General features: G+C 36.7%; 1 protein-coding gene across 1 annotated transcript; it reads left to right on the forward strand.

Annotated features, from left to right (window-relative positions):
* Positions 1-11,630: 11,630 nt before the first annotated feature.
* On the forward strand, positions 11,631-120,977 carry LOC123538119 (uncharacterized). Its single transcript, XM_053529780.1, has 22 exons — positions 11,631-11,824; positions 13,392-13,470; positions 14,357-14,521; positions 48,892-48,990; positions 79,502-79,640; positions 87,104-87,230; positions 89,788-89,939; positions 92,441-92,545; positions 94,477-94,591; positions 96,749-96,885; positions 97,656-97,759; positions 98,811-98,975; positions 100,555-100,752; positions 101,157-101,237; positions 101,964-102,073; positions 103,557-103,887; positions 104,539-104,663; positions 105,318-105,369; positions 105,608-105,727; positions 108,952-109,241; positions 110,230-110,359; positions 111,440-120,977. The coding sequence occupies exons 1-22, from the start codon at positions 11,631-11,633 to the stop codon at positions 111,917-111,919; spliced, it is 3,498 nt and encodes a 1,165-aa protein (XP_053385755.1). The 3' UTR covers positions 111,920-120,977.
* The last annotated feature ends 919 nt before the right edge of the window (positions 120,978-121,896 follow it).

Here is a 121,896-nt window from a genome sequence, read left to right on the forward strand (position 1 = left end):
CGATTTGTTGGAATATGATAAATGAAAAAAGATTCTCGAGGTTAATAAAATGTTTTTTATGCCCCCTTCGAAGGAGGGTATATTGTTTTGCAGATGTCGGTCTGTCTCTCGGTCGGAATGTAGACCAATCAGTTTCCGGATGATATCCAAAGAACGCTTTGGCCTAGGATCATAAAAGTTGGTAGGAAGGTTGTTCATCACCAGCAGATGACCCCTTAACATTTTTAGATCTGTATGTCAAAGGTCAAGGTCACAGTGACCCTGAACAGTTAAACGGTGTCGGTATGATAACTCAAGAACGCTTGGGCCTAGGATCATGAAAGTTGATAGGGAGGTTTGTCATCACCAGCAGATGACCCCTATTGATTTTAAGGTCAATATGTCAAAGATGAAGGTTACGGTGACCCGGAACAGTTAAACGGCTTCCGGATGATAACTCAAGATTGCTTGGGCCTAGGGTCGTAAAATTTGATAAGGAGGTTGGTCATCACCAGCAGATGGCCCCTATTGATTTTGAGATCAATAGGTCAAAGGTCAAGGTCTCATTGACCTGGAACAGTTAAACCCTTTTCAGACGATATCTTGAGACCGCTTGGGCCTAGGATCACGAAATTTGATAGGGAGATTGATCATGACCAGCTGATGACCCCTGTCAATAGGTCAAAGGTTAAGGTCATATGAACCAAAACAGTAGAACTTTTGTTTACAGTGAGCAAATAATTCCTGTTCCTTGTGCAATTACTGAATGCATCAAGGGGGCATTTCATGTTCGACAAGCTTTTGTTTCGAAAGAAAACAAAAGAAAACAACAACAAAAAAAAAACCGTTAGCACATGGAGTATAGCTAAAAGGTGAGAAAAATTGTAAAATACATTTCTTTAAAGTGTTGAAATTAGGTATATCACAGTGATTAGTATGCCATAATTATATATTGTGCCAGATATCGTACTTTTACTGAACTGATGTTCCATTTCATAAATTTAGGACGTACGTATTCATTATTTTTTACAGGTGAAATATTTACCCATAAACATGCAATATTTTGATGAACAAGTGAAAAGGGGACAGACTTTTATTATAAAATCCGGAGCTATTGAGTGTGCCAACTAATGTTACTTAGACGAACAGGTGAAAAGGAGACCAACATTTCATTATAAAATCCGGAGCTATTGAGTGTGCCAACTAATGTTACGTACATTGATTCAGAATATTCTACATACCAGACTTAAAAATCAACAGGATGGCATCTTCAGCAGCTATGTTTAGAAAGAAGTATTATCATTCAGTTATAGATAGATATGTGCAATCACCACCACACATCATTATAGAGGAGTCTCCTAAAATGAGATGTTGTCAAAATTTCAGCATTCAGCACTTGTCGAGTTTCAAGATGAATCGTGGAAGTTGGGATATTCAAATTCAGATCGTCGAGGAATCGGTTATCTATTTCTGAATCAAGCAGCGCTTTGGCCTATATAACCAAGGTCAAACGTTTGTTTGGTGAGGGTGGGTAATCCGGATAGCAACTGAAATTTAGATGGAACTGCTCTTGGCACTAATGGCAGCAACTTTTATTCTGTCAACTTAATGTACATAGAGGTCAAGTACAAAAGACAAGGTTAGTTTTTGTGTCCCCCCCCCCCTCCCCCATGAGTGGTGGGGGCATATAGATTTGGTGTCCGTTGTCCGTCCGTCCGAAGTTCGTGACGCGCCTAGCTCGAAAAGTATTTGATATAAATTGATGAAACCTTGCATGAGTCTTTATCATGATATGAACTTGCGCACCTCTTATTTTTCGTCTGGCTCCGCTCCCTATTTTCAGAGTTATGGCCCCTGAAATAGTCAAAAATGCACATTTTTACCTTGTGACACGCCTAGCTCAAAAAGTATTTGATATAGATTCATGAAACCTTGCATGAGTTTTAATCATAATATGAACTTGCGCACCTCCTATTTTTCATCTGGGTCCGCCCCCTATTTTTAGAGTTATGGCACCTGAAATAGTCAAAAATGCACATTTTCACCTTGTGACATGCCTAGCTCAGAATGTATTTGATATAGATTCATGAAACCTTACATGAGTCTTAATCATGATATGAACTTGCGCACCTCCTATTTTTCATCTGGATCCGCCCCCTTTTTTCAGAGTTATGGCCCCTGAAATAGTCAAAAATGCACATTTTCACCTTGTGACATGCCTAGCTCAAAATGTATTTGATATAGATTCATGAAACCTTACATGAGTCTTAATCATGATATGAACCTGCGCACCTCCTATTTTTCAATTGAGTCCGCCCCCTATTTTCAGAGTTATGGCCCATGAAATAGTCAAAAATGCACATTTTCACCTTGTGACACGTCTAGCTCAAAAAGTATTTGATACAGATTCATGAAACCATGCATGAGTCTTTATCATGATATGAACCTGCGCACCTTTTATTTTTCAATTGGGTCCGCCCCCTATTTTCAGAGTTATGGCCCCTGAAATAGTCAAAAATGCACATTTTCACCTTGTGACATGCCTAGCTCAAAAAGTATTTGATATAGATTCATGAAACCTTACATGAGTCTTAATCATGATATGAACTTGCGCGCCTCCTCTTTTTCAGTTGGGTCCGCCCCCTATTTTTAGAGTTATGGCCCCTGAAATAGTCAAAAATGTACATTTTCACCTTGTGACACACCTAGCTCATAAAGTATTTAATAAATGGTTGAAAACTTGCATAAGTCTTTATCATGATATAAACTTGCACAACTTTAATTTTTTGGCTGGCTCCACCCCCTATTTTTAAAGTTACGGCCACTGAAATAGTAAAAAAATGTACCTTTTCACCTAATTATGTGCCTAGCTGAAAAAGTATTAGATGTAAATTCAGGAAACCTTGCTGGAGTCTTTCACGTGATGTGACCTGGCAACCTGGCACACTTGGCATACTTCTTGAGAATTTAAGCTTTTATTACAGAGTTATGGCCCTTGAAGTAGTCAAAATAGTGGATTTTTTTGTGATGCTCATAGCTCAAAAAGTATAGGGCCTAGAATAATGAATCCTTTTCATAAAATGTTTGTTGAGGCTGTACCCCATTTATTAAGATTGCAAACATTTGAATTATTGCCCCTTATTTGTGACAAATGTACCAATGGGGGCACACCCTGTGTCCTAAGACACATTCTAGTTTAGCTTTTGTGATTGCCCTGTGTCCGTCGTCCGTCCGTCCGTCCGTCCGTCGTCAACAATTTGACTTTAAACACTCTACAGGTCACAATTTTGACCTAATCTTAATGAAACTTGGTCAGAATGTTACCCTCATAAAAACCTTGGATGAGTTTGATATCGGGTCATCTGGGGTCAAAAACTAGGTCACCAGGTCAAATCAAAGGAAAAGTTTGTTAAAACTCTAGAGGACACAATTTTGGCTCAGTCTTAATGAAACTTGGTCAGAATGTTACCATCAATTGGATGAGTTTGATATTGGGTCATCTGGGGTCAAAAACTAGGTCACCGGGTCAAATCAAAGGAAAAGCTTTTTAACACTCTAGAGGTCACAATTTTGACCCAATCTTAATGAAACTTGGTCAGAATGTTACCCTCAATAAAATCTTGGAAGCGTTCGATATTGGGCCATCTGGGGTTAAAAACTAGGTCACCAGGTCAAATCAAAAGAAAAGCTTGTTAACACTAGAGGTCACAATTTTGGTCCAATCGTAATGAAACTTGTTCAGAATGTTACCCTCAATAAAATCTTGGAAAAGTTCGGTATTGGGTCATCTGGGGTCAAAAACTAGGACACCGGGTCAAATCAAAGGAAAAGCTTGTTAACACTGTAGAGGCCACATTTATGACTGTATCTTCATGAAACTTGGTCAGAATGTTACTCATGTTGATCTCAAAGTCCAATTTGAATCTATTAGTATAATCCTATTAATTTCACCTTTAGTGAATTAGACGAATACTGGATGTACTCTTGTAACAAACTTGTATTGAAAGGAATGCGTACAGTCTTTTCAAAATAACATTGTATAAGATAAACAGATACTGGATCTATTCTAGTTCTAGCATAGACAGATACTGGATGTACTCTTGTAGGAACTTTGTTTTGCACTCTGTCAGTATAGTCCTTTTAATTTCGCCTTCAGTGAAATAGATGAATACTGGATTTACTCTTTTAACAAGTTTGCATTAAATGCACTGCATCAATCATTTCAATATGACATTGTTTAAGGTAGACGAGTACTGAATCTACTCCTGCAAAAAGTTCGTATTTCATGCTGTCAGTACTATCTTTCTTAACGAACCTTAAATAAGATAGATGGGTACTGGATCTACTCTAGCTCTAGCAAAGACAGATACTGGATCTATTTTTGTTAAAAGTGTTTATTCAATGCTGTGAGTACTAACTTTTAAAAAGATAGACAGATACTGAATCTACTCCTGTACCAAGTTTGTTTTGTTTGCACTATTCGGCTCATTTTCACTTTTAAACTTACCTTAAAAAGATAGACGGATACTGGATCTACTCTAGCTCTAGCACAGACGGATACTGGATCTACTCTTGTACAAACTTTGTTTTGCACTCTGTGAGTATATTCCTTTTAATTTTACTTTCTGTAAAATAGACGGACATTTGATGTACTCTTGTAACAAGTTTGCATTGAACGAACTGCATACAGTCCTTCAAATTAACTTTGTTTAAGGTAGACGAGTACTGGATCTACTCCTGTACCAAGTTCGTATTTCATTCTGTGGGTACAATTCTTTTCATCTAACCGTAAATAGGACAGACGGATACTGGAACTACTCTAGCACTAGCATAGACGGATACTGGATCTACTCCTGTACCAAGTTTGTTTTGTACTTGTGAGTAAAGTCCTTTTAATTTCACCTTAAGTAAAATAGACGAATACTGGATCTACTCTTGTAACAGGTTTGCATTGAACAAACTGCGTACAATCTTTTAAAATAAAGTTGTTTCAGGCAGACGAGTACTGGATCTACTCTAGCTGTAACATAGACGGATACTGGAACTACTCTAGCTGTAGCATAGACGGATACTGGATCTACTCCTGTACCAAGTTTGTTTTGTACTTGTGCGTATAATCCTTTTAATTTCAGTAAAATAGACAAATACTGGATCTACTCTTGTAGATTTCTTTTGTACCCTGTTAGTATATGCCTCAGATGTAAGATATAACCGTATTTGAGAGCTGCAGACCTAGACATATCAGAAATATTTTTTCAAAATAAGTTTCGTGTAATAAATGTTGTTTCTACGGAAGCGTGAAAGGGCCATCAGACGCTAATACGTTTTAGCACGTTAAGGCTGCGGAAAGGATATAACCAGACAGATACGTAATGTCCAATATTTGTCAATTGTACGGTATTACATTAACTGTTGTATATGTTACTATGATTTATAACAGAACATCATGTAAGACTACTTCAGGATGACCCTCCAAATAGGGATATTTACAGGTTAAGAAAGGCACTAGACGAGGGCATATTTTTTTTATTTTTGAAATTTACAAAACATAACCGTAAGTCAATCCTATTTCAAAATGAAATTATGTCACTTTGAACGACCTTTCTGAAAACTCATAGATTACTGACCAACCACACATGTAGTATAAAGCACCAACTAGTACCTGGCCCACTAAATGGTTTGCATGTGCAATATTTGGAAAGATGACCATGATCTTTCTCTTGCCTTGAGTTAGATTCTTGCGTATGTGTGCAGCTTGGATGGAACGTTCTGGTTGATCTACCTGAAAACAGTGAAATTCATGAGAAGAGGCCACAACCACTAAAATCCCACATAAGCGAACATCTGCTTTAGGAGAAAAGAGATAAAAATAAATACATACTGTTGGTTCAGAAAATAGCAGTATCTCCTTCAAAAGAATCTGTGCTGAGCAGTCCACCTTTTTGCTTGACTGCAGAGTATGTTTTCTCTTCACCCTTGCACAGGAGCGCACATACAAACTTCTGACAATGATTTAATTTCAAAATCTGTGTAAAATTATTTCCATTTAATGCATGAAAGAACAATATGTTCAAAGTCTCAAGAATCAAAATTATTATGGTAATGCTGTCAGCAAGTAATAAAACATCAAAAATCATTTAAAACATCATACGTTTGACAAGAACTGTTCAATACCATATTCAAACTAACCTGAGAATTATGTCCACATATGAAATTGTTCACATAATTGCAGGATTAAAACTGTACATTTCAATGATTCCTGGGTTCAATGGATGCATAACCTTTACCCGCCAGTCCTTTCACTGATGATGAAGCAAACATAAAAATGGACTGATGGGCTGTGTATGGAAATAAACCAAAGACTTTATTGAACACAGTGTGCTTCAACATCTCTGTGCACCTGGTTCTATTAAAGATGCACAATGGTTAACCACCAGCTTATGTGTTTTTTTATTAATTACAATATGGCAATAAAGTCACTGCTTGATTTTCATTTTTCCACTGCGTACTGAACGGTATTGACTAAAATAGAGATTTTGAACTTAGCACTGTATTTACTACAAAGATACTACATCTTCGTGGCAAGCAAACTATTAAAAACAAGAGCTGCCCATAAGACAGGGAGCTCAAGTTGGATTTAACGTCGCACCGACACATGATAGGTCATATGGCGACTTTCCAGCTTAAATGGTGGAGGAAGACCCCGGGTGCCCCTCCGTGCATTATTTCATCACGAACGGGCACCTGGGTAGAACCACCGACCTTCCGTAAGCCAGCTGGAGGAAGCTCAAGTATTCAGCAAGTTGACAGTTAAATGAATTTCTGTCTCAATAACAGACTTCTACTTTAAAAGGAAGATACACCCACATATAAACCTATATGAGACCTTACTAATCAGAGGGGTTAAAGGTGGAGTATAGAAGAAGTATTGACATTCTTGATATTGATGGAATTAAATTATATCAGAAGAAGACAGTTCAAATCAAAGTTCTGAAAGCACAGAAAGGTTGAAACCTTTCGATATGCTGTTAACAAATTATAATCTGGAGAAATACATGTTGTTATGGGAAGAAGTGTGTATGTAGTCTTCACTTTTAAAGGAACTGGTATAAAAGGAATGAAGGTAGTTATACGCCGGATAATAGCTGCAAGTCACTAAGCGAAGCGCTGGTGGGGCACATGAATGGAATTTCCATTGTAGGGTTACATCGAGAGAAGACGCAAACGTCCCCTAGTGATGCTTTGATTCTGTTTTGCTTAAATGAAATCAAACAGTTTCATTAATCGAGGACACATATGTAGGCCAACATCGAGAAACTTCACATCATGCAAACGACCCCATGTGATATTCTACATAACTAATCACTCGTTATGTACTTCTTTAATTCTATTTTGCTTAACGATCAATTTTAAAAACTCTGTTTTATTAACGTTTCAGCCTTATGGCCTTTATCAAGATAACAAATTTCGAGTAAATTTCTACACCATGGCGTTCTTTCAGTTCAACAACAATTGTAATACAAATGATCCGGACTATAACGTTGTTAAATGTCATCGTCAAGTCCCGCTAAAATCGAGACATATCTATGATTTACAGGGAATGCCGATATCTATCTTTTAAAAATTGAAGTTAGTCTATATGATATTACATATTGAAACAAACATGTAACATGAAAACCGTGCAGATGCAGTACGATTGCATGCATAACATAATAGGTGTAACGTGTTACTAACATTGACACATTGAAGCAATGTAGCAATATATACTGAAACTAAATTTACATAAAAATAGTAAAACTTAAACAAATATTTTGACTCAGTTTTACATCAATCGTGAAAATAATATCAAAAGTTAAAATTAAAGATAGGAAATAAATAATATGAATCGGTCTTTATCAAAGCTGTACTAAAATAGGAAAAATTTAAGAATAAAGGGAAGTAATTCAAAAATCTAGTCCATTTTTAGACGAAATCAAACAGTTTCTTATATATAGCAAACTCCTACGCAGTGATCTCCCTTGCCACTCGAAGAACTGCGTAGGAGTCGGGAGGTAGGAAGAATCACAGGTATATACATGTACAAAAATGATTCAGATCAAATGCTGTTTTATTACTGATGAGTGCAATATGTTATATTAAGGCTAAATTAGAGAAATCTTTATAATACGTTTCGAACTATTTTTATCGGCATATTTTCATGCGCTCCGGTCACATTCGGGGTTTTCTGAAATGTTTTAAAGGAATACACCTTCACTTTTCAAATTAGCCATGATCGGTGGGTCAACAGACCTAAAAACATATTTTTCATGCGAAATGACGCATTCTTTAACTTTATTGTATTTACATATGTATGAAAGTATCAACGGACTGTAGAACAATGTTCAGAGAACAGTTTATATCAATAAAAATATCTGTCGATATTAGCCTGAAAAACGGGTAAAAACCTTACGGCGGATTAATCTGCCTTTCAGTGAAAACTGTCAGTATGATATTCAGTCTTGCAAGCTCCAGAATATGGTTACCATATATTACCAGTGGTAATTAGAGGTCTCAACCACTTCGCGGTTTCAACCTAAAAACTACATGCACATAAAGTATAAAGACTTTGCTGAACTCAAATAGTATTTCAATTTTTTTTATTTCAGTTTATCCATTCCATAATATAGGTCTATTTCCAAGTATTACAACTTTGTGACCTTGATCGACCTTTGATATAATGGACTATGAAGTTACAATAAGATACAAGCACACGTAATAGTATCAAAGATAAGACAGACTTGAGCAAACTTGGTAGAAGGTCACTTAGACAACATTTCTGAGAAATATTATTTTAAGAGACAACAAAATAGGCATCTAAGACATAAGAATCTTTCACTGGCTGCGGGTAAATATGGGAATATCCGGCACGAGGGTAACAGTTTAGGCGGTAACGAGGCTCATCAAATTTGTATCAATAAAATTAAAATAGCTTTTTTTGACGGAAACTTAACTTTTAGAGTAATTTTGATAATAGAACACAGTAAATCTACTGGCACAAAGGACAAAAATATTAGGGGGCAAATGTCCATTCTAAAAATAAGAAGTTAGTATAATGGTTGGTTTTGTCAGAAAGCTTTTATTTTAATATCATTTTTCTATAAGTCTGTAATTACAAGTTATCATGTCTTATAGTCATGGTCATGCGCATCAGCGGTAATAATTGCCAACATTCAACAGTTAGACATCATGGATTAAAGTGAGATATTGATATCTCCTCCAACTACGTCCAGCTCTGAGCCCATCTCTGTTACTCACTCCAATGACGTATACTTGGCCATTGACCTGTTCATATAAGAAAATTGTCAAGAGTCATGATTCACACTCTACTGGTTCTTACTGAAAGTATGTTGATTCATAATGAAATAGATTCATTCTTTCCTTGATTTCTATGGAAAACCTAGGATGAAGGCCAGTAAATAAAACATGTGTGTGCGTGTTTTAGTAACATGTATGTTTTTTAAGTTTGTTAAGTTGCTCGGGGATTGCCTGTCAAATACAGTATTGCTTAGTTTATTACTTTATTTTATCATGTTTAAACGTGATGAAATAATGCACGGAGGGGCACCTGGGGTCTTCCTCCGCCATTAAAGCTGGAAAGTCGCCATATGACCTATCGTGTGTCGGTGCGACGTTAAATCCAAAAAAAAAATAATAATAATAAAGAGTAAACTTCTAGGCATGACAGTTAAACAGAAGTCCCGTTATATGGACAAGAACAATGAAGCAAAATGGGAATACAAGTATCTTCACACAAGTTCATGTTTTTCTCGAGGAAAACTATTATACATGCTTTTGGGGGAAAGCTCGTTTATGAAATAATTTTCGGATTTCAATGTGTAGCGGGATTAAAAAGAAAAGAAAAGAAATTTACTCACTCTATGTCGTGAGTAAATCAATTATTCACTAACTACAAAAACAACAAACAAAAATATAGGATACAGGTCTTAGTATTTGACAGCATTCCAATGTACAAAAAATACGAATATATTTGTCTTGCAACTGTCAGACGGTACGATGTTGTGCGATGTGTTGATGATCGACCAGTAGAAGTGGGGTAAATGTGGTTATCTTTATCTTTGTACACCACTCAGCCTGAAAACATACTATCAAAATTTAAGGCAAACATACAATCAGATGTACATGAAAATCTAAACTGTAAAAATGTGCTTTCTATTAGGTCCCGAATGAACCAAATGTAAAAACTTGAACTCATCTTATCTAGAATAGTTAAACAGCATATAAGATGGCAATTCTGGTCTCTCTCAGCTTCGTTGAATAACCACAAAATAAGAAAAAATGTGCAGTGTATAAAACATAACATTCTTTCAAGGTAAAATCAAAAATAAAATGAAAACTAGCTCAAAAGAGGATAACGGCAATTTCCATTTGATAACGAAAGAATAACATTGCATGGGGAAAAACAGCATAAAATATATAGATATAGAATTAAATGCGTACTTGTGAATGTTACTTTTCTAAATGTAGATACCGAGTCAGGCATGAAGAATTCAAATGCTCTCATATAATGTTAAATGTATATCTGCCTTTAAAGTTCTAGTAATACATTAATACTCAACAGTAATAATTATCAAGGAACTGTTCATGTCTAAAGACCCTTGAAATATAAGGTACAGTAACTGAACCTTATTTTCTATCAGAACATAAAGGAGACGTAATGTCTGGCCTGAGAAATCTCTCTAGAACTAAATGATTACTCTTGTTTAAATCACAGTCAAAAAGTTAAATCTGCCTTTGATATTCGAATACAGTTACAAGCCATCAGCAATAACTATTAAGAAATTTGAAATGTCTGTTAGGGTGGGTGAGAGGGAATAAACAAATAATCAAAATACTTGTTATGCTGTCAAATATTCAACCTCGAGTGAAGAATATCAATTAACAATTACAGTGCACTGAAAACATGAGAAAATCGTGAATTGCAAGCAGAAAACGCGGTATAATAACTACAGGGAACTGGAGACAAAATCAGTTAGCAGACGATGAAAAACGTGAATAATTTTATTTATTTAAATGTTTTCATTTTCTGTTACATGACAACACGAATTTCGCTATATCATAAGCTAGCATAATGTGTTTTTTTACAGAAATATTTTATATCTTTACAAGAATAATATTTCTATATGAATCTATAAAACAACATCATTCATATCAAAAACTGGCTACATTTGTTTTTGTTGCTTTGTTTTGTTTTGTTGCTTTCTATGGAGTAACATGCGTGCTTTCCGTGTATTACCTAAAGCAAAATTTTCGAGCAATGCAAAATCGATGTCAAAGAATTATTGACTTGGGTCATGAATGTCACGACTTTAGCTAATGTAAGGGAGACAATACAATTTGAAAGGAATTGCTTTAATACGGTCAATAATTAAGGGAGAGAATTCTTTCAAATTCTCGTTAAAAGCTGACCATGATAAGGTGAATAAAGATATCGGTGCGGATATGTGTCGTCGGCCGGCAAAGAGTCAAGAATCCGTTGGAGAGGACTGTAAACCTACTGAGAGGTGAAATGTCCTATATATGCGCCGAAAATAATGTATAACACGAGGAACCAATCATTAAGGTTAAAATAGTAAGAGCCGGTACGCACGGAAATGGAGACAGTTAACTCTTTGAGGCAGTTCTACAGCCGTGGTATGGAAAAGGTCTCACAGGAAGGGAAGATTGAAAACTCAGTGAATGCGCTAAAAATGATGACAGAGATGAAAATCAGTATGAATGAAGACAATTGCGGTGAGGAACAGATGATGGCAGTTGGGACAGATCTGCAGGAAGGGGGACATTCAAAGTCAGGATAAGACAAAGGTGAGAGTTCAGACTTAACAGGAGGTAAACCAACTACCAGCAAAAATGTGACAAGACAGAGAACAATACTTCAGCAGAGATCTAGCAGCGAGATAGCAGATTTACAACACAAAGATTTAGACCTTAAACCTATATACGATGCAAAGCTGCCGAACCCTGAAAATAGGGCACACATTAGCAAGGTCACTAATACGGGGCCAGTACCTAAACACTACTGGATAATATGGAATTCATTACAAGTAAATGGTATGTTCCCTAAAAATGGACTAAACCCAGTATTTCAAATGGTGTGCCTAGATCATTAATGGAAGATTTGTTTTGGGTTTAACGCCGTTTTTCAACAGTATTTCAGGCATGTAACGGCGGGCAGTTGACCTAACCAGTGTTCGTAGATTCTGTACCAGTACAAACCTGTTCTCCGCAAGTAACCTAACTTCACCACATGAATTATCAGAGTTGGAAGACGGATGATTTCAGACCCAATGTCTTCTATCAAATCGTCACTGAGAACATACGCCCCGTCCGGGGATCGAACTCGCGACCTCACGATCTGGAGACCAACGCTCTCCCTACTGAGCTAAGCGGGCGGGCCATTAATGGAAGGAGTGATGAATGAGGTTCATGGCGCCGTATTATTGGGACACTATGGTAGGAAAAAAACTTACCAAAAACTGAAAATGAGGTACTGGAATGACATGAAAGAAGATGCCAACATACAATTGGGTTCGCAAGTGCGAGCTGACAAACGACCTGCGAGGAAGCCTTAAGCGCAACTTGGTAGTTTCTCTGTAGGTAGTGTAATGAAATGTTTTGCTACATACATATTAGGTCCATTTCCTTTAACGTCTCGTGGCAACAGATATGTACTAGTACTAGTTGATACTGATCATTTTACAAAGTTGGCTGAAATATTTGCTGTTCCTGATTAGACTGCAATGACTACTGCAAGTGTCATCTTGAATGTAGTCATCTCACGTTATGGGTCGCCAATTTCTATTCATAGTGACCTTGGTAGCAATTTTGAGAGTAGGACTTCTACAGAATTGTGTAAGTCAATGGATGTCCGTAAGACTTGAACATCAGTCAAGAGTCCAAAATGTAACGGCCAAGCTGAACGTTTTAATGCCACGTTTCGAAAAGCTCATTTCGAGGGTGAACAAACAGATTGGGACTTGAAGCTTAGATGTTTTGCGGCAGCCTACATGGCTACACCACTTAGTTGTAATGGTTTGACACCCAACATGCTAATGTTGGGGCATGAGGTAAGAATTCCAGCAGACTTGTCAAGAAATATCGTTGATTATGATGTAATATCATATGGTGAGTATGCAGAAAAGTTGCGCCAGAGAATGATTACAGCACATCAAGTTGCGAGGCAGAATCTTGGTAAGGCTTCTTTGCGGAATAAGTATGGGTTTCTGAAAACAGGTATAAAGCAGGTGACTGCGCATGGTATATCCATGAAACTAGGTTACCAGGTAGTAGTCCTAAGTTGCAAACTATGTTCAAGTTGCGAGTCATAATGAAGCGACAGTTTGAACTGTTATTAGGGTACAAGATTCAGATGCATCGCGTGTGGTTCATCATGATAAACTAAAGCCGTGTACTGGGGACAAGGTGTCAAAATGGGTAGAAGGGTACAAGGTCCTAAAACTTGTCAAGGTCATGGTCATATCTGTATTTTTTTCTTGCAAATATTTCGTTTGTGTAACGGTCTCTCTGCAATACTGAAATGTGTGGCGAATTGAGGGAGAGTGTATCAATGTGCCATCTGTAGCAAAAAGGACGAGAAGTCCAGAATTGAGACGCATTTTTACAAAAGCCATGTAAGTGACTACGATGTTCCCTATAGATGTTCCCTATAAATGTAACGCCCGCCCGCTTAGCTCAGTAGGGAGAGCGTTGGTCTACGGATCGCGGGGTCGTGAGTTCGATCCCCGGGCGGGGCTTATGTTCTCAATGACGATTTGATAAAAGACATTGTGTCTGCAATCATTCGTCCTCCACCTCTGATTCATGTGGGGAAGTTGGCATTTACTTGCGGAGAACAGGTTTGTACTGGTACAGAACCCATGAACACTGGTTAGGTTAACTGCCCGCCGTTACATGACTGAAATACTGTTGAAAAACGGCGTTAAACCCAAAACAAACAAACAAAATCCCTATAAATGTATAACTTGTGGCTTTAAGTGCGGTAGAGCTACTAAGAAATACAAACATAAGTTCTCCTAGTCACCTAGAAAAGTGTAATGGGGACTTAATTTGCAACAGCGCTATCGATAGCTGAGTCGCCAAATCCGAGGTGGGGTGAAGATGTAGTCAAGCTGTCACGTGAGGCATCTAGAAGCCACTGGCTCAGCTTGGGAAGAAAGGCAAAAGTCACCATCTCAGGAAAGGGTTTTGGACAAGATTCTGAGAAGCGAGGACGAGAACATTTTCTCAGATGAGGAGACTGATAGCAGTGAATGTAAAGATACACAGCCTACATTAAGTTGATATGCTGAAACCCAAACAGAGGGAGTGGAGCCATCTAATGCAGAAAAATCGGACAGTCAATGGATTACAGGGAGCACTTGAAAAGCAAAGTGTTTTGATAGACAATGTTTTGGAAAGGACTACTAAGGCCTATGAGTTGATATCATCGGTACGCAGGGAGCAGGACCGCTGCAGAGAGAGGGAGGCAAGCCGTTACAGGGCCAAGCCAAAAGACAGATCTCGATCAAGTAAATTAAGAGACACATTTCATTAATAAATACACCATAATGCATTAATTATATTCTTTCGACGGCCACGCGCTATACGTGTAGAACAGTCATAACGTAATAATGCGTTTCGAAATTCTGTGTTCCCAAAAGCCACGGAACACGTCTGTCGCGTAATAAAACGGTAGGAAATTTAGCTATCCATATAGCCATTTCGTAAAAATGCGTAAAACGTGGACTTTCTAACACCAATAAATTACGTTACGGCGTTTTTACAACAAACGAATTTTGGTCTAGGTTACCATCCACTACCAATGGAACATTTTGTTTTTTCGAGAGCATTTGAAATTGTGTCACACTGAAAAAGAGCATAAACTGACTTACCTCTATTTCGTACGCGTTTACCGCGTCCGTGATAGATGACATACAGAAATATCGAATACCTATGTCTATGAAACGCCTAAACTGCCTTTGCGTGATAATTATTAGTTCGCCATGTGCCATTTCCAATATATTCTGTACAAATTATAATTTGTTATGTAGATAAAGCAGTTTGTTATGTACATTTGCTAGTTTGTCCTGTACATATTTCAGTTTGTGCTGTGCATTCACTAGTTTGTGCTGTACAATAAATAGTTCGTCATGTGCATTTTCCAATATATTCGGTACAAATCATAATTTGTTATGTAGATAAAGCAGTTTGTTATGTATTTTTACTAGTTTGTCCTGTACATATTTTAGTTTGTGCTGTGCATTCACTAGTTTGTGCTGTACAATTAATAGTTCGTCATGTGCATTTACCAATATATTCGGTACAAATCATAATTTGTTATCATATGTTAGATAAAGCAGTTTGTTATGTACATTTACTAGTTTGTCGGTACATTTCTTAGTTTGTGCTGTACATTCACTAGATTGTTCTGTACAATTAATAGTTCGTCATGTGCATTTACCAATATATTCGGTACAAATCATAATTTGTTATGTAGATAAAGCAGTTTGTTATGTACATAGACTAGTTTGCGCTGTACATATCTTAGATTGTGCTGTGCATTCATTAGTTTGTGCTGTACAAAATTAATAGACCGTTGTGTGCATTTTCCAATATATTCGGTACAAATCATAATTTGTTATGTAGATAAAAGTTTACCAGACGAACTAGTAAATATACATAACAAACTGCTTTATCTACATAACAAATTATGATTTGTACAGAATATATTGGAAATGGCACATGACGAACTAATAATTATCACGCAAAGGCAGTTCATGCGTTCCATATATGTCTATTTCTTTTAGAGAATAATGTCCTCCGAATAATTGATTCTTGAACTACTTTAATATTCGCCTATTACCAAGTGAAACAGAAGCACGCCTTAGCATTGTAAAAATCATCATTTCGGACAGCACTATTAACCAGTTTTAATTAATCTAAGATGATCTAAATGTCTTTCTGTCGCATTGTAAATAACATGTGCATTTCACGGATAACTACTGCACAATGTATAATATGATTATATTTGTCCAGGACCCCAACTGAGGCATCTATATAGGCATTTAAGCACATCTATATATAATAGGCCTAAAAAGCGCGAATTCGCCGTATGAACACATCTACGGACGTCTTTAAATTGTTTTTTCGGCGTGCCGTATTAAGCACGATTTTATGACCTCGTATGACCTTATGCCGCCTGAATAATGTACCAATCGGATTGCTTGGTAAGGTATTCTCGGTATTTTCAGCCATAATGAGAGATTTTGTAAGAGTGGCGCTGATTGGAGGAAAGTCTGAAAATGTCAGAGTTATGTGTGACACTGAGTGAAATCACAACGCGTTCGTCATCTATAACCTCTATAAGTGCAGCACCATCGGGTTGTATGCGTACCACTTGAACAGGTGTGCGTAACCAAATATTCATCTGCTCATCCGGACATATTTCTGTTTTGTTAAGTTTCCTTTCCTTAATTTTTGTTTTTACAAAAAGGTTACTTGTTTTATACAGTCATTAACTCTTACCCTGCATTACAGCAGGAAGGTTTTCTAATACGTATCAGTTGTTCCAGATTACAGCAACACTTTTTAACCAGTGCAAATCATTGCTATAACCTGCAACAACATGTCCGATACTGTTAAATTTTAGACTCTAAATTTTAAATTAATTTTTTCCGGTGAAAACAGTACTGTACATATTCTGAATGATAGACAAATTTGATAATAAGCGGAAGTAGGATAAGGGTTCATGTTACTTCCAACAATTCCAGAAATAAAGTATAGAACGTATTTCAATTTTGTTTGCTTGCTGTTACCATCTTTTAAGCACCAAAGGCTCAACGTGAGCTTTTGTGATTGTTTGGTGTCCGTCGTGTGTCCCTCCACAATTTTTAAACACAGTCTTCTTCAGTACTACTGTCCTCGTTTATACAAAACTTCACAGAGGCCCCTTTTAACATTGCCAAAATATTTAAAATACAGGTTTCTGCCCATATATAACTTGTGCTTCAGTTACATCACGCCAAGATATTTCTTGTGTATTTGTAGCATGGGTAAATGTGGAGTTTAGCTCAGCCCGGGACTAGAGGGCGTGGACGGTGGCATGCATTTCCACTACCGTCCATGAACAGGCTCAATCAAACCGAGTCTGCAACTTAATTTTAGGTCCTGAACTGTCTATATATATAGATGCATGTTTTTTTTTTGTTGTTGTTGTTGTTGTTTTTATCATTTGGTGACCAAACAAATGTGCTGTTGGAATCCCTATGAATTCGGATGTACACGTGGGATTACAGTAGTCTGGCTACCGACAGTCTCAGACATCCCAACTCTCCCGATCCGATCGGGTTTCTCCCGATTCTGGTTGTAAAACCCGATCACCCCGATCAGAACTCTGAATCTCCCGATTAAAAAAACAAAACAAACAACATAAACAACAAAAAACAAAAATTATGAAATAATCCACTTCTTCGCGCCTATCTGATACTGTATCACTACTGACGATTCTGTAAACAACAGCTTTCGGATATTTTCGCACCTTATTCTACCCTTGCTGATTATTGTTTATTACACGATTTAACAAAGCCAGGTGTTGAATAATGTGTCATAATTGAAATTAAAATCCAGACATTAGATATCTAATTAAATCCAATCAAATTTAGATTAGAAATTATACTGGCTTTACCTTTCTCTGTAACTTTTTGAAATCGAAAGTAGATGGTCGCCGAGTCAGCCTGCTAGGTTTTAAAAAATATTTCTCTTTAAATCATTTTGATAAGAGGAAATGTCATGGTAAATTTTAATATCACTTACTATCAAATGCTGTTAAACTGTCTTTGCATCATCACAATTTGCCAAACACATCCTTTTAACTGGAGATTTAGGCAAATGTCTACTAAAGTGTAACAATACCCGGACTGCCCTCCCAGTTATGATCAGAAATTGATTGTTGGCAGTATCCCCGTAGATGTAGACATTCAATTTTGGATAACAGGATTTTGATCAATAAAAGGAGCTAGGGGTTTTAAATACTGGTTGACAGGGATGAGAATCAAACAGTAAATTTTCTATTGCTTGAACTTTTATTCTTTTAGCTAGCTCTATATACATTTTGTTTTTACAGTTCTAACAGCTCCACTGTTTGTCATGTAAAATTCCACTGGGGAGTCTTCTTTCCAACAAAAGAAATAAAAGTGCAGGTTTAATTCTCAGTGGTGTTTTGAATTTAAACATAGTGCTTAAAGTGCCATAAGTATTTAATTTTGCACAGAAGGCTTCGTGTATTATTGTTCCAAAACATTAAAAATGCATGAATAATAAGATATAGACAAGTGAATTTTTTTAAGACTAGTGATTTTATAAGGGCAAATAAGTTTATATTATCATTAGATTTGTTAAAAGTTTCGTTATCATGAACATAATTACCGCGGTATAAAATCTCCCACTTGAACACCTCAATCTCCCACTTTGGAAAGCAAAAACTCCATCTTGGCATTCAGAAAAAGTTGGGATGTCTGCCGACTAGATAATCTTTTTTTTTTTTTTTTTTTTTTAAAGTCTGTAGATTCTAATTCTGTTATATATTATGATTTCATCAGTCTTGGCTCTGGCTGCCAGCGTTTTTGAGAAGAAAAGGGACATAATTATACAAAATTTGAATAGGAAAACATGGGACATAAATCTTTGTATTGAAAAACGAATAGTTTGGTTTGTTATTTCCCTTAGTCTCGTGTAAACTTTCACCATAAAAGGAAGGGAGATTTCTTGATTTATTCTAAACTAGAGAATCTAGATCTATTTATTTGGATGCTCGTTACAAATTTTAGAAATATTTGAAACAAAGGCTGTATTCGATAATGTCATATCGTATCTCTTGTAAAGTCGATGTCATGCATGAATAATCACGGAAATAAATTAGAGGCTAGGGACGGGTGGTATCTAATTTGCCTGTGGGACATCAACAATCTATTAAATACAGATTTTGACAAAATATTTTATTGTTTTATAGTTACTTTTTTCAAGTCATGAAGCGATTTGGGAAAAGAAAAATTCCTACAAATATCTGCCCTTGACATCGAATTCTAATCCCGCTGTGTACCCCAATACGCAGTGCGCTATTCACACACGCGCCAATCATATTGAATGTTTGCTATAGACAATGCAAAAGAACACTTGTCAAAATTACTGTTGATGGCAAAATTAGTTTAAAAACATAATCTTTGAAAGAAAATTTTATTCAGATATGAAACCCTCGTAAAGAAATAACATCCTATGAAAATTTGACCTCCGAATAAAATTGTACATGTCGGTTGCCATGTTGGAAATAGGCGGACCATGTGACTGGAGTATCGGGGCAAAAATAGTAACAGTGTCACGACTTGTGGCCAGAATTTTCCCTTTTTCCCAAGCCTTTTCGGTCTGCAGGCATCTAGTTTTGGATTTAATGTTGCAGATAAATACAAAATCTGCATAAATCTATTATCTTTCTTTTGGAATAACAAACGAAGGTACGTAAATTCAATCAAAAATTGTTTCGTTTCGACTGTGCTTGTTACGACTCCATATTGAGTGTTGCATCAATCTAGCAGCAAGAAAAACACGTATGACAAAAATGTAGAACACATGTTTTTCGAAGGGAGTACACATACAGTGTAATTAAAATAGAACAAATTGATGATTATAGACAACAAATGAGGGGTTGTCACGCTTAATTTTATTTTTTATATGTATTAACTGGCACGTTTCCTTGTGACCTCCACTCCAGTTGATGGGGTGTTAAAATTTGACTAGAAACTAATTGAATAAATTCCGCTAATTTATGTAAATTAGCTTGCAGTAAACGTTAGACTATTAACAAGGGTATTTTAATAAGCGGCAGAAATGAGAAGTTCTTTAGTCTTGGTTTGCACATGTCAAGATTTGGGATTAGCGGAAAGAGGGTGGCAGCCATTGCAAGATGGCGGCGCCCATGACTCTTTATCAATTTTTTTTTAATTTTGAACAGTTTTGTGGTAACTATTGGAGAAACATAAAATACGTCTGGCAAAACAAAGCAAACTTATTGTGTGATACAGAATGGTGGAATCGTTTACAGTATGTGCAACTCGAAATTAGTGAAATGAAATTAATGTGGAATGTCTACTGGTTGGCGACCCAAAATTTCGGACGACCCAGAAAATCGGACAGTCGCGTAAACGCTTTTTTTGTGTTATTTTTTTTATCATTTGTTGACAAGTACAAAGGCACTAACATTATGTGCAACATCATCTGCAATAATTGCAAATCGGTTAGAAAAACTTACAAAATTTGAATATTTACATTTGTTCACGAAATATTGTGACAGCTCCCGCTGGGGGAAGCTGCATGTGCTTTCAGTGCGCATGCGCATACTTGCTTTGAGGCCCCAACATTATTCAAGGGGTACTCATCTACAATCTGCTAAATACAGACGAGAAAATTGCGTGTTTTAAAACAAGTGTCAATGTTTTCCCGATAATAACACAAGTTCAATGTGTTTAAAACAAATTGTTTTACCTTAAATTTTGTGTCGTATATAGGCCAGCTGGATTATTTTAAAACTTTTGACAGCCTTATATCAAACATTACTAGTTGAATGTAAACAAGATAAGCATGTCTTTTTATCATTAACACCGACCTAAACGTGATTCTGCGAGACAAAAATGATGATAATTAGCGTTTTCCTACTGTCCAATTTCTGGGTCCTGCAACACCCTAAAGGAGTTGGATTAACGTACCCTCTTTCGGGCCTCAGTGACGTGTTCCGTTTATCTTTATATACAAACAAATTGACATTTTGCGTCAACGAAGAACCGAACTTGATTCAGGTAACATTTCATGGATCTTGCATTAAAAATGAAAATATGACAGCTGAAAAGGTTGTAAAATTGTCCGAATCTGGGTCGCCAACCAGTAGCCATTTGTAATGCTAGAATGGCAGTGGCTGGGATCTGGAAGTCCCAATCTGTGACTCTGTTTACCTCCCCTGACGGTCTGTCCACAAAGTCACAAGCAACGACTTATATGAAAGAAAGTGTCTAGCTGTCCGGTAACTAGACGCCTAGCCTGCGTTCTAGCCAGACTGACTGCTAGCAAATCCGCTGCATTTTCTTGACGTCTGGTTATTGATTTTTTAATGAATAAGTAATAATTTTATATAGTTTTAACTGTTATTTACTTAGGATATCAATACTAAGTATATTGTTCATCATCTTGAATAGATTACCGATTTTTCAGTCGATAAAAAGAATGAGATCGTGACAAATACGTTGATATTCTATTTTTAGAAATGATAAAACATTGATCGCCGAACGTCCATGTTATTTTGTAAAAAGTGATGTTTTTCTAACAGCCTAAACTTTAATTCGCAAAACACAAATTTATAAATAACTTTTTTTTATGAGTGTAATGCAATTTTGACTATTATTTCGAAATAAAATTGATTAATTATGAACGCTTAACTACAGTTTTTCTAATAGTTTTGAACATCACACTGCTGCTATTGAAATTAAATGTCTTTTAAAACAGTTATTCATTAAAAAAATATTAGAATACTAAAATATGAAAATTGTAAGTATTTCAAAACTATTTTAATTTTGAAAATCCAGTGAAAAAGTTAAAGTAAAAAAATTACAATGTTTTGCCCGCCACCAGATGAAAGACTTTTAATGTGTGACGTCTCGGTGATCTCACCATTATTGATTTCAGCAACTTTTCGTTTTATCAGCTGAATAATGCACTGATTTATTCGAGACGACTAAAAGTAAATCTTTAGTATGTATTCACACAAAATTTTATTTGCAGATCAGTATCGATATCCAGTAAATAACAGGTATCATTACTTATTCATTAGGAAATCTTTTACTGGATGGCTAGAAGAGCCTCAGAGTATTTTCTAGCCGGATGGCTAGAACGCAGGCTAGGGGCGTCGGGTAATCAGACGGCTAGGCACTTCCAATATGAAATAAGTTGCTACTTAATAAAGATGCAATTCATGAAAAAACATTGATTTGGTGGACAAAAGAGGTTTTTACATCACATCAGGGCCGGCGAAATCTCAGAAAATTTCCACGGACAAGTAACTCTGAAAATTTAGTTTAGTCCGTACATTTTGTATAAACCTTAACTTTTGCTATTTGTTTAATAAAATAAAACAATCAAAGAACTGTAAAATACATTTTTTTAGCTCTTTGAAACAATGTACTAATTTTCTACTTACTTGTATTAAGACAGCCAGCAGCCTATCAAGTCTTATGCTATAAAAAGTCAGACAGTGATGAAAGCAGCTTTAAAGTATAACAAGATAATCACTGCTGTGTGTAAAGATTCATACACAGTCAGTAATAGAGTTATGGTGGTGTCTCGGACTCGCTCAGTCCTTGATTCGAAAAATGGCCAATTCTATTTTATTCATTTTCTTAGTAATGTCATTTCCAACTCAAGGACTATTGTTTCAATAAAGTTGTTTTCAAAACGTCTTACCAACAATTTTGTAATTTTTTTTGCGCTATACCAATGTAAGGAAAGGGGTTTATTTCTTATCAACACCGAGTCACCAGTTTGGCATTACAAAAACAGCATCTCACTCGAATAGAAATGAAAGGTAAATTGTGGAAAATAAAGATATGCATTCAATTTCCATATCAGTTGATCGACGAAAGACCATCTGCCACCCGTCGTCTTTACATGTTGTTGAATATTTTCGAAACAAGTCGTTAATTTACCATGGATATCATCATATAAGTTTTATCAACAATTGGTTTACACATGTCGATAATTAAGATAATTAGACGTAACAGCATCACTGATTGGCCCATAGTCCAAAATATTAGACGTGTACATGCTCATTTTACCTTCAACATTCATTATTTTACATTTCATTTTCAATCTGCACTGTAACGTCTAAAAGGGCCCTAATCAGTAGAATGTAGCATTTTCCGACAGGTACAATATACGATGTATGCAGGTTTAAACAGTTTAGCCTACCGTTATTTATCATATTCTAGTAATATATCGTTAAATGTTCCTTTAAAACCCCTTATAAGTTGTATCCAATATATGTCAATTGTGTACAGCTTTCAATACACATTCCGCCATTTTTCAAGCATATTCAGCAGGTTATAATATATAGAATCAACTTAGACGAAAACAATTTTCCACGTGAACTATTTGCCAAGTGATCTAGTGGGAAAAATATTTCGTCTTAGATTGATTCCCAAAATAAACTGTGTTTACACAACATTCGGAATAGATGGCAATGTTGCACACCATAACACAGATACACGGCAATACATACAGTGGAAAGAAACAACTCGATATTTATACATTAAAAGTAATTTTTATTTGTAATTATTCACATAATTATGCAGTTGAAAAAAGGATTATTTTCAGTGTAAGTAGTGTTCTTTCACTTTGTATTGGGTTATGTTGTTCATAATTTCAAGATTAAAGGCGACATGAAGTGTGTTCGCTTCTCACTACATGTTATAAATGGCGATCCGATAAGACCTGACATAACCGATAGACGTCAAAATGTTAAAATATGTTTTGTCAGGTCTTATTGATAGGACTAATTGGCCGAGTACAATTGCCTCTCGTGTAACTGTTAAATTTGATTCGCTTTCGCATTTCTCGGGAAAATCTCGCAAGTACCTGCAGTAGGCGGAGCTTGAATTACAATGGCGAGTATTCAATGTATATATTTACATAAGCAGTTAGCGAGTGTGGATCAAAAGAAAATTCGGGGGACTTGAATATTGCTTTGAGTGTCTGAATTGGAATTTCGGTCAAATTTTAGGAAGCAGATGCTCAATTTTCACTTGTCCACAAACAAACACAATGCAAAAATTTGGTTGTCCGGACCCGCAAATGTATGACTTGGACAACTCGGACAATTGATTTTGCCGGCCCTGCACATATCATGCGCGCATACTGGTAGTTACCGAGTTACCGTTTTGCATAAGGCCTAACAAAAAAAATTGTTTGTTTCCAGTGACATGGCCAAAAAAAAATAGGGTAGGTAGGTAGGCATTTTTTTTTTTTTTTTTTTTTTTTTTTTTTTTTTTTTAAACCTAACACCACCCTAGTTTCAAACAGGGAGATTATAAACCTTATAAACATGCATCCTATTGTTATGTTTGATTTACACCTGAATGTACAATGACTTTGATGATGTTTTAGCAATATAAAATGCCATTTGATTGTGTATTTAAATATTATGAAATAAATATATGCTTTATGTTTGTGTTTTGTTGTTGCTGTTTTTTCATTTCCAGAGTAGCCCATCTGATTAGCTCAATAGGTAGAGCAGTCGATCTACGGATCAAGTGGTCATAGGATCATTGTGTCCTATATCATTCATTCTCCGCCGCTAATTCATGTGGAGAAGTTGGCAATTACTTGCGGAGAACATGGTTTATATTTGATTAAACATGAAACTTGAATGAAATCTTGCTGTGGATTCTCTCTTTGAATAATAATTTTAATATTGAATATTATTCAACAACCAACATTTATATTTCAAACTAAAACCAAGTAAAAGCACACTGGCCAGGAATATGATTTGCATCTTTGATCTGCATTGAGATTAATACCATCACCCCCTACCCCAGTCTAAAATTCTGGATTAACTGGAAATGCTAGACAATGGAGTTTTGACTGGTATGCCCAAATTGTGAATTAATAAAGCTGCAAGTGGTTGTTCAACGTCTTACTACTATAAATCCAGGGTTTTCCCTTGGAAATTTATTTTGAGGGACATCATGTCCCCCCAAATTTATTTTTCTGGAAAAAAAGAGACTATTTTGGGGGACATGTTAGGATTTGCTTGAATACTTTGATACTCTTTTGGGCTTTTAATAGTTTAAATTGATTGAAATTAACTTTTAATTAATTTGAAAAATTGTTTTTTTGGGAAAACTCATGCCCCCCTTTGCTAAGAAAATGGGGACATGGACCTTGAAAAGTGGTAAATTTACCACCTTTTTTGGGGCTAGGGAAAACGCTGTAAATCCCATCTAAAACCTGACTTTTCAAGACTCTGCAGGCCTCGACCTTAACTTTTTTCAGCAGGTCCACCAACTGCTGAAATCTAGGAGAGCTGCTCAGACTTTAATGGACCTCCAATTCTATCACATAAATTGTGATGTTGTAGACGTCATAACTTCATATGACTCGAAGAAACAGGACTTATTTCTAAAATAATTAAAAATGGAAGACTGTAGCAATCTGTTATCCCGAAAAATAATTATTTTGAAAAGTGTCCCAAAATATGGACACAATAATCATCATCCACCCAACGTCGACCCGTGTTAAAAGTGAAAAAAAAAATTAATAATTATCGGTAATTATTCTGATGATAAACTAAGTAATTAGCCTTGTTTTCATCATTAATTAACACCCCCTCTAAGAGCTAAAAGAAGTGTGTCGGTTATTATGGCATCTGAAGTGGAGATCAAAGCGGTATAGTTGCCCGAGATTGTCATGGCATTACGTCACGTTTTCGCGCCATGTGACACATCACTGTCTGATCGTACTTTCTCGATTCCTTAAATTGTTGAGAAGAAATCAATAAAAAAGTTTTTTCTTTATCTTTTTTTAAAAGCGAATGTGCAATATCCCGAATAAACTGACATGTAAATGTGTCGTGAACGATGATAGTGGATAGCCTACCTCTGTGACCTATTTGCCCTCAAGGAATTTACATTATTGTTTGAAAAGAATATCTAACAAAGTGTTGTGTCAAAAAATACATGTACTATGAATAATTTAAAACTTATTAAATTCCGCAACAACATCATACTGCTTTATTTTAAAACCACATTTCTATTTACGTTCATGAGGTCACGTAACCTATTCTGCCGTGCTAACAGAAATCTGTTTGCCAAAAATCGTTTTACTCCATGTATTTAAATTGCTGCCGCTTTTTCATTATTTAAGATTTTTTAATTGTGTTTTTTGTACATTCTGGTCAAGAGTCTGAATTTTATTACCATAGTATGTACCGTTTATTTACTTTAAGAAAGAAGTAAATAATCAAGATCGCGCTGTTTGAAATTTTACAAAACATTATATGAAAATCTGATCGTTTTTAAAGAATTTTGCCTACATTCCTGTCGATATCTTATTAAAGTTGTTATAGAACTCAAACTGTATTAGTTCTCAAGCGGTGTTGAAAATTTGAAGCGATTACATTGAAAAATGAATGCACCATGCACGTTTATTGTGTCAAAAGTAACCGCGCTGTAAATAAGATATTACGATAGGGCGCACGTGTTTGTGGAATGGAAAATTACCAGCATGATGTTTTGATATTTTTACGATTCGCGGTTAAATTCCAGTCAATCCAGGTAATTTTGCCTGATGTATTAATTTCTGGTAATGTTACCACGTAAAAACCACTCGCCCGATCGGTGGAGTAGTCCATTCGTGCAAAGAGCTATAAAAATAATAATATACTTATTTGCAAAAATATGCGGCCCGATTTTACCGCTAAAAAAGTTTAGGGTCGGCGGTAAAAAATAGGGTAGGTCGGGCCACCGGAAACAAACAATTATTTTTGTTACGCCTAATCAGAATCTTCAAACAGTCAACGCACTATGTTGACTGTCTGAATTGGAATTTCGGTCAAATTTTAGGAAGCAAATGCTCAATTTTCACGGACAAGCAGAATGCAAAAATTCGGTTGTCCAGACCTGCAAATGTACGACACTGACAACTCAGACAATTGACTCGAACAGTCGACGCACTATGTAAAAATGTCGTCAGTCAGTGTGTACTATGTGAAACATCATCATTAATGCATATTTACAACAGATCGAAACTGAAAGTTAAAGAACTTAAAACCATCATAATTTCTACTTGAGATTTTGCAAGTTTGGGCAAAAGTCACTTGAATTTTATAAAATGTACTCGCATTTTGCAAGTATGCAAGCTTAAATTCTAACCCTGCCCCATTACGTTTTCAACAGACATATGTTTTCGACGATGTTGGTATTTCTGGTTAATTTGCATATCCCGCGCATGTCAAGCGGTGACCACATAGTATTTTTATAGAAGAAACAAAGTTCTACACGTGTCCTCATTTCATGACTTAATTTGAAAGTAAATCAATAAATTAATATTAACATACAGTTTTATACATCTTTTATTTAATCCCCAAACTGGTACTGACATTCAGGCCTCGATCTTGGCGGTAGCCCGAGGCTACCAGTTTTTCAGACGGACTACCGAATTTCCCAAGCTGGGTATTCCGTTGGGCTACTAAGTTTTCAAACTTGTTAATAATAAAAGCGTGAAATTTCACCGATTCATCTGATGTTATATGACAACGATATTTTCGGTCAGCATAACTAGTGTTTCCTGCAGGCCTTTTAAACATGGCGCAACGCCATGCCCCGTTTGAAGTGCCGCCAAACTGCCCTTCAAACTGCCTGTTTGCGCCATGTGCCCTTTTATTCTATCAGGCTTGTGTATTTATTTTGACAAGTGCCCTTTCAAAACCAGCCTGGATAGCCAATGTCCACGGGACATCTTCCGTGTATTGTACCGTCAATTAGCGGCTTTGATTAACAGGTCGACACGTGGGTGCATCAACCGTGAATGACCCTGATTAAAAACTGACAGGATTATGCAATCAGTTACTGTTTTATGATACTTTAATTGGGAAACAGTACATGAAAATTTGTTGTTTTTAGCACGTCGGCGGAGAAGGTACATGTAGCCTTTTTACGGAAGAGATGATTGAAAACCTTGAAAACAGTTAAACGATAATTATTTTAAAAGGTTGTAACCAATTAAAATGTAGATTGATTGTCGCACATTTCTGATGCGCTCATTAGGCCCTGAAAAATAAAATATTGAATGTTTGCCCTTTGCCAATCGCCGACCAACCCATGAAAAACGACCAGACTCAAAATGTTTTACATCAATTTTATCTACAAGATATATTTTATTCCTTTAAGGGTATCATTTATAAAAATAATATAAGACAAACATTTAAGCTTCAGAATGATACTAAATTCATTAAAATCGACAAATGTCTTGGTTAATAATTACGAAGTCGTACTTTCCAAAGCAAATTCATGACGCGCCGATGCAGAAGTCGCTGCCATCTTGAAAATTTGAAAACGTAGCGATTAAGTTATAAAACCTGATCGAGATTTAAATGAATAAACTAAAAATGCAAGGCCCTAGTTTTGTTTTCGTAAATAATTTGTCAAAATGATTTTATAAGGCCGAAATTTAAGTTGAAAGTGCACGGCTGCATGCGTCAAGCAAGCCGAAATTTTGAGTTATTACTCGCGATGAACCATAGGTATTCACATTTATGTTTATATTACTTAATACTGTATGATTAGATAGACAAAAAACAGATTCATAGTCAATCATTGATTCAAACTAGTGTATGTATCGCAGACAGGGAGTGATAAAAATAGTGGCAGACGATATAATCTAGCAAATTTCACAGCATGTACTTTTTACGTCGCATTCTACTTTCATTTTCGCATGCCCAAAATACTAGAAAAATGTAACTTTCCATGTCGATTTGTTGTCTAAATCTTACTAACAACGAAGAACAATGGGTTTAATCAGCGATGTAGGTACAAAGTCATTGATTACGTGTAGTGATTTGACGAACTACCTAGATGCTCTCAACGTCATTCAATGCTGAAATGATATGTGATGATTGACAAAATAAAGTTGTGCATTGATAGTTGTTCAATAAAACTTGTTACTTATTAAGTCATCACCTGATATCTGTCTCTGAAAATGCAAGCCAGCACTTCATGTTGGTAACAGAATAAGAATGTTTGAAAGTATGGTAAAATAGTGAAAAGTAGGAACTTCACAAGTAGCGAAACATCTAAGGAATAACACAAAATATCTACCCCATATCTGAGATATCAAAGATTCTCAAATGCAATGTGAAAATAGTATGTAAAATGGTGCCAGCAAGCGTACTTGGACGTATGCCCTTTCAGTGCCAAACCGCGTGTTAAAAGTGCCCTTTTTCAAGGGAAGCACCATGCCCCTTTTAGAGTCTGCAGGAAACACTAATAACACGAAAATTACCTGGATTGACTGGAATTTACCCGCGAATCGTAAAGATATCAAAACGTCATGCTAGTAATTTTCCATTCCACGAGCACGTGCGACCTATCGTATCGCCGTTTCTTAAATGTTTATCGACACATACACATAAAACGCTTATAGTGCATTCATTTCTTAATATAATTGCTTCAAACTTTCAGCCCCACTTTAGAAGTAATACAGTTTGAATTCTATAAATATCTTAATAAGATGTCGACAGAAATGTAGGCAAAATTTTATAAAAACGATGGAAGTTTCATACAATTATAAATTTGTAAAATTTCAAACAGCGCGATCATATTTATTTATTTATTTCTAAAAGTAAATAAATAATACATACTATTGTCATAAAATTCAGACTTTTGACAAGAAAGTACAAAAAAAGACAGAATTAAAACATCTTAAATAATGAAAAAGCAGCAGCAATTTAAATACATTGAGTAAAACGATTTTTGGCAAACAGATTTCTGCAAGTACGGATGAATAGGTTACGGGACCTCATGAACGTAAATAAAAACAATGATTGTTTTAACATAAAGCAGTATGATGTCGTTGTGGTTTTTAATAAGTTTAATAAGTAAATGAATATGTACATGTCTTATTTGACTCGACACTATGTCAGATATTCTTTTCAAACAATAATGTAAATTCCTTGAGGGCAAATAGGTCACAGAGGTAGGAATCTACTATTATTGTTTGACACATTAACCTGTCAGTTTATACAGGATATTGCACATTCGCTTTAAACAAAAATAAAGAAGAAACCTTTTTTACTGATTTCTTCTCAGCAATTTAAAGAACCGAGGCCGTACGATCAGGCAGTGACGTGTCACATGGCGCGAAAGCATGACGTAATGCCATCAGTGTTCATTCCAGGCCGCGCCATGGGGCCATAGGCGCGTATTTTACCGTATTGGCGCATAAAAATTTGCCCTATAGCGCCCGTCGGGCGCACACTTTTTCAGAAAACAGTCTGTTTACAATGAGCCGACTTCCAGAAGTTGTGAATCGAATACGACTCTTCCGATGACGTAACGCGCATTTTCATTGGTCGATGTTAAAATAGTAGCCAGTCTCCGGTCGCCTAACAACATACAGCTTTCAATGTTGCTATGCAATGGCGGACAAAAAAAAAAAAAAAAACAGTCGCGATTCGGAGAAAAAAGAAATCCAATTTTACGTTTTTCTCTAACCGTTGAAAAAAAGCAGACGATGGAGAACAAATTTCCAAAGAAAGATGACATGTTCGAGACCGCTAGACCACTCAATAGCGTAACCGTTTAGCCAAAATCAGGCGACAAACATTAATTCCGTAGTAAATCCGCATACAAAGCTGTCGGACTTTCCGTGGTTAAGTTTCGGTAACGGTCAAAATATTATGACTTGTTTCGTTTTTGTCGTGTTGAGCGACCTGTGAAGTGTCCACTTTTCTCTTTGTAATAAAATTATTATGTTTTACGAACCGCGAAAATAATACCTTGAACTCCATGTAAGAAAAGTGTTAAAAATACAGCCTTTCCTTTCATTTAAATCAGTTTTTCTTTCATGGCCCCTATTTTTTTCAAATGTCCCCAATTTTTTGCCATCATGGGGCCCTTTGACCCCACTTAAAAAAATCCTGGAATGAACACTGGCCATGACAATCTCGGGCAATTATACCGCTTTGATCTCCACTTCAGATGCCATGATACCGACACACTTCTTTTAGCTCTTTGAGAGGGTTTTAATTGATAATGAAAACAAGGCCAATTACTAGTTTAACAACAGAATTATTACCGAAAATTGTTAATGTTTTTTTTTTTTTTGCTTTAAACACGGGTGGGTTGACGATGATTATTGACATATTATTGTGTCCACGTCGCCCCGGTTTGTGATAATAGGCTACATTTACTTGATAATAGTGCTTAAAAAAAGAAAATACCGACCTACCGACCCTACTTTTTGTAGGTGGGGTGGGGGGGCTAACCAGCCTGATCCATTATTGCAGTTAAATTTGAACAGCTACACTATATTTAAAAGGCCCTGGCTAAAAAAGTAAGTTTTAGAAGGGTAGTGCAAATTTGAGCCCCATGCCTGGCATATAACTAGATACTGGTATAGGTCTTACTTTTTTTCTACAGTTTTCTCCCATAATTTCTGTCTGCTAGTTACTTGAATATTGCAACATGTTAACCACTTACTTTTGCTTAGCTTGCCCATGGATGATGTGGGTAGGTTAGTTGCCTACCATTTAAATAAATGAATGTTGAATCAAGCATAAACTAAAATACATCATATTTATAAACAAAATGATTTCGGGCAATTAAAAATGTTTTCGGGCAAGTGGTTTTCTTAACTTACTTGCCCGAAAGAACAAGATTAGTGCTGAAAAAAAATAAGGCGAAGACTGAAATATATTTTTCTCTTTTCCAAAACAGGACTACCAGAAACCTGGTCGGGCTACTTGATTTCACAAGTTGGTAAAGTAGGTTAAGATCGAGGCCTGACATTCTCAGTTAATCACTTGGAAGCATGGAAATAGTTTAGAAGTTTGTCTTCAGACACGGCCATCTTTGTTGTTATTGGTCATTCAAGCCTGTACTTGGCTGTCTGGAGGTCGGGTTATCAGTATGAATACTGAGAACTGTATCTAACGGGAGGAGAGTATAATTTAACTTTCGAAACAGGAGATGATTACGCCACATGCCAAGTGTACTTTTGTACACTAGACAGCCCTGTACGGGGTGTCTAGAGGTGCGGTTACCGGACCCCTACCCACTGCCATCGGAAAATTAGTAGAATAAAGTAAGGGCCCTTTCTTGATATCTAAAAGATAATATTATGTAGACATTCAATTCTTAATTGTCCATATAAAAGGTTTAAAAATAGTTAACAGTGCCCCATACAACTGCCATTCTCTTGTACTTAGAATATCCCGGGATAGATATCAAGAAAAAAACTTTTGACATTTTGATACTGCTAGGACATTTAATAGTAAAATGATCTGCCATTTTCCAACTGTCAGTGAAAAGCATGCAGTTAAGTAGGCAGATAAATAAAGGACTTTTTATTTTGTGATGCCACCAACACCGGTACAATTGGGACAATAAACTGTGTACTAAATTTAATGAGTAACACTTTACAGGGTTTGCACAGGCCTTGAAAAGTCCTTGAATTCGATGGTAGTCCTTGAAAACTCCTTGAAAATGACAGAAACCCTAAAAAACCTGGAAAAGTACTTGAATTTTGAAGAAAAAAAACTTGAATTTGACCTTTCACTCCTTGAAAATATTCTTTCCATAACTTTGCTTTGCAAAAAGAATTTAAGGCTTAAAATAAATCGGAGAAAATGAAAATAAATTCGTGAAATTGCAGGATCGGGTCATTCGTATGCTATTATAGTGGTCTACGGCCACACTTTATCGATATTTACAGAGTGTTATTTCTACTATATCACCATTTGCATGTTTCCGTTTAAAAAAAAAATACGGGGAATAATAATTCACAATTTTTAGCTATTTGCGAGTGTTTCCAGTGAATTAAAATGAGTAAGAAGAATAAACATGTTTACTCAAGTAAGCGGAGACAAAAGACGAATATAAACAGTGGCTGAAACCCTATAGAGCAGACAGAACGAAGTGTATTTGTACGTTGTATGACAAAATTTTGAGGTATCATTAGTAGGAGTGCACTAAAAAATCACAAGAAAAGCGTTAAACCTCAGCAAAATAGTGAATCACATCAATCTAATAATCGAATTACGTCATTTTCAAAGGTGTGACAAGTGATGGTTGTTTTATTTTTGCATTACATAACAAAAAGTTGTTCAGATTAGGTCGTGGTTTTTAAAAAAATAGTGCTTGAAAAAGTGTAAAAAGTCCTTGAAAAATACTTGAATTTTGTCTCTGATATTCTGTATGAACCATGCTTTACTAAACAGCAGAACAATTGTTAAAAAGCAACAAAAAAAACTAGGCAGTAACAGTGGTTTGGGAATTCTAAGTCCAGCCTTGGTGGGGAAAAAAAAATACTTCTTTGCATTGGGATTGCCTCCTTTTACATGTGGTAGCTTTATAGGGAAAACTGAAAAAAAAAACAACTTGGAACATGCTAAAGAACATTTCTGTTCACAAGATAAATGTGTTACCTACAGCAAACCAAAATATTTCTTTCGTTTTTACACTCTGGAGCTTACAATTTATGTTTGGATGTTAATCACTTATGATGCAGCCTGTTTCCAGACGTGGCTGAGTTGGACTTAATAAAAAAAACTGATATCAGACTGAATGAAATGAAAGTGATAATTACGTCACGTGTTGGACTAGGGGTCTGATAGTTTAATAACATTAAACTTACACAGGGCGCCTTTTAATATTTAGATATTCAGCATGACCCAGTGTCGAGTTTAATCAAATGACAACAGTTTGCATATAAATAGTAAAAATTTCCACCTTATTTTATTGAAGTGTAATTTAGGAAAAGTCTCAAATACCTGATATATTGGTTTACTATATTTAAACCTGCACCGCTAATCACTTCCCAGATGCATTACACAGACTCTACTAGCGTAATTTAATGAAATGTTATGAACAATGCAACACTAAAAAAAAATATACAGAATCAATTTTACATGTTTAGATGAAAACAAATACGTTTAACCTATGGCACTAATTAAAAAATCTGCGGTCATTATTTTGACACACGGGTACCGCCAAATGCATATGGACTAGCCTTTGAAACTGCTTTAGGTCCTCCGTGGCCGAGTGATTAAGGTCGCTGACTTCAAATCACTTGCCCCTCACTGATGTGGGTTCGAGCCTCACTCGGGGCGTTGAGTTCTCATGTGAGGAAGCCATCCAGCTGGCTTACGGAAGGTCGGTGGTTCTACCCGGGTTCCCGCCCGTGATGAAATAATGCACGGAGGGGCACCTGCGGTCTTCCACCACCATCAAAGCTGGAAAGTCGCCATAAATTATGACCTTTCATTGTGTCGGTGCGACGTTAAACCCAACAAAATAATAATAAATAAATTGAAACTGCTTTGATATGAACTTATATCTTGATGAAAGAACTTTTAATCAAATTACCACCAATAAATGCTGGTTACACTGATCGTCTATATATATATACACTACCTAGACAATACGTACTGTAACGGGCCACATGGTTTATAAAATCCGACCGTCAGAATATTTTTCGCCTAAAATCATTCTTTGTAATAAAGAAGATTTAACAGTTTTGTGTTGTGTTGCAAAGGTGAATTAACTTTCACTTTCAAAGCCTGTACAGATCTTCAGTGCTTTCAGTAAGACAATATATGTTCATTGGATGTTTAAAATAGGTTTCTTTGTCCATTGTTGGTATTTAAGTATAATTGCTTTTAGATACTTCCACCATGAGCTTGTAAAACCTTCCTCAAGATATTTTTCGGGAAGCTGTACCGGGAAATTTAGAATTTCGATAAAATGTCGGACTATATGAAGTCAGAACCATAAAATATTGAAGTCCGTATTTTATTAGCTCACCTGTCACATAGTGACAAGGTGAGCTTTTGTGATCACCCTTTGTCCGTCCGTCGTCCGTCTCGTCCGTCCGTGCATCAACAATTTCTTGTCTGCACAATAGTAGTTTCGTTTATGATTTTATTTTAACTAAACTTGCACACAACTTTTATCACCATAAGATCTTGGTTCCTTTCTTGATCCCATTACAGGGTCCAGAGTTATGGCCCCTGAAAGGGCCAAAATCAGCTAAACTAGCTATTTTGACCTTGTCTGCACAATAGCAGCTTCATTTATGATTTTATTTTAACCAAACTTGCACACAACTTGTATCACCATATGATCTTGGTTGCTTTCTTGAACTGGCCAGATTCCTTTATGGGTTCCAGAGTGATGGCCCCTGAAAGGGCCAGAATTAGCTATTTTGACCTTGTCTGCACAAGGTCTTGGTTGCTTTCTTGAACTGGCCAAATCCCATAATGGATTCCAGAGTTATGGCCCCTGAAAGGGCCAAAATTAGCTTCATTTATGATTTGATTTTAACCAAACTTGCACAAAACTTGTATTGCCACAAGATCTTGCTTCCTTTATTGAACTAGCCAGATTCTTTCATGGGTTCCAGAGTTATGGCCCCTTAAAGGTCCAAAATTTGCTATTTTGGCTGATGCAGCCATATAGAGACTTCATTTATGATTTTATTGGATACAAACTTCCAAAACCACAATAAATCTTGGATTCCATGACAAATCAGATCCATTCGTAGGTTCCAGAGTTATTTTATATCTGATTTACTCCCCTGATTGTAATCAAAATGGATTTATATCAGTAAGTACTTATAGGACTTACTTGAAATTTCATTATTGTCATTAGTTGGACTGAGCCAATGAGGGTAGATAACTATGGACGGATTTTATGTCAAATTACCTCCCTTTATTATCCCCCCCTCCAAAGGCGAAGGGGATATTAGAAATGCTCTCCGTCCGTGCGTCCGCAACGATCTTTGTTCAGAGCATAACTCCAAAAGTACTGGAGGGATTTTCTTCAAACTTCATACACTGATAGAACACATTGGGAGGAAGTGCAGTGTGCAAGAACAATAACTCTACTGTGCCTATTTTTTGAGTTATTCCCCTTTATCTTATTTTCTTAAAAAATTTTGTCCGGAGCATAACTCCAAAAGTACTGGAGGGATTTTCTTCAAACTTAATACACTGATAGAACACATTGGGAGGAAGTGCAGTGTGCAAGAACAATAACTCTACCTTGCCTATTTTTTGAGTTATTCCCCTTTATCTTATTTTCTTAAAAAATGTCCGGAGCATAACTCCAAAAGTACTGGAGGGATTTTCTTCAAGCTTCATACACTGATAGAACACATTGGGAGGAAGTGCATTGTGCAAGAACAATAACTCTACCTTGCCTATTTTTTGAGTAAATCCCCTTTATCATATTTTCTTAAAAAAATTTGTCCGGAGCATATCTTTTTCATGCATGGAGGGATTTTGATATATCTTGGCACAAATGTTGACCACCACGAGGCGGAGTGTCATGCGCAAGAACCAGGTCCCTAGGTCTAAGGTTAAGGTCACACTTAGATGTCAAAGGATACAATAATGAAAACCTTGTCCGGAGCATTTCTTCTTCATGCATAGAGGGATTTTGATATAACTTGGCACAAATGTTCACCACCACGAGACAGAGTGTCATGCGCAAGATCCAGGTCCCTAGGTCTAAGGTCAAGGTCACACTTAAGAGGCCAAAGGTCAGATACAAGAATGACTTTGTCCGAAGCATTTCTTCTTCATGCATGGAGGGATTTTGATGTAACTTGGCACTATCATACACCATCATGAGATGAAGTGTCATGCGCAGTTCCCTTCTTTAGAATTACCTCCCTTTGTTGTTACTTTAAATAGCTTTTATTGTAACTTTTTCATTACTAGTCGTAGGGAAAAATTGAGACCCCTTTTCTTAGTACAACATGCATGCTACATCCAATTTTGAGGTGTATTTTGACCATTCTCTACCTGGTAAAGATTTTTGTGTGGACTTACAATTTTTAACTAACTATAAATAACTTATATTGTAACTGTTTTTTAATTGACCGTAGGGAAAAAACAAGACCACTTTTCTGTGGTAAAACATGGATGTTATTTTCCAATTTTAGGTGTATTTTAAGATATCTCTACCTGGTAAGGAGTTTTTTTGTGGACTTACAAAAGACTTACAGTGATTACTAAACAACCACAAAATTAAAATTCCATTTGCAAATACAGCTGCTAGAGTAAAGAAATTTGCTGTGACGGGTATATATTGTGACATTCTGGCACTCGTGTTCCCTGTTAGCTTTCCATTCCTTCTTTTTACAGTAGAAAAATAGAAACTCATCATAGCTATACTGTTCATGAAAATTAATAAAATTTAGCAGTAAACCACCTTACCAGTGACTGATTCTTTCTTCCACATCTTTAAAACCCCTGATGCGGACCACACTAAATAGTTCTTCAAAGCTTTCCCCAAAATTAATACTTTCAGACACTAACTTGCCAGGAACTTTAGCCTTAAATTATAATATGCCCGGCAGGGGGATTGGCCATGTCTAACATGGCTCTTGTTTCAAATTAAAATGGTATATCTCTGTAACTAATGAAGATACTGATCTGAAATTTTATTTATGTCAACAGATTTATTTGGCAGATCCTTCTTTTGTCAACTTACAATCTTTTTTTTTTTTAATTACTTCCCTTTTACGTTACTATAAATAGCTTGTTTTTAGTAACTTTTTTATTATTGGCCGTAGGGAAAAACCGAGACCACTTTTCTGTGGTACAACATGTATGGTACCTCCAATTTTTAGGTGTTTTTTGACATATCTGTACCTTGTAAGAATTTTTTTTCTTTTTGGTTTAATTTCTTCCCTTTGTTGTTCCTGTCTTTTGGACTTAGATATTTTTTCTGAGGACCTTCTTGTCCTCAAGTGCAATGATAACAGGTGAGCGATACAGGGCCATCATGGCCCTCTTGTTTATAATACTAGGGGTCTGGTAAGTGTATAGGGCTGTCTAGCGGTCCCGTAATCTCTGAAAGAGTGGGGCGTATTATATGAACAGCCATGGCGACGGGCAGTCGGAGTACAAAGCATGTCCACTCTCTAAATCAAATAGTTTTCATCTGATCTTCACCAAACTTGCTGACAATGTTTGTGGGTATAATATCTTGGCCAAGTTCGCTAACCAGCCAAATCGCCCCAGGCACTCTTGGATTATGGCCCTTGAATTACTCAAAAATCTGCCAATTTAGCCTTGTCCACTCTTTAAGTGGAACAGTTTTCATCCAATCTTCATCAAACTTGCTGACAATGTTTGTGGGCATAATATCTCGGCCAAGTTCGATAACCAGCCAATCTCCATAGGCACTTTTGGATTATGGCCCTTGAATTACTCAAAAGACTGAGAATTTAGCCTTGTCCGCTCTTTAAGTCAAACAGTTTTCATCCGCTCTTCACCAAACTTGCTGACAATGTTTATGGGCATAATATCTCGGCCAAGTTCGATAACCAGCCAAATTACCCCAGGCACTCTTGGATTATGGCCCTTGAATTACTCGAAAAACTGAGTTTAGTCTTGGCCGCTCTCTTAAGTCGAACAGTTTGCATCTGATCTTCACCAGTCTTGCTGACAATGTTTGTGGGCATAATATCTCGGCCAAGTTTGATAACCAAATTGCCCAAGGCACTTTTCGCTTATGGCCCGTGAATTAGGCCAAGTTAGATGATGGGCGTATTTTGTGACAGTCTGGCACTCTTGTTACACTAGTGTATTATCAAATTTATTTAATGGCTTTATAACACTCTCGAAACGTCACATATGTGATAAAATTTATATAATTTGTAGCAAAACTGTGTTTGAACACCAGCCCTTTTTTTGTAAATTTGGGAAAGGGTACCAGGTCCCTTTTGGAGGGGAAATTTACGTCGCGAAATCATTGTTTGGAGGAATATATTTGCTGAAAAGTTGTTAAAATCAGGACTGAAAATCAAAACTAATTTCATTTTTTTTTTGCATGGGGAATTTTTGGCCAAGGTGGGGAAAAAAGTATACTTTTTAGATTGGGGAATGGGGCCGAATTTCGGCCCTAAAATCAGCATAAAAAAGGCCTGAACACTATACACTATTGCGGGTTATACGTCATAGGCACTAATTGCACATGAAATTATTATGCCCGACACATACCTGCCCATCATGTAAAAATAGTGTTAAAAAACTGATTGGCTATAAGTTACAAATTATTTCTTAATTAATTGATGCTACTGGACACTGGCCAAAGCTTGCAATATATACATGTTGTGTTTAGCACTGTATTTCAACAGTATTTCATTTAAATAACGACAGGCAATTAACCTTTCCCAGTGTTCCAGGATACTGTAACAGTACTACCCTGTTCAAGTAACAGCCAACTTCCCCACATGAATCAGGGGTGGAGGATGAAATGATTGCAAGCACAATGTCATTATAACATATGCCTTGCCAGGAGATCGAACTCGCGATCATGCGATCCATACATCTTAGTATATCTCGGTATATGTACTAGAACATTTAATAGATCCATTAATTTAGATACATTTAATGAGTTTTCATCAGTTTAACATCTCGTCCGTGAGCCTTTAAATGCCTGAGGATAATCATGGTTCAAGATGAAAATATTGTAATAAATTTCAGTGAGATAATAAACTATATGTAGAGACATGCTATAATCTCTGATTGTCTTACTGATATGGTAGGACAGCATTTTTTTTGTTTTCTGATGAAAATTGCACTTGGTGAACTTCGTACAGGTCACAGTTTTTGCAAGTGTCGACTTCTAATTGTTGATGGGAAGTACTGAATAGAAAACTAATATATTTATAAAGTGACCAGGGGCGTAGCTTGGGATTTTTAAGTTGTAGGCTTGCTTAGAGGAACAGCATAGGCTCGGTTCACTGGGGGGTCTCGGGTAGAGGAACAGCATAGGCTCAGTTCACTGGGGGGTCTCGGGTAGAGGAACAGCATAGGCTCGGTTCACTAGGGGGTCTCGGGTAGAGGAACAGCATAGGCTCGGTTCACTAGGGGGTCTCGGGTAGAGGAACAGCATAGGCTCGGTTCACTAGGGGGTCTCGGGTAGAGGAACAGCATAGGCTCGGTTCACTAGGGGGTCTCGGGTAGAGGAACAGCATAGGCTCGGTTCACTGGGGGGTCTCGGGTAGAGGAACAGCATAGGCTCAGTTCACTGGGGGGTCTCGGGTAGAGGAACAGCATAGGCTCGGTTCACTGGGGGTCTCGGGTAGAGGAACAGCATAGGCTCAGTTCACTGGGGGTCTCGGTAGAGGAACAGCATAGGCTCAGTTCACTGGGGGGTCTCGGGTAGAGGAACAGCATAGGCTCAGTTCACTGGGGGTCTCGGGTAGAGGAACAGCATAGGCTCGGTTCACTGGGGGGTCTCGGGTAGAGGAACAGCATAGGCTCGGTTCACTGGGGGTCTCGGGTAGAGGAACAGCATAGGCTCGGTTCACTGGGGGGTCTCGGGTAGAGGAACAGCATAGGCTCGGTTCACTGGGGGGTCTCGGGTAGAGGAACAGCATAGGCTCGGTTCACTGGGGGGTCTCGGGTAGAGGAACAGCATAGGCTCGGTTCACTGGGGGGTCTCGGGTAGAGGAACAGCATAGGCTCGGTTCACTGGGGGTCTCGGGTAGAGGAACAGCATAGGCTCGGTTCACTAGGGGGTCTCGGGTAGAGGAACAGCATAGGCTCGGTTCACTGGGGGGTCTCGGGTAGAGGAACAGCATAGGCTCGGTTCACTGGGGGGTCTCGGGTAGAGGAACAGCATAGGCTCAGTTCACTGGGGGGTCTCGGGTAGAGGAACAGCATAGGCTTAGTTCACAAAGGGGACTTGGGGCATGCTCCAAATGAAATGAATGTTAAATGGTGCAGTCTAGTGCATTCCCGAGAGCAGCTTTTATTAACAAGACAGAAGTCGAGTTTAATTTATATTCATCATCAAAATCTATTTGAATGAGCTTGTTTCTATCATTATTATAATATGACCTGTGACGATAGTAAATTTGTGACCCACATCCCCACCACCCAATCTCTTATGACCTGCCCAGGAATAATTTTTTGTTCTTTGTTTTGTTTTTTTTTGTGTTTTTTGTTGGTTTTTTTTTTGGAGAAAATTTTCACCATTATTAGGGCCCCTAACCCTTACCATGCTAGACACGATTGATTCTGCCTTTGCGACCAGTGTAAATCATGTTCAGCCTACACATCTGTGCAGTCTGATCATGGTCTGCACTGTTCACCATTCAGTCAGTATCTTTTTGGTAAGCACCCCTTTTAACAGTTAATTGTACTGTCCAAATTGAAAGATGGGCAAGTTCCTTATAGAAATTTAGCAGGTTAAGGGTTAAATATTACTTATTATATGTGGGCCGATTGGATGACAAGTTTCTACGAAACCTGGCATTTTCCAAGTGTTCCCGCGATTACTAGTAAAACATGTTATTTTTAGCTCGACTATTCGAAGAATAAGTAGAGCTATCCTACTCACCACGGCGTCGACGTCACACCTGGTTAAGTTTTTCGTACCAGTCCACATTTTGACAAAGTCTTCTGAGATAAAGCTTTGAAACTTTCAACACTTGTTTACCATCACCATGTCCAGTTGTAGGCAAGAGTACATAACTCCATCGACCATTTTGGTTGAATTATGGCCCCTTTTTAGCTGGACTATTCATAGAATAGTGAGCTATTGCACTCGCCCATGCGTCGGCGTCCGCGTCAGCGTCCGCGTCCCGATTTTGGTTAAGGTTTTGTATGTAAGCTGGTATTTCAGTAACCACTTGTGGGAATGGATTGAAACTTCACACACTTATTCACTGTGACAAACTGACTTACATTGCACAGGTTCCATAACTCTGTTTTGCTTTTTTACAAAATTATGCCCCTTTTTCGACTTAGAAATTTTGGTTAAGGTTTTGTATGTAAGCTGGTAACTCAGTAACCACTTGTGGGAATGGATTGAAACTTCACACACTTATTCACTGTGATGAACTGATCTACCTTGCACAGGTTCCATAACTCTATTTTGCTTTTTTACAAAATTATGCCCCTTTTTCGACTTAGAAATTTTTGGTTAAGGTTTTGTATGTAAGCTGGTATCTCAGTACTTACTAATGGGAATGGATTGAAACTTCACATACGTGTTCACTATCATGATCTGACATGCACTAAGCAAGTCCCATAACTCTACTCTCTTTTTTTTTCAAAATTATGCCCCTTTTTCGACTTAGCAGTTTTTGGTTAAATTTTTGTATGTAATCTGATATCTCAGTATCCACTAATTGGAATGGATTGAAACTTCACACACTTGTTCACTGTCATGATCTAACATGCACTGTGAAGGTCCCATAACTCTACTTGGCATTTTTACAAAATTATGCCCCTTTGACTTAGCAGTTTTTTGTTAAGTTTTTGTATGTAAGCTGGTATTTCAGTATCCACAAATTGGAAAGGATTGAAACTTCACACACTTGTTCACTGTCATGATATGACATGCAGTACAGAGGTTCAATACCTCTACTTTGCATTTTACAAAATTATGCCCCTTTTTAGCTCATCTGATTTTTTGAAAAAAAATGATGAGTTATTGTCATCACTTGAGCGGTTGTCGGCGTCGGCGTCGGCGTCGGCGTCGGCGTTGCCTGGTTAAGTTTTATGTTTAGGTCAGCTTTTCTCCTAAACTATCAAAGCTATTGCTTTGAAACTTGGAATACTTGTTCACCCTCATAAGCTGACCCTGTATAGCAAGAAACATAACTCCATCTTGCTTTTTGCAAGATTTATGGCCCCTTTTGTACTTAGAAAATATCAGATTTCTTGGTTAAGTTTTATGTTTAGGTCAACTTTTCTCCTAAACTATCAAAGCTATTGCTTTGAAACTTGGAATACTTGTTCACCATCATAAGCAGACCCTGTACATCAAGAAACATAACTCCATCTTGCTTTTTGCAAGAATTATTGCCCCTTTTGGACTTAGAAAATCAGTTTTCTTGGTTAAGTTTTATGTTTAGGTCAGCTTTTATCCTAAACTATCAAAGCTATTGCTTTAAAACTTGCAACACTTGTTCACCATCATAAGCTGACCCTGTACAGCAAGAAAAATAACTCCATCCTGCTTTTTGCAAGATTTATGGCCCCTTTTGGACTTAGAAAATATCAGATTTCTTGGTTAAGTTTTATGTTTAGGTCAACTTTTTCTCTTAAACTATCAAAGCTATTGCTTTGAAACTTGCAACACTTGTTCACCATCATAAGCTGACCCTGTATAGCAAGCAACATAACTCCATCCTGCTTTTTGCAATAATTATTGCCCCTTTTGGACTTAGAAAATCATTTTCTTGGTTGAGTATTATGTTTAAGTTGACTTTTCTCATAAACTATCAAAGCTATTGCTTTAAAACTTGCAACAGTTTTTCACCATCATAAGTGGACACTGTACATCAAGAAACATAACTCTATCCTGCTTTTTGCAAGAATGATTGCCCATTTTATACTTAGAAAATCATGGGTAGGACAATATTTCTATTACACAAAAAAAATCAGATGAGCGTCAGCACCCGCAAGGCGGTGCTCTTGTTCAACTTTTGTATTCATTCAATTGACAAGGCTGTTGAATAGTCGAGCGTTGCTGTCCTCCGACAGCTCTTGTTTACTTAGAAATCTTGGTTAAGTTTTTCCTACCAGTCTACATTTTGACAAAGTCTTTTGAGATAAAGCTTTGAAACTTTCAACACTTGTTTACCATCACCATGTCCAGTAACTGTTGTAGGCAAGAGTACATAACTCCATCAAGCATTTTGGCTGAATTATGGCCCCTTTTGACATAGAAATCTTGGTTAAGTTTTTCGTACCAGTTTATATTTTGTGTTAAGTGTTTGACATAATATTATGGCTTTGAAACTTTTATAACATGTTCGGTATAATAGTCTCTATCAACTGGCAAGAGTACATAACTCTTTCATCTTTTTTGGCTGAATTATGGCCCTTTTTGAACTTGGAAATTGGTTCTGTTTTGTATATGTCCATGTTTTGTCAAGACTATTTGACATATGGCTTTTAAACTTAAAACACTTGTTTATCATTATGATTTCCATCTGTAGGCAAGAGTACATAACACTGACAACAGTTTTTCTATTTCGGCTGAATTATGGCCCTTTTTGGACTTTGAAATTTGTTCAGTTTTTCTTACAAGTCAGCGTTTTGTCAAAACTATTTGAACTGTGGCTTTGAAACTTTTAACACTTTTTTAATCCCCCGACGTGGCGGAGGGATTATAGGAATGGTCTGCGTCGGTCCTTCCGTCCGTAACAAAATCGTGTCCGGTCCATATCTCCTAAACCCCTTGAAGGATTTTCATGAAACTTGGGTCAAATGATCACCTCATCAAGACGATGTGCAGAACCCATGAGTCAGCCTTGTCGGTTCAAGCTCAAGGTCACAGCTCAAGGTCAAAGGTTTGAGCCTGCCATTTTGTGTCCGCTCTGTATCTCCTAAACCCCTTGAAGGAATTTTATAAAACTTGGGTCAAATGATCACCTCATCAAGACGATGTGCAGAACCCATGAGTCAGCCATGCCGGCTCAAGGTCGAGGTCACAACTCAAGGTCAAAGGTTTGAGCCTTCCATTTTGTGTCCGCTCTATATCTCTTAAACCCCTTGAAGGAATTTTATAAAACTTGGGTCAAATGATCACCTCATCAAGACGATGTGCAGAACCCATGAGTCAGTCATACCGGCTCAAGGTCAAGGTCACAACTTAGGGTCAAAAGTTTGAGCCTTCCATTTTGTGTCCGCTCTATATCTCCTTAACCCCTTGAAGGATTTTCATCAAACTTGGCTCAAACGATCACCGCATCAAGGCGATGTGCAGAACTTATGAGTCAGCCATGTTGGCTCAAGGTCAAGGTCACAACTGAAGGTCAAAGGTTTGAGCCTTCCATTTCGTGTCCGCTCTATATCTCCTAAACCCCTTGAAGGAATTTTATAAAACTTGGGTCAAATGATAACCTCATCAGAACGATGTGCAGAAATTATGAGTCAACCATGCCCTCTCAAGGTCAAGGTCACAACTAAGGGTCGAAGGTTTGAGCCTTCCATTTGGTGTCCACTCTGTATCTCCTTAACCCCTTGAAGGATTTTCATCAAACTTGGGTCAAATGATCACCTCATCAAGAACTCATGAGTCAGCCATGTCAACTCAAGGTCAAGGTCACAACTGAAGGTCAAAGGTTTCAGCTCTGTATCTCCCATTCTCATCCATCAGATGTTCGTCAAAATCCCGAGACGAACCTCTGATTTAATTCAGTCGTTTATTTGGTGAGCATGCGCACTCGTAATTGCTACCGGGAGAAGTTCCAGCCAATCAATGTTCGCCACTATATTGGGCACGCCGAATTGAAATTTTAAACAATATGTAAGCAAGGTAGTTGCTAACGATGGATGAAGGCGATATTCCATGATTGCGATTAATAAAGATTTATTTCTGTTATTGATGTTAAGAAATTTACCAGAAGAAATAATATTCCTCGTAAGTCGGCATCGATATGAAAGGACGCGGTCACGCTTTTCACGGACGATTTTGATTGGTTCGCTACATTTTGTCTCGAAACGACGCTGATTGGCTGAAACATTTTACCTGTAATGTAACCAAACCACAAATATCGGCGAAATGTGCCAGAGGTTCATCCGGGGAACCACGGTAGACCTCTGGTATGCGAGAATGTGCATCTCCTAAACCCCTTGAAGGATTTTCATGAAACTTTGGTCAAATGATCACCTCATCAAGACATTGTGCAGAATTAATGAGTCAGCCATGTCAGTTCAAGGTCAAGGTCACAGCTAAAATCAAAGGTTTTACCCTTTCACTATCCATAGCAGTGGCGGGGAATTTAGCTGTCATTCAGACTGCCTTGTTATCAACATGATTTCCATTTGTAGGCAAGAATACATAACTCTGTCAACTATTTTGACTGAATTATGGCCCTTTTTGGACTTGGAAATTAGTTTTTTCATACAAGTCCATATTTTGCCTAACATGTAACTTAACATATTTGCCATCATGGTCACACATTGCCTTTAGTACAAGACTAATCGAAATCCACAAATACAGGAACATTTTTTGTTTAATCCATTTTTTCTTTTGTCTGAAAATCTATGGAAATATTTTGACCCCATTCTTCAATCAGTTCTTCGAATAGTCGAGCGCGCTGTCATCCGACAGCTCTTGTTATTGTTAAGTTGGTATAGCCTGTTAACTTCTCCATTCCACATCCCTTATAATTTGCTTGCATTTTAGAATACTTATTTTTAGCTCACCAGAGCACAAAGTGCTCAAGGTGAGCTTTTGTGATCGCCGTGTCTGTCGTCGTCAGTCGTCCGTCGTCAACAATTTGACTGTTAACACTCCAGAGGTCACAATTTTGGCCCAATCTTAATGAAACTTGGTCAGAATGTTACCCACAATACAATCTTGGACGAGTTCGATATTGGGTCATCTGGGGTCAAAAACTAGGTCACCAGGTCAAATCAAAGGAAAAACTTGGTAACACCGTAGAGGCCACATTTATGACCCAATCTTCATTAAACTTGGTCAAAATGTTTATCTTGATGACCTTTAGGTCAAATTCGAATCCGGGTCATGTTGGGTCAAAAACTAGTTCACCCTGTCAAATCAAAGCAATAGCTTGTTAACACTCTAGAGGCCACATTTATTACCCTATCTTCATGAATCTTGGTTAGAATGTTTATGATTCCTAGGCTAAGTTCGAATCTTGGTCATGTCTGTTCAAAATCTAGGTCATTAGGCCAGATCAAAGGAAAATCTTTTTAACACTCTAGATACCACATTTTTAGTTTGAAACTCATGAGAATTAGTCAGAATGTTTGTCTTGATGACCTCTAGGTCAAGTTCGAATCTGGGTCATATGGAATCAAAAACTAGGTCACCCAGTGAAATTAAAGGAAAAGCTTGTTAACACTCTAGAGGCCACATTATGACCCTATCTTCATGAAACTTGGTCAGAATGTTTATCTTGATGACCTCTAGGCCAAATTTGAATCTGATCATGTGGGGTCAAAAACTAGGTCACCCAGTCAGATCAAAGGAAAAGCTAGTTAACACTCTAAGAGGCCATATTTATGACCCTATCTTCATGAAACATGGTCAGAATGTTTATCTTGATGATCTTTAGGCCATATTCCAATTTGGGTCATGGGGGATCTAAAACTAGGGCACTGGGTCGGATCAAAGGAAAATCTTGTTAACACGTTAGGGGCCACATTTTTTATTCAATCTTCATAAAAATTAGTCAGAATGTTAGGTATCATGTAGTCTTGTATGATTTCAACTCTGAAAATTTGTCATGTGGTGTCAAAAACTGGGTCACTAGATCAAACATTTTTGATATGGTGTGTTACTCTGGTGAGCGACCTAGGGCCATCATGGCCTTCTTGTTTCATTTTTGCTGGAAAAGTGTAGGCCCGGGTCTGCGCTACGCCGATGGTGACATTTTTGGTGTTTAAATTCCAGTTTGGTGGTTACAAAATATTCATGTACAAAACGGTCCTCAGAAAGCCTAAAAAAGTTAAATGCTTATTTGTTAGCTCGACTTTTCGAAGAATAGGGGAGCTATCCTACTCGCCCAGGCGTCCGCGTGAGCATCACACAAATGTTTAAGTTTGCGTACTACCCCAAATATTTTCAAAGTCCATTAAGATATTGCTCTCATATTTTGCATACTTGTTTACCATCATGACCCAGTCTGTAAAAAGGAGGAGGCAACTCTATCAAGCATTTTGACTGAATTATGGCCCCTTTTCGACTTAGAATAAATGTTAAAGTTTGCGTACCACCACAAATATTTTCAAAGTCCATTGAGATATTGCTTTCATATTTTGCATACTTGTTTACCATCATGACCCTAGTCTGTAAAAAGGAGGAGGCAACTCTATCAAGCATTTTGACTGAATTATGGCCCCTTTTCGACTTAGAATAAATGTTAAAGTTTGCGTACCACCACAAATATTTTCAAAGTCCATTGAGATATTGCTTTCATATTTTGCATACTTGTTTACCATCATGACCCCAGTCTGTAAAAAGGAGGAGGCAACTCTATCAAGCATTTTGACTGAATTATGGCCCCTTTTCGACTTAGAATAAATGTTAAAGTTTGCTTACCACCCCAAATATTTTTAAAGTCCATTGAGATATTGCTTTCATATTTTGCATACTTGTTTACCATCATGACCCCAGTCTGTAAAAAGGAGGAGGCAACTCTACCAAGCATTTTGACTGAATTATGGCCCCTTTTCGACTTATGCTTATTGTAACGTTAAAGATTTACTCATTGCTTATATTATACTATCAAGCACCGAGAATAGTCGAGCGCGCTGTCCACTGACAGCTCTTGTTTTTCTTTTATAATTTAATTTGGAATTGCTAAGTAAGGTCATGTTTTGGCATACCGATCCAGATCCTTATGTTGATGTACTGAAGTTGTTGCCTGTCAGTATTTGTGCCCCCATGTAAAGTATATTGGATCTATACTGGAGTAAAGTCCATCGGTATTAAAGTCATGTCACCTGTATTTCTTCTTAACCGTTGGGCAGATGTTCATCAAACTAACATCAATTATTTACTGTGACGAGACCATGTGTAGAGCGCACAACTGAAATCACTCTGTCCAAGGTCAAGATCACACTAGGAGGTCAAAGGTCAAAAAGTTACTTTTGTGTTTGCTCCACATCATGACATGGAAGATTTCCATTAAACTAGCATCCGCTTACATTTGTGTCCACTCCCTATCATCTAAACCACTGGAATGATTTTCAGTAACTGTTAAAACTACAGAGTTCACAACCGAGGTCATTAGGGCCAAGGTCATGGTCACAATATTTTACATGTGCCTGTATTATAGCAACATTTGTGATATTAATCACCTAATTCTTTGATGATTGCTCCAAGAAAGTTATTGACATGTCAGAAGGAAGTTTCTTTTTCTTTGGATTCATTTTAAATTAATTTGTTATTATACCAGCTATATAAATCTGGAATAATAATAATAATAAAGGAAGTTTCTTTTTCTGTGGATTCATTTTAAATTAAATTACATTTTATAAGGCTGAGTCGCCATTTTAATATATATATATAAACAACAAGGGTTTGTATATAATTTCAGGTGGCCCTGAGGCTTTACAGCGACAAAAACTCGGCTACCCTCATGACGTCAGACCGGGGAAGCAGCGGGGGAGCTGAGTTGGAACTCAACAAAACACCGGTAAGTGCATTATATTGTACACTCTATGAAAGTGATATTACATGTATTAGAGCAAGTGTTTTAAAATATTTGCAGTTTGATAGTTTGTAATGATTTAATAGTATTGTTAATGTTAGCAGTGCCTTGTCATTTGTCATGGACAAAGCCGCTATTTTCCTACATACAGAAATAAAAACAACCATTTCAACACATCAGCATAGTTTGGTAATAGATGTATTATCTGCCACACTTTCTTAATATATTTTGCTCTTATAGTTTGTTAAATTGAGGTGTAGCCTTATTTAGACCTTATTTAACTTCTGTGTGTTCTTTTCCTTATATTTTATTCATTCTGAAATGTTCAGGTAATCTGCTCCTGCTGCAATGCTGACCGGCTTCATAGTCAGAGGATTGGTGCTGTTACTATATAATATGTAGATCCAAATTAGACATAACTACATGTATTCATATGAAACATTTGAGGTGTTTTTTAGCAAAACAATGCAACTATTAATTTTAGCTCTCCGTAGCACAAAGTGCTTGATGTGAACCACTGTGATCACTCACTGTCCGTCATCTGTCTGTCCGTCCACACTTTTCTTCAGTCAACATCTCTTCTGAAACTGTTTCAGTTTGGCGGAAGTTGATGAAACTTTGCCTGGATGTTCCTTGGGTGGTCTATCCCAAAATTGTTCAAATTGTTGTTACTGCAGTGTTTTCCCTTGACTTTTGAAAGTGAGGGTCATTGTGACCCCCAGTGTTTCACGTCTGGGGGTCATTTCCAAATTTTGGGGGTCATACAGATATACTTTTAATATTTTGAATAAAACTTTGTTTTACTTATGAATACAAGTAATTATACAGACTGAACTGTTTCCTGATTTGTCACTGATTAAAATGATAAAAATAGCTGATGTTTGACTTTTTATTTATGTATGACTGTGCTTAAATAGGTTTTATTACTTTTACCAGGCAGTGTTATAGTAGAAACAGGTGATTTGAACTGCTGGGTCCTACTGCACTTGCTGCCGACGACGTCATAAACATCATCGTCTTGCTGGATCTGCTTTTGAGCCATTTTAATTTTTAGTAAACAGCAGACTGGTACTACTGGTACATGTAGCGAGCAGCAATAACAACTGTTACAAAGTGTAAATCAGTCAAGTATCGGACTGGGTACTAAATTTGTGAAATGTGAATCGACGCAAATATAGAAAATGACGCAGTCTGCATATAATTATGAAACTGAAAGTACGTTTTCAGAAAATCGCTCTTTGTAAACAAAATTGGCCTGATTTAGATTTTCAAGAAATTGCGTCCACTGTGACGTACAGAATTTATTTTTACGGTCATTTCTCAGAAAAGTGCGACTGTGACGCAGGATTTGTGCGTCAGGGAAAACCCTGCTACTGTTCCACTTGGTTGCACATAGGGGCTGCCAGAGCTTAAATAGAAAAATCTTTAAAGGACATCTCCGAAACCGCTAGTCTGATTTTGAAATAATTTTTTAGTTTTACTTAGCAGTATTGACTTTAGCCCTGCAAATGTTTATTGAACTAAGAAAGGTCAAGAGCACAAACTATGGACCAGTGAGTCCCTAAATAATAAATTACCAAAGGTGTGTTTGGGTTCCCAGTATCTCAGAATAAGCAATGTAACAATGTAAGATTCTGATTTATGTGCACAGAAGGTGTTGTACTGAGAAACAGGTTTCATTATATTCAAGTATCATACATTACCTTGTGCTTTGTGTTTGATTTTATTGAAACAATGTCTGCTAGCTTCCTGCTCTATACACTGTAATGCAACACTTCTGTTCCTTTGAATGTCTGACTTCCACTTTTACATAAAGTAATTGAAAAGTCAAAGTGCATGTGCCATTGTTAGCAAACATTTACAACTGAATGAGTTCCGAAAATGTATGACTGCATGTCAGGTAAAATTTTGTTTGGTTGAAATTTTAGGATAAAATTTTGTTTGATAGACAAAGAAGGATTAAGTTTAGTTAGGCCAGAAAAAAAGCTGCGGTTAGTGTTACCCAACAGACTGTTAAATTAAGTCCGGGCCCTGAAATAAGAATCTTCTCTGTTTTTGCTGTCGGGAGAGGATATTAGGGATATTTTGGTAACTCTTGTTAAAATTCATTCATAAGGAGTTTGATTTTTGACTACACACTTTCTTCATGAACCAAAAATGATAAATCGAGACCGGAAAGAACGAAAATTGCTCACCATCAGTCTTTTACATTGTGTCTTCAGATAACACACATTTGATGTAGCTTTAGAGGTGAATGATATATATGGATGATGTTCCCCTGTCTGCCAGAGCTGTTAGCAGTGCAAGGTTTTAGTTCATCCTAGAGTAACCTCCCTTAGTGAATTCTTCACCCATGTTTGCACAGTTCTTGTTGAACTAGTTCATGCAAGTGTGGTTTTGCGGGTTAATACATATCAGAACTTCCTGAAGGAGCCTTGTTTTTGAGGAAAATTTGAGATTAGCTTAATTTTTTGCCACAACTGCTTTTGATACAGGGGTACATATAGTTTGCTATTAATTGTTGGAATTGCAAGTTGTCCTATAAGGCTATAATATGTGAAAATTTGTACCAAATGTCGATGGCAGCAGGTGGTGTCAAATGGAAACCAGAGTTTCTTGCATTTAGTTTTGATACACTGATGAATATAACTGATTGGCGGGTAATAATTATGTCTCCCACCACACAGTGGTGTGGGAGACATATTGGTTTACTCCAGTCTGTGTGTGTGTGTCTGTCACAAAGCTTGTCCGCACTCTTTAAGTCGAACATTTCTCATCTGATTTTCACCAAACTTGAACAAAATGTGTTTGACCATAAGACCTCGGCCAAGTTCGATAACTAGCCAAATCGGTCCAGGCGTCTTAGAGTTATGGCCCTTGAATTACCAAAAATCGGTCTTTTTACTCTTGTCCGCACTCTAATTCAAATATTTCTCATCCGATCTTCACCAAACTTGAACAAGATGTGTTTCACCATGAGACCTTGGCCAAGTTCGATAACTAGCCAAATCGGTCCAGGCATTTTGGAGTTACGGCCCTTGAATTATGGAAAAATTGGCCTTTTTACTCTTGTCCGCACTCTAAGTCGAACATTTTTCATCCGATCTTCACCAAACTTGAACAAAATGTGTTTGACCATAAGACCTCAGCCAAGTTCGATAACTAGCCAAATCGGTCCAGGCATTTTAGAGTTACAGCCCTTGAATTACCGAAAAAATCCGTCTGTTTACTCTTGTCCGCTCTCTAAGTCGAACATTTCTCATCCGATCTTCACCAAACTTGAACAAAATGTGTTTGGCCATAAGACCTTACCCAAGTTCGATAACTAGCCAAATCTGCCCAGGCACTTTTGATTTATGGCCCTTGAATTACTGATTGGATCCACTCATCCAGACCATCTAATTGGATCCACTCGTCTAAAACATCTAGAGAAACTAACATTTTTCATAGGGGCAGTTGTGGGAGACATGCGCTTTTCTCAAAAGCATCTCTAGTTAAATATGATAGCGAATTGAAATAGGTTATAATGAGTAAAATAGTAAATTAAGAGTGAAAGCGAAAGAATGTTTCTTCTTTATTTTTATGCGCATTGACCATGTTTACTTTAATATTTATACCTCTTTCTTTCAGTAGCTCTTGAAGTTTCAGCTTTAGGTCAGTACAAAAAGTGGTCAGCTGTTTGTTTTGCAGTGAGATGAAGATACGGATGACCAGTTCAATATTTTTCTTATCAAACAACCCTTAACATAGGTATTTGTTTTGAGGCTGAGATAATGGGTGCCAGCTTGACCATTCAGCTTTCATAGGAATTTAAATTATCTAGGCCATCTTGCACTTTACCTATATTTTGTAAAATGCTCTTCAGTCTTTTACATTGTGTCTTCAGATAACACACATTCGATGTAGCTTTAGAGGTGAATGATATATATGGATGATGTTCCCCTGTCTGCCAGAGCTGTTAGCAGTGCAAGGTTTTAGTTCATCCTAGAGTAACCTCCCTTAGTGAATTCTTCACCTATGTTTGCGCAGTTCTTGTTGAACTAGTTCATGCAAGTGTGGTTTTGCGGGTTCATACATATCAGAACTTCCTGAAGCAGCCATGTTATTGAGGAAAACTGCTTGTGATACAGAGGTATATAGTTTGCTGTTAAATGTCTGATATATAAATTGTCCTATATGTGAACATTTGAACCAAATGTCCGTGGTGTCAAATGGAAACCAGAGTTTCTTTCATTTAGTTTTGATACACTGATGAATATAACTGATTGACAGGTAATAATTAAATATAATAGCGGATTGAAATAGGTTATAATCAGTAAAATAGTAAATTAAGAGTGAAAGCGAAAGAATAGTTTCTTCTTTATTTATATGCACATTGACCATGTTGACTGTTTCGTATTTATACCTCCGGCCCCTTTCACTTTCTTTCAGTAGCTCTAAGACTTGTAGTTTCAGCTTCAGGTCAGTACAAAAAGTGGTCTACTGTTTGTTTTGCAATGAGATTAAGATACGGATGACCAGTTTAATATTTTTCTTATCAAACAACCCTTAACATAGGTATTTGTTTTGAGGCTGAGATAATGGGTGCCAGATTGACCATTTAGCTTTCATAGGAATTTAAATTATCTAGGCCATCTTGCACTTTTACCTATATTTTGTAAAATGCTCTTCAGTCTTTTACTTAGTGTCTTCAGACAACAGACATTCGATGTAGCTTTAGAGGTGAATGATATATATGGATGATGTTCCCCTGTCTGCCAGAGCTGTTAGCAGTGCAAGGTTTTAGTTCATCCTAGAGTAACCTCCCTTAGTGAATTCTTCACCCATGTTTGCGCAGTTCTTGTTGAACTAGTTCATGCAAGTGTGGTTTTGCGGGTTCATACATATCAGAAGTTCCTGAAGGAGCCGTTATTCAGGAAAATTGGAGATGAACTAAGAAGTTTTTGCCACAACTGCTTTTGATACAGGGTATATAGTTTGCTGTTAAATGTCGGATATGTAAATTGTCCTATAGGTGAAAATGTCCATGGCAGCAGGTGGTGTCAGATTGAGACCAGAGTTTCTTTCGTTTAGTTTTAAAGTTTTGATACACTGATGAATATAACTGATTGGCGGGTTATAATTAAATATGATAGCGAATTGAAATAGGTTATAATGAGTACAGTAGTAAATTAAGAGTGAAAGCGAAAGAATATTTCTTCTTTATTTATATGCACATTGACCATGTTGACTGTTTCGTATTTATACCTCCGGCCCCTGACTTTAACCACAAAACTTGCTTTCAGTAGCTCTTGTAGTTTCAGCTTCAGGTCAGTACAAAAGGTGGTCAACTGTTTGTTTTGCTATGAGATTAAGATACGGATGATCAGTTCCCCTTTTTCCTAGGTACCATATTACACTGCAGAATAAGGTCTGTTTTGTTACTGTAAATCATTATTGTGCTGGGTTTAACTTTGGTGAATTTTAATATATATTTTTGAGGTTACTGTCAGATGCAACTTTTTGTTTCGGAGTCATATATTTGTGGATTTTGCATATTTAAGATCAGACTGAAGGGCTATTTATTATTATTTCTTGGTTGGGTTAGTGTTCTGAGTTGGCACCCTTGAATGATAATGTTTTCAGATCATTTTTTCTAGTAATAAACTGATTACCACACATATGCCTGAAGTCCATTATATAGGACACAGTGGGTAACTATGTTTGGTATAATGGGCAGTGTTTATTGTAGTTGCTTCCCCTGTAATACAGATTTTATAGTGGGCGAGAGATCAATATTAACTGACATCAATCAACATGTAAATATGGGAAATAGGAGTGTTCACATTAATGTCATTGTAATGTCATAGTTTCCTTATATAGCCAGCTATAGCTCCAGTAATTAGTCTCTTATATTTTGAGATGGGGAGAGAAAAGAATTGTTAATCATAAGAGAAGCTGTCTGGCATATTTTTCTGGGAGGATTTACTGATTATGAAGCCAGATAGATTTAAATCTTGTAAATTCAATAAGTAAGGAGAAGAAAATCTCTTTTCTCTCTTGTTCCATTGAGTGTAGCAAAAAGCTTTAGGATGTTGTGGAATTCGAGTTGGTTGAGTGGCTATTTTTGAATTCCGGTCAGCTGATATGCCCCAGGGTTAACATAAAAAGAATTGTGAATAAACAGATGAAACAAAATATTATAAGGACTGTATTGGCTGATTAAATTACATTTCCATCCACCATTTAACAAACGCCCCCCACCACCACCATAGGTGAAAATTCCCGATGGGACATTCTTACCAAATGATTGGGAAAGAAATTTTATATTGTGGCCAAAAGGCCCATGATCCCTGTGATTTTCAATTGAGGATTAACAAAAAAGCATATTGGTACATCCAAGTTGAAATATGCTGTAACTTTAGTCTTGATGAGACATATTTATGTTTTTAGATAGTATACCCATGTAATTGCATACTATTCTGTTACAATCACTGAAATCCCACCGTTACTATGTTTAATCGCTGAATGGTTAATGGGTGGAATTTGGCCTGCTTAGTTCAGTAAGGAGAGCACAAATCTATGGACCACAGGTCCTGAGTTTGATACCTGCGTATGTTTGCGTGATGGTTTGATGAAAGCAATTGTGTCTCAAATTATTATGTCATCCACCTCTAATTTATGTGGAGAATAGCGTGTAGAGAACAGGTTGGTGCTTCTGGAACACTGGTTAGGTTAAATGCCTGTCGTTACAGAACTGAAATACTGTTGAAAAATCTCACTAAACCCAAAATAAACAAAAAGAACAGAGGGCGGATTGTTTAGAATTTGAAACTTTAGCAGTTAAAGCTTCAAACTTACTGCTGATCTTTTGAGTGTGACCGGCTCATCTGCATACAGTTTTCTGAAAAATTGCAATGTAACAACAGTCCATTCTAGGAAAAATTGATTGGGCACTTCTGAAAGCCTTGCACAAAATATACATCGTATATGTCCTTTTCAACCAGGGCCCTCGGTCGGCCGTTTTTACCGCCGAATATCGGCTGCTTCCCCCGCCAAAATAGTATCCTTTTTTTCCCCCTCCGGAGAAAAAAATTCCCCCTTACTGGGCATTTGGTTGACCCGAGGTCGCAGGTTTTTGATCCACGAAAATTGAGAAAAACTCGTATTTGACCTGAACAAAATATGCTCCGTGCGTCGGGTTGACTTGCGGAAATTTTGTTTGATGCGTCTCGAGTTCGAAAGTTCTGCCCCTTGTCAATCAAAATCCCAGTCAGTTTCAGTATTGTTCACGGTCATACGCGGAAGTATGGCAGTAGGCGGAGCGTCATATGTTAATTAGCTGCTAACAGATGTCAATCACGCCACGCGCCGATTGACATGTGGTCATCTCGCGGTTTATATTCAGTACAATAATCCCTGTCATTATCAAAGGTGTTTAGTGATCAATGTGTAAAACTAAATTGATAAACAATGCAGCTTTAGATTATTGTCTGCACAAATTGGATAATTAAAATCATTATTTTGTTTGCTTGATACGATTACGTGAGCCGGTCAACCGTTACGGTCTATAGAAAATTTATTATCATTTCCGAGGCTTTGTTTGGTCCAAAATAAATTAAATGCTTTAATAAGCAAGTATTGAATGGGTATGGTAAAAAAAAGAAATTTAAAAGAGGTATTTCATCAAGAATTTTAAATGTTAACTTTCGTTTTCCATATTTGTCACCTGTTTTCGCGACCGTGATTTTCCAGACATTTTCATCATTTCTTACAAGATTTTTCTAGTACAATCTAAATAAAAAGCCATTTAAAACTCTGCATTAAAGAAAAATATGATCGCTGTTGCAAAAGCGGCCCTTCTTTTGAAGCATTTTTTTGATAATAAAATGCAAAGGCACCAAACCCCACCCACTTTTAGACAACTAAATTATAAATTGATTAAAAAATCTGTAATGATAAATGTACTTGTTTGAGATAAAGTTTGTGGAAGTTTCATTAATAACAGTATAGCTGGACACCTTAAAAGCTGATCTTGACATGATATAATTGCAGTTACCAGTAGTATGTTGAGAAAAAGAAACAACTTCAGTGTAATGAGAGTTATACATGTTATAGTTCTTACATAGTATGTTATTATTTGAAAGCAATGAAAATTCCCCCTTTTGGCTAAAAAGACGCAAAAATTCCCCCGCCTGAGGGCTGCGAACCCCTTCCCCCAAAGTAGAGTGAGGGCCCTGTCAACTACTGGTTACCCTTCAAAATTCACTACTAGACTGGAAGAAAATTAAGTGCTTATGATGAAGAAGTATTTGGAAGGAGTCTTAGTGGCTGAGCGTTTAATATAGCTTGCCTCTTACCACTACTTATATGAGGAAGCTATTCAGCTGGCAAATGGAAGTTAGGTGGTTCTACCAAGCTGACTGCCCATGATGGAAAAATGCTCTCTGGAAGCCCATTCAGCTGGCTTACAAAAGGTCAGTGGTACTGCCAAGCTGCCAAAAGTAAAAGATCAGTGGTACAGTAACCATACTTACCAAGCTGCCGGAAATGAAAGGCCAGTGCTACTACCAAGCTGCCAGAAATGAAAGGTCAGTGGTATTTCCAAGCTGCCAGAAATGAAAGGTCAGTGGTATTACCAAGCTGCCAGAAATGTAAGGTCAGTGGTATTTCCAAGCTGCCAGAAATGTAAGGTCAGTGGTATTACCAAGCTGCCAGAAATGTAAGGTCAGTGGTATTTCCAAGCTGCCAGAAATGAAAGGTCAGTGGTATTACCAAGCTGCCAGAAATGTAAGGTCAGTGGTATTTCCAAGCTGCCAGAAATGAAAGGTCAGTGGTATTACCAAGCTGCCAGAAATGTAAGGTCAGTGGTATTTCCAAGCTGCCAGAAATGAAAGGCCAGTGCTACTACCAAGCTGCCAGAAATGAAAGGTCAGTGGTATTACCAAGCTGCCAGAAATGTAAGGTCAGTGGTATTTCCAAGCTGCCAGAAATGTAAGGTCAGTGGACTTACCAAGCTGCCAGAAATGTAAGGTCAGTGGTATTACCAAGCTGCCAGAAATGAAAGGCCAGTGCTACTACCAAGCTGCCAGAAATGTAAGGTCAGTGGTATTACCAAGCTGCCAGAAATGTAAGGTCAGTGGTATTTCCAAGCTGCCAGAAATGAAAGGTCAGTGGTATTACCAAGCTGCCAGAAATGTAAGGTCAGTGGTATTACCAAGCTGCCAGAAATGTAAGGTCAGTGGTATTACCAAGCTGCCAGAAATGTAAGGTCAGTGGTATTACCAAGCTGCCAGAAATGAAAGGTCCGTGGTATTACCAAGCTGCCAGAAATGAAAGGTCCGTGGTATTACCAAGCTGCCAGAAATGTAAGGTCAGTGGTATTACCAAGCTGCCAGAAATGTAAGGTCAGTGGTATTACCAAGCTGCCAGAAATAATACCGGGAGAGGCACCTGAGATCTTTCTCCATCATTAAAAGCTGGAAAGTTGCCGAATAATCTATAGTTGTTTCAGTAAGACTTTAACCTCCCCCTCCCTTCCACCTCTCTTGCAAACAAAAGGCAAATAATTGTAATCTATGTTACTGTCACAGTTTTTAATCCCTTGTTGCAAAGTTGTGATAATAACATTTTACCGAGAAGACATTTTGCTGCTGGTTTCAGATAAATGGCATAACTTGATGAATACTGTTGTCCGGTTATCATTCTAATGTCACTAGCCATAGTAACCATGGTAACTTGACAAATATTGGTGATCAGCAAAGATTTTACATGATTATCTCCATTCTATTGTATGAGCCACAATATTGAAAATGTATGTCCTTGCACAGACTGCTTACTGTATGTTCGTATACATATAAAAGGATTTTGTTATCTTTCATAAGAAATTTATTAACTATAGAGCATGAAGGCCTCAATGTAAATAATTTCCAGTGTTTTAAATGAGTTAAAACCAGGCTGATATCTTCATGTAATGATCACAAACTCAGCCATGGCCCTTACCTTTATGCAGCAGGCAAGAATCGGACCATTTCATCATGCAGTGATTGCAAAATCGGAACATTTCTTCATGCAGTAGTTAAAAAAACCAAGCAATGGGCAAGTCGAGGATTAATTGAAAATGGATCAATTTGGAAAAAACTTGGTTGTTAGCTCAAGTCATAGATGATTAAGAGGCCATCACAGACTATTTGTCTGTATAAAATCTAGGTCAAGTTTAAAAGTAGGGTACCTGAGGTCAATCACTATGCCACTAGGTCATATCATTGAAAAACTTGCCACTTTATTGCATACCTGTATGAAACTACAAATTGACAATTACCATTTTGATTTAATCATTTGAGATTTAAATTACTGAGAAGTCAAAACGAGAGTTATGTCAAAAAATACTGTTCAAAACCAATCAGTAAAACAACAACACTGTATCCTCACAGAAGTACTTTCGAAAAAATTGCAGCAGAAAGGACATAATCATTAATAGTTTTTGGAAGTGGGGCAGGTAATGCAGTTTCTCGATCCACAGATGAATGTTTGTGAATGGCATCTCTGAAATACTGTTTACAAAATGGCAACAAAATATTGTAATAGTTCTAGGAAGAGTTTATTTCTCTGTATTAATGGAGAATATTACCACAGGCTAGGTTTTAATTCATTGCTACGTGCAACATGTCTGCAATAATCCATAAATGGTTATATTAATAATAAAATGATCACATGGGTGTTAATCAGATTGATTTTCAAACAGACTTGCTCTTGCACAGATTTTTTTTTTTAAACTGACGTACTCACCTTTATGCTCCACCTTAGTTTTGTTTTGACCTCTGAAAATGACAGATTTTATTACAGTGTTTTTATACACCCGAAGGGACGTATTATGTTATACCCCATCCCTCCCCCCGCCGTGTCTGTCTGTTAGCAATTTTGTGTCCATTCTGTAACTCTTGAACCCCTTGAAGGATTTCAAAGAAACTTGACACAAATGTTCACCACATCGGGAAGACATGCAGAGCACATGTTCTGGATGGCTTGCTTCAAGGTCACACTTTGGGGTCAAAGGTTATATGAGTGTGTTTCGTGTTCGCTCTGTAACTCTTGACCTCCTTGATGGATTTCAAAGAAATTTGACACAAATGTTCACCACGAGATGACATGCAGAGCGCATGTTCCGGATGGCTGACTTAAAGGTCAAGGTCACACTCCGGTCAAAATTCAGTTTTGTTTCGTGTCAGCTCTAAAACTCTTGAACTGCTTGAAGGATTTAAAAGAACCTTTTGGCAGAAATATTCATTACATCGAGACAACGGGCAGAGCACATGTTTCGGATGGCTGGCTTCAAGGTCAAGGTCACACTTGGGGGTCAAAGGTCATTGCTCTGTAACTCGAACCCCTTGAAGGATTTCAAAGAAACTTAACACAATGTAACATGCAGAGCACATGTTTTGGATGGCTGGCTTCAAGGTCAAGGTCACACTTAGGGGTCAAAGGTCATAGCTCTTGTAACTCTTGAACCCCTTGAAGGATTTCGAAGAAACTTGACACAAATGTTCACCACATCGATACGACATGCAGAGCATGTTCTGGATGGCTGGCTTCAAGGTCAAGGTCACACTTAGGGGTTAGATGTCATACCTTTGGGCATATGTTGCTTCGCATTGCGGTGCTCATGTTTTCTACTGATTTGGGAGTGGGGCTGGGGCCTTGACAATTGGGGAAAATACTTTGTAAAACATGCAAATAGGGAATTAAGAAATTGCTATTTTCATGACTATTTTAGAAAAAAAGTCAACATTGTGTTCAGTGATCATATATTGCCTTGTGTTTCAAATGTTTATGACATGGATGAACACTGGGTATTGTGGATAGCTGATACCATTCTTGTTTTGTAACACTGTCCTTACAAGCCATGTGGCTGTTTGTATTTTTCAGCCAAGGTCCATCGATAGTCTGCTTTTCGATAGTTCGCTTTTCAGTTACAGACCTTTGTATTGTTGATCTTTTTTTTTTTTTTTGCTGCAATTTGCCATTTTTGGGCTCTATAATGCCTTAGACCATCTATCGCTGTTCTAGTGTCATTTCTACTCCTGGGCGCAGCCATTTTTCTCAGTAAATACACCATGTGTGCCGATTGGTTGTTGTATAAATCGATAATTCAATTGATTGATTTTGGTGATGTTGTGCTTATTATTTTCGAAAAATCCAATATATTGACACTCAACCAGATTGAATGAGTGTTTATTAATCTCTCAGAAAGTAAAAAAAAAATATTTTTTTAGCTTTGAAATGGGGAGTGAGGCTGAACTAAGGTTGTGGTCCTAACTTGGCCCATTTTGATCTCTTGTTGTAGGTCTTCCAGTTGTGTGACGTCTTTTCTCTTGGTAATCTCACATGTGCATTGTATAATACAGCATGAACTGTCACACTTGCCATTTTAAATCTGTACGTAAAAGTAGTCATTGCACACACGACCGCATTTTCAAAAAAAAAAAATGGCTGATATTTGACAGTTTAGAACAAGTAAAATGTAAATCATACCTGAATACCTGTAAATAACTATGTACGATGCATGCCTGTACGTAATGTGTACCCCTGATTCTAGCCTAAAATCTTGAGGGTTGACTTTGTCCTCACTTATCGTACATGGGGCAGCAGGGCTTTTTCCGCCGAATACTGGCCCCATTCCCAATGCCAAATATGCTCCATTTTTACGGATTTGAAGCAAAAAATTCCCAACTGAAATAAAATTTTGATTATTCAAAGAAAATTCTTGCATAGTTAGTTTGTTTTGTTTGGCTAATGAAATCACACAAAATGTTAGAAAAACCACCTTGTTTCTATTTTAAGTAACATGACTGTCTGCACCGCGGCAAAAATTAATACTTTTGAGAAAATTCAGAACTTTGTAATTGTGGTGAAAACTGAGTGTAAATAAAAGTTTAAACATGAAAAATGATAGTTATTTTATTTTTGCAAGGTCTGTCTAGTATCAGCAGCTTAGAAAGAAAATCCTTAAAAATAAATCTTTAAATTTCACTAGAGGATACTTTAATATTGTAATTCATTTGAATGTCAACCAGTCTTAAACTAATATAATTAAATGTTAAAAAATCACAATTTACTTGATTTGTCAATACATTTTTCCCAATTTTGACAATTCTCCATGTAAAAATTTCCCAATTGGACCAGGGGACTTTTCCCCCAAAATACTTTCTTTCGTTCTGTTCGCTTATCTTACCGAATCCGGGGACATTATTGCTGTGGTCTGTTTCTCAGTACTTGTTTTATTGACAAAGCCAAAGCTTGACAGCTATTTCTTGTCAGCAGCATACTTTTTTATGACTGTATTTGTATAATATTTACTATTAATTACTCGGCGTTTTTTTGCAATTGGGATGGGGCCGAAATTCGGCCCCAAAATCAGCCTTAAAAAATCCCTGTGTACATCCCTTTACATTAAGAATAATTCACGAGGGATAGAGGATAATAGAAATTCCAGTAGAACAATTTGAAAAATAATATGTGAGAACATAGTACCTGTATAATCAAAATAATGTATATTTTGGATAATGTAGTTATGAAATATTTGATATGTAACAAGGCATAACTTTAAACCTTTAATGCCGACATAGACAATTATCCGACTTGAATGTTTACTGTAACATCACTGTGAAAACTAATCCTGCATTTTTTTTAACTTTGCACTTTTCAGGGATAAAATTTTCTGAATCAAATTTTCGATTATGGTCTGAGACGGATATTATTCTTAGCAGGGATTAGAAAATTTTATGAAACTAATTTTGGTTTTTATAATTATTGGCTGCATAATTGGTGTTATGGTTTGACATTGAGAGATAGAGTTAATAGATGTGACAATTTTTTTGTGAGTTCCATTATTATAGCAGGTCTGATACAACTCTACTCAGCAGTGAGAGCACACACTAGCTATTGAATATAGCCATTCTCAGGAAAATTGATTTTCCAAGCGCATGGTTCACTGTGAAATTCTCCTTGTCTTCTCTAGGTGGCAGCGTGTGTATTGTAACATATGGTGACTTGTCTACGTATGAAATGACATTGTATCTTTTAGAATTTTATGACTGGATATAATTTGTGATGTGTAGCTGGCTAGTTTTTGAAAATTTCTTGGATGTAGGGGTTTGTTTATGGTATCAATCAAAACTTTAGACAATAAGGTGATCCTGGTGATTATAACACTTTGCCATATGGACGGTAGTTTTCTGTCAACCTGTTGGCTTGAAGCATTTATGTTCATTCATTAATTATTATTATTATGGAATATTGTAATATTTGAATTTGATCAAGTAATTTAGAGTTGAAGATGAAATGATAACAAAATTCAATTAGATCTAGAGATAATTTTTTAAAAGTATTGGTTAATCAGAAATACTTTTGTTGACATTCTACCATATGGTGTGGGATCAGAATAGTGTTAATGGTTTAATGTATCTGAGGATATTTTAACACCTTCTCTTAATGGAAAGGATAGTTTTTACAAAGGCCTGTGACAGCATCATTCTCATTGTGAAATTGGAAGTGAAACAGTGATTAAATACATGATAATGATATGTTGAACATTTTTTAAACAAGGTAATTGTTACACAGTGTCTTAAAGGATTTTTGTCAACTATTTACTATTTATGACTATCAAGCCCATTGTAAAATAAGCATTAAATGGTTGTGTAAGAGGTGCAACCCTTCAGATTAAGGTTCCACTTGTGTAAGAGGTGCATCCCTTCAGATTAAGGATCCACTTGTGTAAGAGGTGCATCCCTTCAGATTAAGGTTCCACTTGTGTAAGAGGTGCATCCCTTCAGATTAAGGTTCCACTTGTGTAAGAGGTGCATCCCTTCAGATTAAGGTTCCACTTGTGTAAGAGGTGCAACCCTTCAGATTAAGGTTCCACTTGTGTAAGAGGTGCATCCCTTCAGATTAAGGTTCCACTTCTGTAAGAGGTGCATCCCTTCAGATTAAGGTTCCACTTCTGTAAGAGGTGCATCCCTTCAGATTAAGATTACACTTGTGTAAGAGGTGCATCCCTTCAGATTAAGGTTCCACTTGTGTAAGAGGTGCAACCACTCAGATTAAGGTTCAACTTGTGTAAGAAGTGCAACCCTTCAGATTAAGGTTCCACTTTGTAAGAGGTGCATGCAGCCTCTAGGGTAAGGGTTTACTTGTGAAAGAGGTGCAGCCTCTCAGATTAAAGATTGTGTAAGAGGTGCAGCCTGTCAGATTAAGGGTTGTGAATGAGGTGCAGCCTCTCAGATTAAAGATTGTGTAAGAGGTGCAGTCTGTCAGATTAAATGATGTGTCCATGTGCAGCCTCTCGGATGAGGTGCAGCCTTACAGATTATAGATTGTGTAGGAGGTCAGGGATCAAATTTAACTTTTTTCCCACTAGCAAATTTTTCAAGTGCCATTTTTTTCCACTAGCAAAATGATGGGTTCCACTAGCATTTATTTAAAAGTGCTAAAGTCATTAACATGTTTTGTTGTTGTTTGGTTTCATATAAAAGTTCACGGTCCGGACTTGCCGGGGGCTTTCTGGTTTTGAAAGTATATACAATACAAACCAAAGTATTCCATGATTCTTTGGACTTTTGGCTGGACATTAAGTTTTAAGTTTTTTTTAGGTCACTGCCCCTAGAGTTGAGCATTTTCGGTCTCCACGGGCCTTTTTGCACCAAGAAACATGTTATTTCTCTCTCCATTTCTGCAGAACTTTGCAAATTACAAATCAAAATGAAAACAGATATTGCATAGATGCTTACTTTGATATCTGATAAGTACTTTTGTATAAAGCGACAAGCGTCTACAAGCAGTCATTATCAGTAAATTAACTGCCCCAAAGGAGTTTTTCAATAGAAAAGGACAGTTTGAGCGAATTCCCCTATTTTCTAACGTGATGGCGAAAATATTCGAGTGCCATGTTTTTCTACTCGCATTTTTTTTACTCTTACTCGAATTTTGCGAGTTAGCGACCGCTAAATTCGATCCCTGGAGGTGCAGTCTGTCAGATTAAATGATGTGTCCATGTGCAGCCTCTCAGATTAAGGGTTTTGTTACAGGTGCAGCCTCTCAGATTATAGATTGTGTAAGAGATGCAGCCTTTTAAATGTGGGGATAAGGAACAGATCTCTTGAGTTAGTTGTTGTATGACAGGTGCAGTTGCTCAGGTTATTATCGTTAAAGAGGTGCAGCCTATGGGCTTTAAATTAAATTAAGGGTTGTGTAATGGGTGCAGCCTATGGGCTTCAAGGGTTGTGTAATGGGTGCAGCCTATCTGGTTATTGGTACATCTATTATCATCAAATTATACATGTCAGCAGTATAATTTACTGTTCACAACAATTTCACAGTAAAGTTTCACTTGGTCATGAAGTTTTCATTCTCTACCATAAAAAGAAGCGTTAAATAGACAGAGTGGCTTAATCAGAAATATTTGTAGTAGATTTAAGTGCGCATTCCTTCTTAGTTGGAGATTTTGGAATTTTGACGTTAATAGATAGTTTTACTTAAAACAGATCTTGCATTTAACAACATACATTTCACATTACCATTTTCTCAAGGTTGTTTAAACTGTGAAAAAGTCAGTAATGGCTTGAAATAGGCAGTAAAAGTCAGTCACATCTTGAAATAGGCAGTAAAAGTCAGTCACATCTTGAAATAGGCAGTAAAAGTCAGTCACTGCTTGAAATAGGCTGTAGAAGTCGGTCATGTCTTGAAATAGGCAGTAAAAGTCAGTCACGGCTTGAAATAGGCAATAAAAGTCAAAAATTCAATCACGGCTTGAAATAGGCAGTAAAAGTCAGTCATGGCTTGAAAAGGCAGTAAAAGTCAGTCACGTCTTGAAATAGGCAGTAAAATTTAAGTCAGTCACGGCTTGAAATAGGCAGTAAAAGTCAGTCACGTCTTGAAATAGGCAGTAAAAGTCAATCAAATCTTGAAATAGGCAATAAAGTCAGTCAGGGCTTCAAATAGGCAGTAAAAGTCAGTCACGTCTTGAAATAGGCAGTAAAAGTCAGTCAGGGCTTCAAATAGGCAGTAAAAGTCAGTCACGTCTTGAAATAGGCAGTAAAAGTCAGTCAGGGCTTCAAATAGGCAGTAAAAGTCAATCACATCTTGAAATAGGCAGTAAAATCAGTCACGTCTTGAAATAGGCAGTAAAAGTCAGTCATGTCTTGAAATAGGCAGTAAAAGTCAGTCACGTCTTGAAGTAGGCAGTGAAAGTCGGTCACAGCTTGAAATAGACTGTCAAAGTCGGTCACGTCTTGAAATAGGCAGTAAAATGGGTCACTTCTTGAAATAGGAAGTAAAAGTCAGTCACGTCTTGAAGTAGGCAGTAAAAGTCAGTCACGACTTGAAATAGGCAGTAAAAGTCAGTCACAGCTTGAAATAGGCAGTAAAATGGGTCACGTCTTGAAATAGGCAGTAAAATTTAAGTCAGTCACGGCTTGAAATAGGCAGTAAAAGTCAGTCACGTCTTGAAATAGGCAGTAAAAGTCAATCAAATCTTGAAATAGGCAATAAAGTCAGTCAGGGCTTCAAATAGGCAGTAAAAGTCAGTCACGTCTTGAAATAGGCAGTAAAACGTCAGCAGGCTTCAAATAGCAGTAAAAGTCAGTCACGTCTTGAAATAGGCAGTAAAGTCAGTCAGGGCTTCAAATAGGCAGTAAAGTCAATCACATCTTGAAATAGGCAGTAAAATCAGTCACGTCTTGAAATAGGCAGTAAAAGTCAGTCATGTCTTGAAATAGGCAGTAAAAGTCAGTCACGTCTTGAAGTAGGCAGTGAAAGTCGGTCACAGCTTGAAATAGACTGTCAAAGTCGGTCACGTCTTGAAATAGGCAGTAAAATGGGTCACTTCTTGAAATAGGAAGTAAAAGTCAGTCACGTCTTGAAGTAGGCAGTAAAAGTCAGTCACGACTTGAAATAGGCAGTAAAAGTCAGTCACAGCTTGAAATAGGCAGTAAAATGGGTCACGTCTTGAAATAGGAAGTAAAAGTCAGTCACATCTTGAAGTAGGCAGTAAAAGTCAGTCAGGGCTTCAAATAGGCAGTAAAATGGGTCACGTCTTGAAATAGGAAGTAAAAGTCAGTCACGTCTTGAAGTAGGCAGTAAAAGTCAGTCACGACTTGAAATAGGCAGTAAAAGTCAATCATGGCTTGAAATAGGCAATAAATGTCACAAATTCAGTCACGGCTTGAAATAGGCTGTAAAAGTCAAAAAGTCAGTCACGACTTGAAATAGGTAGTAAAAGACATTTTTTTAGAAAATCTTGTCTATTAGAAAGAAACTACCAGATGTGCCTTTATAATAATATTAATGAGCTTTCACATATAGATATCAGAATATCTAAAAATATTGAAGATACTAGTTTACAATCAAAAACAAAGGAATTAATAAAATATTAATCTCATTTTTCGCTTTTAATGGTGGTTAATCAGATTTTTGTAAGAAATGGTTTTGTTTGAAGTTTTAACATATAAATATTATTTCGCCAAACCAAGACAGTTTTATTTTAGCACATGTATAAACTTGATTTGCATACCTTGGCTAAGGAATGATATAGATATTAAGTCTATTGTATTATATATTTAATATGAAACTAGAAATTATGTTGAAACTGATAGAATAAAAAATCTTCTTTTTTTTTTCAAAATACTTCCATATTAAAGGGGAGTAATTACAAAATTTTATTAAAAATAATAAAACATATTTTTAATAGGGAGCTTACTCTGTGTAATTGGTCTTTCTATTTCTCAAATAAAAAATAAAAATGAAAAATATCATAAAAAGTTGCAAGAATGCGAATGACCATGCTGAAATATAAAAACATATTTTAAATTTTGTTTTTGATTATATGCTGACAAACTTCTTACCTATAATATAAAATCTTTTTTTATTTTGAAATGTCTGCATATAATTAGAAAGAGAAAAAAAAACATTTCATCTTTATTTTTGAAGAGAGACTACTGTTTAACATTAGAGAGTAGGGAGTACTTAAAAGTTTGAAGTTTGCACTTTTACAGAATTTGCCAGTTATAGAATAAAACTACTTTAAGGTAATCATGTTTAGGCCAAAAAGAAACACATTACCCTTGCAATTTTAATACATTTTTGTACATGCAGTATTTCGTACACGAGTATGACATATCTTGAAAATACAAACTGAATAATTGTGATAACTGAAGAAATAGGACATAGACAATAATTTATTGTCACTCAAAACTTCTAGAGTTTCCTTACTCTTCGTACTGGGGTTTCTGTGATATTAAAAGTAATGTCTATTTTAGGTCACAAAAGTAAGAATATTTTGAACTGTAAATTAACTGCCATGTCTGTATAGATAATAATTTACATGTATTCAAAAAGAATTACAGTTAATTCTGTTTTAGAAATTTCTTAACTTCTTAACTTCTCACATAATTTCGTATTTGTGGGGTGTGGGGATTTAAAGTGTAGTAGTAGTATACCATACTGTAGTTCTCTGTTACAACAAGGAAGTACTATTATGACTCCAACCAAAAATTTTGATTACAGTAAGACGTGTGTGTGAAAACCCATTACAAAAATGTATATAGTGCTATATTTTGATTTCTCACTGACTGTTGAAAGTGAATTGTGTTTGCCTTTTATCATATCAGAAGTGGGGAAAAGATGAAAGTCTTTAAAGAAAAAGTGCAAATCTTATATCCAAACATTGATTTTATCTTGATACTGTGTACCATGGTCTTTTTTTCGTTACCTTCAGTTAATCAATAAGATAGGAAAAAACCAGGACAAAAATAGCCAGATACATGTCACCACATTATATTTGTGCCTTATTTGTTACAACATAGGAAGATAGAGGAAGGATTGATTAGCTCATTGGTGATTAGTACATATTGACAGTTTTCCCTACATGGAGAAACGATAGGAGATTTTTGAATAAATGAGGAAGGAAATTCCATAAATCTGTTTTATATTAAAATAAACGAGAACATGAACCAGGTTTTTTACCAGATGTAAATTAACAGGAAATTCAGAAGTACAGTCCTTCATTAGATGTTAAGAATTTAAAGATAAAAGTGGAGTTTGAATAATATTTTCTACAATAGAAAGAAAACAGAATTTCTAAGAAAGTAGTATCATCTTGTTTTCCATTTCCATATATAGTTGATTGTTTTAGCAGAAGTAGGAAGTGTTAACATTTTCAAAGTGGAGTCGAATTACGAAACACTGCGGTTAAACACACAAATAGAGACGGCGGCCTTCCACGGACGAAGGTATTTCCCTGCCTCTAGCTGCCATGACAACAGTACTAAAGGTTCAAAGGGAACGCCAGTCATAGACTATTTTGATTATGTAAACCCTTCAGATTTGGAAGAAAATGAAAGGGTAGATGAGAGATATGATGAGTCAGAGGTTGAGAATAAAGCCTCTCTGAGTGAAAGTCCTCAGTCTAAAACTGAAGTTGACTTGAAGACCACATCTCAGTTAAAGGATGAAGAAAAGACTGAAGTAGAGAGCAGTAGAGATTCTGGCACTACAGATTCTGTAGAAATTTTCAAAGAGAAAAAAAATGATACATTTAATGTAACTGCTGATATAAATGATAATCCAACAGTTGATGTTTACAGTACTGCTGAAGAGGTCACAAAATGTAGTGATGATACCAAAACATTCATAAATGATAATGTAGATGATCCATGTGCAAAAAACAATGGCCTAAAAATAAAGAAGTTGAGGAAATCAGAATTCAAGAAAAGAAATAAACAGTTGAAAAAAGATGAAAAAGTGACAGAGAATAAAGATGATATTTTAATAGAATTTACAGAAGACACTAGCAATAATAAGCAAATTGTAACAAAACAAGAGAGTGTTACTCAGACTGATGAAAAAAATAATCTAGAGGTTGATATAAAAGAAGTTGATTCATCTGGTACTGCTGATAATGAAGAGGAAAGGGTGTGTCACGAAGAGAAAGGAGTTCCAGAAAATGTTGTGTCAGAGCTGCACCCAGAATTGACTTGTAAGCCAGAATATAGAAGAGCTCTTGAGGTTGACACAAGTTACCAAGCAGGTGTGAGCAGCGATTCAAATTGTAGCCAATACAGTGCAAGTTCATGGACAAGTGAACATGATACAAGTAGCAGCCTTGATCCAAGTCCAAATCTATGGCATTCATATATAGACTCCAGTGTAAGTCTTGGAACAAATACTGGCGGTATTTATAGTGATACAAGTGATGTAAGTGGGGAAGATTGTAGTTTCTATGACAACTCTACTAACCAAAGATATCAGACTGACTTTCAACATACTACAGATGGCAAATATGTTCAAATTCGGACTTTCTTCCCACGACATAAACTGTATTACAGTAACAGTTATTCAAATGGTGCAATAAAAAATAATGGTGCATTTCCAAATGTAAATATATACAATGAGAATGATGGTGTTTCTGTGGTGGATTATGACGGTTATGGGAACTATTCTGACCCTAATGGAGGGGATTCAGGTGAGATAAGCTGTGATTACTGCAGATTTTGTGCATGCTCAGATTACGAGGGCTGTCCCCTTGAGCAGATGCTTCCAGGAGATGTTTTCTATTATTCGTCCAACTCGGTGGTTCTGTGTGTAAAACAGAACAGACAACACAACCAAGTGGAGATCAATCCAAAACAGGTGAGACATGGTATTATAATTTACAATCTCCAATTTTATCATGTTTTCAAACGGTTGTGTCTGTATATGATTGTCAGATCTATACAATCTTGTTGTTGTATTCTTCAAGTACCCCTTGCCTTGACACACTTTTGTTGTTGCTATTTTTAAACACTAAAATGAAATATATTAGCTTTATTTGATGAAGGTGAATGTAATCATGATGTCACTTATAAATCATTACCCTATTATATTAGGGACATATTTGTAGACCATTATATTATAACTCAGTGATGTCACACTTTAATAGTGCACCATTACATTAGTGATGTCACATATCAGTGATGTCACACTTACAGATAATTAATCCCCCGCCGTGGCGGAGGGATTATAGGAATGGTCTGCGTCCGTCCTTCCGTCCGTCCTTTCGTCCGTAACAAAATCGTGTCCGGTCCATATCTCCTAAACCCCTTGAAGGATTTTCATGAAACTTGGGTCAAATGATCACCTCATCAAGATGATGTGCAGAACCCATGAGACAGCCTTGTCGGTTCAAGGTCAAGGTCACAACTCAAGGTCAAAGGTTTGAGCCTGCCATTTTGTGTCCGCTCTATATCTCCTAAACCCCTTGAAGGAATTTTATAAAACTTGGGTCAAATGATCACCTCATCAAGACAATGTGCAGAACCCATGAGTCAGCCATGCCGGCTCAAGGTCAAGGTCACAACTCCAGGTCAAAGGTTTGAGCCTTCCATTTTGTGTCCGCTCTATATCTCTTAAACCCCTTGAAGGAATTTTATAAAACTTGGGTCAAATGATCACCTCATCAAGACGATGTGCAGAACCTATGAGTCAGTCATGCCGGCTCAAGGTCAAGGTCACAACTTAGGGTCAAAGGTTGAACCTTCCATTTTGTGTCCGCTCTATATCTCCTAAACCCCTTGAAGGATTTTCATCAAACTTGGGTCAAACGATCACCTCATCAAGGCAATGTGCAGAACTTATAAGTCAGCCATGTTGGCTCAAGGTTAAGGTCACAACTGAAGGTCAAAGGTTTGAGCCTTCCATTTTGTGTCCGCTCTGTATCTCCTTAACCCCTTGAAGGATTTTCATCAAACTTGGGTCAAATGATCACCTCATCAAGAACTCGTGAGTCAGCCATGTCAACTGAAGGTCAAGGTCACAACTGAAGGTCAAAGGTTTCAGCTCTGTATCTCCTAAACCCCTTGAAGGATTTTCATAAAACTTTGGTCAAATGATCACCTCATAAGACGTTGTGCAGAATTCATGAGTCAGCCATGTCAGTTCAAGGTCAAGGTCACAGCTAAAATCAAAGGTTTTACCCTTTCACTATCCATAGCAGTGGCGGGGGATTTAGCTGTCTTTCAGACTGCCTTGTTATATCATAGTTCTGTCATGTAACATTTACAGACCTGTGAACTTTAAAACTGATTGAAAAACCTCACAATGTTATCTTCCATCAATCAGTAATTGCCAATTTCCCACAGGGAGGTCAAATTTTTACCATTCAGTATATTAAATTGAATAGGTCATTTCTTCCACTTCCATTTTATTGGTACTTACATGAAATAAATGGTCTCATTATAAGGGAAAACTTGACTTTTCAGAGAAATATATGTCGGAAGGATGGAGATGTGTACTTACTTTGTCAGTTTATGTTATATTGTAAGTTTGGCTTCAAAAATTTTAATCAACTGATTTTAAGATTCAGTCATAGACATATTTTCAGATTTTGCTGGTAAATATGTGGCTCTGTATAAATGGCAAAAATAGTGACCAGTCTTGAGCAAGACCTTATTATTGAAGAATGATTAATTTGATTTTTGCATTGTAATAAGGTTTTATTGGTGGTCGCGGTAATCAGATTTAAGAATTGTAAGCTTGGTCCCAGATGATCAATATCTACTGTATCGGGACATTGAGGGGGCGGATGCTGCTTTATTGATTCTAGAAGAGAAAGTTTTAGGTGTCTTGAAAAAACAGGGATGTGTTTGTTAGCTGTTAAGAAATAATTTTCGTCCTACAGTTACTGGTTGGAACTTCCTTTAGCTGTAAAGAAATTTGTTGTATATAAAGATATAATGGTCCCAGTCTTACTTTAGGTACAATAATTATGTTGAAATGTTTAGGAAAATTTCCATGTTAAATTTTTATGCAGTTTGGGATTGAATCTTGATGACAGCAGCGTGCAGCGCACTTAGAGAAGTTTTGGAGGGACGAAGATGTGGGATGTTTTTGCTTACTTGAAGAAATTGTTTATGATAGTCACTGTCTGTCTCTTCAGACAGTTCCCCCTAGTCCATGAACATCACTGTCTGTCTCTTCAGACACTTTCCCCTAGTCCATGAACATCACTGGCTGTCTTTTCAGACACTTCCTCCTAGTCCATGAACATCACTATCTGTCTCTTCAGACACTTTCCCCTAGTCCATGAGCATCACTGTCTCTCTCTTCAGACAGTTCCTCAAGTCCATGAACATCACTGTCTGTCTCTTCAGACACTTCCCCCTAGTCCATGAACATCACTGTCTGTCTCTTCAGACACTTCCCCCTAGTCCATGAACATCACTGTCTGTCTGTTCAGACACTTCCCCCTAGTCAATGAACATCACTGTCTGTCTCTTCAGACACTTCTCCCTAGTCCATGAACATCACTGTCTGTCTCTTCAGACACTTCCCTCTAGTCCATGAACAGCACTGTCTGTCTCTTCAGACACTTCCCCCTAGTCCATGAACATCACTGTCTGTCTCTTCAGACACTTCCTCAAGTCCATGAACATCACTGTCTGTCTCTTCAGACACTTCCCCCTAGTTCATGAACATCACTGTCTGTCTCTTCAGACACTTCCCCCTAGTCCATGAACATCACTGTCTGTCTCTTCAGACACTTCCTCCAGTCCATGAACATCACTGTCATTCTCTTCAGACACTTCCTTGAGTCCATGCCTCTGGTCTGCCTTGTAGTGCTCAGTACAAGTACCTAAAGTCACTACTGTGACCAGTCTGATAGGGGCAGCACTGCTGTCAGTACTGTTTGTAATATTTACTAGAGAAAAGTACTGAAGATGATAATAATGTCAGTGTTAATGCAACCTGCCAGGTGAAACTGCTAAGAACCAATTTTTTCAGTGCTGTTTGCAACCTACCATGTAGAAGTGCATTGAGTGCTGTTTGCAACCTACCAGGTAGAACTGCTGTCAGTGCTGTTTGCAACCTACCAGTTAAAACTGCTCTCAGTGCTGTTTGCAACCTACCAGTAGAACTCCTTCTGTGCTGTTTGCAACCTACCAGGTAGAACAGCTCTCAGTGCTGTTTGCAACCTACCAGGTAGATTTGCTCTCCATGTTGTTTGTAGAACTGTTCTCAGTGCCGTTTGCAACCTACCAGGTAGAAGTGCTTTTAGTGCTGTTTGCAGCCTACCAGGTAGAAGTGCTCTCAGTGCTGTTTGCAGCCTACCAGGTAAAACTGCTCTCGTTGCTGTTTGCAACCTACCAGGTAGAAGTGTTTTCAGTGCTGTTTGCAACCTACCAGGTAGAAGTGCTTTCAGTGCTGTTTGCAACCTACCAGGTAGAACTGCTCTCAGTGCTGTTTGCAACCTACCAGGTAGAACTGCTCTCAGTGCTGTTTGCAACCTACCAGGTAGAAGTGCTCTTGGTGCTGTTTGCAACCTACCAGGTAGAAGTGCTTTCAGTGCTGTTTGCAACCTACCAGGTAAAACTGCTCTCAGTGCTGTTTGCAACCTACCAGGTAAAACTGATCTCAGTGCTGTTTGCAGCCTACCAGGTAGAACTGCTCTCGGTGCTGTTTGCAACCTACTAGGTAGGACTGCTCTAAGTGCTGTTTGCAACCTACCAGGTAAAACTGCTCTCAGTGCTGTTTGCAAACTGCCAGGTAAAACTGCTCTCAGTGCTGTTTGCAACCTACCAGGAAGAAGTGTTTCGAGTGCTGTTTGCAACCTACCAGGTAGAACTGCTCTCAGTGCTGTTTGCAACCTACCAGGTAGAACTCTCAGTGCTGTTTGCAACCTACCAGGTAAAACTGCTCTCAGTGCTGTTTGCAACCTACCAGGTATAGCTGCTCTCAGTGCTGTTTGTAACCTTCCAGGTAGAACTGCTCTCATTGCTGTTTGCAACCAACCAGGTAGAACTCCTCTCAGTGCTGTTTGCAACCTACCAGGTAGAACTCCTCTCAGTGCTGTTTGCAACCTACCAGGTAGAACTGCTCTCAATGCTGTTTGCAACCTACCAGGTAGAACTCCTCTCAGTGCTGTTTTGCAACCAACCAGGTAGAACTCCTCTCAGTGCTGTTTGCAACCTACCAGGTAGAACTCCTCTCAGTGCTGTTTGCAACCTACCAGGTAGAACTCCTCTCAGTGCTGTTTGCAACCTACCAGGTAGAACTCCTCTCAGTGCTGTTTGCAACCAACCAGGTAGAACTGCTCTCAATGCTGTTTGCAACCTACCAGGTAGAACTCCTCTCAGTGCTGTTTGCAACCTACCAGGTAGAACTCCTCTCAATGCTGTTTGCAACCAACCAGATAGAACTGCTCTTGATGCTGTTTTAAAGTTTAAGATAGTAATGGTCTCATTGCTGTTTGCCACTTACCAGGTAGAGCTGCTGTCAGTGCTGTTTCCAATATATTGACAGTACAGTTTGCAATCAAAGTAAAAACACTGTTTTCAGTGCTGTTGCAATTTGACAACAGTTACTGTTGTTAGAGTCTCCTTAGCTCAGTGGTTAAGGTTGTTTACTTTTAATCACTTCCCTCTCACCACTGGGTTCAAAACCTAGCTTGAGGGGAAGAATTTTTTCATGCGAAGAAGCCTTTCAACCAGTTTACAGGAAGTTGGTGTTGTTAACCATTACTTGTGCCTGATATAATACATGCAGGGGCAGCTGGGTTCTTTTTCCATTGTCAAAAACTGGAATGTAGCAAATATATCAGGTATGTGTCATTGTGATTTAAGGTATTAGATTACTAATAGAGAACCTCCTTTTTGAAGAGTATTCAATTCCTACCATAAATCAACTTTTACTGCAATTCTTAGGGGGGCTATGGGACCAAATTTTTTTATGCCCCCGAAGGGAGGCATATAGTTTTTGAACCGTCTGTCTGTCGGTCTGTCAGTCTGTCCGCAATTTTCGTGTCCTGTCCATATCTTTGTCATCGATGGATGGATTTTCAAATAACTTGGCATGAATGTGTACCACAGTAAGACGACGTGTCGCGCGCAAGACCCAGGTCCGTAGCTCAAAGGTCAAGGTCACACTTAGACATTAAAGGATAGTGCATTGATGGGCGTGTCCAGTCCATATCTTTGTCATCGATGGATGGATTTTCAAATAATTTGGCATGAATGTGTACCACAGTAAGACGACGTGTCGCGTGCAAGACCCAGGTCCGTAGCTCAAAGGTCAAGGTCACACTTAGACGTTAAAGGATAGTGCATTGATGGGCGTGTCCGGTCCATATCTTTGTCATCGATGGATGGATTTTCAAATAACTTGGCATGAATGTGTACCACAGTAAGACGATGTGTCGTGCGCAAGACCCAGGTCCGTAGCTCAAAGGTCAAGGTCACACTTAGATGTTAAAGGATAGTGCATTGATGGGCGTGTCCGGTCCATATCTTTGTCATCCATGGATGGATTTTTAAATAACTTGGCATGAATGTGTACCACAGTAAGACGACGTGTCGTGCGCAAGACCCAGGTCCGTAGCTCAAAGGTCAAGGTCACACTTAGATGTTAAAGGATAGTGCATTGATGGGCGTGTCCTGTCCATATCTTTGTCATCCATGGATGGATTTTTAAATAACTTGGCATGAATGTGTACCACAGTAAGACGACGTGTCGCGCGCAAGACCCAGGTCCGTAGCTCAAAGGTCAAGGTCACACTTAGACGTTATAGGTCATTTTTCATGATAGTGCATTGATGGGCGTGTCCTGTCCATATCTTTGTCATTCATGCATGGATTTTAAAATAACTACGCATGAATGTGTGACACAGTAAGATGACGTGTCGTGTGCAAGACCCAGCTCCGTAGGTCAAAGGTCCTAAACTTTAACATCGGCCATAACTATTCATTCAAAGTGCCAAAGTGACACTTGTTTCGTAAAGTAATATACATGTTTTACATGCTATTCAATTTTCATGTCAAACAACTCTTTCTTTCTATGATTTGGTGTTGTTTGATTTTTGTTTCTCAAGGCCTCCATCGAAACCTTAAACAGAAGGGGTAGAGTTACACATCTTCAAAAATATTGAGTTACACGCAGTGAAAGTTCTCTATTTTGCTTTCACTCTTAGATTATATATTGTGGAAGAAATTTAGGTAAGTTTTACGTCTGCCGTAAGGTTATTTTTAAATGGAGTAAGCAAAATTCAAAACAAACACAGCATTCGACCTTATTTTTTTCAATGTTGAAGTATGAATTCTGTCTCATTAAATTCATTTTCTTGAGGCACCATAGAAAAAATGATATTTACATTTTTTTTTTGTGTTTTATAATTGTTACCAATAGTTTGATGTTTCTTTTATTAAAATTAATGGTTAAATGAGTTCTCTGCAAACGTTTTGGATAGTGGCTGTCACTTTGAAATTTGTCTCTACTTGAGCTTGAGGAGATACCATAAGTTATACAAAATTTATAAAAAGGGGCACGGTAAAAGTTGTTTAAAAGTTGTAAAATAGTGCAAAACACGGTTACCTTTCAGAACATACCAAGCAAAGGCCATTTTGTAAACATTACTATTAGTGATATAATACCTTAATACAATACTGGACAAACAAAATAAATAAGAACTATGTCAGTACTGTTTGCAGTTTGTTCTGCTGTCAGTACTGATTGAGGCTGTCTTGTCATTTTAAAGGGGAAATAAGCAATCAGTTTTATAGCATGAATGAAAGTACTCTTCTCATGTTGGAGCTATCACATTGCCTCATCTTACGAGTTTCATTGATAAAATCTTGCAGAAAATTTCCAGCTATTCTTGGAGACTGCATATTTGATAGGTTGTTTTTTTCATGATTTATTTCTAGGATGGGCACTATCAATCTTTTATTTGGTCTGAGCCATCTCTATACAATTCGGTTGTTCATTAAAACTATTTTTATGTCACTGGGTTTCAGTTATATGAAAAAAATGGACAAATTTGTAGATTTGTTGGAAAAATGTCTCAGCTGATTGTACTTCATGGTTCGGAGGAAAGCTAATTTAATATCTTGATGTTTATTGGTTGTAACTTAAATATTTGCTTTCAAGTTAAGACTTTTTTTTTTTCAGATTTAAGCTGTTAACAAGCATGAGCAATTCACCTGCACAATGAGGAACCTGATAACCAGATATGATCAACCAATCGACAACTGACCTGTTGACAAGATCAACCAATCAAAACAATGCCTGAACTCTTTACAAATATGATAAACTGGCCTGTATACAAACATGGTCAACTGGCCTGTTTACAAACATGATCAACTGACCTGTTTACAAACATGATCAACTGGCCTGTTTACAAACATGATCAACTGGCCTGTATAATCAACTAATCTGTTTACAAACATGACCAACTGACCTGTTTACACACATCAACTTGCCTGTATACAAGCACGATCAACTGGCCTGTATACAAACATGATCAACTTGCCTAGATACAAACATGATCAACTTGCCTATATACAAGCATGATCAACTGGCCTGTATACAACCATGATCAGCTGACCTGTATACAAACATGATCAGCTGGCCTGTATACAGACATGATCAACTGATCTGTTTACAAATTTGATCAACTGACCTGTTCAGAAATAGGGCTGGGACGACTTCAAAATTTTGAAACCAGTTAATCATTTGTATGAAATCAAATTGAACCGGTTAATCGGCCGCCATTTTGAAAATGCTCTTTTCTTTCCAGATGACAGTATCAAGGTTCTTCCAGCAGCTGACTTTATTAGGAACTTACGGACTTCATCGTTTGCAAGCAGTTTGATAATTAATAAGTCATATTTTGGTGTGTTTCAGTTTAAATATATCATGACAGGCAAATCCAAGACTATTGATTATGTTGATTGATGTGTTTTGGCGGAAATATACTGCGGGTCTATGTGCTGGTCAAAGAAATATATAAAGATAAAGTACGATTCGTAATGTTTATTGTTTAAGAGCGATTAGAGGTTTTGCAAAATTGAAACCAGTTTCACCTAGTAATCGAATCGGATCCGATTTACCAAGTTATCGGCCCAGTCCTATTCAGAAACATGATCAACTGGCATGTTTATAAACATGACCAAATGACCTGTTCACAAACATGACCAACTGGCCTGTTCACAAACATGACCAACTGGCCTGTTCACAAATATGATCAACTGGCATGTTTACAAACATGATCAACTGACCTGTTCACCAACATGATCAACTGGCCTGTTTACACACAAGATCAACTGGCCTGTTTACAAACATGATCAACTGGCCTGTTTACACACATGATCAACTGATCAGCTGTATACAAACATGACCCACCGATTTGCACAATGACATGACCTGTAAGCAAACATGTTCAGTCGAGCAGCATAATGATTTACTTGTTCAAAACCAGCTGAACCAGGCATAGACCAGTCATGAATTAGTTTAATTATGTTTTGGTAGTATATCATTTGTTTTACTAATTTGTTGGGTTTTTTCTCAGGTCATACACCATATACCAGACTTGTCAAACAGATTGCATGAAGTCAGACATTTATTGATAAGGATTGATAAACAATACAAAACTAAAGCCCAACAGTGTACCATATGTTTTGTTATTGTTAATTGTAGCCTGATTGTATATATATTTCAGGTCACACCAAAGTCAGCAGCTCTGAATCCTAATGCATCTGTGTTCTTAAGTGTCAAATCCTCCACCCCTGGTGCTCATCCATCTGACACTGGCCAGTTTGAACCAAACGACAGTGGAATAGGCAACACAACAAGCAGTAGTAAGTTCAGTGATTATTTATCCCTCTATTGTTGCCTGCAAATTATGTTTCTTAAAGTGGGACAAAAGAAAGTGATTATCGCAAAAGCCTGTGGTAAACAAAAAATGAAAAATTGTGGACTCAAAATGATTTGCCTCAAATGCTGTGAGTTGGAGCCGTGCTCAGGTTGTGGAAAACCGTGTGTTTGATAGCATGATTCACTTGCCAGAACTAATGCCAGGAGAAGCAACCAAAGTCTTTATGTACACTTAAATGTATGACCCTACTGTGTCAGTTTGACTGTAAGCACAAATTTATTGAAAAGATTTTAGAATTTCCTCAATTACTAGTGTTTTGATATTAAGGAGATTGAGAGGTGCTTTGCCGTGTAGAATAGATTTAAAGAAAAAAATGTCTAGATCTCCAATAAACAAATAACGATGGTAACTTAGTGGGAAAGCACTGAAGTTGAATGCAAATTATGAAAGTAATTTCCTGCAAATTTCCACCCACACTTAAAGTTGCTCCTATTTATTCTGAATCAAAGATATTACCCTTAAAATCACAGAATACTCTGTGGTTTCTATTTTCCAATAACATCAATTTTAGTAGAAAAGCAATTTTCCAGTGACCTTTGTCATTTGCCTTAACAGTCACAAGTGCCATATGCAAAATAGAAGTAAAGATTGCTCAATATCATTATAAATCAATGCCTTTGAGGTCATATTCTCTTTAAAGATCTGGCATTTAATAAATGTGCTAATCAAATATATCTGAGGAGGAGGACTCCAACACTCACATAATCATATTCCAGGTTGAGGTGTGCTGGTATGGTTCACAAGAATAGGCATTTTGTGTCTGCTTGAAAATTGATGAAAAACAGAGATGCCAATCTTGTGAAAATCAATCTAATTTTTAGCTCGACTATTTGAAGAATAAGTAGAGCTATCCTACTCACCACTGCGTCGGTGCCGGCATCGGCGCCACACCCTGGTTAAGTGTTTCGTACCAGTCCACATTTTGACAAAGTCTTTTGAGATAAAGCTTTGAAACTTTCAACACTTGTTTACCATCACCATGTCCAGTTATAGGCAAGAGAACATAACTCTGTCAAGCATTTTGACTGAATTATGGCCCCTTTTGACTTAGAAATCTTGTTTAAGTTTTTCGTACCAGTTCATATTTTGACAAAGTCTTTTGAGATAAAGCTTTGAAACTTTCAACACTTGTTTACCATCACCATGTCCAGTTGTAGGCAAGAGAACATAACTCCATCAAGCATTTTGGTTGAATTATGGCCCCTTTTTGACTTAGAAATCTTGGTTAAGTTTTTCGTACCTGTCTGCATTTGACAAAGTCTTTTGAGATAAAGCTTTGAAACTTTCAACACATGTTTACCATCACCATGTCCAGTTGTGGGCATGAATACATAACTCCATCAAGCATTTTGGCTGAATTATGGCCCCTTTTGACTTAGAAATCTTGGTTAAGTTTTTCGTACCAGTTTATATTTTGTGTAAAGTGTTTGACATATGGCTTTGAAACTTTTATAACTTGTTCAGTATAATAGTCTCTATCAATAGGCAAGAGTACATAACTCTGTCATCTTTTTTGACTGAATTATGGCCCTTTTTGAACTTGGAAATTGGTTCTGTTTTGTATATGTCCATGTTTTGTCAAGACTATTTGACATATGGTTTAAGTGTTTAAACTTTAAACACTTGTTTATCATTATGATTTTCATCTGTAGGCAAGAGTACATAACTCTGACAACTATAATGGCTGAATTATGGCCCTTTTTGGACTTTGAAATTTGTTCAGTTTTTCTTACAAGTCAGCGTTTTGTCAAAACTATTTGAACTGTGGCTTTGAAACTTTTAACACAAGTTTATCAACATGATTTCCATCTGTAGGCAAGAGTACATAACTCTGTCAACTATTTTGACTGAATTATGGCCCTTTTTTGACTTGGAAATTAGTTAAATTTTTCATACAAGTCCATATTTTGCCTAACATATAACTTAACATATTTGCCAACATGGTCACACATTGCCATTTAGTGCAAGACTAATCGAAATCCACAAATACAGGACCATTTTTTGTTTAATCCATTTTTTTCTTTTGTCTGAAAATCTATGGAAATATTTTGACCCCATTCTTCAGTCAATTCTTCGAATAGTCGAGCGCGCTGTCATCCGACAGCTCTTGTTTTTAACGGCCCTAAATATGGACTAAAAGATGTCATTTGAGGTCATCAATTGATTAGTGTAGCAAGTGAAACTAGCATAATTAAGCTGTCCATGTATTGATCTTTGGTTGGTCATATCTATAATTGGACAGGAGTAACTAGATACTGCTTATTCAGAAGCAATTAATCTGGCTACATTCTTTTCACTGGACCATCCCTTACTCTTGAGCAGTATTTATGATGAATGTGACACAAAAAAGGCCTAGAATGAATGGATGACACTGTCAACAATATATAAGCTTGCAAAAGCTGGCTTACAACTGTTCAGATGTAGTTTTTTGTGTGTGGGGTGGGGGGCGGAGTATATGGCTCAGAACTAACATAATCTCGTACTGAATTTCAGTAATCATTTCTTTTACAAATAACAACAAAAAGTAGTTCTACCTCTGTCAACAAACATCTATATGCATTTTTACATATACATATTACATGTTAACATGTTGCGTATGCTTCAATTTTATTTTTTTTTTTAATTTGTAGAAAGCAATTTCTGGCCTTTTGGGGTGCTAAAAATAAACATGCTTGCTAAAATTAACCTATACAGAAAATGACAATGGCTGTAATCTTCTCTGAAACTGCTGGCCTGATTTTTAGCCCACCATCATCAGATGGTGGGCTATTCAAATCACTCTGCGTCCGTGGTCCGGCGTCCTTCCGTCCGTCCGTCCGTCCTTCCGTTAACAATTTCTCGTTATCGCATCTCCTCAGAAACTACCAGGGGGATTTTGACCAAACTTTGTCAGAATAATGTATTGGTACCCTAGTTGTGTCCCCCTAAAAATCAGACTGGTTCAACAATTTTTTAGTAAGTTATGGCCCTTTGTTTATTTCTATAATTTACATAGATTTATATAGGGAAAAACTTTAAAAATCTTCTTGTCCAAAACCACAGAGCCTAGGGCTTTGATATTTGGTATGAAGCATCATCTAGTGGTCCTCTACCAACAAGATTCAAATTATTTCCCATGGGTCTAATATGGCCCCGCCCCGGGGGTCACATGGTTTATATAGACTTACATAGGGAAAAACTTTGAAAAACCTCTTGTCCAAAACCACAGGGCCTAGGGCTTTGATATTTTGTATGTGACATCATCTAGTGGTCTTCTACTAAGTTTGTTCAAATTATCCCACTAGGGTCAAATATGGCCCCGCCCCGGGGGTCACATGGTTTACATAGACTTACATAGAGAAAAACTTTGAAAATCTTCTTGTCCAAACCACAAAGCCTAGGGCTTTGATATTTGTAATGTAGCACCATCTAGTGGTTCTGTACCAAGTTTGTTAAAATTAACCCCCTAGGGTCAAATATGGCCCCACCCTGGGGGTCACATGGTTCATATAGACATATATAGGGAAAAGCTTTTAAAAACTTCTTGTCAATAACCTACAACATTCAAATTTGGACCACATGTATGGTTTTGAGTGGCAAGATGAACCTTGACATGAGTTGACCTTGATTTTGACCTATTGACCTACTTTCACATTTCTGTAGCTACAACCTTCAAATTTGGACCACATGCATAGTTTTGTGCACTGAAATAAACTTTGACCTTGACATTGACCTAGTGACCTACTTTCACATTTTGAAGGTACAGGCTTCAAATTTGGACCACATGCATAGTTTTCGTGTCCGAAATGAAATTTGACCTTGATTTTGACCCAGTGACCTACTTCACATTTCTCAAGCTACAGCCTTCAAATTTGGACCACATGCATGGTTTTATGTACCGAAACAAACTTTGACCTTTACATTGACCTAGTGACCTACTTTCACATTTTTGAAGGTACAGGCTTCAAATTTGGACCACATGCATAGTTCTGTATTCCGAAATACAATTTGACTTTGATTTTGACCTAGTGACCTACTTTCACATTTCTCAAGCTACAGCCTTCAAATTTGGACCACATGCATGGTTTTGTGTACCGAAACAAACTTTGACCTTTACATTGACCTAGTGACCTACTTTCACATTTTTGAAGGTACAGGCTTCAAATTTGGACCACATGCATAGTTCTGTATTTCAAAATAAAATTTGACCTTGATTTTGATCTAGTGACCTACTTTCACATTTCTCAAGCTACAGCCTTCAAATTTGGACCACTTGCATAGTTTTGTGCACCGAAATGAACTTTGACCTTAAGATTGACCTAGTGACCTACTTTCACATTTCTGTAGCTACAGGCTTCAAATTTAGACCACATGCATAGGATTGTGTACCAAAACAAACTTTGACTTTGACATTGACCTAGTGACCTACTTTCACATTTTTGAAGATACAGGCTTCAAATTTGGACCACATGCATAGATTTGTGTTGTGAAGTGAAATTTGACCTTGATTTTGACCTAGTGACCTACTTTCACATTTCTGAAGCTACAGCCTTCAAATTTGGACCACTTGCATAGTTTTGTGTACCGAAATGAACTTTGACCTTAAGATTGACCTAGTGACCTACTTTCAAATTTCTCAAACTACAGCCTTCAAACTTGATGCACATGCATAGTTTTGTGTACAAAGAACTTTGTCCTTGAAATTGATCTAGTGACCTACTTTCACATTTCTCAAGCTACATCTTTCGAATTTGGACCACATGCACAGTGTTGTGTACGGAAATGAAATTTGACCTTGAGCTAGTCATTAAGTCTTGAAATTTGTAACACTCAAAAATGGCACATTGGTGGGCGCCAAGATCACTCTGTGATCTCTTGTTTGAATATCATCTGACTGCAATGTTCCTTGGGTGACCCTCTACCAAATACTTCCAAATAGTTCTTTGTTAAAAAACATGGTCACCAGGTGGTGGGGCTAGTTTTCCTTATATATGAATATATGGAAAACTTTGTTAATATTCTCTGAAACAGCTGGCCAGATTTGAGGGTAAATTCACACCAATGTTCCTTAGCGACATTCTACTTAATTTCTTCAAATCATTCTGTTTTGATAAAACACAATATCATGGCAAGCAAGGGGCTAGGCGAGTTTTCCCTGTGAGGCTTTTTGAAAAACTGAAATGTCCTCTGAAACCACATGCCTGATTTTAAAATAATTTCACATCATTGTTGCTTGTTCTGCAATTCAGCATTGAGGGTCAGATCAGTGTCTGCCATCGTGGCCTTTGTTTACTGTCATTTTCATTTTTCTTATGTACCCCGCACCCACCCTTACAGGAAATTAACATAGTAACACTAATAAAGTGAAATTATGCCATTTTTATGCCCCCACTTTGGGGGAGGCATATAGATTTGCTCTTGTCCTCGTTGTCCGTCCGTCCTTCCGAAAATGTTGTGTCGCGCGTAGCTCTGAAAGTATTTGACGTAGAGTCACAAAACTTTACAAGAATGTTGGTCAGCATGTGTAGTTGTGCACCTGGGGTTTCGCATCCGGATCCATTCAGTCATGTAGAAGTTATGGCCCCTGACTTTGTAAAAATTGGTCATTTTAATGTTGTGTCGTGCCTAGCTCCAAAAGTATATGACCTAGAGTCACAAAACTTTACAGGCATGTTGGTCAGCATGTGCAGTTGTGCACCTGGGGTTTCGCGTCTGGATTCATCCAGACATATAGGAGTTATGGCCCCCGACTTAGTAAAAAATTGGTCATTTTAATGTTGTGTCACGCATAGCTCCAAAAGTATTTGACCTAGAATCACCAAAGTTTACAGGAATCTTGGTCAGCATGTGTAGTTGTGCACCTGGGGTTTCGCGTCCGGATTCATTCAGTCATGTAGAAGTTATGGCCCCTGACTTTGTAAAAATTGGTCATTTTAATGTTGTGTCGTGCCTAGCTCCAAAAGTATATGACCTAGAGTCACAAAACTTTACAGGCATGTTGGTCAGCATGTGTAGTTGTGCACCTGGGGTTTCGCGTCCGGATTCATCCAGTCATGTAGGAGTTATGGCCCCTGACTTCGTAAAAAATTGGTCATTTTAATGTTGTGTCGTGCATAGCCCCAAAAGTATTTGACCTAGAATCACCAAAGTTTACAGGAATGTTGGTCAGCATGTGTAGTTGTGCACCTGGGGTTTCGCATCCGGATTCATTCAGTATTGTAGGAGTTCTGGCCCCTGACTAATGTCATGTAGTGGGGGCATCTGTGTCCCATGGACACATTTCTAGTTCATGTAAAAATCCAGCTGAAATAGATGTACACACATGTATGTGTAAAATGGGTGGAGGAAATTATAGCTATTAACCCAATGTACCAAACTCTTCCTGTTACCAGTACAAAATTTTAACTTTCCAAATATGACTTCTTATTTTGACTGGGGCAGTCTTTTTAAGAAAAGTCAAACTGCATGAAGGAGTTGCTTCCCTTAACTTCAGAAATCTCTACCTATAGCTAAGGGAGATCACTGCATAGAAGATTGAAAAAAGAACTATTATCTTATTAGTCTGATTTCTTTATTTCTAAAGCATCAACTTCAAATACTTACGCAGCATCGAAAATTGCTTTCATAAAACATTCACCAAAAAAAAACACACCATGTTGCAGTAAGATGTGCATAATGCTACTTTAAGTCAATGGCCAGTCATTTTTTCAATGGGATATGTGTGCTTTTACATAGCTCTATTAACAAAAAATAAATCAGAGTAATCCAACAGTTTTGAAATACAGCCAAAACAAGCAGTAAATTCAACCACTTTTCTAGGACTTCGGTTCCCATAGGCAAAAAATAGAGCCGTTAATGTATTGCATTTTGTTGTATGTGAAGAGACTGCAAATAGCACTTTCCTTAGCTGTACTGAGGTTTGTTATCTGTTACAATCAAGGATACTGATAGTGTACATGAGGAGATAACTTGGCCTTGTTGATGCAATATTATAGTACATGTGGCAAGTGTTTTTATTGGGGGGTGTTGTTTCTAGTGATGGCTGGTGTTTAACTTGTTTGTTTGAGATTTGATTATTATTTAGACACAGTCCAGGAGTTGATTGTGATAAATATGCAGAGCATGTAAGGCTTACATTGGTGTGTTTAATAACATTTTTTTTTTTTACAAACATGCAAACTTGTTGAGGAAGTACATAATTAATTCTTGAAAAGTATGAAAAACTTGTTTTGTAATCAGGTAGAGCAATGATACAGAGATGTTTGATTTGTACAGCATAATTTTTACTAGATTGCCAAAGTGGTTGAGATTTTCAGTTTGTACCATTCATTTTCACAATAACACTTTAATACATGTTTCATACGATATGTTTAGCTTGACTTCTATGTTGATGTTCATGTATTTCAGCATCTGACTACTCATACACAAACGGGGATATCAGTGCAGATAAATCTGATGCTGGAGTTTTCTCCCCTACATCAGACTCTCCATTCCAGGTGGAGTTCAACTCTGTCACAGACAATCACAACTTTAAGTAAGTGTAAATTGACATTGTTAAAAACCTTCCACCTTGTACAAACCGTTATTTTCAGGGGTCACACTGGGAATTTTTTTCTCTGAGCCACTGCTTTTTCCAAAGATGAAATTATGAGGCCAACAACGGGGAAGCGCACAGCATTGACGTTCTTGTAGGACTACATTTTATGTACCAAAGTACTCATACCACTCAAGAAATTAATTTAGTTATGACATATTTCTTAGTAACCCTTTAAAAAGCTATTTAGAAATCAATTTTTGTTAACATCTAAAATTATCATTATTATAAATATCTGCCATTTAATAAAAAAAATTCTGAACATGATATTTAAAATAAAGATGTCAAAAAAGAAGAAATTTTGTTTAAGCAGTGTCTTATTTTGCATATTGCCTATAAGTGGGTGGGGTTCGATGCCTTCTCATGTTTTATTCTCGAAAAATACTTTAAAATATGAGCTCCTTTTGCAACAGTTTTTATATTTTTCTTAAATGTAGACTCTTTATTGGCTTTTTATTTAAGACTGCACTAAAAAATCTCGTCAGAAATGACAGAAATTTCCGAAAATTAAGGTCGCGAAAATGGGTGACAAATACGGAAAACGTAAATTAGAATTAAATTTTTGATAAAATACCAATGTTTTATTGCCTTTCTATCATCATATCTGTTCAATACTTACAATTTCTTCTTATCTGAAGCATTTTTATATGTTTTTGCCCAAACTTTCCCTCGGCAACTAACATGATAAGAAAATTTACTACAGATTGTCTAACGGCCGATTGCTCATAAAAAGGTATCAAGTGCACAAAATGATGGTTATAATAATAATTATCCAGTTTGTTATTCAATAATCTAATTATCGCCAATTAACTGCCTGGTCAAATAAAAGTTTTGTAAATTGGCTTCCTCCCTTTCAATAACAGATGTTGTTTGTCTACACAGATTATCGATTTTTCACACCTTTTGGTTCCTAAAACTGGCAATAATCTTAGTTTTGTAGACAGACGTAGCTTCGGGCCATTTTCGCCACTTAGAAAATTTTAATTTAATTTTTTGTCGCAAATGGCTCAAGTGGCAATCGACAGCGTGACCCCTGATTTTAATAGTTGATAATTATAATTTAGGGATTTTGAGCATGTTCTACATATTAACCAGCAAATGAACATTGAAAGGGTATAAGCATTGTGTATTGTGATATGCCATGAAAGAGGATATATTATATGATAACATGTAGCTAGCGGGTGGTGTCTGCTAAAGTTGTCCACCCTCTAACTTGAGCAGTTCTTACCCAGTGTTTTCCAAACTTGGTCGCAATGTTTCATAACCAGCTTGATTGTCCTAGTAGCCCTGGCATTATGGCTATTGAACTACGAAAAAATACAAAAATTACTAGAAATTACAAAAATTGACAGTCTAACTTGAGTAGTTCCTATCCAGTGTTTGCTATTCTTGGTGACAATGTTTATGGTCATAGTATCTTGGACAAGTTTGATAACCAGCTAGATACTCCAAGTTGCTCTAGCGAAAATAGACAAGTGTCCACTTAATTAGAAGTAGCTGTTTTTATCCAGTGTTCACCAAAACTTAGAATGTTTATGGGCTTATCAAGCAGCTTTGGAGTTATGGCCCTTGAATTAGTTGAAATAAGGAAAATTGATAAATATGCTCAGTGAGTATTATGACAATTTGCTGCTCTTGTAACAATTTGTTTTTAGGTGATCTGGATCAAGAGTACACTGTCATCTGTTAGTGTAGATGATTGGTCCATTTTCTGTTGTCCATCATTCAAACTTAATTAAATTCCTCTGCTAAAACTGCTGATCAGTACTACACCAAACTTGGTCTTTTTGTTCAATCGATAGAGGCCCCCCCCCCCCCCGGCAAAAATTTTCAGTGCTTTTTACTGAAAGCCATTCTCATCCCTGCAAATAGTTCTACTTAACTGTATAAATGGCTAGAAAATAGGAAAGACCAACTTTTAATTTATTTTTCACGGGAACTGTGAATGTTCATTCAAATTTGTCAGGAGCAAGGTCTAAAGGTCGAGGTGATCTTCGGCTGAGGGACTGGACCCTGGTTTGCTATATGAAGCATTGCTATCAGGACTAGGCTTGATATTGAATAACAGAAAATACAGGATCAGAACATGGGTATAGTCTTAGTCTTTCTATGAACATAACAGATAGCAAATTTCACATGTAGAAAATTGCTAAGTTGAAACTAAAGTTATCAAACAGAGGATTGGTAGTCAGCGTGTTTTACATCTGATCTCACTCACACCAGAATTTTGGCCCTTGATGTAGTAAAATATATGGGGGGAAAAGGACCTATAACTTCGTGCCACATGTATCTCAAAAAGAATTTGACCAAGGGTCATGAACCATTATAAATTGATTGTTATTCAGCATGTGAAGATATGTCCCAGGGGTTTTGTTTGGGTTTCACTCTGCCAGACCAGAGTTATGGCCCTTTGTTCAGTAAAATTCTGCTTAAAGGGTCTAAAAGTTTGCATTGCATGTTTTTTAATGTACAGCTGAGGTTTTATTATCTGTTTCAGTGAGAACAACAGTGTTGAGCTATTTGTGAGGAGGCATGGGCACCTTAGTGGACAATACCAGAGGTATGGCGATCTCACCACCTCCGCTAGTTTTTGCGAAAGTTCCGTCCCAATGACGGAATACAGCTATAGTAATGAAAGAAGTGCCACAGGTAGTCAAAGATATCTGAACTAATTGTGTCCCAAATGTAACTTTTTACAACCACATCAGATCTATGACTGTTTTGATAGCATAGATTGAAAATAGTGTTCACTCAGGTAAAAGCATTTCTAATGAATCCGATACGTCTAAAAATGATGAAGGGAAAAGGGCGATTGTACTTAAATACTTACATTTAGAAGCTGCAGTCATTTTAGTCATAGATAGGTTATATATGTTGACGATGTTTGTTGTCGCATTTCACTGTACTGCCTTTCCTCAATTTCAAACATTGAATTTCGTTTAGTAAGTACAAGACTGCACTAATTTGGAAGTTTTATGACATTAATATGTTTACTGTCTACACAGTAGAATAATCAGCAACCAACTAGGACATTTCCTTGGGTTATCAGGAAAATTCTGACGACCAGTATTAACTGGCTTGATGGTGATCAACTAGAAGATCTGGACCTGAATAAAGAACCATTCTATATGAAACATACTTAGTAAGTATCACAATCTCCTCCACCATCAAAAGCTGGAAAGTTGGTCTGGTTTATTAACAATGCATAGATGGATATTTATGTAACTCGGCACAACAGTCACAATAGCAAAATCATGTGTCTCATTGCGAGACCAAAACCCCTATATCAAAGGTCAAGACCACACTTTAAGGGAAAAAAATTGTCCAGTCTTTTTTTTGCATGAGGATTTAGCAACTTGGATAGATATCACTAATTCAAAACAATGTTCTAGTAAAAGCCCGACACTTACTTAGGTCAGTCCAGGTTTCAAATAAAGATTCATATTGAAAGCAGTTACATTCATAGATTTACAGTCTTTTTAGCATCAACTTTTCAAGAAAATTAGGCTATTGCTCTCACCCCGGCATCGGTCTGCCATTGGGTAAAGTTTTTGATAAAGTAAAATATCTCCGTTACTATCAGAGATATTGACTTAAAACTTTAAGTAGTTATTAACTTAAAGTCTACAAGGTGAGACAATCCCCATAACTCTGGTTTGATTTTGACAGAGTCCATCCCTTTTTAGCCGAAGAGGCATATAGTTTTTGAACGTCGTCAGCTGTGGTCTTCAGTCTGTTCTTCCAATTTCGTGTCCGTCATATCTTGTCATCGTGATGATTTTCAAATAACTGGGTGATGTGTCCTCAAGTAAGACAATGTGTCGGCGCAAGACCCAGTCGTAGCAAAGGTCAAGGTCACCTTAGACTTAAGGTCATATTTTCAGGTACTGCATTCGTGTCCAGACAATCTTTGTCATGTTAGATGGATTTAATAACTTGGCATGAATGTAGACCAATTGGCGAACTGGGCAGACCTCGGTCCGTAGCTCAAAGTCAGGTCACTTAGACTTAAAGGCATTTTTCATGAAAAGCATTCGGCCCCGAGGCCATACTTTGTCTGATGGTGGATTTTCAATAACTTGGCATGAATGTGTCACTGTAAGACGACGTGTCAGTCGCAAGACCAGGTCTGTAGCTCAAAGGTCAAGGTCACACTTAGATGTAAAGGTCATAATTAAGATAGTGCATTGATGGGCTGTCCGGTTCATATCTTGTCATTCATGCATGGATTTAAAATATTGGTCATGAATGTGTCCCAGTAGACAAGTGTCGCTCGCAAGACCCAGGTCTAGGTCAAAGGTCTAAACTCTAACTGGTCCATAACTATTCATTCAAAGTGCCATCGGGGGCAGTGTCATCCTATGGAACAGCTCTGTTAATTTAGAATTTTTATGTAAAGTTTTTATAAACAAATATCGTTACTTTCAAAGCTTTGACTGGGAACTTAAATAGGTTATTTACATCAAAGTCCTACACCAGGGAATAATTCCATACTCTGATTTGAATTTTGAAGAGTTAGCCCTATTTATTATCTTTAGTGAGTTATAAACAGTTTTTATGCAAGCTCTAATGTCAGAGTCGCATGAGAAAAGTCGGCCTGCTGACTTACGAAGCTCTTCGGACAGTCTTGTAGATTATGATCCTATGTGATTGTCTGGATATTACACGTGTATATTTAAGCCTATAAGCTTCACTTTAAGATCTATACTGTAACACATTGTGCCATTTCATTGAAATTGTAGCAAATGTGGTTCAAGTGGCATATGGAGGCAAGCTTGAAATAGTACTGATACCTGAAACTTTACCCAAGCTCAGAATTTTTACCAACAAGCGATATCTATGTACTGTTTTCAGATGCGAGCATAGAGTAGTGTCGCAGATGATCACTGAGGCTGTCTTAAACCAACTCGAGTCATTTTTCAAGATACATTGTTTATTTGCGATGCGTAATTTCGGAAATGTCTACTAATACTTGCGATTTGCCTTCACGCATAAAATTGCTTTGATCTGCTCCTTTAATGAGTAAATTGTTTGTACATGTTGTTCATATTGACTAGACAAGTCAATTGATTATTCTGAGTTTTGAGGACTTTAGCGACTGATTAAATGTTTGTGTTGATTTGTTTTGAGTTTAACGCCATTTTCAACAGTATCAGCATGTACTGTGGTGCAGTTAACCGAACCATTTTCTGATTCTGTACATACAAACTGTTCTCCGCAAGTAACGCCAACTCCCCACATGAATCGAGGTGGAGGTACAATGTTAAGACACTAATAGTTTATCATAGTCACCGTAGAACATGTCCCCGCACCAAGTAATCATTTCAGTTCAGTGGTTCCAGCTAAAGAAAATTCAAAACGACCAGTATTAAGTAATTCTCCGGTGATTAGCAAAGATCGGTGACTGAAATTAACAGAACCATTCCTTATGAAACATACTTACAGTTAATAGATCCCGGATCTCCCTCCACCATCAAAACTGGGAAAATTGTCTGGTTTATTACAATGCATAGATGGAATTTATTAACTCGGGACAACAGTCCAAAAGCAAAAAACATGTGTCCATTGCGAGACCCAAAACCCCCAAATTTTAAAGGGCAAGACCACACTTTAAGGGAAAAAAATTGTCCAGTCTTTTTTTTGCATGGATGGATATTTAGCAACTTGGGATAAATATGCACTATTTCAAAACAATGTTCTATGTACAAAGCCCAGACCCTTAGCTTAAAGGTCAAGGTCACAGGTTCTAAAAAACAGATTTTTAATTTTAAAGCAGTTATCATTCAAAGATTTTCGCATTTTTTGCTCAACTTTCAAAGAAAAATAGAGCTATTGCTCTCACCCGGGATGTCTGCCATTTGGGGGAAAATTTTTTTAAAAAGAAAAAAATTTTCCCCTTCTATCGAGATATTTACTTGAAACTTTAATTTATTAACTTTCAAAGTCTACATCAGGTGGACAAACCCCCATAACTCTGGTTGAATTTTGACAGTCAGCCCCTTTTATGCCCCCGAAGGGAGGCATATATTTTTGAACCGTCTGTCATCTGTCGGTCTGCAGCTGTCTGTCCCAATTTTTTGTTCCTCCATATCTTTTTCTCGAGGATGGATTTTCAAATAAAATTGCATGAAAGGGACCCCCCGTAAGAAATGTGCGCGCGCAAGACCCCGGTCCCAGCTCAAAGGTCAAGGTCACACTTTGACGTTAAAGGTCATATTTCATGATACGCCGTGTCCAAAACCATATCTTTTTGTCATCGTTAGATGGATTTTAAAAAACTTGGCAGAATGTGTACCCATTTAAGGGGACGTGTCGCGCCAAGACCCCGGCCGTACCAAAGGTCAAAGGGCAACTAGACGTTAAAGGTCATTTTTCAATTTCACGGTCCGGCCATACTTTTCATCGATGGGGGATTTCAAAAACTTGGCAGAATTGTACCACGTAAGAGCCCTTCGCGCCAAACCCAGGGCTGTACTCAAAGGCAAAGGCACACTTAACTTTAAAGGGCATATTTCAAGAAGTGCATTGATGGCGTGTCCCCGGTTCTACTTTGTCACATGCATGGATTTTAAAATTTTTGGGCATGAATGTGTACCACAGTAAAAGAAGTGTCGCGCGCAAGACCCCGGTTTTTAAGGGCAAAAAGGGCCAAAAATCTAAATCGGCCCTAACTATTCAAATTTCCATCGGGGGAAAGTTCATCCTAGGGGAAAAGCTCTTGTTAATTTAGAATTTTTTTTTAAAGTTTTTTTTAAAATCCCAAAATTGTTCTTTCAAAGCTTTTGACTTGGGAAATTAAAAATTTTTATTTTCTATCAAAGCTACCCAGGGAAATAATTTTCCCCCAAAATGATTTAATTTTGATAGATTTTTCCCCTTTTTTAATTAGAATTTTTTGGTTAAAATTTTTTTAAAAGTTTTTACGGCAGGTCTAATTTCAATCGGCACTAGAAAAGTCGGCCGCTGACTTTTCGGAAAGCCTTCGGACGCTCTTGTTAAGATTATATCCTATCTTATTGTCCGGATATTTTTAACGTGATCATTTAAGCCTATAAGCTTTACTTTGATCTAAACTGTAACACATTGTCCATTTCATTGAAATTTTTACAAATTGGGTTCAAAATGGCAAAGGGGGCAAGCTTTGGGAAAAAGTACTGAAAAAGCCTGAAACTTACCCCAAACTCAGAAATTCGACCAACAAGATTTAAATTTTTGTTTTCAGATGGGGAGACAGAGGGTAGTGTCGCAGATGATCAGCTGAGGCATGTACTTAAAAACCAACTCGAGTCATATTTCTCAAGGTAACATTGTCTTATTTGCTGATGCGTAATTTCTGGAAATGTCTACATAATACTTGCGTTTCCTTCACCTGTCATAATAATTCTTTGATCTGCTCCTTTAATGAGATAAATTTGTTTGTAATCTTGTTTGTTCATATTGACTAGACAAGTAATTGATTATTCTGAAGTTTTTGCAGGACTTTAGCAGACTGATTAAATCTGTTTGATGTTTGTTTGTTTTGAGTTTAACGCCATTTTTCAACAGTATTTCAGTCATGTAACTGTGGGCAGTTAACCGAACCAGTTTTCCTGGATTCTGTACCAGTACAAACCTGTTCTCCGCAAGTAACTGCCAACTTCCCCACATGAATCAGAGGTGGAGGACTAATGATTTCAGACACAATGTCGTTTATCAAATAGTCACGGAGAACATGTGCCCCGCCCGAAGTACTCATGTTTCAGTTCAGTAATTTTTAGACAAGTCTCCAGCCTAAAGATATTTGAAATTCTAAAAACGACCAAGTCATATGAAGTAATTCTCCCAATATTAAATTAGGCTGGGTTTGATAGCTAACATCAGTACCAAATTTATTCTTTTGTTGAGAATAGAAACAGAAGTAAAAAGTACTTCTTGCTAAGGTCTGCACTATATTATTGTTTTATAGATGCATAAAGTTAATTTTCTTCTTCGGGCCGTTTTTTGCAAATAAGGTTCCATATAGTTGTGATATTGAGTTAATTTTGCTATGTTACTGTATAGTTTCAGTATAACACTGCTGTTGTCATCAGCTTTAATTATCCCCCGCTGATGAAATCGGGAGGGGGGTATTGAAATGGCGTTGTCGGTCCGTCCGTCCGTCCGTCCGCAGCCATTTCTCAGTAACTACATGGTAGAATTTCATGAAACTTCAAATAAACATGAACCAACATACTGCGATGATGCCCGTCAAGTTTTTTTTTTGATTGGTCAATTTCCCTCAGAGTTATTGCCCTTGATTTAATAAAAAATGTCCGTCTGCAGCTATTTCTCAGTTACTAACAGGTAGAATTTCATCAAATTTGAAATAGGCATGAACCAAGATACTGTGCTGATGCCCGTCAAGTTTTTTTTTTTTTGATATGTCAATTTTTGTCAGAGTTATTGCCCTTGATTTAATGAAAAATGTCCGTCTGCAGCCATTTCTCAGTAAAACGATGCCCTTCAAGGTTTTTTTCGATTGGTCAATTTTCCATATAGTTATTGCCCTTTAATTGTTTAAAAATCCACAGATCTGTACATAACAAACCAACCAATTGGAAGAATTTCATTAAACTTCTTTCATTCTTTTCCATGAACATTTATTGTAAACATGTGATGTTGTGTACCTACACCTGGTCACCACCTTACCTTGGTCCCCCCCCCCCCCCCCCCCCCCCCCCTCCCCCCTTTTTTTCTTTATTATTTTATTTATTTTTTCATTTTTCATTTTCTATCAATATTTATAATCAACATGTAAACTGTTGTATCCTCCCCCCCCCCAGCCCCACCCAAACAAACCATTCATTTTCTTTTAATTTGATTTTGACTATTGAAGTTATTTGCTTCTTGGTAACATTCTTAACTTTTTGCTGGATATATTTTTTTGCCGTTCCTCAACTCTGACCCTTTCGGCGGGGGATTCCAATTCATCGAATTTGCTTGTTGGAAAATGGACTGACAAATATATTGGTTATGTTTATTGTAAATGTCTTGGTGATAATGTCACTGCAGATGTACTTGAACGGGTGCAGGTAGTGGAAGGTTAAAATAGATATCATTTGTTATAATGTGTCATACTGTAAAATGTAGTAAATAGCTTATTGTATGCACATGTTGTTGTGAATGGGTAAACCCTCACAGTATAATAAAAGATGTCTTGGCAATTGGTTAAGGTTAAATTAACACCATGTTAAGAAAATTTTCTGTATACAATAGTTCTCGTATATTAGTTGTATCAAACAGTCCTATGAACACCACATGTATATATAGTTTCAATATCACTTTGATTGAGAAATTTGTTAGTCCATTGTTCTGTGAATCACTGGGAAATGACGGTGTAAGAATAATGTGGATTTACCCCTACAGGCATGCGAAACAAGTGAGTTTGTAAAGTACCTGCTTTCATCACCATATTAGAATTTGATGTATATGTATTCCAGAGAGAATTTATCCAATGACTCGTACCTGCAGTCACAGATGGACGCTGACCAGTATGTTCCTGTAGCAACTGTTGCCAATCTTGACCAAATACAGAAACTGACCAGTGAAACACAACTCATAGTAGAGCTGTTACGAGGTGAGTCGTCACAGAGTTACCTTACACACTGTGATTTTAAGACATTGGCTTGCTTCAGTTTGAGACAGTGATAAATAATTTGGGATACCATAATCATTTGTGTCAGAGTAATTATTTTGTATCTGTGATGATATTTCTAAGAAAGTAATGACTAAAAACCAAAGTAATTTATTATGGATGGTCGGCATTTAAACACTTCCGTTTTTAAAAATATTTCAATTCTTCAGACATAAGATGGTAAGTAGCAAATAGTAGGAGAAAATTTTTGTTTTAAAATAGGTTATTACATGTATAAAAAGTGTCAAGTGATTTCGTTATACTGCCTTGTGACAGATTGATCCAAATCAGGATACAGTATCTACAATGTAGATAGACATCTGCTGAAAACATGTGTCATATCATAAAACACAGCAAAACCAATCTATAAAGAAGAAACTACTTTTAAATGGCATTCCTTTGTTAAACAGAATGTAATTTTTGTGATTAATTGATCATTATGATTGCACAGCTCATATGTGTATGAAAGATCTTATGGCCATCATTGTGTTATATCAATGGAAAAAGAAACGTGATGCAAACTATTTCCACACATACTGACACCCATTATGACCAGCAGGAAGTGTAGATGTGTATGGCAAATGGTTTAGGGTCAGGACTTGGACAAAAGTTTTCTCCTCATGACATTATTGCTAGACTGATAGCTCTAGTTGTACAGTAATATGCCACTTATATGCTGAAAGCGTGAGATATATTCTTATTTTTACTTGCAGAGTCAACGTTTGTACAAGTGGATGAGAAGGGAGAGAAAGTCCGCCCAAATCATAACAGATGTATTGTGATACTACGTGAGATAGCAGAGTCCACACCTGTACAGGTAGGTACACCTCTAGTCATACATAATCCCCTTAATTAGACTTTATCAAATGATGTTGACCAGTATTTCACATACTGATTGCATGATTATGATGGTCACACTATATTAAACATTAAGGGTATGTTGGTCTAGGATTGATTATGGTAACCCTGAATATGTTGGGGTTAACCGTTAGCCTGCCCTGTCAGGTAGAATTTCCTTGTATTTCCTTGCCAGAAGTTAGATGATGCTAAAGATCGAAATAACCATGCATCCACTTCATACCCACTTCATGTGGTTCATACCCACTTCATGTGGTTCATACCCACTTCATGTGGTACATACCCACTTCATGTGGTTCATACCCATGGGTCCCTAAACTGGATTGGGATTAGCAGGGAAAGGACCATCGTCAAATATATTTGAGTTAGAATAATTCATAAATTTTTGTCAGTATGTATGGATTATGGCTCCAGTTATCAAAATATATGAGTTATGGCATGCTAAATGATGCTGCAGTTTCCAGTATCAACAAAGATATATCCCTAACCTTGCACACTAGACCTACAGATGTTAGAGGAAATCTATTCATACATGTATTACCCTGTATTATTTTGGCTAAATTTAGATTGTTTCCAATGAGTTAGTTGAACTTGATGTTTCGTCATTTATGATTAGTTTCCTTTTATGGATTTTGTTACAAATTTGTACAAGAGACAACTTATGTCCTCAAAGAGTGCAACTTGTGATTCATTTTTCAACTGGCAGTACAGATCATTCATTTTAATATTTAAAGTGAATCAACATGCCCGTGACGATTTGATAAAAGACATTGTGTCTGAAATCATTCGTCCTCCACCTCTGATAATTCATGTGGGGAAGTTGGCAGTTACTAGCGGAGAACAGGTTAGTACTGGTATAGAATCCAGGAACACTGGTTAGGTTAACTGCCCACCGTTACATGACTGACATACTGTTGAAAAATTGCATTAAACCCAAAACAAACAAACAAAATATCAACATGCATGGTACAACAGAGTAAATAAACAGTGTGTTTTTGTTATTTGTGCAGGATGTACAAGCATTGTTTGCTGGTGCCAACTGTCCTAAATTTGTGAGTTGTGAATTTGCACATAACAGTAACTGGTATGTGACATTTGACTCGGACTCTGATGCTCAGCGGGCCTACCAGTATTTACGAGAGGAAGTTCGTACATTTCTTGGCAAACCTATAATGGTAAGTTAACTCTTATTATACTGTTCAGACATAGAGCTAATAGAGAAACCTGTACTTTATAAACTCCAGTACTTGGCTGGAATTGGTTTTGCGTTTTAAATGTTTCCCTGTTGATATTGCCACAGAATAGAAAGTGTATGACCTGTAAAACCATCAGGTTGTCTTGCATAGTTACCCTGCAGGTGATACATTGGGTTAATAGTTTTCACTAGAGAATATCAGCAGACAGTTTCTATAATCTTGTTAAACCTGCTTTAAATACACTTGAATCTTGAGACAGGGTTTTTATTCTACTGTCTTACAAGGGAAACAGCACAGACTACACATTTGTCAGATATATTTATGATAACTCATATATCATTTTAAGTCATTTATATTAAAAGTACATCTAGATAGAAGCCCGCCCGCTTAGCTCAGTAGGTAAGAGCATTGGTCTACGGATCGCGGGGTCGCGAGTTCGATCCTCGGGCGGGGCGTATGTTCTCCGTGACTATTTGATAAACGACATTGTGTCTGAAATCATTAGTCCTCCACCTCTGATAATTCATGTGGGGAAGTTGGCAGTTACTTGCGGAGAACAGGTTTGTACTGGTACAGAACCCAGGAACACTGGTTAGGTTAACTGCCCGCCGTTACATGACTGAAATACTGTTGAAAAACGGCGTTAAACCCAAAACAAACAAACAAACATCTAGATAGATGTTAATATGAAGGTATTGGACCTAGAGTCATAAAACATTAGAGGATTGTTATATAGCATGTGCTGTGCGCTTGGTGTTCTGTTTTGGATTTCACTCAGCCAGACCAGAGTTATAGTCCTTGACTTAGTTAAAAATACACATTAAGGTAAAAATACACATGAAGTTTGCAGAAGTTTGTGCTGCATATATCTTAAGAAATATTTCACCTAGAGTTATGACAATATATGCAATGACAAGAAAAATTGGTGTACTAATGTCCTATGGACACACACATGTAGTTAGTGTTTTATTTCTTGATTGTATTTTGTAGTATCCATACCCCCACACCACCCCACTGATCACTCATTGACCCATACTCCCAACTAATCTAGTTGTCCCCTTGCCGAAGGTGGAGGGATATTGTGTTGGTGTTTTCAGTCTGGCAGTTCGTCCGGCCATGTGTCTGTCTGGAATTGAATACATAGTATTTAGCTAGATCCACAAAACCTCGCGCAATAATTAATTAGCACATAACCCTTGCTCACATGTAATATTATCCCCCTTTACAAAGTAAAAGCAGAGTTTTTTCCCTTTATTTGGGTAAATATATCTGTATCTATCTATCTAGCCTTTGAACCTGTTTATCATGGAAAGAGCACTATATAGATCCAAAATAATATGAAATAATGTCAAAATATAGTTAACTTTTGACTTTATCTAAGTAACCTTTAGATGAATCTTCATGAAACTTTAAACAAATCTGTCAAAATATAATCTCCATTCACAAAACAACCTGTTTGGCCTGGGATATAAATGCAGTTTACAAAAGAATTTTTGTAGCTTACATTCGTATTTTTCTCACCTGAAAAATTCTCAAATGAAAAAAATGTTGTTTTCAGGCAAGAATAAAGGCGAAGCCATTGATCCGAACATATCAGCCTCGGAATGGCTATATCAACAAGCGGTTCCAGCCGCCACCAGTGCCGACACAGATTCAGACAGAAGTTGTGACGTCGTCAGCTCCTCAACCACAGTTCACAGCCACTCAACCTTTCACATTGATGCCAAATGTATCACAGTATCTAAATGGGCAACAGGTACAGCAACCATTATTTCCCCTTGGGTACAAGAAGATTAAATACTCAAATATGAGGATGATATTAGGCTTTAAGAAAATTACATGCATTTTTCAATAGCCGGCAAATTGTACCTTACTTGGAAAAGGAAATTCTTCAGTATTTTAGTTAATAATGCAAGAAGTATTCTGAAAGGATTTTCTGAATGATGTGTTGAAATATGTCAGTTGCAGTTTTCAGGCCATCAAGCTGATACTGATGTTGAACCACTCAAAATTTGTACCGGCTGTTTAATTTTGTAGATAATTCCTTGAAAATAAAGGAAATGAATAAATCAGAATTCAGTGTACATTATTGGGAATTACTATTTTACTGTAGTAAAAATAGATACAAAATTTTTTTTTTAACAAGGATTTTATTTTCAGGCAATTCCATTCTATCCTCCGCCCCCCAGTCCCTTACTGCAGGCCTGGACTAGTCCAACAACTATAATGGATCCAAGCATGGTAAGTGATTTCTTTGTTTTGGTTAAATCAAGATTCTACTTGTTAAGATTTAAAATAGTGGTACGCTGTTACAACAAAATATTCATTCTGTCCTTGACCATTCTAAGTTTAGTTGGGGATGGAAAGTTTTATACCTGTCCAGGTCTTAACCATGGCAGTTTATATGATACGACACTAGTACTAATTTTCAAAGGAACTAGACTCCATTTAGCTTTTTACACACCCTTTTTGGTGTACAGGAAGAAGCATAATTCCATCCTGCTTTTTGCAAGAATAATGGCCCCTTCTGGACTTAGAAAATAACATAAAAACACACGGGTAGGACAGTATTTTTATTATACAGAGACAAAAAAAAATCAAGATGAGTGTCTGCACCCACTTTGTCAGTCCATCTGTCTGGGGTTTTTTTTTCACCCAATTGTCTCAATTTTGTGACTGATCTGTAACTTTGTCATCCATCAAGGGATTTTGATATTACTTGGCACAAATGTTCCCCATAATGAGCCAACATATAATGCGCAAGACTCATATCCCTAGTTCCTTCGCTAATGCTTGAAATTAATGTTTTAAAACTGCTGTATTCAACTTATAACCTATACATATAAGTTCAAGCCACTGATGTGACTAGCTAAAAAGAGTACATAGCCATTGTAAAGTAGCTGCTCTGGTCTGAAAGGTTATAAAGCATTAATGAGAGTTATTTGTTTATATTATATGCTTTTTTAGGTGTTGGCAATGAATGGTTACCAGGCAACCAGTGTGAATGTGAACTCTCAAGTCAACAACAGAAATATGTTCAACACAGTCAATAGGACTACAAATAACAACAATAGCAGGTATAGTGTGTTTTATTACATGTTTAGGTTCTTTGTGTTGAGGTTGTTCTAGACAGCAATATTCATTAAAGGTATGCTAGACCCGAATATCGCCCCATGTGGACGATCTGTGTATGAAAAGAATTGGAAGCACTGCCTTACCATTGCATGATTGTAAGAGGCGACTTACAGGGTCTTAACACTAGGTTTTGCTGTAACTCTGTGATTCCAGCAGGTATACAAATTTTGATTCCATACCTTATGTTTTTATTTCGATGTAAATGAGACGTGAAACAAAAATTTGTAGTCCTGTTTGGCGCCATATAACCTATACTGTGTTGGTGCGCCGTAAAACCCAAATAAAATTTTAAAAAATAGACCCAAATATCATATTTGAAAACATGAACAAACACTACATATAGTGTATGTAAACATAAAATCAACATGTGTATGTGTATTAACAGTTGCAATGCATTAGGTTAAAAATAGTACACACTGTACACAGTATAAATATGTACTACCACTAGAAAACTGAAAGTTTTTTAAACAGTCGACTGTTACTGCATGAGGATTTAGCAAATGTAGCTTGACATAAATATATTAAATATATTTGATGAAGGTTTGAGGAAAATATCTTAATATAAAATAGTTTAGTGAAAGATGCCCATTGGATATCTTAAATTAAATCTCATCAGTCCCCCTGCATCAAGCTTTTTCTGTGAAAGTACAGGGTGATTTCAAACAAACTTGGTAAGGTTCATTACCAAGGCTAGTTTTGCATATCATTGGTATTTTGCAATGAAATTAGTTTGGGCAGAGTTATGGTCCCTTCTCTGCAAAAAGTGTGTGAGCTGGAATCATGAAACCTTATAGGAATGTTGTTCCATGTGTAAAGTTATTTTGCTGGGTTTTGGGGGGAATTTATGCCTCCTGTCCTTACTTCCATAGTGTTTACTTTGATGATCAGAAATGCATCGCACAGGTTTCTTTAATTCTAATTTGCATATTTACGCAGTTGTGCCCCTTTTCCACTGAACATGTTTGTACCATGTTTTATTTCATGAAGCTGTGTAAGAGGAAATGTTTTACTATTTAGAACTGTTGCTTCCTTTTTACTTGCTTATGTTTTCGGGATTTTATCTTTGACGTGTATGCTGCATTTCAACTAAACTGAAAATGAGTCCATTAAACATTGAATAAAATCAGTAGGTTCAGAGTGTACTGCAGTCATTGTATTTACAGGTTACATGACTTTTGATTTTATGCTTACACTGTTGTAACCATTACAAGTCATTGAATTAATGTTCATTTGATATTGTTGCAATGTTTTATTAGAATGAAATGATCATTAAGCTTTTTATCCATTTTCATATAAATCTGTCAACAATTGGCTGAGATAAAAAAAAGAACGAACAAAAAAAAATCGGGTATAATCAGGTTTAAAAAAAAGGTGTGAAGTGTATTTGTTAGATTTTGTATTTAGTAGTTTTATTTTGTGTTGTAGAAATCAAAAGCAGCACGGAAACAGTGGACAACCAATGGGTCGTGATAGGATCAATTCCAATGACTCACTGCCACCACGTTTACAACACCAACAGCACGAGAGACAACAGAACTCGGCCAACAACATGCACAAAACCAGTCAACCGATCTCAAACCATGCACCAGTGTACCAGGGTCGTCGTGCTGACGGCCAAGGACACGGCCATATAAGCCATAACAACCACAGTAACCACCATAGTCACCATGGCAACCACTCACATGCTGGCCATTCAACACCGATGTCGCACCCGCACCATCATCCGCATCAAGCACAGTCTCTGCCACACCACCAGGTATATATCTCCTACCATAACACATTGTTTCATATGTATAATCATATTTCATTGCTTCAAATTTCAGTGCAAATACACAAATCATACAATGGAAATGGCAAGCTTATTTTAACAAATCAATAAAAGTATGATAAATTCAACTTACATAGAAGCAAAAGGAATGGGCCACAAGTTTTGCCAACAGTTTAGGATTGGCCCTTCCCATAAGACATTGTTGAATTTCCAGAGAAGATAAATATTGATCAAGTTTAGCTGGAAAGTGTCAGATTTAAAACAAGATTCTCTGTAGCCTTTGTAATGTGATAGATTTAGTGTTCATCAAAAATTAAATATTGAACATTTTCATCAAGGTGTTTGAACTGTTAAATCAGTTTTTTTCTTTGCACAAAATTACCTTTTTGATGTGAGTGGTGCGGAATGAGCTTAGAATGATGGCTTGAGACCTGAATTTCGAATGCAGACAAAATTCAGTTTTATTTCTACGTTTTTGATTTTATTCCATGGATTGGCACTACAATGAAATCCAGGAGCATTAACACCCCATCCCTCACCCCCCCCCCCCCCCCCCCCCCCCATGTCAAGGATTTTACAGTTCTTTATCACTGTTGTTATGTATATGGAGCTAGTTAATGGACAAAGTTGCTATTACAGGGTCACCATATGCACCAGCAGTCACAGCATTTAGATGGTAACAACAATACCAACAACAATAGTAATGGTACAACAATACACAGTAGGAACTCACAGGGGATTGATTTGTCCCAAAGGCATGCAGGGTAAATCATTTTTACTCTTGTTTAGTGAGACAATTGTTGCATAGATATTGTCATTTACAGTCAAATTGATTATGACATAATGGAACTGAAAGTAAAGAATTTTGCGATATTTTAATGTCAGTATTAAGAAATACACTGATAATGATAAAATAAAACTAACTCCCACAAGTTGAAGTTAAGGAAATCCCAGTCAAGTTGAAATTTGTAGAAGAACCAGGTTGTACCACAAACTGAGGGATAGATTTCCTTATCTACAACTTCATCAATACAGTAGTCTGTGACACAAGATAAAATTTTCTCACTCAGATACTCATTCCGTGTTCTCTGTCTCATAGGTGAGAAGAAGTGTTGCTTAGACATTGATGTTTGTTTGATTCAGTCCGCAGAGATCAAAATACATTGCACATACTCTATACAAATAGGATTTGCATCAAGTATGGCTCAGCTGTAAGCTGAAGCAAGAGGTAGAAAAAAGAATGGTTGACTTTATTAATCCAAGTTCTGGTCTGGTGGAATTTTAGGGAATGTTCCGTTTGTAACACCAGTTCAACATAATCAAACAGAAAACAGTTTAAAGAAAAGTTATGTGGTATAAGAAGAGTCAGAAAGGCACTTTTCTTGAAAGACTATTTAAAGAACATTTTATATTTACAGAAAAAGCTATAAGAGTAGACGGAGGAGGGAAGAAGATGGTGCTAGACCTAATGTAAGTTGTTTTCTTCTTTTTATGTGTAAAGGGAGACAATTCTAGTTAACAGATATAACATAAATCTAGTCATTTTGAAAAGATTTAAAGTTTCAGCTGTATTTTGTTAATAAACATACCTTCTTTTTATTATTCTCACTAAAGCATGTCCAGCAACACTTTAAGTATAAAAGAAATATTGTCAGGGATAGAACTTACATAGGATTGATATAATATGGCATTGTGCTATTTTTTGCAGCGGTCAAATTCTTCCCAGCCCTTCACACGTGATGGTCAGCCAGTAAACCAGACACGACCTATGTCTATAGACAAGTTTGATTATGAACCAACCAGTTTTCCACCACTGCCTGGATCTGGGGTAAGCTTGGTTCTCACTAACAAAACCCATGTAGCAAGTTGTCAAAGTATGATTTAATATTCATCATGCTTTCATTATACCCCCACCAAACATGTTTGAGGGGGGTATATAGGAGTCAGTTTTGTCGCGTCCCGAAATCTATTATCTCAGTTATTACCAAATGGATTTGATTCAAACTTAAAATACATGTTCCACCATATCACCCACATCATGTGACACAAGGTGCATAACTCTTGACACCAAGTTTTCATGAATTATGTCCCCTTTTACTTAGAATTTAAGGTTAATTTTGGTGTATTTTCACTCTATCTCAGTTATTACTAAATGGATTTGATTCAAACTTAAAATACATGTTCCACCTCATCACCCACATCATGTGACACAAGGTGCATAACTCTGACACTATTTTTTTTTTTATGAATTATGCCCCTTTTTACTTAGAATTTAAGGTTGATTTTGATGTATTTTCACTATATCTCAGTTACTACTGAATGGATTTGATTCAAACTTAAAATAGATGTTCCACCTCATCACCCACATCATGTGCCCACATCATGTGACACAAGGTGCATAACTCTGACACCAAGTTTTCATGAATTATGTCCCCTTTTACTTAGAATTTAAGGTTAATTTTGTTGTATTTTCACTATATCTCAGTTATTACTAAATGGATTTGATTCAAACTTAAAATAGTTGTTCCACCTCATCACCCAGATGATGTGACATAAGGTGCTTAACTCTGACATAAATTTTTTGTGAATTATGTCCCCTTTTACTTTAAATTTAAGGTTGATTTTGATGTATTTTCACTATATCTCAGTTATTACAAAATGGATTTGATTCAAACTTAAAATAGATGTTCCACCTCATCACCCACATCATGTGACACAAGGTGCATAACTCTGACACCAATTTTTCATGAATTATGCCCCTTTTTACTTAGAATTTAAGGTTAATTTTGATGTATTTTCACTATATCTCAGTTACTACTGAATGGATTTGATTCAGACTTAAAATAGATGTTCCACCTCATCACCCACATCATGTGACACAAGGTGCATAACTCTGACACTAATTTTTCTTGAATTGTGTCCCCTTTTACCAAGAATTTAATGTTAATTTTGATGTATTTTCACTATATCTCATTCTGATTGGCTTAGAGCCAAAGGGAAGTAACCTTTTTTTAACTTTTGTACTGAGTTTCTTCCCCTTAAATTCCAGGAATTAGTCTATTTTTAGAAATCCTATTTTTAGATTTTCAATATTTTAGGTATTTTTCTAACTTTTTTTATTGTAAGTCCTATGTAAAAAGTAAAAACATTTTTCTGTGGTAACATGGGTCGGTAAGACACTTTTTATACGCCCGTTTGAAAAACGGGACGTATTATGGGAACGCCCCTGGCGGGCGGGCGGGCGGGCGGCGTCCGCAGACCTTGTCCGGAGCATATCTTCTACATGCATGAAGGGATTTTGATGAAACTTGGCACAGTTGTTCACCATCATGAGACGGAGTGTCATGCGCAAGAACCAGGTCCCTAGGTCTAAGGTCAAGGTCACACTTAGAGGTCAAAGGTCAAATTCAAGAATGACTTTGTCCGGAGCATATCTTCTTCATGCATAGAGGGATTTTGATGAAAGTTGGCACAATTGTTCATCATCATGAGAAGGAGTGTCATGCGCAAGAACCAGGTCCCTAGGTCTAAGGTGAAGGTCACACTTAGAGGTCAAAGGATACAAGAATGAAAACTTTGTCCGGAGCATTTCTTCTTCATGCATAGAGGGATTTTGATATAACTTGGCACAAATGTTCACCACCATGAGGCGGAGTGTCATGCGCAAGAACCAGGTCTCTAGGTCTAAGGTCAAGGTCACACTTAGAGGTCAAAGGATACAGGAATGAAAACCTTGTCCGGAGCATTTCTTCTTCATGCATAGAGGGATTTTGATATAACTTGGCACAAATGTTCACCACCACGAGACGTAGTGTCATGAGCAAGAACCAGGTCCCTAGGTCTAAGGTCAAGGTCACACTTAGAGGCCAAAGGTCAGATACAAGAATGACTTTGTCCGAAGCATTTCTTCTTCATGCATGGAGGGATTTTGATGTAACTTGACACAATTATACATCATCATGAGACGAAGTGTCATGTGCAGTTCCCTTCTTTAGAATTACTTCCCTTTGTTGTTACTATAAATAGCTTATATTGTAAGTTTTTCATTACTAGTCGTAGGGAAAAATCGAGACCACTTTTCTGTAGTACAACATGCATGCTACATCCAATTTTGAGGTGTATTTTGACCAGTCTCTACCTGGTAAAGATTTTTGTGAGGACTTGCATTTTTTTTTTTTTTTATTTTTTTTTTTTTTTTTTTTTTTTTAAGATTAACTTCCCTTAGTTGTTACTATAAATAACTTATATTGTAACTTTTTTATAATTGAGCGTAGGGAAAAACCAAAACCACTTTTCTGTGGTACAACATAGATGTTACTTTCCAATTTTAGGTGTATTTTAAGGTATCTCTACCTGGTAAGGAGTTTTTTTGTGGACTAAGAAAAACAAAACACTTAGTTATTACAAAAATTACCACAAAATTAAAATTCCATTTGCAAATACAGGTGCTAGAGTAAAGAAATTTGCTGTGACGGGCGTATATTGTGACATTCTTGCACTCTTGTTTGTATTCACTTTTAGTGTATCTCTAATATTAGAGATTTAATATATTTACTAGTATTACTATACTAGTATTATACTAGTATTACCTTTATGTGGAAGCCCAGGATGAAGTACTCCAAAGTATTTTTAAGATTTCTTATGGTTGCCATTCTTCTATGACAAGACCGTATGGTGGGGGTATGAGTCACTCCTGTGACAGTTCTAGTTTAATGTTGAAATTAACTACAAACAAAACATAAGAATCAGTTCAGAAACTGTTTGGTCATAAAATATTATAAACTTCTGATATATTGAACAGACTTGAATAAGTTTTTGAGAGAAGAGTTTGCTGAATACATGTCATGAAAGGTCTACTCATTGAATTGTTCGCACTGGATATAACAAGTAAGAAACTCGGGGGGAGGGGGGGGGGGGGGGATTATATATATTTGCAAGTCTTTTCCACAGAGAAACTTACAAACTGATACAATAACAATGTCATTCTTTTCTGAAGAGAAATATTTGTTTTTGTTGCTGCTGTATTTTATACTAGTTTCTTTAAACTTGCAGAATAATGCCTCATCTGGTGATGTTTTTGAAAGTAAATTGTCCGATGTTGTCAAGGGTACTGCCAAACCTCAAGTGAAAGATGTTCCAAAACCAGTAAGCTCTGTATTGCCAGTATCCACGGCAACAACAACTGTAACAACATCAAAACCTAACATGTCATCAAATAGAGATGATGAAACAACATCTAGCAGTAACCTGTGTCAAAGTAGCTCGTCGTCGTCATCGACACCTGCTGCCAAGATGACAACAGGAAGTTTATCACAACAACCCACTGTCTCTCAACAAGTCAGGTATTACACATTTTGTTATACAAGTATGAAATCTGAATTATTTATTATTTATCACGTAATTTTTCATATACATTATTTACACAACGGGTTAGCATTTCTGATGACTTTACTCAGCAGAACCTGTCCGGCACCACCATCCCAGATGACTCTCATGCTGTAAATGACAACTAATGACTCGTGTATTGATTATTTATTATGTAAAATTAGATAAAATCAAATACTGTGATGGTAGCTCTTTCTTCTGTACAGTTTGTTTCACATGATTCAAAAAATGTTATTTTACAGAAAAACCTAACATTAAGTTACTAATGACAGTTTTGCATCTTTTAAACGTCATGACGTATTTCATGTTTATAGGCATTGATTTCTTTTGCTTTGTTTAAAGATGCTACCATAAGAAAGAGTGCCATTAAGAAGAAAGTATTTTGTTTGGGTTTATTTATTATATAATGATAAATACAAGGTGGAAGTAGATCCAGATTTAAATATCCTGCTCTCTGGTAACTGTTTTGCAGTAACTCGGCAGAGCCTCATTGCCACCAAACAGTAATTTTCAATCCCGATATTCCTGTCTGCATCTACAACATGTGACTGATTATAATATTCTTCTGTCTTCCTGTCCAAGTGACAATCTGCTCTCCTCTAATGAAAGAAATTAAAATGGCATTAAACTTCAACCAAACAAAACAAACATTCCTTTAAAGCAACTGACATGCATGAATTATTTAGTATTAAAATGGCAATCGGGTTCTTACAAAGGGATCAGATGAATAATTTTGGTTCTAAAATGTGAGGCCAATAAATTGAGTGCTGGAAATCAAGGTCAGGAAATTGAGACAATGATTCTTCTTGCTGTGAAATACAGTCACAACTTGCCTCAATGTTAGCTTCTTGTCATAGAATTTCTGTATGTTTAATGAAAGTAAGAAAAAAATTTATGAGAGAAAGTTTAAGAGGAGCAATAAAATGTAGTGTATGTATATTTCAGATGTTCAGCAAGTACAATGCAATCAGTGCCTGATAGTCGCGCTGGTAGGGAACCAGATATAAAGTCCAGTAAAGAGTCAGAGAACCGATCTAACAGGGATAGACCGCAACAGCAACAACAATCAAATACAGTTTGTATTCTTTTCTTTAGTCCTGTGATAGCTTGACAAAAATTCAAGTATTTATTGAGGTGACAGGAGAACACTTTGAGTCTTCCTGCTAAGGTTTTACACTCAGTAAAGTTAAATTGTGTTTTACATTTGAAAGAATTTTCTTACTACTTAAACATTCTTTGAAGAAATTCCCCAATTTTTGTTACCCAAATTTCTAAATGGTACTCGTGCATAGGTACAGAGTTTCTGTTCAGTGACATTTAGCTCTCTCTGGGATTTGAACATTGATCTCTGGACTGTATAGAAGCTGTTTACCACACGACCACTCTCGTTTATTTATGACTGCATGTATTTAATCAGTTCACCCAAGTCATTCAGCTGTCTATCTCCCTGGAATTGCCATAACAACTTTGTAATCATGGGAACATGACCATCATTGAAGCAGAGGATAAAAATGCTGTTTCAGAAATATAATGATGAAATGATAATATTTACCAAACAGCAAGTTTAACCCTTAGCCTGCTGCAGGCGAATTTAACAGCCTTTGCAAACAGCTTGGAACCAGATCAGCCGCCGATTAAATCGGCGTCTGATCAGGTTCCAAGCTGTTTGCTACTCTGACAATTTTTCTTCCAATTTTGGAGCAAATTGAATGAACTTTACAATTTAAGCAAAGGACATTTCCAGCAGACGACAATTTATCTAGCATGCTAAAGGTTAAAATACAATTTAACTTTGCTTTCCAAGACTCAAGATTGCTTAAATAACTCCTGCAATTCAAATTTTGACATCCCATCCTGGCAAAATCCCTATGTAATAATGTTCTTATTTGATCACTTGAACACTGATGGTTGGAACTTAAGACCATACCTTCAGTCTGACAACTTTATATTGGTGCTAATAACACCTTTTGCTTTAATAACAAAAGTTGCAAGTGAGATTTCAATTATATGTTTCTGTGATAAGTTCGACAAGTTCATATATTCAGAATTTGGTTGAATCAACATGAAAATCCTATTTTTTTCTTGCTGATTCAGATTTAATTAACTATTTTAAGCTGAGGTTTGATGTGTAATGATAAGTATGATTTATTTCCAGGATGACAATTCTGCCTCACTTTCTGCCAACTCAGTCAAACTTTCCTACGCTCAAATGGTGCAAAAAACAAAAGTTGCTGAAGTGTCTGCAAACTCTCTTGCTGACCAGTCAGACGAGTCAGAAAGTGAAGATGCAGACTCGACTCAAGCCCCCAACAGAGCGCTGAAAGAACAGGGTCAGCACCCAGCACAGTCTAGCTCAAAGCCATCAGCACGTGGTTCTGGAAAAGATTTCTCACGTAAAGACAGTAGAGAAAATGAGAGTGATTCTCGTCGTGATGATAGGGACTTCAGAAAAGAGAATGACTATCGCAGAGATGAACCACGTGAACAGAGAATCAATAGCAGAAGACTAAAAGAAAATCGTGAACGTAGGTACGGAGATCGTGATTTCAGTCATCGCAATGACCGTCGAGGGAGAGATGGACCCCCAGTGAGAGAACGAGATGGCCCAAAACCAGCTGCAGCAGTCGCAAAATGAAAGTGGACCGTGCAAATGAGTGCCACAGTTTGAATCAATTGGAACTGAAAAGGAAATAATTGCATTTCTACTGACATATCAGCATTTCTTTATGGATTTGGGGTTATTTTGTTTACAAAAAGACGTATCATGTGATACATGTGTTATTTTGGAAGATTCCAGTTTTTCGTACTTCTGAGGCTAAAGGTTTATTGTTGACGATGAAAGAAGTATCAAGCTTTAAAGCTTGTTAGACAGCTGGACTTGGCAATCAAATTGCATTTCGTTCAGTACGGAGAGATTTTCTCAGTGAGAATCTGTGAAATGAAATAGTTTGTAGACAGTCAGTGGCTGCAAAGAAATTCAGAAAACTAAACCTTGCTTTAAAAAGTGTATAGGCCAACTTGTTGATTGTGGTAACAGTTTTATTGGATTGTGTTGATTATTATCATTAGACATGGTATTGTATGTTCTGTCGGCTGTCCAGATATTCTAGTTTGCCTGTTTGAAAAGCTGTGCCAAGCATCTGACACACTACCAGAATAGGAAACAATTACCCTGGTTAGACAGTACTAGACCCCGGTTGACACACTTCAGAATAGGAAATAGTTGCCCTTGTTGACACACCAACAAAACAGAAAACAGTTTCTCTGGTTCTTGGAGAGAAAGAGAGAGCGTTTATGTTTCTGAAATTTATTTATCTTATTGATATTTTAACTTCATACTCCTTCATTGTTAACAATTGGCTTATCTTCTGTAACTATTGGAGAGATGTCCTGTGTTTAATTATAAAAATAAGGATAACTGCTTTATATTTTATTCTGCTTTCATTATAACGTAGTTCACTGTTGGGTCCTATAGATTAATCACATTTTTCATTTCATTATGAGTTTTAATGCATAACTTGTTGTGTCTATATAGCAATACACTGGCTAGTCAATAAAGTGGACAGGCCCAGTCAGTAGAGTGCTGGCCAGGTTTGCAGTGAGCAGTGAAACCAGGCTCTAGTATGTTAAGTCGAGTAACTATGGCATACTGCATATGGTCAAGACCAGGAACTGAGACTAAGGGAAGACTTGGCTTCACTCCAGGCTGTTTGACAGCAAGCTGCTTGATTACACAAAAACAAAGTAATCACATGTTAAAAATATTTTCTCACTTTTGTTATTAGATCTAAGGCGCTGAAATTTTTGTTGAAAGAAAATTACAGAATTTTGAAAGAAACTTTACTTAATTGTTAAGATGGCTTGATTGCAATGAAAAAGCTGCATTTAAGAAATAAAAAGATGTTAAAGCTTGGGTTGTCCGTGAAAAAAAAGTCATTCAAAAGTGTACAAGATTGCAAACTACCTCTATACCAATAAAATTGTTCTAGCTAATTTGATTGGCTTACAATGTAACAGGACATTAGAAAGCCAGTGAAATCAGCCAATCAGGAGTGTGAACACAATTATGAATGTGTTGGAGTAGATGAAATATAACAATGTGATACATGTATTGTTAATCAGTCTTTCAATAGATGGAAAATACTTGAGCTTTAGGCTTAACTCTTGTATAATCTTTCATCATTTATTCCTGTCTGTGTAATCGTTCCAGAAACAGCTGTTTGTAATACATCACTTTCACTTGTATAGACTTCCATCTGCACGTAACATAATGTGATGATTTCATTTAGAATAAACCTTAATTTCAAAAGGTCATATTTATTTTGTAAAAAGGTAAAAACAAAAACCTTTAGAATAGATTAAGGTTGAAACCTGTACAATAGGTTGAAATATTTAACTGATGAACAAAATGAAATGATCTTTGATAACTTTACAGTAAATTATCATTTAAATTCATAATATTAGTAGAAAAAAAACAACAACAAAAACAGTTTTTATTTTTGACAGCTGAAACTGCGGACAAAGTAGTTTTCTTCTTTTTGCTTACTTTCCTTGTGATTGCTGTGCTGTAAGTCTAGGTTCACTGTATCAAATGTAAGTCCAGGTACTCTGTACCCAGTCTGTTCCTGTATAAGGGCAACCTTTATTATATAACAGTTGTAGAGGAAATGACATACACTATGGAACTGTTAATGCTCAGGTGCATCTGTTCACAGTGTAACTATGGCTTTTATTCCATCTGTTCACAGTGTAACTATGGCTTTTATTCCATCTGTTCACTGGATACTTATGCTTATATTCCACATATTCACAGTGTACTTGCTGTTAAGATTCAGTCAGTTCACAGTACCCATGACTGCAGTAACATCTGTTCACAGTATACCTGTGGCTCAGATTCTGTCTGATTAGTGTATATATTACTTATCTGTTCACAATGTACCTGTAGCAAAGATTCTGTCTTTTCACAGTGTACCTGTGGCCATACCATCTGTTCACAGTGTACCTATGGTTATACCATCTGTTCACAGTGTACCCATGGCCATTCCATCTGTTCACGATGTACCCATGGCTTAAATTCATCTGTTAACAGTGTTCCCCTGGCTATACCATCTGTCCACAGAGTACCTGTGGCAATACCATCAGTTCACAGTGTTCCCATTGCTATACCATCTGTTCACTGTGTACCCATGGCTTAAATTCATCTGTTCACAGTGTACCTGACTTACAGGGGAGCATTATGGTAATTCTAGCTTATTCTTTCTATTTATTCTAAACATTTAATTTAGTAGGCCATTTTAAACAATTTATCAGAATGTACTATATGGCTTATGATACACCAGCTAAAACTGTATACAAATACAAAATTCTTAAATGGCAGGTGATACATGTTTACAGAAAAAGTTGTACATTTTACTGTGTATGAATACTTTACATGTTGACATTTAGTTATATGTATAGATATCTGGGTTCATATGTTTTTCATATTATGCATTAACAAGGAGCAATGCTTATTTGTGTCAGTTTGTAAACTAAGGCGAGAAAACATTATTTAGGCATTTTGATATAAATGATAAATGTATGAATGTGTACATTTCACATAAACACACTAAAGGGTATCATGTAATCTGCTGGATAACTTGGGAGTGTCTTTCCATGGAGTGCAAAATATTTAGTGACAGTTTCTTGAAGCAAGTGATGTGAGCTATCTTATACAGTCTGGCTGTTCTGCAGAGGAACAGGATCGTACAAATCTAGTGCAATGTAACCTGTATACTTAAAATAACCTAAAAATTGTATATTTTTGTTTTAGTTTTGGGAAAGGGGCATTAGTAAAATCAATAAGATAAGCTCCCTGGTTTCTGGCACAGATTATATAATACTTGGAGGTAATAAATGGTGCCAGATGTATCGGATAAATTGTTCCGTCATTTAATTGAACATAGATTATACATTTTGTTAAATATTTCTGCTATTTTGTATATGTTCCCGATTGCAGGATGTGTATATTTACATGTTATATATATATATATATATTGATCTTTTTTTTCTTTCTTTCTTTCTTTCATGATGTGTTTTTGTTTGGATTGTTTATTGTATTTTGTGCTTGTTGCATTAATTATGAGGAATGTATGTTTTTCGTTTGCAATGTTATCACTTAATTAGTTTAGAGCTGAGAACATTTTATGAAGGTGAACATGAGCTTATAGACATGCCGGGGCATGAACATGAGCTTATAGACATGCCGGGGCATGTATGGAAATATAACCAGTATAACAGCAGTTAAATGTGTGCTCCTTCATCTAGTCTATCTGTCTATATGTACACTCAGTATTAAATTTGAGTTTTTTAATTACATCATATTGCACAGATTTATATAGGATATTGTCAACATTTCTGTATTTAAGGGAATAAGCTTTAGGTGGCACCAGGATTTGAATGACGGAGAGCTTTCACGCTACTCTCAAAACAAAGTTATCTTTTGAAAAAACAACACAAATCTTTGCAGACTACAAAAAAAAAATCACCTGATAGTATCTTCTAATGTTGGAAGAATTTTAATTGAAATCTTGTACATTTCCCTATTACATATGAACATAGACTCACTGTTTGTTTCATGGGATGGAATGGAATATGATACTGCTGTTAGATAGACAAAACCTTTACAGATCATGCTTGGTATAAGTTATATCGTTATGATATATGGGCAGTGTTCTCCATCATTATATATTGATCTCCATTTGACTACAGATGATGCAGATAGTTGTGTAATTTTAAAGGTTGCAATATTCTAAACATGGTATAAACTTGAATGTTTGAAAGTTAAATACGTTCAGATTTATCTCTTTTAATATTAATGAAAAACAACAGTGGGCTCACTACAAATAATGTTGAATCTTAAGTGAAGTATTAGCTCACTTAAATATTTGAAAATTACTACTGTTAAATCATTGTAACAAGCAGAGAAACCAGTGAAACCTTAAATTAAAGAAAAACATGTGTTCACCAAGAATACTCTGAGTACTGTATAAGTCTGGATGATAGGACTATAACAGGTTACCTGAAATATTAAACTTGTTAGCAAGAAAAGTTTTATCTTTGAGGTGCTTTTACACAGTGATTTTAATTTAAAGTTCACTGGTTAAAATACAATCACATGATTAACGAAATATTGTGTTCTGTTTGATTGTGTTGTTGTTCTTTTCCACATACATAGAAGCTAGTGTGAATTTTGATATCTACATCTTCTGCATTATACAATCTTTCATTCAGTGCCAGTTTTTGCTTTTGATTCTAAATTATAAACATACAGTGTGGTTGTGAGACAGTTGATACATAGCCTTTTACTAAATGATTCTGGTGTTATAAATAGATATTTTCAGTACAAGGTGACGATATTTTCATGGCACCAGTCAAAAATTCATTGATAGTATTTCAAGTAAGAGAAGTCAGAGTATTTAAGTAGAGAACTTAAAACTATTGAGTGACTGTGTAAGTGTATAAGATTAGTGATTTGTTTTTGATATTGAACCAAGTTGATAACTTGGAATATAAAGGCCCATCTGGCAACTAACTTTTGTTAATTTTTTTTCTGGCATCTGTTATTGAGGGAAAATAAGAGTGACCAGAGTTCTTTCCCTTGTAATAGTAATGTTCTCACTGTAAAGTAATGGGGATTGAAATTTAATTTTGATTTAATTACGGTAGTAGTTTAAAATTAATCCAGTTTAGGCTTAATAGTGTTTTCTCTTTTCCTAAACAAAGAATTTTGTACCAAAATCTCAGCTGAATGACCATAATTCACTCCGTTACAACAGGTTTTGTAAATATATATACTTGTTTGTGTGTATTACATAGCAGTAACTTAGTTGTGCTAACTTAGTTTTGAAAAATGGTTAAGATTGTGTCATAAGTGAGAAAAGAATCGCATCACTTTTCAACTGGACAGTTCTTAATATACTGCGAATTTTTTTTTCCGATGGGCACAGATTTTCATTGTTTGGGTCAACACAGCTATTTGATCCAATTTTGTGGACATGAGAAAAGTTTTGTGGACATGAAAAAAGAAATTTTGAACATAATATGAATAGTAAATTAATTTGGTCTTTGGGATTATCTTTTGTGGAACTCGACCACAAATATTAATGATTATAATATACACACCTATACTATATATGTATGCATGACCTGCAGTTAACATGTCAGTTAGGTATATTGGTATCCCAGCCAGCTTGTGTTGCAACTGAGATGGTTTGGTGTTTATTTTTCTCTGAATGCTACATTTCTATTGAAATCATGTATTACAATTTCAAGTTTCCACTTTTATTAGATCTGTTACTTCTGTAAAGAAAGATAGCATAATTATATCATGGTATGCATGATTTTATTGCAACAGCATAAATATACTATTATAATCATGTCACTGAATAGTTAAAGCAAATATTTCTGTTGTGGAATTGTGAGAGAGGAGTGTAGAGATAGTTGTTTTAAATTGTAAGATGACAGAATGTGTCCTATTGCTCAAATTTATAATCAACCATCACTGAACTGAGTATACATTTCTCCTGAATTTTACAATATGTAAAGGTTTTCTTTAGAGTAGAAGATTGAAATGATGACTGAGTGATACTGTATGATCAGCACAGTGATATATGCTTACTGTTAATTAAGTGCTAGTCAGTAACTGCCCTCCTCATGGTCAGCTGGACATGGCTAGTGTCCCACAGCCTGCAGGGAGACAGTATCTTCTAAACTGCATGAATATGTACTCAATGTAGGATAGGCTTCTACATCATTTGTTTTGGGAGAAAAAAAGTGTCGGGTTTGAGATTGACGTTTGTTTAGGTTTAGCAAATATTTTTATTGTTCCTTTAAATGCTTTTTATGCAGATTTATTTTGGGTAATGTTAATTACAATAGTTACTACTTTTAAAATAAATATAACTGTCTTCATTGAGTTGTTAAAGTACAGTTATGTAAGTCCCAGCTGAATGGAACCACAAAGAAGTCCTTCCCTCTCAGTTGTTTATATGCAGTTTTGACTAGAACACCTTCATTACCTTCATAATGGCTGTGGAATACCTTCATCATAAATAGAACTTTGAAACGATTTGAGAGTTAAACATTTTCTGAAAGAAGACCCTCAAAACCTTTAAGTTAATACACTAGAAACAGAGTTGATTGTACAAAATGTACTTGTTGATGTAAATCCTTATTTAGTGCAGAACGCAGTTTCTGTTGTTTGGGATTGTAATCCCCATTTTTCAGCTTTGGTTACAAAACTTTTTAAAATCTGACACACACTTCTTGTTGAACTGTCGGTTGGATAAAGGTATTTTGCTTCTGTAACTTGTGTAAATGTTCAATGGTACCATTTGTTTCTCTGTCATGTTTGTGTATTTGCATGGGTTTTTGACTGTATTCTTCTTTTTTATGTGTTTCACTTTTTCATTTGTTTTTTTTTTTAATGTTATTAATGGTTTGGGTATTATTTTTTGTGAATAGAAAATGTATTATTCCATTGCCTTTATTATAAATTTGCCATTTGTCTGTTAAATGGATATATATGAATATGTTGTTTTTTTTCTCCGTATACAGGTCTTTTTTCCATCACAAGTTTGGTATTCATTGGAAAATGTTTTAAAACTTCCTTACAATTCCATATTTAGAAATTGACCACCAGAAATAGACTAAGCCTTTACGCTGCTATACCATGAATGAGTCGTAGATAAATAAAAAAAAAGAAATGGTTAGATGATTTATACGCTCTAACCATCTCGGCGATATATGACCTTTTTGTGTTGATTCGCCATAAAAGCCAACTCACTCACTTTATACACTACTTATACTGTAAATGAAGATTTGGTTTACATGAACTCTTCGTTGATAATGAAACAGTACCAAAGAATATGAAACTAGTGGTTTATATGCCATTGTTGATTGGAATTTGGTCATTCAGATATTTTCTCACATAATTTAATTATATATACATGCTGTATTGCTGGAGAAATCTTTATCACCATTTTATTAATAAAAATCATGTTTCATTCATACTTGCAAGGTAATTTTCTTGGGAATCGACTTTAGTTTGTAAGAAAAATAAAATCGTTTTATTTTTTAAGAAAGTAAAATATATAAAAAAAAAGTTATTTTAGCCACGCCATGAGAAAACCAACATAGTGCATTTGCGACCAGCATGGATCCAGACCAACCTGCTCAGTCTGGTCAGGATCCATGCTGTTCGTTTTCAAAACCTATTGCAATGAGAGAAACCATTAGCGAACAGCCAGGATCCTGAGCAGATGCTCAGGCTGGTCTGGATCCATGCTGTTTGCAAACGCACTATGTTGGTTTTCTCGTGGCGTGGCTCACTTCAGTTTTCATTGCTACGTTTTATGTATAAGCTGCTTTACCTTTTTGAAGTTTCGCTGTTTATTTTACTGACAGTTTTAGTCTCAACTTTTTAAGGTAATAAGGGTAGGTCATAAAGCATCTTTTAAATATGAAAATAATTAATTTTATAGCAAGCATAATTGCAGGACTTAAATGCAGTTGGAAAAGAAAAATATGTAGCTTTAAGTGTCAATGAAGTACTTACTACTTGATGCACCAAATTGTACAAAAAAAAAATGCAGATGTGAGTTAAATAGAAAACTGTCTGTGTATTAAATTGTAGATAAGAAATTAGTTTAGGCTTGACCCATGTTTTAGTTTGTACTAACATATTTGAGGTTATCAACAGAATGTTTACATATGGCAACATAAGAATGTGCTATTAATATACTGGCTAAATTATATATGATCAAGTTCTTTACAACATCCAGGCTAATTTATTCTGTCTTATTTTCCCTTCTGAACTTACCTTAATGTTCTAGCTACTTCCCCTTTTAAAATTACACCAATTGCAATTTAAAAATATGGACAGATTTTTTGTTTTTGAAACAGTTGCCTATAGAAACAGCACCTTAGGGGCTTGGTCATATATATTTAGCCATATTGTTTCTGTATGATATGTTTATTTTTGAAAACGGCTGAATAAAAGTACAGTAAATAGAAGAGGGATTTTGTAATTTAAGGGTGAATCAAAACAATTTGGGGTAATTATAATGATTGTTTCATTTTTTCGTATTGTCATTTGATAATCAGAGGTCAATTCACATTTGAATCAGAAATGATTGATTGCACTTGTTAAAAGCAAAGTTGACTAGTGGATCTATATATGAACTATATTTTGTTTTTGATGTCTCTGCTGTTATTTATAAAAATAAAGACTTATGGTAAATATTGAACATAACAAACATATAGTATATGAAACTTGTATTGCTTAAAATCAGATTGAGTTGCCATACCATAAAGTAAAAACAGATTTCTTATATCTTGTGTAAAAATAAATCTTGCCGCTGTAAAAACAAATCAACTAGAGTTCCGTGTGAAGAAATGGATATACTTTTAAGCTGTGCATCAGAGATACTGTTAAGTGGAATTTCTTAAGGAATTACGTTTATTTCATTCTTTAGAGAATATTTGTTGTTGAAATATTTTAATGAGGCAATAGAGTTTAAGGAGTTTTATATCAGATAATGAAGCTTCTGGTGTAAACCACCTTAAATCTGTTGTATCTAAAGAAATTACTTGCTCTAGAAGTTAATTTATTACATTGTGAATGATTATTACAAATAAATCCCATCTTCATTCAATATTTGATATGTCTTGTTTTATTAACCCAAGAATCTCTTAGATCTAGATTTAGAGTGACCAAGTACAATTATCATACAAAGGTTGTTGCTTTTATTGCCTTCAGTCACCAGGTCCAGTTCAGCTGTTTTTAGCTCACCTGACACATAGTGACAGGGTGAGCTTTTGTGATCGCATTTTGTCTGTCGTCTGTTCACAATTTCTGGTGAACACGATAGAGACCACATTTTGCAATCAATTTTAATCAAACTTGCACACAACTTGTATTGGCGTAATATCTCGGTTCCTTTCGAAAACTGGCCAGATCCCATGATGGGTTCCAGAGTTATGGCCCCTTAAATGTTTGCTGTATATGTCTAAAAAAACGTATATTGACGAGTGACTGTGGGCAATCATGCAAAGTTTGCTGTCCATGTTTCTAGAAAACAGTATATTGACGAGTGACTATGGGCAATCACGAAAAGTTTGATGTCCATGTTTCTAGAAAACAGTATATTGTCGAGTGACTATGGGCAATCACGAAAAGTTTGATGTTCTTGTTTCTAGAAAACCGTATATATTGTCGAGTGACTATGGGCAATCACGAAAAGTTTGCTGTCCATGTTTCTAGAAAACCCTATATTGTCGAGTGACTATGGGCAATCACGAAAAGTTTGATGTCCATGTTTCTAGAAAACCGTATATTGACGAGTGACTATGGGCAATCACGAAAAGTTTGCTGTCCATGTTTCTAGAAAACCGTATATTGTCGAGTGACTATGGGCAATCACGAAAAGTTTGCTGTCCATGTTTCTAGAAAACAGTATATTGTCGAGTGACTATGGGCAATCACGAAAAGTTTGCTGTCCATGTTTCTAGAAAACAGTATATTGTCGAGTGACTATGGGCAATCACGAAAAGTTTGCTGTCCATGTTTCTAGA

The sequence above is a fragment of the Mercenaria mercenaria genome, chromosome 18 (assembly GCF_021730395.1).
Source record: "Mercenaria mercenaria strain notata chromosome 18, MADL_Memer_1, whole genome shotgun sequence".
Lineage (NCBI taxonomy): Eukaryota > Metazoa > Mollusca > Bivalvia > Venerida > Veneridae > Mercenaria > Mercenaria mercenaria.

Coding starts and splice junctions, on each gene's coding strand:
- LOC123538119 (XM_053529780.1), top strand. CDS start 11,631: ATGGAGACAGTTAACTCTTTGAGGCAGTTCTACAGCCGTGGTATGGAA. Junction 13,471..14,356: donor GGGACAAGGTGTCAAAATGG/GTAGAAGGGTAC, acceptor AAACCCAAACAG/AGGGAGTGGAGCCATCTAAT. Junction 48,991..79,501: donor TGGAACTCAACAAAACACCG/GTAAGTGCATTA, acceptor TATATATTTCAG/GTCACACCAAAGTCAGCAGC.